We start from the raw sequence: 144179 nt of genomic DNA, 5'->3' as shown, positions 1-144179 counted from the left end.
AAGGAATAAAGTATTGAAAAAGGTATTTGTGCTAGTTCTTCTATAAGTTTAACTGGGGTGTGTTGAGGCATAAAATTCACAAGCAGTACCTTATTCCTATTAAGGACAATGGATATTTGCCTATTAAAGACATTTAAATCCCCCCAAATCTCTCACTTGAAAACATATGATATCAGTTTTGGTAACACATACTCTTACGTGGTTATGTTCATAGATAAAGGAGGACTTACGCAGAAATTGAAGGGGAAGACTGAACGTGAAAATTGCTTATGGCATAGCTAAATTGCAAGTAATCAGCTTAGGGGAAAAGTACAGTAAGAGTTGGTATAAGCCAGGGTGGGGTGCATGGGATTGTTTTTGGGGCAGATGAGTCTGTATATGCAGAAAGGTGGCATAAGTGCATTGTTACATTGTTTTTTAGAAATAAGATTATGTTACTGATGATAGTGTCTGCTTTTAAAATCTTTGTTCTGTGTTAGTAGAAAAGGCTTATAAGCAGACCTATGGAAACTAGTTTAAATAGTCTCTTGTCACTGAAGTAACTTGAGGGTTTGTCTTGCAGGAAAACAGCAACCCTTTTGTTGACATATGCAAGAAGTGACAAGTACCTTCGAAGATGAGAAATCCATCAGTGAAGGAGCTACATATAATGTAGACCTTCAAGATTTTTAAAGGTACTTGAGTGCCTACGTATGAACACAGGAGCTTACAAAGTCTGTAGAAAGACCTATTTCTATCTGTAATTTCCTGAAAGCTTCAGAAGGCAAAATACTTTGTAGTACCTGAGATGGTAGTACAATTGCAGTGAAAATAAATCATTTTACAGTTTGGTGTGACTGATTTTTATTGTTGTTTTCTTTGAATAGGCTGCATTACATAGCATTACTGTTTGACTATAAACTTTAAACCAGTACTTGACTGAGGCCTTGTTTGCTCCTTTTTTACCAATAATAATGGAACAACAAACACTATTAAATCTCAAATGTGTCAGGATATGTGCTCCTAAAGGTTTTATTCATTTTTTTTCCTTTCTTCTCTTGCAGTCTCCCTGTTTACAAAATGTGAGAGGTGACTAACCATTGTATTTCCAAAAGCTCTTTGTAAATAACTGTCCAGTGTTCTTCACTTTTCTAACTGGAAACAATGGGCAACATTAAGAAACAGTACAGCTTTTCATTACTTGTCTTACCCTGGTAAAGTGTATGCCAATATGTAGTGGATGCTGTAATTTATTTTTGTTCAGCTAGAATAGTATTTAGAAGAGAAAGCACAAGTTTGAGTATTTATCGACAACAACTTTCAGTTGACAAGGATTAGTAATAGTTTCGTTCAAATGTAATCATCTTCAAAACCCGAGTTCAGACCTCAAATAACATGCTTTGGGTGGTGAAGGCAATTTTTCAGCCTTTGTGGCAAAAGGTAGCAGGAGCTAAATCAGATTATGTTGAATATTAATTAGTGCAGAAAAATTTCAAGATGACTTTCACAGATACTGGATTTTTTTCCTGCAACTGTGCTAATAAGCATATCATTTGAATGCCTTTATTTATTTATTTTTATTTTTAGCAGTGGTTGGTCAATTAAAATTAGCCTGCAAGTATATTCTATTTGTATACTGTTTGCAAGTCTGGTGGTTTCACATCAGCAGGTACCTAAGCTCCATAACGCCGCTTCCTCAAAAGGACAAGAGGAGTAAGTACTATGAGATTGGGATGAGTTGAGATAAGGAAAAGAGAACATCACTCTCAAATTACTGCTGTGGGCAAAGCAGGGAGATTAATTTATTACCTATTGCTAACAGACTAGAGCAGTGAGAAACAAAAGCAGGCACACCTTCTCTCCTATCCACTCTTTTTTACCTTCCTCTGAGCAGTGCAGAAGAATGGGAGCTGCAGTCAGTCCATAATGCTTTGTCTCTGCTGTTCCTTCATTGTTGCTCTCTGCCCCTGCTCCGGTGTGGCATCCCTCCCACAGACTGCTGTCTTTCCTGAATGAATCCTTCTTGGGTGGTTTCCCAAAGGCTGCAGCTCTCCAAGTACTGCTCCGATATGGCTCTGTACCATGGGGCCCATCGTTCAGGAGCAGATTGTTCCAGCATGAAGACCCACTGGCTGCTGCCAGGTCCCTCAGACCTCCTGTTCCACCATGGGCTCTGCTCCACAGGCTGCAGCTCTGACCCTGGAGCCTATTCTTGCAGGAGCTCTCTGTGGGCTGCAGCCTTCTTCAAACTACATTTCCCTTCTGGTCTGTGGATTCTCTGTGGGGCTACCTGTAGAAATCTCTGTGTGGGCAAGCTTCTCCTGGATCGCAAGGAACTTCTGCTCAGCCTCTGGAGCACCTCCTGCCCTCCTTCTGCCCTGATGATGATGGCCGCAGACCTACTTCTCTCACATTTCTCAATTGTCTTTCCCAGCTGCTGCTGTGCATCAGTTTTTCCCAACCAGCATTGCTCATGGCTCAGCTCTGGCCAGCAGTAGATCCCTTTCAGAGCCACCTAGAGCTGGCTCTTACCTGGGGTAGCTGCTGGGCCTCTGCTCGTAGAAGCCAACTGTGCTGCTAAAATCTTGTCACATAAACCTCTGAAGAGAAGAATCATTTTTGAGTATGTTTGTTTTTCATCTGGGAGTCTTAGAGTTTGGTTGATGTTTTTCCCCATTATGTGTCGGAAACAATTTCATTGTATAACTCTCTCAAAACTCTTAAGTGGTACACAAGTTTTTATTATTCATGCAAGTGTTTGTTTACTAGCAAACAAGTGGAGAATTTCTATTAGGAGCATGTGTGGCATCTACTAGAATGACTTTCTCTGCTCCAGCACCTCTAAGTAGATAATTTCTTATAACTGGAAAAACATAATAAACCTGACTGTACAGTGTCAGTTTTCAGTACCAGTTTAGCCTCTAGCAGTGTCATGTGTCACTGTATTTTTTTTATTGCTAGATCAGTAGTGAAAAGAAAATACACAGTACACCAGATGGACGTTGTGGCAAAGTAAAAAAAGTCAACTAGATCTAAGGGAAAATGAGCGGTTTGTCTTTTACTTTGCTAAAGGCAAGAAAGATTTAAACTTTTCGCTGATTTCTCATCTCAAGAGTGTAATGTGGATGTTAGGATGCCCTTTAAATAGATGTGTAGCTGGATCACATATTTCTGTGTTTATAGTAGTATCTGTGCCATTAAAGGAGGGTATGACCTGGTTTTATTTTTTTCTTAAATAATAGTGATAAAGCAGCTAGGGCTGCAGCTAATACTAATTCAATATGGGAGAGCCTTGGATTAAAGTATTAAAAACATTTAATTTTGCTGAGATACTGAAAGATCTAGAGGTAAAATTTGAATCTGTTGTGCACACCTAAGTTTAGATATCTGATGTCACTTGAGACATAGTATAGTTGAAGCAGTTGCATGGGGCTGGCATGTGTAACACAACCTATAGGAAGCTTGTGTCCTCAGTTGGGAGCTAGAGGCAAGTTGGAGTATCCTGGAGTACTTCACAGGTGCTAGATGCCTTTGTTTAAGTGACTAATTCACCCTCAGAACTCCTGTGATACTATAGTGGTTAAGATGCCTTGACCCCCAGCAATTGCCTATATGTGATATTTTTAAGAATTTCAGGTTTAGTCTTAGCCATAGCTTCTGGATTACAGAACCATACTGCAATGAAGATTGCTTGCTTTTTATACATTGTAATATTTTAGCTGAAGTGAAATAAAAATGGAGAAACACTACAAGGAAGAGGATATTCTGTTGAATGTGACTTTCAAGTTATTTTTGGCAACTGTTTATAACCTGGAACTGCTCCATGAGTGAAGATAGTAATATTTTAGTTTGTAGAGCTTGTCAACCTGCCATTGGGGGCTGAGGTTACACTAGTCACTTCCTTCCCTGGCTGGGTGACGTGTACTGCTCAGATGCCAAAGGGACAGCAGGAAGTCTCATTAGGGAGGAAAGTATTTGTGCTTCCAGGTTTATGGTTATTTGTGCTCTAGCAGCGGTTTCTCTAATGACTTCTCAGTGAACAGCCAGTTTTAGGAGTTGCTCTGATTTTCTAAATGTTCAAGACAGAGCTCAAAGCAAATGAGCTGTAAAACATTAAACCTGTGGATCCAAAGCAGTTTGGCCTGCAGATACACATTTCTTCTTGCGAGGCAGAGGAGAGGGCAGGGGCCATAGAGGCTCTTAAAAGAAAATGGTGCTGCTTTGTCTTTTCTTGGGCAGAAAATTTCCTGACTGATAGTATTAACACAAACAAAGTATTCATTTATTCTCCTAAATTAGACATAGACATTTATGGAAATGTTTTCAACTTTATACCTGTTTCTTCTGTACAAGCAGAAAACAACAGCATTAAGTAACAATTGTTTATTAATGCGAGACTAAAAGTATTCACAAATACTCAGTCACACCAATCAAGATGCAGTTTTCTGTGACAGGACTAAATATACAGTTAACAGTTGAGCTTAGTTTTGTCTTTTTTTCAGCTTTTACAATGCATTATTTCACTAAACTGATCACAAGAGCACAAAGCAATAAATGTGATTTTCCATGTTTTAGAACAGAAAAGATTACATCCATAGTGTTGCAGTATCACGTGATAAACCTCTAACCCAGCACACCTGGGTGCACTGTTAAATCAATGTTATTGTAGTGAAAAACATAACATAATTACTTGGAATCACAGCTTCTAGTTGTTATTGAGGACCCACCACGATGCTGAAAGAGAGAAGAGTTCATGTATTTACATATACCGTATTTCTATCACATAAAATTTCTAAATAGAATAGCTATAATGCATAAGTCACTGCTGGTGTAAAGGAATGGTCATTATATATGCAGCTATACAACAGCTGCACACTTTCAAGGACAGAACCACTCCAGGCAGGGGAAGAACACATGCAACACTAGAAGACCTGATCATAATTGGTAGGAGGATGGCAATAACACAAAAATTTAGATCTTTTTTTGATAACATTCAGAGAAGTATTAACATGTCTGAGGTGGATTTGCACAGAATTAAGCACCCAGATCCCAGAGAGCAAACCACATAAATTCTCACTGTGAGGGGCTGCCTGTTGTGCTGCATGTGACAGTGCTGTTGCTGAGCAGTGTCCCCTGGGTGCTTCTGCTGCCTTCAGTGACTTTCATTCCTGGTGACATTATTCAATCCCGATGCCAGTGTTTTGTTTTTATTTTTATGCAGGCTTAAGAGTGTTTTGCCTCACAGTGACTTGTAAAATGTCATTTTCATAAAGAGGAAAGTGCAATCACTGAATTATACATAGAGCCAAAGTGAAACATATTTGTAGCTCTTTCCCCACAGCCCCTCCACACTGGCCTTTGGAAATTGAAATCTTGCAGAGAATAACAGCAAGATTTATGGAGAGAGACAAGGAAGCAAGGAGGGGATTGTGACTGTATCTTAGGTGCCAAGTGCCCTTCTTGGAGAAGTGCTAAGAGACTGTTCATTTTGCACTGTACAGTTTGGGGATTAAATTCATAAACACAATTTGTTCCAGTGGCTGTGTCCATAAACCTGTCAATTTCTGGCACTTATTTGAAAAAACAAGTTATTCCTGAAGAAGTATACTGAGAAGATGGTTAAGATTCCTACTTTATTGTGAACTATTGAAGTCTAGTAGGCTCTGACACATCACTGGATTAATAACTGGATTAATAAACTTTAACAACAAAAATGCCAGTACAACAGTTTATTTCATGGATTATAGAGCCATAAATATTCAATAGTTTTCCTCAGTGTTTTTTTTTCTTCACTGAGAGCTACTTTAATATCCTCAAATCCTGATTTTGCATTTAGGCAAAGTGTAGGCACTCCATGCAGGTGAACTGAGTGATACCTGGCACCCTGACGCAATGCCCTGAAGTAACTTGGTCTGCTTGCAACAGAAGTGCAAGTTGTAATAGTCACAGTTCCTATTAACTGATAGTAAATGAATAACGGTACTCAAACACCACGTCTTCCCAAGTCATTCTTTGCTGCACATCTGTACTCATTTGAACTAATCAGCTGAGTAAAGGCTCATGTTGTATGTAATGTTTGCAGCAGATTCAAATGGTGATTTAGAATCAGATCAACTCTTATTTAATCCAGGTGTGCCAAAAGTTGTAGCTGCATCTGAGCTAATCAGTTTATAGAATAAGGCCTATCTTGTACTAGTTGAATGGATTGGTTTCTTTCTTCCTGATTTTACAATGATTTCAATTTACTTCATCTAAAATTCTCCCATAAAATACACCTGTAAGAGGCAGCCACCAGTTTTTACTTTATAAACATTTTCTGCGTTTCAAATAGAAATGCAATCCGTGTAGTTTATGTATGCGGAACATTTCCCATTAAAAAAAAAAAAGAACAAAAATGAGCTATCTAGTCTGGTGTGTGAATTCCAGATGCTGTACGGAATGCTGTGAATGCGTGACTTCTGCTTGCCCCAACCCTGAGGAGCGCAGGCCGAGATGCGGCGTTTCCATGGCAACTGCAGGCCGCACTCCCCTCTGCAGGCACCTGCATGCACTCTGCATCCAATTTCACATGCTTCTCTATTGAGGCATTTATAAACAATGTATGTTTCCATTTTGTTCTGTATTAATTGTACATTCTCTAGCTGTGAATAAACAACCCTTGGAACGCTCCTGTCTGTACCTTGCTCTTTGACACAAAGACTGTGTGGGAAAATGCTGCGTTGTTTCCTAAAGCCAAATTTATCTTAAATCCAGCAGTTTCCCAGTAAGACATAAGATTTGAAGGGATTCTTTGTTCATAAATGCAATCCCCTTGTATTGCAGGAATCCTGACTTACAACCAAGGGTTTGGCTCATAAGGTCTGAAAATTCATCTTTTCAAAGAGACCTCAGGTATAAGGCTAGGTAGTCACTTTATTTTACTTTCTTATTTTAAATTTAGGCTGTAGTCAGACAGAAGGGGAATTAAGAGTCCTGCACTGTCTCTTTTAGCATTTATCTGAAAAGGAAGATGTATGGTTATTGGTTTGTAATAATAATTTGTAATCTTTGAACACCTTGCTTTTTCCCCATATTTTAACACAGCAGGAAGCATGTACAGTAAAACTGGTTAGCAAATCTGAATTACTAGCAATTAATGCTTCCTTCAGTTAATGTAAATATGATTAAATTGAATTCATCAGGAGGCAGTTTTCTTTGCCTGAAGATCTTGAACAGAGTCTATTTTATGATTTGCAGACAGTATTCTATACTCTAGATAATTTCTTAAGTAGCGTGTGCTATCAAAGCACTTTGTACCATATAAAATAAAGCAGTGGGGTTTATTTTTGCTGATGCGTTTTATGTTTGTTTGTTTGTTTGTTTTTGCTTAAAATAAAACCATTTGGAGTCCCTTCCTCCTCCGTACTTTACAAAAACAGAACTGACTAAAGGGTGGTAATATGCAGTGGACTCATAAAAGGAACACACTAATACAGCAGAACTCTTCTCATGCAACAAATAAAACGTTGTGAAAAAAATGTGTTTACCAGGGACTAGCATTGTTGTAATGAGCTCTGGAGCTTCCAGGAAGTCCACATTACTTCTTTGGAATGTCTTGCTGTAATTCATTTGAAGGTGGCTAAATAATTATAAAAAAAATAAAAAGTAAGAAGACAAGTATTAAGGGACTAAATATTTTTATGCAATCAAATTTTTTGCAGTTCATGTTATAGGAGGGATTTTGTGTTTCTCAAGTTAGACAGTGATGATACTGGGAGAGGAGACCAGAAAAGCTATGAATTTCTTGCATGCTATACTAAATGAGCTTTTTTTCCCCCTGTACAGTTAACTGTTACTCTGATGCTCTTCTCTTGGTTGTGACTCAGTATACCAGTTCTTATTCCAAATGTGCTGACCTTTGTTACTGTTGTTCCTTACCCTTTCTAACAGTAAACGTGCCTGCTTTGAACTGGGGCTTTGTTCAAAAGGGAAGATACTAACACTTCTCCATCTACTGTCAGAATTGTTTCTGTTTACAGATTTAGGAACCTAGTGCTTGGGTTTTTTAATACTTGTTACGGGAAACCTTTTTGTTTCCATTCTTTTTTTAGCCATATGTCTGCCACAGTCTAGAAATCAGCTGCTAGTCTGACCAAAAGAGACATTCTGGAAATCTGTTTGATGAGATGCTGTGATGTGCATTTGGGAGACTTTGGCAGAGCTCCCCTGTGAATGTGTGTTGCTGGGTGCTGCACCTCCCCTCTCCTTCCTTGGCTCCTGCAGTGTCCTGCATCTGCATCACTGAACTATGCTGAAGCTGTTATTTCTTTATTCTTTTGTCTCTGATCAACTGTTACTCATCCAGTGCTATACCCTTCTCTCTATTCTATTCAAATTGGCTGTGTTTTTCTGATGTTTTTATGTATAAACTTAATTATATTTTAGTCTTTAGTAATTACATTGTTTTGAAGCAATGTGATATATTTAGCAAGAAGTCACAGAATTGCAGGAGTTGGAAGGGACCTCAAGAGATCATTGAGTCCAACCCTCTGTTAAAGAAGCTTCAATACAATAGGTAGGCATCCAGATGGGTCTTGAATATCTCCAGAGGAGGAGGCTCCACAGCCTCTCTGGGTAATGTGTTCCAGTGATCCATCGCCCTTACCTTAAAGTTGTTCTTCTGCATGTTTATATGGAACTTCCTACATTCAAGTTTTAGAACATTACTTCCTGTCCTATCGTTACATATCACCAAGAAGAGCCTGGTGTCATCCATTTGCCTCCCACTTCACTTTAGATAATTATAAACATTAATCACATCCCCCCCTCAGTCTTCTTTTCCCTAGGCTGAACAAACCCAGGTTACTCAGCCTTTCCTCATAAGGGAGATAAGGAGAGATCAATTAGCAGTAGTTAATTTGTATTCAGTTCTTGTACACAATTGGTCACACAATTGCTCTCTAATCATCAAACCTTTATGTATATGTGTATTAAAGCAACAACAAATCCAGTAACAGAACCACAGCTTACCTATTCCAGATGTTGCTGTTCTCCCAGAACTCATAAATAATGAAGCGGGAATCATTTGGAAGCTTCTGTATGGAAACACTAGGAAATGTAGGACAGAAGTAATTCAATCAAACATGTCAAAACTATTTCACATATGCATCCTTACCCAGGTTTTCTGAGTATGAACCAAATAAAAGGATTTTTTGAAACAAACAGAAACCAACACACAGTCAAACATGTGACTTTTGAGAATGATATAGCAAAAACTCATCTATGAGATTTTGAGGATTGTCATGGCTTTTTATTTTTTAATGTTAATAACAGTTATGATGGTCTCATTTATGAAACTCCTTTTTCGTATTTCTCCAATGGTTAGAGTCTGAAGAAATGCCAATCACTACTACAGAAAATCAGACAAATGTTGATACATACAGCATGTTGTGCGCTTAGAACAGCTGAAGGAATTTTATAGAATGACTTGTGCTGCTTCACAGAAGAGTCAATTCATGGAAAGTCTGCCCTTGGCTGTGAGACACAGACCAGATGCTTTGAAAGCACATCATAGCAACAGAGTATTAAGACAGATTGATGTCTGATGAAGATAAGTTTTGAAAATAGTATCTCCTGATATTGCTTACCTGTTCTTAGGGCATTCAGCTAACATTTTATCACGGATAAAATGTGTCCCATAATATAGCTCTGATTGTGTACACCGGATTATCCTGTTTATTATCTTGAGTATATCAGCTTCATAGCACGTGGGGAAATTATACATTGTTTTTTAGATATATGGCACAGAAAACATATGTATGCATTTCACTGAGTAGCCAAAATCTTTGAGCTTACTAGTGATGTGCTTGAAAACTAACCTCAGATTGTATTTCACACAGTAATAGCTAATGAATTCATAGAACTTACTGGTGTATGCAAAAGTACTGTAAAATATAAAAACCAATTAAGAACTTTTGGGGAAAAAAAAAAAAAATCAATGGCATAAACAGCTCAACTTAAAAACAGCCAGTAGGTGGCATTGCAGATCTGCCAAATGCCTTTAAACTTGGGAAAGAAAGTTTTTGCCTTCGTTTCCTAAGTTGCATTCTGAAGTGGTGTAAGCTCTCTTTCCTTCAAGGTATGCAATCACTGAACTTGGATGTTCTTTTTCAGAAGGATAGGGAGCGGCACTCTTTGTTCTTCAAGCTTAATTTTTTTTTTTTTTTAAATGAATATTGCTGATAGAATCATTGTACTTGTGATGGTCTCGTAGCAATAAGGCTCACCAATTAGGGACGTGGCAGGCAGACGTTGAAGCCTTTGAATATATGAGAACCATATTGTGTACACATTATAAAAATATTTCATTGTGGTCTGTAATGTGTATATTAGTAGCTTTTTAAAGTCTGTTAAATTCAGAATATCGGTGAGTAATTTAAACATTCTTAACCCTGCTCTAAGGTTTTATTTCATTTGAAAAGGAGCAAAGCAAAAATACACTATTGAAAATATGGCTTTTCAGTTCTTTACATTCTTTATTAGGAATGAAAATTTGACAGTGACAGACTGAGGGAAAGATTTTCAAAGCTTCCAAGCAGAGAACTGGAAGACAAATTTCTCCGTTGCTCACTTACCAGGTGAGCAAAAAAATGATGGATGGCAGATGAGTTTTCCAATAGATGTTATTACTCTAAGAGCTTCTGGAAGCTGTGAAATGGTGACCTACAAAGCCTTTAAAAATGGTACTGTATCTCTGGGATTATCTTTATGGTCTTAGCAGCAGTTGGAGGGCAGGAAGATTACACACGAGTGTGAATGTGTGAATGTGTTTGTTTTTTTTTTTTTAAGACTTAGTGTTTATTTCATTCATGAGATTTTGTGATACTGCTGGAAGTTCACACATATACTTTTGACATCTCTTTATGGCTTCTGTTGTATTTGAGAAGTTCTGTATAAATACATGTGCATAATCATTCAGGAAAGGGGATGCTACTGATTCTCTCTTCATAAATTATCTATCTCTACTTAGAGACTATTCAAGATAATAGGTTACTTCCCTTCATTCAGCCCACGGACAGTAATGCTGTACTTACTGCAAACAGCCACTCTGAGCAGAAGCAGACTCCACATACTGCTTCAGAGCAAGCCGGAATTCCTCAATTTCTTCTTCTATCACAGACATTTGACGTTGAACGATCATTATGTGCTAATGCAAAAATAAATAAATAAATAAATAAATTGGTATCTTCCTATGAATTTCTTGTACTTCAAACTAAAGAAAGTTTATTATAATAAATCAGAATATGCAGTCATCAAAGATTTTCATAATCTGGCTGACCACTGGCTTGGGCACCCTGTTCTGGGTTTCCGTGTTTGATCAGGGGTTGGGCCAGATGAACCCAGGGAGCTGTGACACTACTTCCTTCTTACATGAGCTTAGTCTTTGTTTGAATGTATCCTTTGAAAGCAATGTAGAAATTAGTATTAAAGTTTTGTATGGGTATTTTAAGTTCTATTCTGTTGTCCTTTTCACAGTGTATTCTGCAGACTAAATTTTAAGAGAGACAAGTTGGGATTGTTGTGTCAAAACCTAGCATTGAAAATCATACACCAAAACATATTATCTTGGAAAATACTTACAGATCTTGCATTTTCTTCCAAAACTTCTTCTTCAAATGGCTCAAGCTTTAAGTCCTTACAGCAGTTCAAAAAAATAATAATAAAAAAGAAGTGTGGGTGGCAGTACTACAGATGTACATTGGTCTTACCATTTAAAAATTATTTTGATAATTATATTGTTACATCGCTAGAAATTATAATTAAATGTCTTCTTTATTATCTGCAAACCAAATGTAAACACTGCTTGCAGAATCCTGTGTGTTTCAGTGTTTAAATTCAACCCAGGCTGTTCTGCCAAGTTTTATTTACAATACTGAGCAGGTAATACTTCAGTTGTAATAAATCTGCTTGTTTACAATTGTTTGTTGGTCTTAAAGAAGAAAATGTTGTCTTAAATTGCATGGACTATGAGACAAGAAAGTATGGTAATTTGAAGTAGACTTTCTGCATAAAGAAAACTTTATGCTGAATAAACTTATCTAGGGGAGGTTATGACAGATTGGATCAGAAATCTTTGCTGGAAATAAAAGAACAAGCAGAAGAAAAGAAATGCACACCTTCTTTTCCAGCCTGTCAATCAGCTTCTGAAGTCTGCTTATCTGGGTCATCCACTGGCTCTCTTCCTCAATCCAACCTTTGGAAATAATGAAGAAGAAAACATTACTAAATGCTGGAACATACCATATTCATCTATTTTGTAAAATTAACTTAGCTTGCAACTTATTTATTTTGCTTCTCAAAAGAAGACCGTGCTGCAATCACTTCAGTGTTCATTTAGGTGTAACAAATGTAAAGGATAATTTTGTCCGTCCAAATGTTTTACTTTCTTCTTAAGATACAGTAGAAATCCACTACAGAAAGAAAACTATGTTCTAAATTAACTCTGGTGTTTTGATGTCATGATGATAACAGAAGAGAGGAATGCTTTGCTCTGCAGGATGAACCAGATTATAACACGAAGCTCTGCTTCTGCATAAGTTATGCTGTCACTTTTTCATTTTTATCGATAGGCTATAAATATTAATTAAGAAATGCTGACTCAACTGACAGACCCAAAATAATATCCCAGTTTGGCCCATATTTATATATTTATTTTTTATCCATTCTTAGGCTACAGTTTGAGCTGGTACCTCCTATATTAAATTGAAAGTTGATTTGTATCAGTAAAGGATCTGAATTAGTTGGCACATATAAATTAAAGTTTTGAGGTGAAGATTTGTTTTTTCTCCACATATGCATACATGTTTTATAGACATTTAAATTGTGAAATGCCATACCTGTGTTAAATTGAGGGTTACTGGGCGATAGGCTGTTGTTCCTTTGAAGCCTTCGAGCTGAGCGCTTTCCTGGCCATTGCACTGAGAGCACTTCTGGTTTTGTTGGACCTTGTCTGCACAGGAACACAGGACAGTTCGTAAGGTAACGCATGTGAGAGAGCATGTCTCCTCTTTCTGTTTTCAGAAACGTCTTCATCTCCTTCATCTCTTTGTACCTGCCACTTTAAACTAAGAAAAAATAAATTAGAAATATCTATTGCTACTACTGAATTCTTTTCCAGATAATTTTGCTACAAATAATTACTTGTGCTTTTAATGACTTTAATGACCACATTGCTTGTCATAAACAAGAAAAAAAAGGAGGGTTAAGATGGCATAAACCTATCTTTCTGAGAGTGAAAGCTTGAGGGCTGTCAGTGTCATGGTTCTGACCTAGCCTGAGGAGCCCTCCTTGCAGTGTCATCTTGTGGTACCGTCTCTGCAGAACTGGGGTTATACAGCAGCTGAAACTGAGGGATGAAGTTCACATTGAGGAAGATTTAACTGTATTAAGGAGGTATTTTTTGGGTACCACTTGCTGCCACATATGACCAAGATAAAATCTCTTAACACTAAAGCCAAATTATGGCAGTTCCCCAGTGTAAAGACTTAAATTAGCTTAGGATTGCCTTATTGGGGCTATGCTTCAGGCAGTTTCCCCCTGTGTTAATTCAAGCATAATTGAAGATGATTTTGGATTGGGACTGAGGCATCTAGAAACTAACCACATTTTCTCCAAAACTGCTCAGTTTGCCTGGCTTCTCTATTGCTACCTCAGAAAGCAAGGAAGATGATATTTGGCTCAACAGCTCACAGCTCCTTCTCATTTTTTTTGCCATGGCACACTATCCAAGAGGATGTTTCTGAATAGTTGTAGTGGTAAAACTGGAGGAAGAACTCTCTGTAATGCCCTATTTGGCAGTCAATACAGAAGAGAAATCTGGCAACAAAAAGGATATTTATATTGCCCAATTTTACACATCCAAGGTAGTTGTTTGAGTTACAAGGACTCAGAAGGCTAGATATGCTGTCCTAGAAGGCAAGTCAACTTGTAATTAATGCAGAGGATAGCTTAGAGCACCCAAATTAGCCTCCAGCTCTGAAATGGCCATTAGAGACTTCTTTCTCTCTCACCAATGGTGTGGGGAGCCTAGAAAGATGTATGTGCAAATAGAGGGGTTTATGTGCTGTGCCTGCTCTGTACACTTTTTAAAACCTGTGTGATTCCTGTGGTCAAGCTGTGGCACAAAACCTGAGTGCGATACTCGTGTACTTCAGGAATCTCAGAATCAACAGCAAAGCAATTAAGAGAATGACAGTATGAAAAAGCAACACATTTTACAACATAAAGAAGTGTTGAGATCTTAGCCAATGGAACACAATGGCTTGTGTTTTGCTCTCCCTTTCATCTCTATAATAACATACTGAGGATAACAAGTCCATGAAGCTAGGCACCCTTTCAGAAATATTGCAGCCTTTGATCCTACAGACTCTCATCTATGAAGAGATCCCATTAAATTCAGCTAAACCTGGATATTGATTATCCAGGTGATATAGAGCTCATAGACTTGGGTGTGAACCAATACTATAGGCCTCATGTTGCAGCAAGAAGCTGGCTGTTTCTCTTCTTCATGTTGGGAATATTGTGCAACCAGGAATAAAAAAACCAACAATCATAAAGCCAGAAGAAGCAAACAAAGAGGCAGGCAGTGACCTTGGTTATTTCAGAGTTCTACACGTTGCATTGATCTTTCTGCATTTGATATTAAATAATCAATGGATTTTAAAAGAGGTCAAAGGAACAAAGATTAGGATGCAATAAAGTGCTCTCACGCTTAGCTTTTTCTCACTCCTACATGCAGCCTGACCTACAATCAGAGTGGAAACCTCTTGTAGTCAATTTGAAGAAAACTATCAGTGAGTTCCTATGGAGAATGAAAAAAGAAATCTTATTTCTCCTGTTATTCCCTGCATCAGGGTGCTGGATGAAACACAAAATATCTGAGAGGTTTGTGGTGGCCCCCTCTCCATGCTGGCTACCAACCTTTCCTGCCGAGTCTGCTCCTCTGTGGTTTCCATGGCACACTCCAGGGAAGCCTGGAGGGACTGGAGCTGGTTCAGCGTTTCCTTCAGGAGAAAGCGAGTCACAAACTGCTCCAAATTAGAAGCTTCTTGATAGTCCTAAAAATTACATTGAAAAGAAATTACTAAGAATTTGCCTATTGTGTTAGAAATGAATTTCCAAGTATGAACATTCTCCCCATCCAAGGTAAGAGAGGCCCAAGTATAAATTTCAACAACACAGTGTCTATTAAAAAAAACCCCTCTTCCTCACATTTTTTTATCTCCAGTTGATAGCAATATCATATTACTTCCTACATATGGGTAAGCCAAGATATATTGACAACTACTGAAGCAAATTCAGAATTTTTATTCACATCCATTCTTGTGAAATGTCATTTATCTGGCCCTGTCTCTGCCAGAGACTTTGGGCAGGGCAGGTGATGGGTGATACTGCCAAAATGCTGGTGGAGTTTTCCAGAGCAGTATCACACAACACCTGCCCTGCCCAAAGCCTCTTCCCATCATCAGTTTGCCTCAAGGACTGCCAGCACCAGAAACAGTGAATTTTGAATATAGCAATCCTTGACAGGTTTTGGTTCCCATTATTTGTTTAATTATTTTGGAAGACACTTTTCTTTAAGTTCACTAATGACTCCAGTTACGATCTTGCTCTATACCAGTGTCAGTTAAGCTTTGTTGAAAAAGTTTCATTAGATGCCATCAAGGTATGCAAGAAATCAACCTTACGTTTAAACATCTGCTTAAAACAGAAAAAGGTTTTTGAAGAACTCATGCAACTGCTCACTCTATCAATCACCCCAGGAGTCAGATTTCCATGAACAGAATCAACATTAACATTTCCAGTAGCCCAGATGTGCACACAGGTAAATGCTGTGTGAGGGAAGAATTAATACAATATTGTAAACATATGCAATAAAGTAAACAACCCCTTCCTTTTCCATACAAACATGCAGAAGAACTTCTTTAAAATAAGGGTGATGGATCACTGGAACAGGCTGCCCAGAAAGGTTGTGGAGTCTCCTTCTCTGGAGATATTCAAGATTCATCTAGACACCTACCTGTGCGACCTATTGTATTGAACCTTATTCAGCAGAGGGTTGGACTCGATGGTCTCTTGAGGTCCCTTCTAACCCCTGCAATTCTGTGATTCTTATTCCTGGCTGATCCCTCTAATAAATGCAAGAGAGGGGCAAGGCCAGTCCCTTACTAAGGGACTTACTTAGTAGCTTACTTACTAAGCCTCTGCTTACTTAGTAGAGCCCTCATCAAGAAAAGAGAAGTAAAATGGCCTCCCATGTCCTAGACTATGAATGACCATGTTATCTACTGCTCTAAGGATGGTAGTCTGGTACCCACTTTCTGCCCCCATACTGCTTGTCCAAGAAATCCACTCTGCAGATCTTGAAAGTTTTGGCTACAATTTCATCAGACACCAGAAAGGCTTCATAGTATCCAAGGAGCACTGAATGAAAGATTTCTGTGGTTACTCCAATTGACAGATGATGGTCTGTTAACATTAAAGAAAGCTTGTTATTTAATGGTGTTGCATCCTATTCTAGCTGAAAACCTCTGAATATTTGTGGGTATTTTTTAATACCCTGAGTATGTGGGGTGTTTTTTAAGCTCTTCCCAATTTTAGAATTCTCTTTGAATTTACTTGATTTTTGCATTTTTATGTTTGCAATCAGAACACAAATAGGAGATGTTTTGAAATGTAAATGAGAAATAAAAGATTGCACAATAATAGCTTCAAAAGCACTTTGCTCTCTTTCACAATATATGCTATTAAGTTCTTGCTGAAAGACTTCTGCTACAGAAATCTTGGATGTTGAACCACCCACGAATGATCAGAATTACTTATACAGCCAGGAGCTTCATGACCATCTATATTATTTCTTCTCTCTTCAAATGAATCAGGTGTGAGGCACACTACAAACAAATAACTTCTTGTTTATAAATTTCTAAAAGAGAGATACAAGATTCTCATTCTACCTTTTGAACAAATACCTAAGATTCATACTAGTCCCATAAACAACATTTTTAGAAACCTTTCTCTGTAGTACATCTTATTATGCAACACAATATCTGATTTTTCCTTCTAAATTTTCCAACCCCTTAACTGCAACTGATGTAAAACTTGGTTGCACCTGATGGAAATCATGTAAGTTCCAACAATTCTGATTCTATGTGGCATATAAGAACCTGTACAAATCTGTGTAGTATGGACAGCTAAATAAAACCCTGTAGCTGAAATCCCTGGTTTGTTTAATTTCTCAGCTGTCACCAGTGCACTTGGAAATAAATGAATAGAACGCGATAGAAGTGACCATTTTTAATAAGCTTTTTAATCAAAGCAACATGACAAGAGAAGGAGAAGAATTAATCTGTCTTAAAGTTCTGCATATCCAAAAATAATTTCATTATAGCTTCCCACTCATAGTTACGGTAAATCTGATAGCAGCATGCTGAATTAGAACTTAAAATGTATGTCAATAATGTTCCATTTTGCAAACTGCCCAGGTGGGCCTGTGCTGTTGGCACAATGTAAACATAAGCTATGTGATCCTTGCTGAAGCTGGCTCCTTTCTGACTCCTTCAGAAATGCTTTCCTGCATATGAAGGTTATTAATGTCTTTTTAATCAGACTTATTCCATGTTCATACACATACTAGGAGTTAGTTCTTTTTGTTCCTGTTCTGTTGTCCCATAGTGGTATCCTTAAGCCTTCCCAGTGGGAAAGGTCCCTATAATCCTTGAAAATGGTTTAGGGCTACCTTATCAGGTACACAGCTTGTTTACATAAAGATAGGCTAGGCAGGATGCTAACACCATCTGTGGGAGTCTAGAATTACCAAAGACTCTTTCCTTATAGTTATCTTTTACCCAAACATTGGTATGTACAACAATGGCCAGTTAGGTAAATGGTTATTTAATGTTTTTCTTTAATCAGAGAATTAAAACAACAACACTATTTCTACAGATATTATTTAAAGCTCCGTTTAACTTCCTATATATTTGCAAACCTGATTAATTCATGGACTGAAACCAGTGGAAGTATTTCTATTGCTTTAAACGAGGTCTCTCTGTATATCCCAACTGAAGGGCTCATTCCTTCTGCAGAGATCAATGTGGCTCTTATGTAACAGATTGGAAGGTCTGAGCAACTCGTTGAGTGCCAAACTCCTGCCTGCTGACACATAACTGTTACTTGTATCATTAATTTGTAAGAACAGTCATGGAAAACAAAAACAATAATCATTTACAAATTGTCAACTTTGTAATAATTTAAGTCATAGACTGAAAAAAATTTTCGGCTACAATTCAAATTGTATCTTAACTCCAGTTCTTAACAAAGAGGAATTACCAGCCATGCTTTGCTATAACTTCACATTCTACTTCCAACAGAAAAGGGCCTTAATTTCTATCTTACTAAAGAGCATTTCACCAAATGAAAAAACATGCTGATTTTGAACTAAGAAAAATATGTACCAATGCATTAGGTATATATTATGTTATAATCAGACCAACTGGCAAGCAGAGTATTTATATTGTCAGCATTGCCCCAATTAATAATTTGATCAACTGATGGCTTCTGTACATAAACTTGAAAAACGATCTGTTTCTTGCATGTCATTAACTGTAAATTACAGTTCATTAGCATGCATATTATACTATATAGCTGTTTGGGAAGTCCAAATGAAATAAGTCTTTATTAACATATCATTCTAGTTGTTAGTTTTACTGACTGTGAGTGAATGAGGGCAACTTTCCACATTGCCCTCACTGAGAGACAGCTATGACCTTTGCGAGCAGCTAAGATTTGAGTTCCCATTAACGCTACTGAGGATGCATGTAATTAGTGATTTCCCTACAGAAAAGGTCACCATGCTCTTTAAAACTGGCTTACAGCTACCTTAACACATACAGAAGAGGAATCCTTGAATAGGAGGAGTATTTGAAACTTAAGTATCCCCTGAGGGAGACCACTTCCCAGCTGCCACAGGTTGTGATTCTCTGGATCCCATTGAGCCCTGGCTCCAGCCCCATCCTCTCCATCAGGTGACCTGATGCTGACTCATTTATCAAAAAAGCAGCTCCCTGAGGTGGGGAAAGATGGGAATGCCTGTGTTCATTTACCAAGAGGCAAGCACACTAGAAATGACTGGAACAAAAAGAAAATTGAAATCTTTCTGAAGAGACGGGATATGAGACAAGACCCACAAACTTACGTGTAACAGACAGCTGCCAGTCATCTATTCCAGCCTCTTTACAGAGCAGGGCCAGCTCTGTAGATCACAATCATCATAGAATCATCATTGAATCATAGAATGGCCTGGGTTGAAAAGGACCACAAAGATCATCTAGTTTCAACCCCCTGCTATATACAGGGTCGCCAACCACCAGACCAGGCTGCCCAGAGCCACATCCAGCCTGGCCTTGAATGCCTCCAGGGATGGGGCATCCACAACTTCCTTGGGCAACCTGTTCCAGTGGGTCACCATCCTGTGTGAAAATCTTTCTCCTAATATCTAACCTAAACCTCCATGTCTTAGTTAGATAGATATCCTATATTCCCTCAGCCTCTTCTCCAGGCTGAACAAATCTAGTTCTGTAGCCTTCTTCTTCCTATAGTATCATTTATTATTTTATGTTGTGTAGCATTATTTTATTAATTATTTGTTCTTTATTTGTAGCACTATATATTGCATTTAGTACTGTTACATGACTGAAATTTCCTATTTCCTATTTTATTTGTAATCTCAAATTCATTTCATTTCATAAAAAATTGCTTGCACATCTTTACAGAAAACACCCCCAGGCAACTGAAATTATCACTGAATCAAAATTAGTCCAGAATAGATCTACCCTGTACGTGTAGATACAACATCAATGGGACATTGCCCTAGGTTATGATTTTGAATTCAGGATACAAAATTAGGCAGAATAGCTGTAGCCAGAAGAAAACAAATTCATGCCCTTTTCATTTCAATGACTAAGACCTATTTTTTCAGACAGTAGGATAGTATCATAACAGGGTTGGAACAAAATCAGAATTTCAACAGAAGCCAGATCCAGAGATGCTTACAGTGTTGTTCAGTGGCTTCACACAAACTCAACTTTTAGCATATCTTCTTTGAAAGAGTGAGTGGATGCATAACATCCCAAACTATTATAGATGCAACTTCAATTTTAAAATGCAGCACAAATGTAACAAGTCTATTAAAGTACTGTATTTCAAATGAACTGCCTCTTTCAATTCTTCCTAGAGAGCTGGAACAGTGGCAAAGTCTACTTACCACTTACAGTGGTGACATAAGAGCAACGACATAAAATAGCTACAGGTGCCTACAGGAGAATACTGACACTCATTTCAAAAAGCATCCATGAGAAGAACAGTCTATCACTTTCCTTTACTGGGATTATTGAAGGAGTAACATAATCTTCTTGCAATAACATGTACAAAAGTCATACCAAAATAAAAAGTAAGTTCTATTTAAGTCCTATTAAGAGTACTGGATAGCACAGAGAAAAGTAACTGTCTTAGATCAGCAGGTAGCAAGATAAATGTAATGCCACTGCTCCTGGAAGAAAGTTGTAAGAATAGAAGTAAAGCATCAAAGCTGACAGAAGAATAGATAAATTAAATGGATTTTTTGTTTGTTTTTCTGCTGTGAAGTTATTTCTATGCACTTTCTTGCTTAGATTTGTGGATATTAACTTAATTAAGGTTATGTTCTTCTCTTTTTTTCCTTTTCACTTTTTAAAGTTCTGACTATTTAGCACATCATTTTTGGGAAAATTTGAGCTTTGTCTCTTTCTGACCCAGTAGGTGTGGGACTCCCACAAAGAACAAAGGAGTTCCCAAGTGTGTCCTCTCCTGAGAAGAAGAGGAAAGGGATGTATCTGTAGGATATGCTTGCACAACTGGTAAGAATTCATTGCTTGCAGCTTGTTGAGTTTATCTGCATTGACTTGACTTGCATAATATTATTTGACTTGACTTATTAAATTTTATAGGTAGAAAATAGTGCGCAATAAAATCCCAAAATATCGTTTAATAATGTCCTTGCATAAAAATAGCTGCTTAGCCATAGAATTCTCCCTGCCTGGTAGCAGAGAGCAACTGGTGATATATTTAGCACTGTTGCCAGCATTCATCTCCTCAGATGAGTTTATAGCAGACAGCTGAAGAACTGCTTAGTATATGGATTTAAGCAAAAGGGATCCAGACTCCAATCCTAACCACTGGCAAGTCTGTCTCATCAAAAATTAGGGGAAGAACATAAGCGGAATGGAATTTAGTATGATCTTCTTATATCCATTCAAGTGGATTACCCACCACTGGGTTTTTACCAGAAGACAGGTAAAAAGAAATGAAAGTGCACCATTTTCTCCACTATCACAAATCCTTTGATTTGATTTACTGATTGGGTGATAAATATTCTGAGATGTTTTCTGAAGTGCAATTCAGAAGTGCTCATTCTTCCCGGAACTCTCCTTTGTCTATGATCTTTTATCTAGTGTCTTAGACCTTCAAGAGAATTATGAGATTCTAAACATCTTCTAAGTAATTATGAGAATCAAAACCCCTTGTCGCTGTAATGGAAAGAACTACAATTGTTCTTTCAGTTCTTCAGTGTCCATTTAAATTAGTAAAACAGAGTTAACTGTTATTAAAAGATGGCCCAAAGCAGACAAATGTAAAGGAAGAATTAGCTGTTAAGTTATATATGCATTAGGCTGCAGTGATATATTTTTATCAGTTGCCTTACAGTATTAAAAATAGTCATTGCATGCAGCAGTATTACCACTGCTGCTCTCTCTGTCTTGAACTTCATTTGGCTACCTTCAGATTTTATGTAATCTTCATCCTGAATAGATTTCTCTTTTTTTATTGGGAATGAAAGGAAAAACTCCTTTTTGTTCTAGCACTGCATTTCCAATGGAATCTGGCTATCTTACCGACTTGAAAACATCAAAAAGGTAGATGGTATTTTAGACTGACACTGACCTGAAAAAGTGTAACAATGAATGTAAGAAAAAAATTAACTAGACTCAAAGCTTACACATGAATATTAATGATCAGGATACCTGCCTGACATTAATCTCAGGCAGCAGGGACGTAATAGTTATTCAATACATTAATTCTGAGAAAGGTTAATTTGCAAAAAGTGCACTTTCAAAGAGACCAGGACAATGATTGTGGAAAAAATTGATAATAAATTCCAATCATGTGCAAAAACTACTGCCAGGCAAACACAAAAAAACCCAACAATCTGAAACTTCATTTTCTCTCAAACAGAATATTAGTCATGAAACTCTATTGCTGAGATACTGTCATATAATTTTTTTTCCAGCTATTTTGTTTAAGGAAACAATTTATACAATTTCTTTTGTTACTATTACTCAAATATGCAATTAAAAAAAAAATCAAGATATTCTGGTTTGCAATGGTTGTCAACCCATCAAAGTGCAGTGATTTGCATAATTACTATAACTGCATTGTCAGTAACTAAATTGCATGTCCCTGCATTACTCTTTCAGCTCTTATAATCTCTTCTCTTACTTTAACTGGCTCCTATTTTTAGACTGATAATGATTTTTTTCAGTAGTAACAAGGCTGCATTGGTTTTTTTTTTTTCTTTTTTCTTTTTTTTCTCTCTCTTTTTTTTTTTTTTTTTTTTTTTTGAGTAAAACAGAAAAGTAAATGATTTCATAGAAGCAAAGAATTAGGTGTGATGTGTCAGTCAGTAAATCCAGCATCTTTCTGTTGTTGCATGCATAGAATCATAGAACCACCGAGACTGGAAACAACGTCCAAGATCATCCAGTCCAACAATTCACCTACCACCAATATTTCCCCATTAAACCATGTCCTTTAGTACAACATCTAAACATTTCTTGAACACTATACCATAAGCTTCTGTAGTGGGAATGCAAAGTCACAGCCTGGAACAGTGATTGAGCACCTGGTGGTAAGGCAGGGCCAATCCAGGGGTGTTCAGGTGCACGCAATGCCTTGAGTGACTGGAAGCTGTGGAATCAGGATTCACCCCTTCCCAGACCTCATTTAAGGGTTGGCAGTGGAGGAAGAGGTATCTCTGAGGGGACTCCTGTGTACCTGAGGCTTTCTGAGGATAAGCAGCTTCTTTCCTTTGTTTCTGTGCCAATGACTGTTGTGTTTGAGTTGGTCTTCGTGTGCTGCAGCCTGGGATCTTGCTGCTCTGCTGTCATTGTTGCACTTTCCATTGTGTTACAACTTCCCTTAATGCATTTTTTTTTTTTTAAGCAACATGTAGAAAGTGGGTTTATTATTATTATTAGTTTATGTTTTTGTCTGAAATGCTTGGAAGGCTTTTCTGGAACTTGATTGTTCTAGTGAATAGGAATTATCCTTCATTTCCATCCTTTTTTTAATGTTTGCATATTTAAATACTGGGTATAAATGAGACGTGGTTATTGCTCTTATGTGCTACTTGCTAACTTGCTGAGCCTTGTCTCTAGCTGTCATAGACAGATCATGTGTCTTCTCCACAAAATAGTTGCAAAGAAGGAAAGAAAAGTTCACCCAAAGCAAGGCTGTGAAACTTCACAGTTTAAAAAAAGAGAAAGTTTGCAGTGTTCTCACTTTGTTTGTTTGTCTGCCATTTCTTTTACTGTAAGGTCGCAGTGCTTTTATCTCCAAAACCTGTACATCTATATTTAACAGAGTGTGCACTCAGAGGTTGTACCTCTCTTGGTTCAATTTTGAATGTGTAAGGCATCTGTTCTGGCCATAGTGCTTTCTGGCTTTTGTCTATTCAAGAAATCCCTTGTATTGTTGAGGGAGAAAAGAGTGAAAACAATGAAATAAGGATGATGAAAAAAAACTGTGGAGAAAAAGCTGAAGGGGGTATCTCCAGTAATTGTTTAAATAAATTCCTATTGTGCTGACAAGCAAAAGTGGGAAGTTTCTGCTGTGTTGCAGTTAGTACAGCTGAGGGGGCAAAGCAGCTCCACATTCCCCCAAATACTTTTTTTATGCTGCATTGAAACCATTCTAGGATCTGACTGAATAAGTGTTATTACTTTGGGCAGCACTGCTTCATCAACATATTCTCTTCTTATGTCAGTTTTGATGGACTGCATGGAAATGACCCACTTAACATATTATGGCTTTATTGGATTTGTATTCAGAGAGGAAGTTATCCAGGGTCAAGCTCTGCTCTCGCTCACTGGCTGTAAGTTTTAAATGTTAGTTATAAAAGTCAGCTGTAGCTTGCATTTTTATTAAAATATAGAACCTGCTGCATTATTTATTCTTGGAATTAAAACATATGATCTAGTAAGTATAACAATATAACATTTTAAAAAAAAAAACAGCTTAAGCATTTAATTGATAGAGGTCTGATCACTTTTAGGTCTGCTGCTTTTAAGCCACTTTGAGACAGCTCCCAGGGTGATCTGCATGAATGCTATGAAGACTGCATTTTTCAGGAAAAAAAAAAAAAGAAACAAGCAAGTGGCCATACAGTCCTGTTCTCCAAAGGAAGCTTCTCTGCTGGGCTGAGCTGCTCTCAGTAATTCCCAATTCCCGCTGATTTTATATTATAGGTTGTGGATTGCGAAGTTTCTCTTCCAATCATTTGTATCTGATTAGAATAAAAATGCAGGTCAACAAAGGTATTTTGTTAATTTGGGCGATAGGAAAGTTGAGATTACATTTTGTATTTAAATTTGATTCTGTGTTTTCTTATAACAGATGTCAGGGGGAAAGACAAGTCTTTCAGCACTTCTGTGGAGGTGTTCTGCATCTTTACATTTCAATACTTGCTTTCTTTAAGATGATAAACAATCATGAACAGAACTACTGTGGTTTGCACTTTGATCAGGAAAATATCAGTGTGGCAGGTATGAGGAAAACAAACAACACCAGTGATTAAGATAGAACAGAAGAGATCAGTGACAAAACAGAAGGGCTATAGCTACCCATAATATATTAATTTTTGCAATTACATGCACACAAAGTCTTTTCCCTGCTGGAAGATGTAAATGGGATCATTTATTTCTCCTCATCTTTAGCATGGCACCTTCCCCTAAAGTGACAGAGCACAAACTGTTCCTACATCAGTGAGCAGTTCCTATCCTTCTATTTGATACATTGCTACCTTGTGTTTATCATAGTAAAAGTCCTGAAATTTGAATTTTGCTCCCATCACACTCATTGTAGTGGATAAAGACCTGGGACACTCCCATCTGCTTGAATAAGATCACTCAAGCAGTAAGCTGCTCTCCAGCTTGGTTAAGCTGGAAAGATCTGACCTCAGAATAGGCCAATAAAGTTTGGAAACTGTTTGAAACTGCTAGAAGACCAGAATGTTTTCTCCAGTAGATGACTCAGTATTTTTATTCTCAGACAGAATGGGGACTAGAGAAAAGCTCTATTCAGGAAAGCCGTACTGAAAACCTTTTCAAAGCACAGAGGTCAGTAAAGAGCACAGAAACTCAGCTGCAATGGCCTTGCAGGAGAGTCAGTTATCTGCTAATCTACTGGTTTAAAAATATCTACAAGTGGAAACAATTTTTAGTGATGGGGATGATTTGCTTGATCTTGGCTAAAAACCACGAGTCCATAGAAAAGCCAAATTGAATTGCTCTTGGTGGGAGATCTTTCTGATGAAAGGTAGATGTAATTTGGGGCTGTTTGTAAACAAAAACCAAGATGTTCATTAATGTATATGATTTCCAAAACTCATGGTGAATTAAAAACAAACCAAGTAGAAGACAATCTGAAAAGTCAAACTGATTTCATATACAAAAGCTTTTTGGTGTATGCTTTGTACGACGCTTATGGATATGACTTGCATAATGTTTTATCACATTTAGAGAAAAAAGAAAAAAGTATATTGAACTCTGCATTTACTTTTATTAATTTGAGGGTTTATATCTGAAAATAAGGAAGGTTTATACACTGGGTTTTCACATTTTCAGTCATGCTGTTCACTGACGTTTGTCAGGGGTTTCCTTGGAAACAAGCTGAACAATTTATCCCAAGCTCCAGCTCTGCATCTAATGCAAAGAATCAGCCATACAAATTGGGAGGAGAGTAGGGATTTCAATCAGCATTTGGTCCTTCCTATAGTTTACCTGACTCTGAAGCAGATAAATGAAGTAGCAAGTTGCTCTTTTTCCTTCCCAGATATTTAAAGCCACCTATCTGAAATGGCACGTTTTCTGGGAATGTTTAGCAGAGCCTGACAGTTAGAGGCACTGAGGTTTCCTAAACCCATGAAAAATCAGAGGGATGGAAAGCACTCAGCCCTGAGGACTTGGTCTTCTGTAGCCAGTCTCATGCTCTGCAGGGTGGAGTTCAGGCTCAAAGTTTTTACTGTCAACCAAAGTAGAGCCATGTGTATGAATGGAAATGTTTTCTAAGCATAGCCAGGTCAAATATTCACCTTTTACTATGCCTGACAGCATACATAACTTTTTCCTTCTGTTGCTGATAATGAGATGTAGACTAAAGTCTCTATACAACAGTAAGTGATTTTGGAAGGATACTAACCAAGCCTTTAAAAACAACAACAACAACAACAAAAACCCAACAATTTGGCCCTTGGACACTTGATTCTGATTACTAGATACTGATTCAGCCACTTTAAATATGCCAGGTCTTTATTGCTCTCAATGTGTGGGTCCTCAATTTTTTTCTATGCGTGAGTTTTCCAACTCAGTTTTGACTTGGAAGATAGTAATAAATGCTCCTACTACCTGGTGAGTATTTAAGAAACTAGACTAATGGCACAGTGATGTCAAAGTTTTATTTTTCAGAAAGAGGGGAAGTCCAGCGCTTCGTCTGGACACAGGCCAATGGTCGTTCAGAACCAAATCACCAATTTCTGATCACCTGCTTGTTTGTGCTTGGCTGTATCACATCTTGTGTGTTACTGGAAATGAACATCACTTATGCATGCTATCTAAATATGTTAATTATCTTTGGCTGAACTTCCAGTTCTTATTTTGGGTGGATATATTTTTCATATCTTAGTCTATTAACTTCAATAATATCTTGGAATATTGAAGATCAGAATTTTAATAGTTGTACTGGTTTGATCACATAGCTTATCTCTTTCTTGAGAGATGAATTCTCATTGTCTCCTCCGAAGACTGAATTGGGAATTTAATTTCTGTACAAAGCCCTGTTTGCTGTGCATATCCTTGTCAGGGAGCTCTGTTTTGGAACATTTGAGAACATGTTTTGGGTTTGATGGTGTTCCCACACTGTGTCTAATAAATGGAATTAAGGTGGGGTTTTTTCAGTGTTAGCCTTGCTATAGTTTTACCACCTTTAAGGTATAGTTATTTGGGATATTCCTGCAAGAGGAAAACCCTTTAAGCTTAGATCTTCAGTCAGAAAGGTAAAACTTAAATATATATTTTTAATGGGTTCTTTAAAAGAGACAAATACAACAAATACAATATTCATTATTCCAGACTTTCTTATCTGTTTTCTAGTCAGACCAATGCTTACTACTTTTCCCAGACTACTGGGACTCCTCTGCAATAAAGTTCTGAAGTAATTCTTAAATGCCGTGTTCTGTTTACTTCCAGTAGTTATCAGCTGACATGTACTGCCCTTTAGCAGTGTTTTATGCAAGTGCTTAATCAAGCATTTGGTTTGTGGTGCTTTGTTTTGTATTTTTATTTTGATTTTTGATTTTTGGAAGCTTGCATGAACTCATCTGTTCTTTGGTGCCTACCCCAATGAGGCAGTGAGTCAATGTGCACTCACTTCATTAGATGAGCAGCACAAACTGAGAGGCACTCAGCTCGCTGGCTCAAGCTCTAAAAAAATAAGCCACATTATCAGGGTTTTATTTTGTCAGTTCATGTAAAATGTATGAGTGCTGTACTCTTTCAAAAGCCTGAATGCCAAAGAGAATTCTCTGATAGAGCTCTGATAAAACTCCTCATTGATTGCTGATTGACTGAAGGATATAGAATATTCATCTTCCCCCATGGGATCTCACTGAATACTTTCTGCTAAAATTTTTAAGTCCCTGATGGCTTGCTTTGCAGTGACTAGCCCTGTGTGAGGGGCTAGGGCTGGATTTGGAGGATCTTGGTTCACCTCCTTCCTGCATTTAGGTTTTGCCTCACCTTTTGAAATTTTTTCCATCTTGCAAAGAACATTTAACTACAAGACAGCCAAGGAAAAAGCATATTATCTAAATGCATATTAACTTCCAGCTTGCAACTGATCATGAATGGTGTTCTCCAGGGGTAGGTATTGGGGCCTGTCCTGTTCAATAGCTTTATTAATGGCATGGATGAAAGGACTGAATGTACACTCAGTAAGTTTGCAGATAACACCAAGTTGGGAAGAAGTGCCTATCTGCCTGGAGATAAGAAGGCCCTATAGTAAGATCTGGACAGGCTGGATCACTGGGATGAGGCCACTGGGATCAAGTTCAACCTGACCAAGTACTGGGTCCTGCCTCAACAACCCCAGGTAATGCTACAGGCTTGAGGCAGGGTGGCTGGAAGATTGTGTAGAAGAAACAGACCTGAGGGTGTTCATTGACAGTTGGCTAAATGTGAGCCAGCAGTACTCCCAAGTGGCCAAGAAAGACAATGGAATCCTGGCTTGTACCAGAACTGGAGTTACCAGCAGGAGCAGGGAAGTGACATTCCCTCTGTACTCAGCACTGGTAAGGCCACACCTCAAGTACTGTGTTCAGTTTTGGGGCCCTCACTACATTGATGCCATGTGGAGTGTGCCCAGAGAAGGGCAGTGAAACTGGTGAGGAGTCTGGAGCACAACTCTTATGGAGAGTGGCTAAGAGATCTGTGATTGTTCAGTCTGGAGAAGAGGAGGCTCAGGGGAGACCTTATCGCTCTCTACAACTGCCTGAGGTCGTGGTGAGGTGGGAGTTGCTCTCTTTCACATAACCAGCAATAGGAGAAGAGGGAATGACCTGAAGTTGTGCTGTAGGAGGCTCAGATTGGATACTATGAAAAGTTTCTTCTTCGGAAGAGCATTCAGGTGCTGGAATGGGCTGCCCAGGGAGAGGGTTCAGTCGCCATGCCTGGAGGCATTCAAGAAACATTTAGATGTTGTACTAAGGGGCAAGGTTTAGTGTGTAAATATTGGTGGTAGGTAGACAATTGGACTAGATGATCTCGGAGGTCTTTTCCAACCTTATTGATTCTGTGATTCTAAACTCTTTATGAATGATCAAACACCTGTCTGAGAGGTGAGCATGAGCAGGTGTGACTGCAGTGAATTGAGCTGCTACAGGCATTTAAAATCTTTTTAAACTGTGCTGGGATCCACCTTTAACAATAACACAAATCTGACGACTGTGCACATCTACTGCCTTAATGGCAGTCAGTAGTATAGTTTGCTATTTGAATTTTTTACTCACATTTTCTACTTCAAAAACTTGAATTATTTCTTTAAATTCAGACTATTTTCAAAACTTGATAATACTTTCACACATTTAGCATGAGATATGGGATCCTCTCTGAGTACTACAATATGAAGAACATCGTTCCCATCAATCACAAAGACAATTTTGATTGATTCAAACTTTACAGCTGGTATACTTGACCATTTTGGCAAGCCTTTTCCTCGTGGACTTTTTCTACAAAAACAAGTATATTTGGAAGAAATTAAATACGAGTTAGCAACTTTGTCTCATTATAAATATATTGGACACACGTTCGAATATAAAAAAATATTTACAGTTTTTACTTACTTTCTTTGTTTTGTCCATTGCTTTCAGTATAGTAATGTTTAATTCCTCCAAAACAGAGAGAACATTTTCATACTCTCCTAAGTGCTGTGAAAAATATTCTGAAAGAAGAAGAAAATCCAAATCACCACTAAAGCTATCTAAATATATAAAATGATAAAGGCTTACAATGAAAGGGATGATTTTACTTTGAAATTTTGATAATATTTTCCTCAAAACCATTAATGAAATATTCAAAATGCCAAAATTGGTGTTTCAGAACATTTCCTTTCAGTAAGTAATGCCAAGTCAACAAGAAGCAGACATATTTTCAAAATACATACATCTTATGTCTTAAATGAATTTTCAGTATTTGCTTCATAGTTATTATCAGGAAATGAAGTTTTCATGTATATGTACTAAAGCTGATTATAATCATACACAAACAAATAACTGTTGTAAAACCTGTAGGGGAGATGAAATCAAGTAAGGGCTGTTTTAAGTTGGGTTCAGCTGAGACCCAATGTTTTTCTGAGAAGTAATGCAACCATGAGTTGCTCAGTTATGCTTCTGAAACCAGGAACTGCAATTATATTTTCAATAAATATGATACATCCAAGGTATTTTTAACAAAAATAGTGAAAATAACATTGTGTATGCCTGTTCTTTCTGTTAAAATATCTTTTAAATTGAACCAATATCAAATGAGATGGCATTTTTCAAAGTAAGTCAAGCATAGAACAGAAATAAATTTGTAAAAATTGTATTTACTAATTTTCTACGTATACTTGAGTCTGGATAAAATTCCATTAAAGTCAATACCATTATCACTGTATCAACAGGCTTTAGAGATTCTGCTGCATAAACTATGAGCTCTCACAAAGGCACAAAGACACAAAGGAAATCTGACCAACGTTCATGAGTTTCCCAGGGGAGTCATGAAAGATTTCAGGAGCCTGGTGACAAAGCCTGGTATTGTTGAGAGACTGAATGAAATGATTTAGAAAGAAAACATGTTGTGCATTCATGCCCTGGAAATGAAACTTAATTTCTGAGGAGCTATGGAAATAAGTCAGAGGAAGCTGTAGACTAAATGCATGTTGGGTAAACTCAGCACCAGATTCACAAATGAGAAACACCCCTGAGGCAATCTGTGAAAGACTTACAAAGGAGTTGCAGAATTCAGGTATCATGAGGAATGCTGAAGCTGCCCATATTTAATCAAAATGGACAGAAAAAAAATCAGCACTCAGCTGAGACCTTGGCCAGCTCTCTGGCTGTCCGGTGGGCTCGGCTTGTGGGTGAGCACTGAGCAGGCCTACAGTGCACAAACCACCCCAAAAGCTGTGTATTGCTCCTAGAACAAAGCCCCATTCTTCCTTGGCCAGGTTGGTATAGTTTTGGCCAGATTCGGAGCTAGCAGAAGTCATTGCAGCACAACTCACTTTGGCTAAGTCACTAAATATTTATGTACCACATGCTGAGATGCCCCTCAATGGGTTCCTGAGCACAAGCAGAGTCACCTTTTAGGCAGATACATCAACTGGCACTCAAATTTACAGTGTTTTCAACTTTTAAAAGTCTTCAGCATCACTGATTTTCACTGGGAAAATTCAATAGGCCGCTGTTTGCTGATATCTTTTCCCAGAAATAGCCTGCTTTTGACAAGCATAACTATCTGTTTGACACATCCTGTGGGAGGACTTAAAGAAATTTTCTGTAAATACTTTCTACTGCAAACAGCACCCCTAAGTCATGGAAAAAATCTTCATGACTCACAGCCAGGAGCAGGACACAGGTAGGTCAGTGGGCCACGGTGGGGCCTTGCAGGAGGTTTTTGTGATGAAGAACAACAGAATGTGTCAAACTGCTGTTCATACAGAACTGAGTTGTAGGCAAATAATGTACTGTCCTCCAGAGGGATATGAAAATGTTTTTCAAAATTTCCCAAACACTCCTACCTTTGAAAACAATGAACTAGAAAAGTGTCCCATAGGAAAGGCAATCAAAATAAGATCTCTTCACTAGGACAAAGTTCTTAAAGCTCAGACAGTCTGAAGCATGGATTAAGAAAAATATTTTCAAAGCAATATCGGCATCGAATGGATTACTGTCTGAAAGATTATAAGCCATCTGCATTCTTCAAGTGTAGTTTTTCAATATAATTTACATATTTTCTGTTTGAGCCACAGAGGTTAAACTGAAAGAAATATCATAACACACAGTATGTTCACTTGCACAGGACTGCCGTAGGCAGAGATTATCTTCTTGCTTAATGAGGAACTTACCACAAAGTTCTTCCGTGTCAAGATTGCTGGAAAGATAAGAGGATAGTGGGTTAGTGAGCTCAGTCGTGGTGGCTGTTGCACTGGTAGATAGCAGGACTCAAAGATCAGTTTTGACAGGGTTGTGAAGCTCCCCTGCCTGGGCTTTAGCTTGGCCCTTGCTGCCTTGTGTAGGCACCTCCTGAGCCATGCTGCAGCCTTTTTGCCCCACAGCCTCCCTTCCCCATCACGTTCCCTCCTCTTCAAGACATGGCACCTTCCTGCTCACCAACAACACCTGTCCAGTCCCTGAGCATTATGCTGTGGAGTCTCAGAGCTGTCAGAAATCCACTTTAACACCAGAATTTGTGCTTTTTTTTCCCCCTACCTGCACTCCTTTTATGTGGCTGTCATGCTGGACAGCATGGCTCTGCTTAGCCCTCCATGCTAAACAACAGAAAACCCAATGTTGTCTTCCATTGGTGTTTCTCCCACAAGATGAAGTACAACAGAAAGACAAAACCAGAGATAGATTATGTGTGCTGAGAAGCTGTAAGTCTTTCTGGTCATACAAAACAGTTTCACCAACAAAATTAGTGACGTGACAATAATAGTTGCATTGCCACATTGTCATGAAATGCACATAGTATAAGCACATGAAGGTAAGCAAATATTCTTTAAAACTGAAATCTGTTTATTTCAAACAGATGTCATCCAGATAAACTTTTAAGCATTCTTTTCTCTCTGAGGCTTTAAGAATCAAAAGAGAAACCATTTGAGCTGCAGCTCAGTTCTGAAGGTTGGCATATTGACTTTTCTCAGGGAGGAGAAGCTGATTATTAAACTTAAAAGCATGAATGTCCTTCTTGAATCTTGCTGATGGGTGAATACTGAATGGCTAATTGCAGTTAGGATTTTTTCACTTATCTTTTTAATGGGATTTTTTAATTGACTTCTTAATAAAATTATTAAACAGTATTACCTTCAAGTCATTTTTACAAATGCTAACTTTCTGACTTTTCTTTATGAGAGAGACAGAAACAGGCAGAAATTTCAGGATCCTGAATTCTCAAAAATGTGCATAATCAGCGCTCTGGTCTGAGCATTTTTAACTGATAATGTAAATGAAGCTTTACTGAAACTTTCATTAACTAAAGGTGACCTGAACTGCATTTGAATGGACCAAGCAGGATGGCTGCACTGGGGAAATTCATAGCCTGAAGAATTAGTGCTGAGAAACTTAACCTAGATCAGTAAACTGTTTGATGGAAGTCTTGTCTATGAATACATAAGGCTGTTCACCATGGATCACTCTGACATCACTGCTTAACCATGGCTGATCTCCTTGCAACCACTTCTACAGTCAGCAGTCATTTTTGAAACAATGCAGATGTTCGCTTCCCAAATGCAGACTGAGATCTGATAAATGACCTCAGCCAAAAAGCAGCAACAAAATGCCAGAATATTACATGGCAGGAGGTTGCTGCTCTGATGCCTTGCCTCTTGCTTATTTTCCCTACATTTTCTGCCCCTTCACATCTTCTGTGCTAATGCCTTCTATTTGAAAACGTTTTTGTACTTTTCAATTTACATCTTGATAACTGTGGTTAAAAAAAAAAGCCTTTAATATTGGAAGCTAGTCAAATTTGCTTGATGTTTTCAAATCTCACATTAAAATTCCTTCTGGTCCCTGTTCTTCATCACCATCCTCAGCAGTGTGGTACTAATAGAGCACTACGACATGGCTCAGAGGATTCCAGCATCAGAACATCTGCATTAGTCTCACTAATAAAGGTGATGCAGTTGCAAATGGACTAAAATTGAGAATGGAAAAGTATTTAGATGCTGCATTTATTTTCAATTAGAATTTGGCACTTGAATAATTAAGTAATTAGAAAATTACTGTCTGAAGTGATTTGTGCAACAACACTCAAGAAGCCTGTGACAGAATATGAAAAAAAGAATATGGATTTCATTGAGCATCCTCATGGTATTTCCTTTTCTGTTATAAACATCTTTTGAGGCTCCATTGTTCTTGGTGCACTGCTGGGAGGGGATGCTATTCTAGGCAGAACATTGTAATTTTTCGTGTCACTGATTATTTCATGCTCTCAGAAATATAACGTTTCATCATACAACATGGCTGTCAGCAAACCTGGTGTTCTTTTTCTGCACACAAACAATTTTGAGCAACCTTAAGGATGCTACAGGAGCAATTAAAGAAGTTTGAAATATATTTAACAGTAGAGGAGCGAGGCACACACCAAGGGGCTGTTTGTGCAGCTTGGTACTTGGGTTTACAGTGGGCACCTGTTCATCCTTTCAGTGTGTACATACACCAAAGATGCTTCTGCTCAGACCTATAATCTAACTGCACTGAACGTGTAATTTGCAATATTTGCAGGATGACGCACATCCAGGCTCAGGCGCTCTGCTCCTGGTAAGTGCCCAAAGGATGGGGTGTAGCCAAATGTATTCACATCACATCAGCACAATCATTTTTTAAACCTCTGCTCTCTGTTTGCTTTCTGACTACTAAATGCCATCCTTTTCCATGCCTGACTACGTCTACATTGCTCTCTAGCTAATAACATGAGCAATTTTTAAAGGTCTACTGCAAATATGCTACTGTCTGATTAAAAAAAAAAAAAAAAGGTATTATCTGTTGTTCAGTGACAGACATATAGGCAAATTCATTTGGCCAAAGTGACTGTGGTATAGAATGGAGGCATGTGAAGCAGCTGTGACAGCTCCCTGGTTCTGCACACCACTGTTAGCCATGGGCTGGGGCTGGCCAAAGCAGGAAGGTAGAAGTCATTCCACCTATCCACTGATGGGCAGTGACATCTCTTCAGCAAAGGAATAACATACAATGTGGACTCTCTTCATCTACAACAGTTATTTTATTGAAGAACACAATACTATGGTTAAGATTTAATGAACTAAATTCATTTAGGATATCCACTGGCACTACAATTGTAACTGAAGAAGGATAGTGTGTCAGGTCTCCATTCTCAGGACTCAAGGATTGATTTCAAAGGCTTGAACCAACACTTTTATTGTGCCCATTTGCACATCTCTGATAAATTTGGTTTCAGGGAGGAAAGCTCAAGGCTGGCATCTCCTGTTGTTAAGCAGAAGCATATAATTTGTGAATGAAAGGAATGTCATGATACACTGTGCAAGGGCAGCTGAATAGTCATCTGTGGATGTTCTCAGCCAAAAAGCTGTGAGCTCTTTGCAGCAAGCTTGCATAACATCCCACTTCAAGTCAGCCAAATGAGACACATGCTCCAACACTACAGAGAGTGTTGTGTCAAGGAGACTTAGAATATGTGCACTTGCATTTTAAGGACATTCTGCTTCATATCTCCTTTGCAACAGCAATGAGCTTTTTTGCTCAGGTTTGTTCGAAGTTTCTTACAATTGGAGGCAAACCTGCTTTCTGCTATTAATGAGATCATAGAATCATAGAATCAGTAAGTTTGGAAAAGACTACTAAGACCATTTAGTCCAATCACAGGCCCTTCCCCACCGTGCCCACTGCCCACATCCCTGGTGCCACATCTACCCTTTTCTTCAACACCTCCAGGGTCCACTGCTTCCCTGGCAGCCTGTCCCAATGCATTACACTCTCTACAGAAAAGGGAGGGGAGAAAAAGAGGGCAAAATGAAACAAGGCTCAGTGTCCAATCCCTGGAAAGTCAAACTTCTTGCTTCCCCAAACACATTACTGCTTCAGCCCCAGGGCTAACTGGACCACACATCATCTGGTCTCTCAAATACAGATGGCTTTTGCAGCTCTGAGATGGGCAGTGGGGCTGTGGGCTGTTTTACTGTCCCAGATTTTGCTGCACTAAATAACTGTACACCTTGCTTACGGTTAACTTCAGACCAAGCTAAACTTCAAACCAAGTGTTGTCACTTATTGCTCTGCATGTGGCAAGGGCAGAGGAGCGAGTAAATGATTTTTCCTGCCAGCAACTTCCCCCAAAAACCACCCTTGCCCTTCTCATTAGGCAAGGATACAATGAATTTCATGGATGGCTGGCCACCTTAATGACCTCAGCTATGCCTGTGTTTCTAAATGTGCTTTAATAATGCTATTAAAAGTTGTGGATGCTAAAATCTCTGGAGAACTGTGCAGTGGCTGCAGAACCATTTGCTAGCAGATTCTGAATCACATCAGCCTAAACAAGGAGACAAAAGTCAACATCATGATGGCTCTTTTGCCATGGGTGGGATACATTTCAGGGTTTTCACCCTTCAGGAGATGATAATGATGTTTCAACTTTGGAGTTCACTCCAAAACAATTTTTCTCAAATGGAAGCTACCCCTACTATTAAACAATGAGCTCATTGCTGATGTCTTCTGAAGAACTGACCTGAAATGAAACCTTCTAAGGTCAGTTCCATTTAGGACAATGTAATTGAAATGGCGTGTTACATTTTGATCATTCCCATATGACTGAGTCTCTTATTTTCTGCAGAAAACTGATTTTTACATTAAAAATAATTCACATGGAAAATTTCCAGGCAGCTCTATTTGCATCTTGTCTGTGTGACCGGAGGATCTGTGTTGGCATCAGAACTCTGTCAATCACTCTCATTACACTTCTTTTATTCAGTCATGAAATGCTGAACTGTATAATCAACTCATTCCGAACAGTATCTTCCCTTTTTCTCTGCACTTCATTTCCAAACTGATTTTTGTAGCTACCATCTTTAAAAGTCTGAAGATTGAAGTCAGTACCTGCAATTACATCTCTTAAATAGCAGCACACACACCTTCCTCATGTCAGGGCTGCACCATGTACCTGAAATTGCTGTTCACTCAAAAATACAGCTTTAAAAATGGGTAAAAGCTAATGTATGTTTTTCCCCTGCGTATTTTTGTTGTTATTTTTTTTTTCTTTGTACTGAATAATTCAACTTTGGAAAAAAAATACTTTTGGCTCACTTGCACTTCGTGTTATTACAGAGCCTGTCAGTATTTCATGCTGTTTTTTAGTAAATCTTTTTTGTTTCTTGATTATACTTCTTAGTTCATTATTTTTTTTTTTTGTATTTGTATTGGACAGCAATAAATGAGCAGCAGCGAGTGACTGAAACTAAAACAAAATATCCAAGGACCAATATCCATAAGCACTGTTACAGACTGCTGTCAAATTACCAGTGAGTTGTCTTTACAGCCAGAGTCATGAAGGAAGTGCTGTGGTCCCATATAACGTGTATTTCACTGCAGTTACATTGCAAAGGCTAATGCAGATGGATGGGTTCCCGTGGCTGCAAGGGTAATGCTGACATCTTGCTCTTGGATATCAAGTCAGCATCCTTTTGGAGTTTGCCATTAGAGCAATCTCAGCCCTTCTCTTTTTGACCCTTTTAACAATGTTTTTTATGAGGGTAGATAGTGATAGAACAAGGGGGAATGGTTTTAAACTGAGACAGGGGAGGTTTAGATTAGATATTAGGAGGAAGTTTTTCACTCAGAGGGTGGTGACACACTGGAACAGGTTGCCCAAGGAGGCTGTGGATGCCCCATCCCTGGAGGCATTCAAGGCCAGGCTGGATGTGGCTCTGGGCAGCCTGGTCTGGTGGTTGGCGACCCTGCACATAGCAGGGAGGTTGAAAATAGATGATCTTTGTGGTCCTTTTCAACCCAGGCCATTCTATGATTCTATGATTCTATGATTCTATGATTCTATGACCGAAGGGAGGAACTTGGGCACTGCTAATGAAGATCTAGGCAGGAAGATGGGTACTCTGTGGGCCTCAGAACCCTGGAGGCAGATGTTCATGTATGCACTGGGCATCCAACCTACCCTGCCACAAAAGGAGACTCAGTGAATTCTGTGTAACTGAGGGCTTCGCAGTGAACCAGCCAGAAGGAGCTTAATTAATGGGACATAGCACAAGCATCCAGTGCTGTTTGAGTTTCTCTAGCATCTTTCCCCCTTCACTTAAATTCAGCTGCTTCTCCTGTGTCATCCTGTCTACTCTGGACTGATGTCTCAGGTTGGACCATCTTAAATGACTTATGCCTGAGCAACAACAATGAAATCTGTGTCAGCAGAGCTACTTCTTAGGTACTTCTTACTTCACTAACTTAAGGAGACTTAGACACCCTGCTGATCTCTGCACATACTACTGTAGATGTGTCTTCATTCAATGAATACCCAGTATGATGGACTATCCCAGATGCCCAGCATCTGCCTGGAGCTGTAGGTGCCCAAGTTTCTTAGGCCCACACCAAACTTGTCTCTGGTTTGTACGTGCTTTATCTTCTTTAACTTGTGCCACACACAAAGGCTCAATGGGATGCCTGCCTTCAAGAGGTTATATGTACCCCAGGTCTGCCTCAACACTCCTCGCATCCCTCCCACCTTGTAATTAAGGTCCTGTCTGAGGACTTCATTTTCCCAGTAAGAAAAATGAGAAAAACAAGTCTGATTCCCCACTGACTCATATGAGTCAGTAATCAGTGAAGCATTTATCGCACCATCTCTCTGGCAGCGTTGCAGACTGAATCCCCTCAAGATGTACTGCATATCTCTTAGTTTGTAACTTTGCCAAATATTCTCATTATCTTCTGACACCTTTCCCCCGAGGTTGCCATTATGCTGAAAACATTTTCTGTGAAAGTTACTGGGGGAGGTGGGAAGGAAGAAGGATAAGAGCAAAGGCAAGATTTACTTTTGCAGTGAATGCTAAAACCACCTCAGAGAGAGATTAACCATTTCAAGGAAGTGTGGCATTTGTGTTTTGCCTTATGGCAAGCAATATTAGACCCATATGCCATTTCACTACAGAACTATCAAATCTGATAATTTATGTAGAGGTTTGGGTAGGAAATATTAAATTTAACAACTGATTGAAATGAGTCAGTTATCCTTAATGTGTTTTACAATATTTCATCTATGCTTCATATAAAATTATATTAATTTTGTAACTTGTAACTATGCTAAGGTGAAAAATACCCAAGTCCTCTTCTGAAAATAGTGATAACAATCTGATAGAAGTGGTCTTTGCCACAGATCAGTGCAGTGTTGATAAGGCTAATAGTTTTCTGCTTGTTTACACTCCTAGTTGGGGTATTATGAAAGCTTTACAACAAGGCACAAGACCAGTGAAACTGTTAAAATACCAAAACACTCTCTATTTTGCTTGAAATCCATGGCACTTTTGTGGGGAGACTGTAAAGATATGGAAATTATGCCTGACTTTATGACTATTTATCTTATTTTTACTTTTCAGATAGAACTGATCCCCATGGGCAAACACTTAGAGATCATGATAAATATGCCTTAGCAAGTGATACAGTACACAGATGTTTGCAAATGTTGGCAAAGAATATATAGAGAAACATGGCATTGTGAATTGTAAAGATGATAATTTTGCCATTATCATCTTTTAAAGGATTGACTTAAAAAATGTGTATGCTAAAATTTCATTTTTGAAAAACTGATAGCATTCAGCATTCTTTTACACAAGCACTGCAGTTACAACATCCACAACTAACACAGGGAATACCTTTGGGTAAAGAGTTGTCTACAGAGAAGTAGGTGAGGTGTAGGCGAACAACACCTTTGGGAAATACAATAAAGGTTGATACAGACTGTCTGGAAGTCATGCTAATGGTACAGTTTGTTCTTCTTTAAGATGTATGTAAAAAGGCTGTATAACTTCCTGCATTCTTTTCTTTTGTCTTAGGATATGTAGACAGGTTCATGACTAAATTTTGTGACAAAAGCTGTTTTCCCTGTTCATTGCAGAAGAATCAAACTAGGTGACCTTTAAGAGTCCCTTCCAACTCAAACAGTTCTGTGATTCCTTGCTTATTAAAGTACTTGAAATACCACATCTGCAATAAAAATACCACTTATTTTACCAATTATATGCAACTACAGGAGAAATATCTAGGTGTTTGGGTTTGTTATGCACTGCCATGTGATTCAAAAGGGCCAAGACACAAAAGAGCAACACAAGAAATAACAGTAGAAATATTTAAAAATTAAAGTTGGAAAAGACAACTAAGACCACCCAGTTCAACCATCCTAATATCACATTGTTCATTTTAGTGGTCTTCCATAGTCTGTCTGCTTAATAATAGGTACATTACATTAGTTTGACTTGGTTTAAAAAAATATATATACATATATATTGCTAATTCTCTTCTTCCACAAGATTGACATTAGGACCTGAGTAATGGAATTTTATAATAGCTGGTCAATTTAACTCCCTTCAAGGTGTTAATCTAGTGGAAATCTCTTATACACTGAATTTTATTTTTTGTTTTTTGAAAGATTGCTGTAGGTGAGGTGCAAAGGAAATTCATATTTCCTGAGCTTGTGGTCCATGGAAATCAGTCCAAGGCCATTTTTCCTTCTGTATCTGCACACAAAAGCACAAAAACTAACACACAAAGAAAGTGAGGTTTTGAGTGCTGACAGCGTTAGAAGATTTAATGCAGGCAGAAACAACTCCCAGTCTGCTCTTCTGACAAAATGAAATTTTGAAGTATTCCAAAGATGTTTGGGAAGATCAAGACATACTCCCTTACCTATCTGTCCTTGGCATTTACATGCAGTATAAATCACTATAGAATGAGAATGCTGCACAACCTCAATCCTTATATAACATTCCTAGAATCACAGAATCATAGAATGGCCTGGGTTGAAAAGGACCACAAAGATCATCTGGTTTCAACCCCCTGCTATGTGCAGGGTCACCAACCACCAGACCAGGCTGCCAGAGCCACATCCAGCCTGGCCTTGAATGCCTGCAGGGATGGGGCATCCACAGCCTCCTTGGGCAGCCTGTTCCAGTGTGTCACCACCCTCTGAGTGAAAAACTTCCTCCTAATATCTAATCTAAAACTCCCCTGTCTCAGTTTAAAACCATTCCCCCTTGTCACTATCCACCCATGTAAACAGCCATTCCCCCTCCTGTTTATATGCTCCTTTCAAGAATTGGAAGCCACAATGAGGTCTCCCCAGAGCCTTCTCTTCTTCAACCTAAACAAGCCCAGTTCCCTCAACCTTTCTTCATGGGAGAGGTGCTCCAGCCCTCTGATTGTCTTAGTGGTCCTCCTCTGGACCCATTCCAAGAGCTCTGTGATCAGTCATAAACTCCTCAGTGATTTCAAGCACAAACAACAATTTTCGCTTCATTCCCTTGGATAGTTTGAGAATGAAAACATAATAGATGGTTTGGGGATTGTTTAATATGTGCATGTTTCTCCAAATTCTTACATTACAAAACTTCGTAAGGTTCAGTGAGCATTTTGCTGATTTTCTTAGCCAACTGGTTAATTTAAGACATTTTACATAATCTGCCCTTTTCTGTAAATGCCAGCGAGTAAAGTTTTGTCCTCATTATATCTGCTTCATGTGATTTTTGCTGGAAAGTCCTAATGAGGAATTTATATTACACTGGCCAAGATGTTTCTCTTTGCTATACCCACCTGATATTTGGCATGCTCTGTCTCGCTGTCTTATGATGACAAGGTTTTGAAATGCAAAAAGGTGCTAAGGAAAGCCTTTAAAAATGAATTTCCCTTCATTAAAAAGAAATATCAAGTACTGTAGAGTGCTTTCCAGCTCAAACGTCAGGCATTAAGCCTTTCATCAGTTAAAGACTTTGGGGGAAACATTCAAGATCTTCTTATTGCTGTTTTAAATTTAAGCATGTTTTCTTATTATCTATAGCGAGGTTCTACTCTATAACAAATTATAGGTAAGTAAATAAATAAATAAATACACCTCCTGGAAAAAGTGATTTAGTGGTTTTTCTGAGTCTTCTATCTGTTCAGTCCTCTGAGAGAGATGAAAACCTGATCCTTCACAGCACGTACTCTTTGTGACTTTTCTACCATGCTTTTTGCCAAGCTTTTCTCAGAGTGAGAATGATCCCTCTCTGATGTCTGGCACGTATTACCTGCTGTCAGCTAATAACAGTGGCTTTTGACAAAGCCTCATATATTTCCCAGGAGGAAAATCATAATGTTATTCTCATTTTTCTTTATATTATTCAGATCTGTGTATTCTCCAGTACAGAGGAAAAGCTCTAAAAATTGCAATTAATACAAATTCTACAATAAATTTTTTTTAAAAATAATAAGAATAATAATAAAGCTTTACAAACAAAAAGAAAAGAAAATATGCAGGAAAAGAAAAAAATAGAACAGCTTTAAGATCTTTTTTTAAAGATCTCACACACTTATTAAGGATATTTGCCCCAACAAAGGTAGATATGTACAATGGTGGTAACATAAACCGACTGACAAATACATATAAGGGAACATGAACCTTTTAATAAAGGCTAAAAAACTTGTGTGAAGGATAATCTGATAATCAGATTCCCATAGTGTTCCAAGGAGCATGTAGTTCATTTTGCTGGGATTAGATAGACTATTTGCATCGTCTTTGTTCCACAGCTTTAGCCACTGTTTTTAAGAAAACTGAGAATATTAAAATGTTACATTTATTTCTTCTCTACCTTGTGCCTAAAAAACTCAGCAGTATTTCAGCCATTTTCTTCCTTGAATTTCGAGTACTTAAACACTTCTGATAAGTTAGGGAAATAACAACTGCCCTTATTTCTTTTCTTACAGTAAAACAAAACCTCTTGTTGTCCTCCCATACTGTCTGCTAAGGCGAGTGATCTATCAGTGAAAGTTGTTTCTCTGTCCTTGTGGCATCCCACTACTGAGAGCCTTTAAGACCAGATGCTTTCGGATGGCCTTGGAATAAGGATGGCAAAGTATCCGTTTTGTGCTGGCTTGAACCTAATGATTCCGAGGAGATTATGCCTGATTTACAGAACTGTAAGTGAGATCAGAGCTAAGGAAACAGATCCACAGAGTTATTTAGTCATTTATTCCTATGGAATATACCCTGATGGCTGTATGGATGAGACGCCTATATGAATGTTTTTTTTTTTTTTTTGGAATGCGTTGAACAGATCTCAGAGAAGAATCCTAATTGTAGGCATTTCATGGATCCATTTAATCACATTAAAATATTAGTAAGAAAAAGTTTAGCTTGAAGAAGAAGAGGCTCCAGGGAGACCTCATTGTGGCCTTCCAGTACTTGAAGGGAGCATATAAACTAAAAGGAGGATGATTGTTTACATGGGTGGATAGTGATAGGACAAGGGGAAATAGTCTTAAACTGAGATGGGGGAGGTTTAGGTTAGATATTAGGAGGAAGTTTTTCCCACACAGAGGGTGGTGACACACTGGAACAGGTTGCCCAAGGAGGCTGTGGATGCCCCATCCCTGGAGGCATTCAAGGCCAGGCTGGATGTGGCTCTGGCAGCCTGGTCTGGTGGTTGGTGACCCTGCACATAGCAGGGGGGTTGAAACTAGATGACCTTTGAGGTAGTTTTCAACCCAGGCCATTCTATGATTCTGTGGTTCTATGAAAAGTACTTTATAAAAAAAGCAGCAAATCAATATAGACACCAATAGACTTTCCATAGGGACTACCTATTTAAATGGCCTGAAAAAAGCAGCAGTTTGAAGTTACTGTGTAAATTCATTTCATTGTTAATTTTTCTACAATAAAGATTTGTATGATGGTTAATGAAAACCTAGAAACTGAGTTAACATTCTGATGTTTATCTGCCTGGAAGATGTTTAGGAAAAATCAAAAACTGAGATACGTATGTTATATACTTGTGCATTATTGGTCAGATTTTAGACTTCAATTGATTTCTTTCTTTTCTTTGCTCTTTCTGGAGAAGATGAAGTGACTCAACAATTGCAGATAGACTGAAGGGAGGAGAATTTGTGAGGAGATAGTATATATTTCATTAGACTAATAATGCTGGAAAAAAAATGGACAAGTTTCTAAGCGCACAGGAGCACATAAGGGCCACACAAATGGCCAACAACATGCCTAGTCTTTTACATGTCTGAAGGGCAATGGGTTTAAATTTTCATTGGGAGCTGATGACAAAACAACAGCATGGGAGCTTGGGGTTTGCAGAGGAGAGAAGCAGAAGCTGAGGATGAGGGGAACAAGGAAGGATGCAGTGCTGTGGCACTGACATGTGAAGGAGTAAAAAACGTAGGAGGTTATTGCCAGGAAGAAATTATTTTGTTTCCTTGTAGAAAGATCAACCCAGAGACACATTGGAGTTTGAATGAGGTAAGATCCTGTAATATTATTACATTGTCTTCATTTTTGTTATAGCAAGCATAGGAAGCTGGGCCATTATAGCATCTTCATACACATTGTCTCACTGTAGGCAGCTAAGGAAAGAAGTACTGACTTACTGTGTGCTCACTGCTTGTAAGGGGGACCACAGCCCATGCCATGACGGTTGCCTGATGTCTTCAGAACCCCTCAGCTAAAGAAATAAGCAACCTCCTTTACTACAGTGTTGTGGTTTAAGCCAGCAGGTGGCTGAGCACCACGTGGTCATTTGCTCACTCTCCCCATTTCCTAATGGGATGAGGGAGAGAATTGGGAAAAAAAGAAGAACTATTTTCCCCAAGGGGGTTGAGAGGAAACTATTTACTAAGATAGAGAAAATGAAAAGGTGAATAGTCATGATAAATAATTACATATATACATATGAATGTGTGTAACAAATGATGCACAAGCTATTGCTCATCACACCCCAAACTATGTCCAGCTCACTCCCTGGGCAATGGAACAGAGGAAGGTGAACTCTCACCCCCTTCAAAATGCCTTCAGCATGATGTCATATGGTATGAAATATCCCTTTGGCCAGTTTAAGTCAGCTGTCCTAATATCATTCCTTCCCAGATCCTTGGGCCCTTCACTGAGAATTTCTTTGGCACAATACAACACTGCATAGCTACAACTATAAATATCAGTGTGTTATCAGCATTGTTTTTCTCCTAGATCCAAAATACAGCATCACACCAGACACTCTAAAGAAAGCAATTCCATCCCAGCTGAAACTAAGACATACAGAAAGAGTTCAATTTAAAAACCACTAGCTTGATAATACCATCCTGATTAGCAGTAACTGGGAGATCTGTAATGAATAACTGCAGATGGACAGAAAGTAAACAAAAAGGAAAATCATTCTCTTCTTCAATCACGATACATAAGGAAAAAAACAGCTTAAGAGAGAATGCAGTGGCATAATATTTGATCTGCTGAAAGCAATAAACAAGGTTGCCAATCTGTGGTCTTGCTTAGCCCAGCAATAATGAGGAAATCAAAACTGCCCAAGAGATGACATCAGCACAGTTCCCAAACCAGCACCAGATGGGATGTCTTTTTCTGCCCTTTGTTATTCATGAGTGTTTGGTTACTTTTTTCCCAGCTCAACATCTGTTGTACTCATCTCAGGTAATGAATCAGTGAAGAGGGGTAAAGAAAGGAGAAACTGATATTTAATCCTGAAGGAGGCCACAGCTTCATTTCCTTATTAACATGAGAGGAAAGCATAGAAAACTTGCTCTCCCAATCACATACATCAGAACTAACAGGAATTTCTAAAGAGTTTAGAAACACTGCAGTTGAACAACTTAGAGCAGAATGACAGTCTAGCTTTCCTAAAGAAGCCTTCTTAGACTTTAAAATCACCCTGATGGCTTTTTCCATTCTCAGGTGCAGAGAGTAGCACTTTGAGTGTAAGGAGGGGATACTTACTCTGTATTGTGTGTATCAATTGTGTGAAAAAGTTCATGCAGTTCTTCTCCACTCAGAACTCCATCAGCAAAGTAAGCTTTGAATTCATCAAAGGACAGTTTTCCATCATCTGAAAAAAAGAAAATAAGAAGAAAGCGTCGGTTTCGTTTATGGTTTTGCTCATTTAGTCCATGCAAAAAAAGGAGGAAGCTATTAAAAAAAAACACCAATCAACTAGCTCTTCAAAGTAAATGTAGAAACTTTATATTCAAGACACGTAAATAATATGATGTTAAATGCATCAGCTGTTGTACAAGAATTTTCAGTTTGACTGACAGCTCTGTTAATCTTCCTCCTTCTCATCTTTCAAAAAAGATAGCTTGGATTTGTAAGTCTCTACTGCCAAACACATCAAGACAATCTTCTTGTCTTTGCCTTTATCCCATTCACTGTGTCTTCTTCCCATCCTGCCCCACCCTTCCTCCTGCTTGGTCCATGTCCATGTCCTCACCTCTGCATGAAATATCAATGGCCTCTGGGGGCAAAGAAACCTTGGGAAACTACAAAACCAATAATTTCTTGAAGGAACATGTAGGTTCAGTGAAGATTACTCCAGCTATCTATTTATCTTCCTTTTCTTCTGCTCCCTGCCTCTTAAAAGGGAGAATGAAAGGGAGTGCACAATTCAATAGCAGTAGGGTCTCCTGTGTGGCTAGCAATGTTAATCAAAACACTGCACTGGTTTACAGCATTTTGATTTTCTTTTTCTTCAAAAGATACATATTTCTCAAAAAAAGAAAAAAAAAAAAAAGGAAAAGAAAAAAGAAAAAAAAAAGAAGCTCCAAGTTTGGTATAGAAATAACAAAATAAACAAGAAATGTTTGACCTTTATGGAGTAAAAAAGTTTTTTACTATGAGAATGGTAAGGTGCTGGAACAGGCTGCCCAGATGGGTTGTGGATGCCCCATCCCTGGAGGTATTCAAAGCCAGGTTGGATGGGGCCCTGGGCAGCCTGGTCTAGTATTAAATGGGGAGGTTGGTAGCTCTGCCTATGGCAGGAGGGTTGAAGATTTATGATCCTTGAGGTCCCTTCCAACCCTAGCCATTCTGTGATTCTGTGATTCTGTGAGTAAGAAGCCAGCTTCATGTCCTCTTCCAATGGAAAGAATTTCAGTTCATCTTCTTGGTCAGCATAGAAAATAATAAGTTTTATATTTGACAGCATGTGACTAGTCTGGAGATGACACCAAAAATATGCAATGAGAAAACTGTTTTGAACATATATCAGAGGTCAGCTGAATTTTAAGGCAGAATTCAAATTGATTGTGTAATATACAGTGGAGCCAGCTATAAAAAAGTTGATTTTATATTGTCTAAGTACCTACTATTTGTTTGGAACAAGAACAATCATAACCACATGGATCTCGATCACACTAATGTGATCTTATCAGTCCTGATCATCAATACATCTCCCCGTAGTTAGGAGATGTCTTCAGGACTGATGAAACTTGGAGCAAGGAGAAGTCTCATATGATTAAATTTAGAAGGACAGTAATAGCATGTACATTGATTGAGGAGGAAAGAGTCCTTGTTGCAACCTCTATTGCATTATTTAGCAGGTCATTTTCTTGATTTCACTTTCATTATAGCAAGCCTTTGACTACATGATACCATATCATTGAGCTGAGATGTATTAAGAAGTGGTTAGTTGGTGTTTTCAGGATGTTAGCACTTTAGATTGAGGCTCTGCCCTCCTTTTGTCAGATCGAACTGTGCACAACACTGACTAATTTCTAAATGGTATTCTAATAACTACACTATTTCGCTGAAGTAGGGACTGTATTTCTATTTCACCTTCCTTACAAGTCTAAAAAATCCTACTGATTGTGCTAAGCTGCAGATACTTTCTAATAAACAGATTTTTCTATTCTTTTAATGAATAGAATCAGAAATTGATAAAATATGTCATAGTTTGGATAGCTTGTCCCACCCATAGGATGGCCATGACTGCATTGACTGAAGCAGCAGAATCAGGCTATCATTTGCTCTTGTAAGACTCTTGGATGCAGGGGTCATTGGAGTCTATTAACTTGGCCTCTAATTAGACAGCATGATTATTTCTTTCTTGAGAATATGATTCAAGGCTGAGGAGAGGGAATTAATTAAAAGAAAAAAATAATGAAAATTCTGGCTTCTGAAATGGACTAAAGTCTAACATAGCCCATCACTCATAAGCCACAAAACAACTGTAGAGCAAAAGGCTGAGATGCCATTAACACCCAACAAGTTTACAATACCTAATTTTACAGCAGTGAAGCATCCATTACAAAGGCAGTACTTGAATCCTGTAACTACAAGCTGTACAGTAGCATGCACACTTGAAGAGCTGGGGAATATCTTCACTCTCTTACTTGCTCTTATTTCATAATTTCTTTGATTTGTATATATGACTTCAATGACTTCAAATGTGCTATCTTCAAGAGGATTCAAAATTGAACAAATTGAGTGTCTGTTTCAACAAAAACATTTTGAAAGGTTCCACTTGAAAAGACAGATTGTAGCTGGCAATAATCATCATCATGATTAAAATGAAAAGGCAAGATCTATAAGAAATCTAAATCAAGATGGCACAAGTGTTTTGAAGTGGTGAAGATAGGCAACTTCCTTTGACAGAACAGCCATGATTACCTAATTGAGAATCTAAATACATCTGCCATTTGGCACTAGTTGCAGAGTACAAATACCAACAAGCTGCTTTTCACAGCTATGCTTGCTTTGGCTTATACAGAAAAAATTGATCATTTAATCAAATTGCCTCTGCAGCTTCAGCCTCTGCTGGGCAGGGGATTTGCATGAGCTACACACACGCACAAGGAAGCAGTGATTTTTGGCAACTTTCCTGTATTAAGCATATGTGTTTACTCACAGAGCAGCCTGGCTGTGACACAGAACCTGAAACATCTGCCTATTTATCTTTGTTCTTGAGGATCATTTGTTTTACATCAATCCACACAATCTATGAACTGCCAACTGCCAGATTGGGCACATCAGCTGTTTGCTTTGTATTTCATTATCCAGCAGCAGAGATTGCCTTTTGATTCATCACTGTTATTCTCAGTAACAGTTTGAAAAGCCAGTCTTCTACTTCAGTAAGGTTGTTGCTGGCAAAAGCTAAGGAGCTTTGAACGTATTTGGTTACTTACAAGACTTCATGCAGCTACATTTACTGAACAACAACTTTATTATTTGAGGCATTTCTCTCATTTGGTATAAATGTAACTGCTACTGTAACTGGGAGCCAGGGTAGACCTGTTCCTCTTGAGTACTCAGATGAAGTTCAGGCCCAATCCCTAGCAAGTGTTCCTTTTACTGTTTAATTGAAGACTTCTGCCTAGCCAAGTGCTTTCCCAGCTTCCAGCATGAGTTTTATTTAAAAGGCTGCATCACATATCCTCAGTCCTCCCTCCCTGGGGGCATACTTCACTGCCTGCAGAGCTTCCAGATAAATACTGTCTGGTTTAGGAGTTCCAAAGCAGCAGAGCTGAACCGTCTGTTACAGATACTTCAGTCTTTGCCACTGGCAAAGTGACAGGGGATGGATGATTCACGGAAGACAAACTTTTCCGAAGGCACACATCCCTTGGACAAACCAGACAAATCCTTCAGCCTTCAGTACTGTTTGCCTTGGCAATATTATCTCACAGGAGCTGTTTCGCAAGCCTTGCTTGCTCTTGCATATTTTTGAAGTTTCTTCAGAAACAAGCATAATTCCCCAACCTCTTTGGAACCCAAAGGTTCCTGACTGGCAATATAAACAATAAAATATATCTCCCTATGTAGCTCCAAGAGTAATGCCTTCTATTTTATGATGTTGACCCACGACATCAAGAAGTGAATGTTGGTGGATGTTCCTGCCAACAGAATCATAGAATCATAGAACCATCAAGGTTGGAAAAGACCTCCAAGATCATCCAGTCCAACCATCCACCTACCACCAGTATTTCCCCACAAAACCATGTCCTTTAATACAATATCTAAATGTTTACTGAACACCTCCAGGGATGGCGACTCCACCACCTCCCTGGGCAGCCAGGAGACATTGCAAATTGTCTATGACTTCAAAGGATTACAGTGTATCTGACAAAAGAAAGCCACATATGTACTTTCTTTCTGAGTTGAAAGATAACCTCAGTGACCAAAATAAAATAATAATTAAAAACAAACAACAACAACAACAAAACATTTTTGGGGTACCTTTGATGTATTTGGAGTCTCCATTCCCGAAGATAATGGCAAATGGTGAGTTTGCAGCCAACAGAGGTTATAGTGATCAGGGGAACAGTGTACCTTGCAGAGATGATGGCAAAGGCCTGAAGGCAACCAAACAGTTCCCACTGTCAACTATTTTTCACTTCTGGTTAGGACTGTGAGCCAGCAGATACTTTTCCAGCAGGAAAAGTTTAGCACATGTAACTGAATGGTTCCAGCAGAGTAGGATAAACAGGGAGAGGGCTGGAATCTAAAAGTAGGAATCTTAAAATCCACTGGATGGAACTTATGGAATGTCATCATGGAATATGAAATGTGAAAGAATACAAATATGTGAAAATGTGAAAAAAAGTATAAATATTTAATGATGCTTAATGATGCTTTATGATTACCTTTTGTCTACTGATTATGACAAACCTTGTTTGTTTTCACTGCAGCTTGACTTTTTATGCAGGTAGTGATAAGGGGGAATGGCCTTAAACTAAAGAAGGGAGATTTAGGTTAGATGTCAGAGGGAAATTTTTCACTGAGAGAGTGGTGAGATGCTGGCAAAGGCTGCCCAGAGAGCTATGGATGCCTCATTCCTGGTGTGTTCAAGGTCAGGTTGTTTGGAGCCCTGGGCAGCCTCCTTTGGGCAGCCCTACTTGTGTCAGTGGGGTTGGACCCATTCATTGACAGTGGAATGTAGGGCCCAGCCCCATGGCGTCTGAGGGATTCAGGGAGGTGGGGTGGGGAATCCTACCCCTGGCAGGACCAGGGAACAGAAACGGAAGCTGGTGTGGGTCTGCAATGGATCCAGGTGGTTGGAAAGTAAGTAGCAGTGTAGTGAGATCCTCAGGAGTCTGTGCTACGAGGGCTTAGTCTTACAAATCCATTTTATCGGTACTGAGAGAACAATTTGGGAGCTGAAATCTGCAGTGCAGATGTTCAGAGAATTTCTGTGCTCTGAGTCCAATTTTAGATATATTTTCTGTAAAGTGATCCAATAGACATACAGCTCAGGCAGGACAAGATGCTGTTGACTTTATAGTGCTATTTTATACATTTGAATTCTATGTTTAAAAATTATGTTATGTCTATGCTCTGTATCATCAACATTAGTGGGTGCTGAATGAAGAATTGACAGAACGAGATGAGTCTAATCTTACTGCACTTTTTGTTTTACAGGTTCTATTTCAATGAAATGGTAAAATATATGTATTTTAAGGACAGGGAGAGGGGAGAGGGGGGACACGACAACTTTGAGGGAGTGCTTGTCATCACTTTTTTCATTTTCCCTCATTTTGTTGCAGTTATTCCTGAATGCATGCAGCATAATGCTCATAATGTCTGCTGTGCCCCTTACAGTTTGTTGTTGTTGTTGTTTTGGGGTTTTTTTTTCCAGAAAGTCTCTGCTTCTATAGAAATCATTACCATCAGTGTTTTCAAATCTCTCTCTCTTGGGAGCTTTAGAGATGTTTGAGATACAGCTTGTACTCAGTGTTTTTTTCGTAACAGTTGACTTGTATTTCCAAATCAATGACAGCATCTGCATACAAACCACCTTTTCAAACCAGTTGTATTAGAAAAGTTTTACTTAACTCCCATTTGGGTTTGATCCCAAGGGTTAGGGGGGAACAAGACCATAATCAAGCACTGGTTCTTAACTTGTGAAATTCAGTAGCCAGGCAAGAATGCTGCTCTGCTTGTAGCCATTTGTTTCCACCTCCACAGGGAATAGAGCTGAAGCAGCCATGCTCCCCTCAAGAAAAATCCAGAGATGTTAAAGCAGAAAGACTCTGACAAAAGGACTATTATGCTTGCAAGATGAGGAGCTGTGCCTTCAGTAGATTATCTCCAGTTTGCATATCTTACTTCTCCCCTGCTAGGTGGGGACGAGATTTTACTTTTTGTGAGGAATTTCATGAGTTTGATGTTGGTTGTTCTAAGTAGCAAAAGGAATGAAATAAATGAAGTTGGGAATTTTCAAAATAAGTTCTAAGTCAAATACTTTGAACACAGGGAGTTTTGTAAAGTAAACCAGACCAAAACTTCATTTTGACACCGAAACCTCTCATTTCCAGATAGGTCAGTGTGCTACATCTCACCTTTATGAAATTGTTTTTATTCCTCAGGATTTTCTGCTGCTTTTGTCAACATTATGAATCATATATTTCTTCAAAATGTGGTATTCCTTTTCCATGCCAAGTTCCCTCTCTCAGAAAATCATATGACTCTCAGTTGCAGGAGAAGCGTTTATCTGATCCATACAGAGTGGAGCTGCTCAGTCATGAAATACAAACTACAGATAGAGTTTATGAAGCTGATCATCCTGTTGAAATTGTAGATATTTCCAGAATTGGAATGGCAACAGAATGATGGCAGAGAAAGAAGCCACCACCACAAAATAATTAAAATTTATATGCCTTCTTTTAAATGAGGGAAATGACTTTGATAGTTTCTCACTTAAACCCATCTGTCATAAGCGACTGTCATATCTCTGAGTAACAGCAATTCAGCAGGATTTCTCAGCTCTGTAGCTCTTATTTTAAACAGTCCTTCCTTTTCTTAAGGCAAGCCTTAAGTCACACAGTTCAGAGTAAGAACACCCTCTCTTATCATATCCTATTTTTCAGTTTGATCCAACTTTTTGATTGCATTGTTTTATTGCTGTCAAACAAGCAACAAGTAGGGCTTTTATAATTAGTTGCATTGGGGGTATTGTAATCCCATAGAATTATTATGGCAGCTCTGAGAGAATCTTCTTAAAAGTGTAGAAGAGCTTAACAATATTCTGGACAGCAACTTGGTATTTGTTACTGTAAGCCAACACTTGGTTTCCTATAGCACAGAAAGGTGACTGGAAATGTAAATGTCCTATTCATTAATGAAAGCTAATGATCTGTGTTGACAATAGTGTAAACATATTTGGTATGTCTTCAAATTTCCAGTAACATTTCAGAGCAGCTACTTAATATCATGGCCTTAAAACAAATCTGCTCCCTAATAATTTGGCACTAACCTATACTAGATTAGCAAAGTGGAAGTCCCACAGGCTACTGATGGTTGAGCAAACACAATTAAGCACATATGAAACCATTCCAGTTTATAGACTTGAATTAATAGAACTGGAGTGCTTGATCTCAATTCCTTCTGTACTATGCTGTAAAGCATCCATGTATAGCAGTGAACTCCAGTGAACAAAGTCTCTAGGGCTACTGGAACAAGCAAGTTTGTCACTGATTGCGTGAATCTGTTCTAATAGAAAAGTGTAAGTAATAAACTGGGGAGTAACTTGAAGGAGGACTGGAATTCCTCCGCACTACTGAAGTGCTGTGAATCCAATAGGATTGGGACAGAGAATGAATTCAGATGTCGGGACATAGACTTTGAAGCCCCAAGGGCTCTTGATGGCCACGGTAGCATTCAGCAGGAGCTGGCCATGGATGAGTGCTACAGGGCTGACTAGGAGAGGAAATAGAAAATCTGTCACTGAGTAATCGTCTGGATAATGCTCAGTCACATTCAGGTCTCAGGAGGGATGCTGACTTCTGCTCTGTACCGTGCACTCAGTCTTGTACCAATCTTCAGGGCAAACATAAGCATCTTCCCAAAAGCCACAAGCAGGTCTGCTGGCAATGCTGCAGTTGGTGTGAAGCTGAGCTGGCGAGGCACTGCTGGTGAAGGTCCTCCTTCACCCCTTTCCCAGCATCCCACACATTCCACACGTTGGGATTCAGTCTGCATCATCGCTGCACTTGAGAGTCATTGGTGAGCTGAGGGAGGTAACAAAAAATCACTACAAAAAAACTTTACATTGGCCCTGCATGTGGCAGGTGGGTTGGAGTTTCATGATCCTTGAGATCCCTTCCAACCCTGGCCATTCTGTGATTCTCTGATTCTGTTTTGCGTCCCTGAGCTCTCTGAATGAGACTGCTGTAGTTTAGTGGGAAATACCAGTTGCTGCACACAAGTTGGGGCAGAAACACACTGTCAGAGGTGGGCTGGGGGTGGGAGTGTCCTCCCAGCAACAGCTAATGGCTACCCAACGTCCCCAGCTATACCATCAAAATGTACAGTAGGTGCTTTCGTGCCCAGCAGGTCTTCCTTGAAAGCTCTCTTCACCAATGTTCTCAATGACAGTCATTGTGCCTTCACTTACCAGAGTGAGCTTTATCAAAACAGCACCATATATGTTTTCTGAGGACAGACTGGGAGTAACCTGCCAGGAGCAAGCCTGTCTGAGCTGTGGGTCTAGCACTGTTCAGTGCTACAGGAAAATGCCAAAGTGCAGCCTGAGCTTTTGCAAGAACCTTCATTTCCCTACTTCTTACACATTTGCATTTCAGTGGTAAATAATTGGGAGCCTGTATTTTCTTCCTGTCTTGTGAGATCTAGCTCTGGTTACCTAATAATGTGTGATAGCATAAGTACTATTATGGTAATTGTAGTATGAGTTCATAGTCTCAGAAGTACTCAATCTCACACTGTGGCAGTGGCATCATTTTGCTAATAGGAAAGTGGCACAAAATGAAAATGTGATTTGACCAAAATTGGACAGTAGTTCGGAGATAAGAAAAGGAGTTAAAGACAGGTCCAAGACAATGAATACATACACCAGCCAAAACTCCTGTGATGAATCCTGTGGCCTTAATGACAGGGCCCTTCCCCTGCTATAGCCAAAATGTGTGAAGACTTACATGGTCCAACTTCCTGTCTTCAAACAGGGGAACAACGTATGTGGAAAGAAGATTTGCCTTTAGCACCAGGGGAAAAATTTCAATCAACAACACAATAAAAACCTCACTTTTGTGTTATTAATGCACAAGTTGAATTCAAAGTTTTATTCTGCCTACTGACACACAGAACAAATATATAAACACAAATAGAGGGAATGCAAATTTGATTGCTGGATACAGCCTATAGTGCTTTAAAAAAGTAATAAGATGAAGCTAGAAACAAATAGATGAAAACTTCTTGGGAACAGAATGTCGCTATGAAAACACCCACATACACCCAAAGTGCAAATCAAACATGCATGCTAAATTGTGAAAGCAAAAGATCTGTTCTTAAGGAATCCACTGGGAGAATCAGTGCACAACAATACACACTGCACAGAACCTGCAGACAACATAAAATGGCATGAGAGATGGTTTTCATATCAAGATGTTTAAAGCATGATTTAAAGGCTGTATCAGTGACGAGTATTTTTCCCAAAGGAAGGAGGGAAACAGGTGACTGGTCTTACCATTCTTGTCTGCTCTTCTCAGTATCTAAATGAAAAGAGAAAGAAAGGAATTACTTTTTTGATATAGGTTCAGTACACATAAGGCTGTATTTAATGGGCATTCACAGTTGAAGCGGTACATCACATTCTAGAATGCTGTATAAAACTGAAAAGCCTTCAGTGTATCTCTATTCTTCTAATATTGCTTTCTTTAATTCCTCCTGTGCTGCATGCACATAAAACAAACCCCTAAAAACCAGCATTATTTACTATTTTACACATGGCTTACAAGGATCATGTCCAGGCACAGAAATGCCACAAAACTACTGTGCCAAAACCCTGGACTTAAGGATGGGAGAAGCCGTATAGAGAAGCAGAACAAGGGTAGTAGGCAGCTGGGGTATGGTCTGAGCATCTGAGGTGTGGAGAAAGACTCAGGGTCTGGGTGTGTGGAGGGAGAAGCCAGGAAAGGAGCTGGGTGGCACACAGTGATCAGACTGGGGGTGGCAGGCAGCAGTGTCAGCTGAGTGGGAACAAATCTCAGGATTCCTCTGTTGGTAGGAAACAGATTTTGGAATAAAGGTCTCCCCATGCAAAGGCTGTGGAAGGACTGCAGCGGGTGCCCCCAGTGAAGACCAGTGGAATCCCAGCTGGGGTCTCAGTGCAGGTACAACCACCATAGCTCACTTTTTGGATCAGTGTTTTCTGATAGGTCCCTGTTCTCAGGGTGAGGTGGCTTTGCTGACTAGCTGCCAATGGCAGGAGTATGCTCTGCTTATAGTGCTGCAACTAAATGAAAAACCTGAGGATTCAGGTGCCACATTCTACTGGATCATCCTTGCTGAATTCTGCCAGATGGCGTCAGGGCAGAAATGAAAAACAGTGACCAACAACCAGGATTTCATTTATGGCCTCTGAGCTGAACTTTCCTCCAGGTTCAGTTTACATCATGCGCAGTACGAAGGAGGCTTACCAGGATGACACCTTCCCTCCTTGTATTTCCAGATAAATTAGTTTTCTGTAAGAGGATTGGACTGTTTGGGGTTTTAAAGTTTGTACTCTAAACTGGAAATTTCCTCCTAATGCTAACACAAAACTTTTGGCCAAGAGCAGAGCAAAAGAAAGAGCATTCAAAGGATTGTCGGAATAAAATAAAATCCTTTTCCACGGTTCCTAATGGGGAATATAAAGTCATGGATTCCTGACAGGTTGAACTGGATTTTTGGGAGACTCTTGTTGGTCTTTCTCCCATGTCATTGCCAAACACTCTTGTTTCCTTTCTTGTCACCTGGAGGAAAAGTCAGCATGCATGTCAGTGTGTCTACCAGCCAGGATGGCATAGAATCATGGAATCATTAATGTTGGAAAAGACTTCTGAGGTCATCTAGTCCAACCACCCACCTACCACAATACTGCCCAGTGAACCATCATGCTCCATAGCTAGCAACTGTATGTACGCAGAGATGGCAAAGAAAGTCACAGAGTTGAACGATTTTGCAGGTTTTTTCAGCTGGAAATTGACAGATTTGTGAAGTCTGAAGACAGCAGAGAAAAACAGTATTGTGAGATCTAAAGTGATGAACTGAGCTTTGTTACACCCAGTTACAGGTGATTCAAGAGAACAAAGGGTGCCCACCATCAGATGCATATCAAAGGTGCTAGCAGTGCAGAAATCTTGCTGCTCACCTTGCAGGTTCATTACTAACAGATTAAAAATGGCAGTTTTCACAAGCAGCAGAGCTTCATGTGTGGTACAACTACAGCAGGGATGCAGATTGCACCTTGGGCAAGGCATCTACATCTCCAAGAGTGCTGGTTGCTCCATCTTGGCTTATAGATGTGTAGGGTTGGGGGCTTCAATTGACTAGAGGTGCCCCAAAGATATGGGTAAAAGGGGGCTAAAAAAATCTGCATAAAAATACTTTTTAATGAAAATAACACTACCACTGCCCCATAGAAATGTTAAAATAGTTTGGATGTAAGTAGGTATTTTGACACAAAAACAGGGAAGAGGTTGCACTAGAAATCAAGACTGCTGTATTTTCATTATGCACTCAAATGGAAACAGTAACTCAAAGAAGATATTTAAAGAAGTTCTTATGAAGCCTAGAGAAATTATTAAATGAGCAGACATGGTTTTGATTTTGCTTGAAATAATATGGGCAACAGCCTGGTGAAGTTAATCATAGAATCATAGACTCTTTTGAGTTGAAAGGGAACCTTAAAGGTCATCTAGTCCAACTCCCCTGCAATGAACAGGGACATCCACAGCTAATGTGGTCATACTGGATAAAACATGTAGACAGAGGATCCTGAAAACAAGCTTCAATACACAACATGTCTTTGCCAGCAGATACTATGGATTAACTCTGATATAAGAGTTGGTCTGAAGTAGATCACAATTAGTGGTAATGTTTGAGTGCTATGAAACATAGATACGCAGGTATGAAGATTTTCAAGTCTCATGAAACACAGAGGATACATTAGAGATGTTGGGGATGGAGTTTACCTTTTATGCAGTGCTTGCCTTGGACCAAAGGAACATTCTGTGTCAAGTAAGCTTAGACAACAAGTACTGCACCTGCATCTTGAGGGCTGACAGTCCAGCACTGCACCTGGAGGAGCAGGATGGGCACATGCTGGGCTGCTGCCTCACCGGGCTTCCCTTGCAGGTCTACTCAGCACCTCAAACCCATCAGGCCCTAGCAGGATACATTGGGAAAAACTCCACACTTCTGCAGGGTGAGATACTCTATAGTGGAAAGCCCAGAAAAAAAATAAAAAAGCCAAGCAATGCAGCTTGACAAATGATGGCTTTTTCACCCAGTGGCTCTCTGAACCTTCCCTAATTGCTAACCTGCACTCCTGATACAGGCACGCTGTTGGCAGCAAACTCGCTCTCCAACACAGGAGGAAAAGAGGAAAGAGAAAGGGAAGAGAAAAGGGAAAAGACAAAGGGAAAGGGAAAAGAGAAAAGGGAAAGACCCATAGCTTTGCTGAGCTTCATTCCCTTCCACACAGGAGAGGAAATCATAGCTCCGCAACAAAAAAAGGAAAAAACAAACAAACAACACAGCAATAAACAAATACACCCCCATCCCCAAATGCTTGCGAATGATGCAGGGGGTCCCGGCAAGGCTGCCGCCTACTCACATCGCGGAAGATGCGCAGCCCCGCGCCCAGCTCCGCCGCCATCCGCCCGGCTCAGCCGCCGCCACCGCCCGCAGCTGCGCCGGGACCGCGGAGGGGAACCCGCCGCCCCCCGGCCCCGTCCCGGCCCCGGGGCTGGATGCTTTGCCGGGGGGCCGGGCCGCAAGCTCCGCCCGGCGGGGGCTGGGTCCTGTGTGCGTCTGTTGGTGCCGAGGGTGAGCTCCCTCCAGTGGGTTGGGCAAATGATTAGAGAGAAAAGGAAAAAATGCCCCAAAAGCGGCTGGAGGAGAACTTGAGGGATGCGGTAGACCCTGTGTTGGAAGACGGCACTCTGACATTTCTCTCTGGGTCAGTTTTGGAGGTTAAGCCTCCTTTGTAGCCTTGGCATGTGGATAGGTGATGAGGATCAAGCATATTTTTGCCTCTCCATTATGGTAATGATAAGCAAAAGCAAATGGGCTTGAAAATAGGGTTCTATTTCTGAGAGCGCTGTCCAGATGCTTCTTGAACTCCGGCACTCGGGCCGTGCCCACTGCCTTGTGCAGCCCGTTCCGTGCCCACCGCCCTGTGGTGCAGCCCCTGTCCCTGACCCCCCCCCGCCCCTCCCCTGACGCAGCTCCATGCCGTTCCCTCGGGCCCTGTCGCTGTCACACAGAGCAGAGCTCAGCGCTGCCCCTCCGCTCCCTGTGAGGAGCTGCAGCCGCCGTCAGGCCTCCCCTCAGCTCCTCTGCTCTGCGCTGAGCACACACAGGGACCTCAGCTGCTCCTCATACATTTTGCTCTCCACAGCCTTCACCATCTTTGAAGCCGTCCTTTGGATGCTCTCTAACGGCTTGATGTCCTACTGTTGTTGCACCCAAAGCTGTGCCCAGTGCTCAAGGTGAGGCTGCACAGCTTCTGATATATCAAGATCTCTTTGCAAGACCTTTCTGCTCTCAAGGGATTCAACATTTCCTCCTAATTTAGTGACTTTCACAAACTTAGTTGTTATGACTTCAAGTTCTACATCCAAGCCATTAAAAAGAGCTGGCCCTAAAATGGAGGCCTATGGAATCCCACCAGTGATAGAAGATTTATAATGCATTCACTCCTGACTACTTCTGGTGTCTGACTGAGCCTCTTGACCCAGGTGATGCCCTTCAGCTTCTGCTCTTGCTGGCAGATAACATGCAATTATCTACTACACGTCACAATCATGATATGATAATGTCATAGGTAATGTTAGAGTGAAGGTTTTACTTTAAAACGCCTTGCTGTATTAAAAGCCTCTGATACAGTCTGGCATGTTCTGTGTGGATTTTCTTGCTTCTTCTACTTTGTTCTCAGATTTTAAAAGAAAATCAAAGAATTCAGAGAGAGATTTGTCCAAAAGGGAAAACTGGGCATTTTGCAGGGTGAGAAAATTGCATCTTGCTTACTAAAGGTGTCTTGAAAGAGATGGAAAATCATCCCAGGCTATTTTTGCTTTATAATAATACTGAGAGGCTTCCATTTAATCTGCTTCTTGTGACAGAAGTCTGGATTGCTGTTTCTTTCCAGACAGAGAAAGAAGTCCAAAGGTTGTCTCAAGAGCCAGGATGATGAATAGAGATATGGAAAAACTTCTCCAGGTTGTATATGGGCTTGTTTTTGTTAACAGTTGTAACAACAACAGTAATAATAATGATGCATATTTTACTTGAATTACTATCTTGAAATGAAAACATCCTTTTCTGAAGAACTAATATATTTCCCATTTGATTGGTCTTAACAGGAATATTTTAGGTCCATCTAGAGAAATCTTTCTTAAAATTATTGAGAAATTTTATTGGCAAAAATATACATTTACAGAAATAAAACAAACAAACCTTGCAGGAATATAAGGAAGTCATATTTCCATCATTAAGAAATATTATTTGCAAACCACCTTTGCATGAACAGAAGTGTGGAAGAACTATTAAAGTAATGAACATTGTCAGAGACCATTTAGTTTTAAGGTTTAAATGAGCAAATAAATTTGTGAGGGGAGTAGCTGCATCAATTTCTGATGAGACCTTTTTATACCACTAAACATTTTTTTTGGAATGCCTGAGTTTTAACAGCACAAGGAGGATGAGAACTCTGAATTTCACTGATTTCTGCAAAGTATTCAGTGATTCCTCTCTGAACAAAAGGCAGTGGGGAGGCTATTTGGAGGAGGGCCATGGGGATAAAGCCATATGAGGACATGGGAGTGCAATTGCATGCAGTTACGTTCTGAAATCCCTACGGGAGGTTAGCAGAAGCTAGTGACCAGTGATCTGGTAACTTCAGTGGCCACAAAGCTGTACGGCTCAAAATCAATTAAAAGAAGTGGAGCTGTCTGGGATGTGTGTAAGAATAAAGCATAAAGCTGCCTGCTCTTTTTCTTGCCATGTGTCACATCATTAAACTTGCATTTAGGAACCAGCCTACTGCACCAATGTCTTCACTCATGTGAAATGAAAGGAAATGATCAGTACTTAATGATGTTGCCCTTTTATCTGAGAGAAACAAACATAAGAAAAACAGCACTAACAGCTACCCTACGCTTACTGTGTAGTGGGCTGTGCAACAGAAGCCCTCAGCAATGGGATAAATGAAACAGCTTCCTTTATACTGAGGAAATGTAAGCGTTCTGACTCTCTAATATAGTTACTAAGTCACTTTATGATGGTTAGCCATGTGTGTTGTCTCTAAATGTCAGGAAAATGCTCATGTCAAAGTAGAACATTTCCAACTGAAGACTAGCTTGCATGCTATGGTAGCCCACGGGTCTGTAATGAAAAGTACTCTTTGGCAGAGGAAATATATCTGCTTTATGGTCCTTTTTTGACTGTAGGAGTGGGATGATAGCTACAGAAAGAGTTGAACTAGCATAATATGATGTCTCTCTGTAGCTCTCAGAACATGGTGTTTTGTCATGGTTTGAGCATCTGGTCTAATGCCCTATAGGCAAACCTCAAATCCCCCAAAACCATGGCCTGCTCCTTTCTTTTCCTCTGGTCCCATATCCACTGTTTGATAGAAGAGAAGCCAAAACACTCTCCAACAGGAATCCAGAATAGACAACTGGGATGCAGAATGTACATCAGCAGGTGAGTTGAATCCTGTCTGTGTGCACTGGAGCTCTTTTCTTGTTCACCAGGAGAAGAAATATGGTGTAAAGCCATAATAACACATGAGCAATTAAGCAGCTGATTTCCTTGTTGGTGTGAAGCTTCATACAGCTTGCACTAAAACATTATTTTGCTCTTCTTTTTTATTTGCATGCTCTTTCTATACCTGTATGGGAAAATCACGGTTTACATAGAGGCTCTTGGTATTATTTTTCCAAGCAGTTCTGTGTATTGGACTGACTCTTACCAGTCAGTAGGAAATGTGAGACCTCTCCTGGGATCTAAGGCAGACTTGAGAGCAGCAGCTGTGAACCTTAGTCTCTCTTTATTGCCCCCTCCTTTCTTTCTGCAGGAGATAAACAAGACTGGGATGAAAAAGTATAATTATAAAAATAGTAAAACAGGAATGGTTCTGATTTCAGTAATGCACAGCAGTGCACTCAAAGCACCAAGAGTAAACTAGATAGGCATCATTGTACAAAGCATATTGGTTGTTCCTTGCAAGAAGTAAAACTTTTTATAATTTTCACACACTCTCACATACAGCCAGACATGTTTTTAGTACAATGTTTTAGGGACGTGTGAAATATATAAGATGTGTGATGTTAATTAATATACCACAGAGAGTTCTCTATGCATGCTCTGTTTACATCCAGTCCTGCAGGAACATTTTAGAAGCAAACAGTGTAGTAAAATGACTTTAATGGGGCACCCAGCAGAGACTATGGCTCATGTTGAGACAAAGCCTGCTGTGAGGCTGGATGCCTAAGTCAGATATTTACTTTAAAGATCTAAGAAAAGAAACAAAGGGGAATATCAAAACATGACAGAACCAGAAGCATAACAGTGCAACAGTGCAAGTAAAAGAAAAGATCTTTCCTTCTTTGTATTTGGAAAAATAAGGTAGAAGAAAATGCCTGTTGTCAGTCTGAAGTTAAATATTTAAATATTTAAATGTTGAATCCAAACACAAAGAAGTCCAGTTCACAATACTCAGATATAAGCAATGCTCCTGAGCAGACCCTAAGCCTCAGCTCCTTTCCCCTTCATAAGGGAGATCAAATGTCTAGCTGTTTACAAAGCTTTAATCTGTCATTATTTGTAAATCCTGAGAGGACAGTTCACTGAAGAAGCCAAGGGGAGGGAGAAGAAGAGGCTTCTTCAGAGATTAATGCTTCTTCAGCAATGACTACAGAATAATTTTAGGAGGCTAGCTACTTTATTCAAGTGTCTGAAGTTTGTTGGGGTGTGTAAATAACTACAATTCCATGCCTCTGTATCCTCCCACCAATGTTCCCATATGAGTGATTGTATTGAATGAAAAAGTGAGAATTGCCACTGAGAAAAAGTGTCATGCTTTCTGCTTCACACTTGAGCTAGAAGCAAGCATGTATACACACACACATCCACATAAGAAATGGTGCAAACTGCAGTAACCGAGCAGCAAGTTCAGCTTAAACTGTAGGGTTTCATTTCAGTGTGATGCAGATCTGTTAATATAAAATGATCTGTTATTAAAAGCCTGCTTGTAAGGCTGCAGTATTTTCAGGCTGAAGCAGAAGGATCTATAAAAAAGGCATCTGTAAACAGCTTACTGAATTCAAACCAACAAAAGAGGAACACTTCCTTTGGAGATTGCAGTGGTTGCAGCTCTATCAATGTGTCAGATCGGAGTGCTCTCCTGTGATGGCATGCCCAACTCATCCTTGTATGTCCAGCAAGTCCAAGCATAGGCTAAAGCAAGTGGACTTGTATTGTTACCACATATAGTGGTAAGGAAGAGGTTTAACACTGAAGATGTCCTGCAGAAAAGGTTTATTATGCAGTATGGCAATCTGGAACAATGTCTAAGATCTGTGAACCAAGTCACACTCTGTGCTTTCCCCTGATACTGGGTGAGTTTTGGATTCACTTATTTATGATTGTGTATGCTGGAAATGTCAAAGGCAGGTTACCTTCAACACAAGTTATTTTTCAGGATTTGAGTGTGATGTGACTCACCTTGCGTTGAGGTGGAACAGAGAGAGGGCTCTTCTAGGTGTGTTTTTGAACCATCACTGTGCATGCAGTTGGTGTGCTCTGAGATTACTATGATGTAATGATGAGATTACCACGTGAGACAAGCAAAGGATTGACTTGCTTCTGGACTTTTGTGTGAGCTAAATTATAGTTTGGGATTTTGGGAAAGTGTTGGTGCTTAACTTCTGCCTTCAGCACTCAAATCTTTTGCTAGGTGCAGGTCACTGTCCCTCAAAGGCAACCGGGTTATAATTGTATGAATCAAATGGCAAAATCATAGATCTGAAAAGAGTTTCTCAAATTCACTTCTGTATCTAGGTTTGAGAAAGTAGAAAATATTATTTTAGAAATACTGTATTATCAGTAAATGTGAAATGAAGAATTTTTGTTTGGCAGTTGATGAAATTCTGCTCTCAGAAACAGTCAGCTGCCTTATTCCATCCTTACAGCCATGCCTGAAGCTCAATGCTGCTGGCAGTGCCCTCTCCTTTCAGCCTCCATAGGTGATGCTCACAGCCTCATAGCAGATCTGCTGGTACTGCTTACCTGAAGGAAACCCAAAGGCATTCCAATATGTTTGTGATCATACTATTACAGTTGTAGCTCACACTCTGCTTTGCTTTCAGAAGAGTTTCTTCAGGGACTGAATTCTTGCTGGAAAAGTACATATAGAGCCATCTTATTTTGAAACAAGTCTCTATAATCTATATAATAAAGTGTTCAGTTGCTACCCAGCTGTTGGTGTGTTCCATTTGAGGCTAATGCAACAGAATACACAAACAGGAGGGGAGTAATTAGGGTATGATGTTTTCTGTTATTGATTTTAACAATAATGAATGCAATTAATAAAGGTGTATTTGAAGAAAATGTTTCTGTTCAGGTAAATGAAAGAACCAAAACCTTTAATGTGGTTGGAGTTCAGCTTTGGAGAAATTTCTGTCCTGGGTAAATTTCTATTCAGATGCAACTCGGGATTACAATTCAAGGTAATTTCTAGTAATGAAAGTCAGTGTTCGCTTGCTTCTGCATATTGTGTTTCTTTACAGAAATTCTACATAAATTATTCCTAGAGAAATTCTACTTACAGATGGGATTTGAGACTGACAATAGCAGTAAATGATAAGTAGAAACACTTCCCACTAATGCTGTTTTTATCACAAGACAGGACTGTGAAGGGGGTTCAATGCCACTGTGCTAGCCTAACACCACGACAACCAGCTTAAATTCCTGGCCATACAGCAGACTTTTCTGTAAGATCTGAGACCAGTAGCTTAGTAGCACTGGTGTACCTAGGAGCCCCCAGATGGAGAAATTACCCTGTCCCATCATCTGGGTCATTAATGAAGACATTAAGCAGTACTGGCCTCAGTACCTTGAGTACCCGACCAGTGGCTGGCCTCCAGCTGGCTGGACCAGTCTGCCTGGGGCGAGGAGGCTCAAGGGGGATCTCATCAGTGCATATGAATACACAGATAGAAGGAGAAAGGAAAACAGAATTCTACAGTATATGATCTCAAAGTGTGTTCCCTCTCTGTGTTACTAGCAGGGAACTGTAAACAAGACTTAAGGATATCCATTCTCTACAAAGGCCAAAATATACAAACCTTACCATCAAAGAACGCAACAAAACAACAGTGAAGTTGAACATTTTTCACCGTGAGAGGCATTTTGAACACTTGGGGACTGATTGTAAAAAATCCATTTAAATTAATGGGAATTGCAAGACTGAGTTTGCAACATGGAATCCTTATCCTCTCTGTGAAAATTTAAAGATTCTTTTATTCTCCATTAAAAACTAAATAGGTTATATTTCTTTGGCCTGTTTCTGTGCTCAACTACATTAACATAAAAAAAGAAGAATTATATCCCTTGGTATGAGTTTGTTGATCTCTGGAGAATCCCCTGAATAGATACTGCTTGTGTGAGTAGACGATCTAAGGGTATGAGAAAAGAAGTTGGCTTCTTTCATTTCAGTTAGCGTGAGACTTGTAGGAATCAATTAGTATTTCCATCTTTACCCTTCCCTTCCCTCCAGCTCATTTTCCATGGCAAGAGTGGTTTGCCTGGATGAAATGCAGCAAATTTGGAAAGGCCAGTTTTTCATTTGGATGCTAGTCAGATTTTTGATTTTCTACAGAAGAATGTGACTAATGAAGTTATTATATTACTCCCCTTTGGATACAGATTAGATGACTAGATATAGTTATTTCTGATAAGCATATGTCAATATTTAGATAAGTTTATGTTTAGACTTTGATTATTTTTCCATATAAGGATCTCTCTGGACCTCTCCAAATCTCTGGTATTTGTGACAATTAGCAATGAATACAGCAGTACATAAATGGATGAAAAGTTAATATTTTTATGGCAGATGCTCCTAGAAATCTTAATAAGGGATCATCAACCTGCTATGCTAGATGACAGTGTGGGGCAAATGGCAGATCTCACTGCTGAAAGACACAGATCACCCTAGTTGTAATAGGATGAAATTCCACCTCCTTGCATAGTCCTGAACATATGTCTGCTTCACAGAATCACAGAATCACAGAATGGCCTGGTTTGGAAGGGACCTCAAGGATCATGAATCTCCAACATTCCCCTGCCACAGGCAGGGCCACCAATCTCCCCATTTAATACTAGACCAGGCTGCCCAGAGCCCCATCCAATATGGCCTTGAACACCTCCAGGGACGGGGCATCCACAACCTCTCTGGGCAGCCTGTTCCAGCACCTCACCACTCTCTTGGTAAAGAACTTCCCCCCGACATCCAGTCTAAATCTTCCCTCCTTCAACTTAAAACCATTTCCCCTTGTCCTGCAGTTATCAACCCTTTCAAAGAGTTGATTCCCTTCCTGTTTGTAGGCTAAACTTCCATTTACCTCAGATCATCTCTTCATTTGTTAAAGTTATAATAGAAGCACATATGCTGGAGATAGTAGACCTATCCCATCCAGTTCCCTGTGATACACTGATGGAATAACAATGAGCTTAATTTTCTATAATATTTTCTGGGTCATTCAAAGCAGTGAATTTGTGTCCATATTGGAAATACTATTGTCTCCCATAGTGTATTCACCTATGCCTTGTGGATTGTTTTAGAAAAAGATTTTTCAAAATTCATTAGTATCACATTAAAATAGGAATTGCTGTCAAACTTATTTGCTATTCAAAAATGGAAAGTGGTCTGAAGGACAGCGAGAATTTGTTGGCATTAAAGAATTTTCTAGCTTAAAAAATACTTTGCTAGAAAGCTATCTTATAATCATTGGAACAATCTACTGAAAGTAATCTAAAGTTGCAGTATTCTATCCCATCTCAGTCAAAACTGGTTTCTATTAAAAAAAAAAAAAAAAAAATTGTTAAATATATAAATAGATGATTAATGAAAATGAAAGATTTCAGAATACTCTTTGCTTTATGGGCTCAAACAGCATTGCTACTCAATTGGAAATAATAGCTTTTGGGCTAAAATAGGATATAGTTTGCTCATCTCCCCCCATCTAACTCTAATTCATATACAACACTGTATTAATTTTTAATTTTAATTTGTTTGTGTTATGGTGCCTTATCCAGTTGTATATAGCTACTACAGCTGTGCCATCTTGTGGTCTGCACAAAGCTGGAAGGTTTTGCAGACAGAATTTACTGAAAGTGTAACAACTTGTCATCACTCTGGGCCCCTCTCTACAAGAAGGACATGCAGGAAAGTGCTCAGAGCAAAACAACAGAGCTGGTAAAAGGACTTAAAAACAAGACTTGTGAACAGCGACTGAGGGAGCTGGTGGTGTTTAGTCTGGAGAAAGGGAGGATAAAGGGAGCGCTCATGGCTCTCTACAGCTACCTGAAAGAAGCTTGCAACAAGGAGCTGTGGATATCTTTTCTTACATGACAAGTGACAGGACACAAGGAAACTGCAACAGGTTGCATCATGGGAGGTTTAGTTTGGACATTAGAAGGAATTTTTTCATGGAAAGGATGGTTAAGCATTGGAAAGGACTGCCAAAAGATGTTGTGGAGTCACTATCCCTGGAAGTATTTAAGAGACATGGGGGCATGGCAGTGTGGGACATGACTTATGGTGGACTTGGTAGTATTAGGTTGATGGTTGGACACAGTAATCTTAAAGGTCTTTTCCAACATTAGTATTTCTGTGATTCCATGATCAACCAGAGGCAAGAAAGCTTGAATCAAATGTTTGTGCTTTGTTAAGCAGAGGATCTTGATATTTTCACAGAGAAGAATTGCAAGCACTTGCAACCCAGATGAGAATTTCCTGAGAAGGAATGCAAGAGGCTTTCCCAACCCGCTCCCACCAGCAGGGTGGTGCAGCTCAGGGTCCAGGGTACTGTTGCTGAGCATCTGGTAAGCAACAACTGATGCACTTGTGGGGCTGGAGCAAAGGAAAATTGTGAGTACAGTTAGAGATGACTGAACCCACTGCAGATCCTTGGAGAACTCTATCAATGACCTTCTTCCAGCACAGTTATTTTCTTTTCAATAGAATCAGATTGTTATCTTCCCTCTTCCAAATCTCATTCACTTTTATGGTTCTTTTATGAGTTCCTTTCTCATTCATCTAGCAGATATGGTCCCATGTGGCAGTGCATTAAATGTTTTCCTGAAATTCAAATAGATGAGATCTGCATTTCCTATGCAGACCTGTTAGCATATCAAAGAAGCATAGCCTGGCATGATCTACCATTGGTAAACACATGCTGCCTTTGATCTCATTTTCTATTAACCTCCATGGGCTAAAATGATAATAGATGTGCAGTGTTTCTAACTAGAAATCAGAGTTCCCACGAGTCTCATTTTTATTTCTGCTTTAATGGTTTCCTTTTGTTCCCTTCATTCTTGCTTTTACATTCATGAGTACGAACATGAGGTTAAATAAATATACAGATAACGCTCCTGAAAAGCAGGAGATTAACAGCTGAGCAGCTGAACACTATTAATCTACACATCAGGTACGGCACAGGCTACAGCTTAAGGAAATGCACTCACATCTGTTGCAGACTGCACTAGAGAAGACTGGACAGAAAGGGTGGGTGCAAAGGCCTAGAAGACAACATCTGCAACAGGCTAAGGGAGCTGGGCTTGTTCAGCCTGGAGAAAAGAAGGCTGCAGGGTGACCTCATTGCAGCCTTTCAGTACCTAAAGGGAGCCTACAAACAGGAGGGGAATCAACTCTTTGAAAGGGTAGATAACAGCAGGACAAGGGGAAATGGTTTTAAGTTGAGGGAGGGGAGATTTAGGTTGGATGCCAGGAGGAAGTTCTTTACAGAGAGAGTGGTGAGGTGCTGGAACAGGCTGCCCAGAGAGGTTGTGGATGCCCCGTCCCTGGAGGTGTTCAAGGCCATATTGGATGGGGCTCTGGGCAGCCTGGTCTAGTATTAAATGTGGAGGTTGCCTGTGGCAGGGGGGTTGGAGATTCATGATCCTTGAGGTTCCTTCCAACCGAGGCCATTCTGTGATTATACTCAATAGCCTGTCTTGCTCCAGTTAACAGAAGTGAGATGATTAGTGAAGAATATACTCAGCGTAAGATTAAGACTCGAATATTTGCCTAACTGTTTTTATTATAAGTCTTGGTTATCTAGGCTTGGGGGAGGGAGCATTACATTATAGTAATGCAGAAATAATTACCACCGCAGTGCCACAATGTTCAACGAGTCTTCCAATCCGCTGTGAGAGTGGTGGTGTGCACATTCTCTTTCTTGGTCGATCACAGGGAAGTTTCTGCAGGAAGGGAAAAAAACACACCATGAAAAAAAGCAAAAGAAGGACACATCTTTGTTTGCAGAGTCCTTATATAAACTGTCCAGTTCTTCTCAGATTGCCTATAGTAACAGCACGTCCAACACAGGCGCAACAGTCCAGTGCAGGCCTACTGACATCAGAGCAGCCAGCGCCCCCACACAAGGCTGAGCTGCCCCATTTTCAGAGTAGTGTGGAATGCAACAGGCATCAAGACATTCTTCTTCACTGTTGCTGGCACCCCTGTGCAGGCAGAAATGCATCTGGTTGTCCTTGCATCTCAAAGCAATCTTTGAGACAAAAGGAGTTTTGTATATTGTCTTGAATCATAGAATCATAGAATCACCAAGGTTGGAGAAGACCTAGATGATCACCCAGTCCAACCATCCACCTATCACCAGTAGTTCTCACTAAACCATGTCCCTCAACACAACGTCCAAACATCCCTTGAACACCTCCAGGGTCGGTGACTTCACCATCTCCCTGGGCAGCCCATTCCAGTGCTTGACCACTCTTTCAGAGAAGTAGTATTTCCTAACGTTCAGCCTGAATCTCTCCTGGTGCAACTTGAGGCCATTCTCTCTAGTCCTATCACCAGTTGCATGAGAGAAGAGGCTGGACCCCAGCTCACCACAACCTCCCTTCAGTTACAGAGGGCAATAAGGCCTCCCCTTAGCCTCCTCTTCTCCCAGCTTCCTCAGCTGCTCCCCATAAGACTTGTGCTCCAGACCCCTCACCAGCCTTATTGCCCTTTTCAGAACACACTCCAAGGCCTCAATGTCTTTCTAGCAGTGGGGGGCCGAAAACTGAACACAGTACTTGAGGTGCAGCCTCACCAGTGCTGAGTACAGAGTGACAATTACTTCCCTGCTCCTACTAGCAACACTATTTCTGACACATTTCTGTATGGGAATTGCTGAATCATGGCCTGAACCTCTGATTGATCAGCTGAGGTGAGCAATGAGTCAGCCCTGGGAGCACAGGTGAAGGCAATTCACCTGTACTGCCAGAAGGGGTGGAACTTGGCTCCACCTCTCATAGACCCATTTAAGAGCTGACCACCAGTAGAGAAGGGTCTCTTTTTGGAGATCCCTCTTTTTGGAGTTTTCCTGAAAGCCCAGGACAAGGGTTAGTCCTCTATCTATTCTTTTTTTGGTGTAGTAACCTGCTTAGCCAAGCTCTCTTGTATATTTCCGAATTATAACATCTGTATATTTGTTGGTTATACAGTTTCTTATACAGCTATACACCAAATTGGTCAGAAGCAATCAATAGGGTTCAGGCTAGTCTTGCACTGCCTCTGGGCATGGGCATCCAACATCATGTTGGATGATGTTGAACTCCATTCCTTGAGCAGAACCACTGTCTGTCTCTAGCCACAGGTATGAACTCTGCCTCTTATGAGCAATACTGTCAAGTCTTTGGAAAGAATGTGTTTTTTAGATTTATTTTTTAAGTAGTCTACTCTTACACTTCAAAGTTCACTTCTTTTTTTTCTCTATTGCAATTTTGCTGGAAAAAAAAAATAACAAAATCAAACTGTTTTCAGCTTAAGAGCAAAATGACCCAGGCTGCAGGCATGCTGTGGTCTTCCATCTGAACTCTGATCTGCCATGGGTGGAGTGTTCCTCTTTTAATTTTGATTTTACTTGTTACGCTGCAGCTTAATGCTGTCTAACTGAAAGCTTTAGGGAATTTTCTCCAGTCTGTCCTAATTGAAGTGCTAGAACAGCATATTTTCAGTAGATGTGCCTTATTCTTGCTCTCAAACAGTGTTAGTTAAACAGTCTGTTTGAATAATTTTTTCAACTTCTGTAGCAGCGTTCACTCAGTGTGTAAATCATCAAGTATGCTTGTGAATAATACATTTGACAGGATTTGTAATACATAAAAATTATGTTGACAAACGCTCAGATAATTGTTTCTTAAAAAGTAGAAGGAACAGAATATTTATTTCACCTTTTTTTAAAATAGATTTTAGTAACTTAAAAGGGACGAATAATTTTTACAATTTCTCATATTTTGAAGTATAAGCATTATGCTTATATTTATTTTAATTGATTTTGAGCTTATTAAGTTTTTAAACAAAAATCAGAGCTGTAATCACTTAGCAGCACAAAAGTGGTTTGAACAATTTAACTAATTTCTTGGTTTTGTAGTTTCCAATGAATGTTTGAAACTTTACGCTTAAGAAATTTTAAATCTTACCTACTGAGTCATTAAAACATGATTTCAAGCTATGCAAAGCTAACTTCATGTTCTTATCTTTATGACATTCAGCAGGTTTTTTCAGCCTAGAGAAAGCCATTGTGTAGGGAAAGAGATTTACCAGCCACATCTGTTTCCTATCTTATATTGTTTTCTTTTTCTCTATTTTGCCTTTAAATTTCTACCACTGGAAGTTAGACAGTGCGGAGTTACCATGCCTTCTTGTTTGCTGTTGTCAGCGGTGAGGAATGTAGAGGCAATTGAGCAGTAAGCATAAGAAACTACCAGGTGAGTCTCAGTTGGAAAGGAAGCAAATTACATTTATGGCATCTTTAAGCCACTCAGTAAAAGAACAGTCTGGGAATAACTCTGTACTATCTCAACTAAGGGAAACGATGTGTCTGCAGAAGATGAAGACCTTGGGTTCATTGGAAATGCTGCAGACAGATCTTTTCTCACTTTGACACTGAGGTGCTGCAAATGGACAGTGCATCCTCTCCTGCACCTTAGGACAACACATACTCTTTACTTCGTATGTATCACATGCACAGGTGTCCATGAACAGAGGGATTCCAACACTGTTGGTACTAGCAGCCTCCTTCAGTGGGTGAGCCATGGTGTTCTCTGCATGCCTTCTCTATCTGATCATATCTTCATGTCAAAGGTCAGGTGTCCACGTGAATGCAATAAATGCTTGTAATCTCCTGCAGTTCAGCCTTGATTCTTTTATTGGTATTTGTTTTCCATTTGTTTCCTTCCTGTCCTTCAGAACAGATGTAGGGTCCAAATCTACGCAAAACAGCCAGGCAAATATTTGTTAGTGGTTACCTTTGCCTGTTTCCTGCTCGCCAGTCTTCTGCCTTGACTCCATTTGGCCTTGCTGTATCCAGCCTGCTTCTACAGCTGGGTATTGCTTAGAATTTTTCACTATGTTTAGGACAAGAGGAAATCTCCATCGACTTCGTTTGCAAGAGCAGACAGTGGAATTACACAAACAGTCTCTAGTGCCTTTTCATCTTCTAATTCTCTAAAGAGAACCAGTTAATTTTCTCATCCTCTTCCAAGCACACCCACTCTTTAGAAAGCTTTTTCCTATGAGTTGAGATACTGCATGTGTATTTTGCAACTTCAAGCCTTACTTCTTCCTCCTAATCTACCCATCATTCCAATCATCTCTGAAATTCAGAAAAGACTCATTTAATGAGCACTTCCTTCCAGCATACAAATCTAAATATAAAGCTGGAGTATATTGTAGATTTACATCATTTACTACTATATCTTGATATCAATATTTAGCCTTTAGGCAATCTTTAGCTATAAAATGCCATATAGAAAAATATCTTTATTGTAATACACTTTTGTACAGGCAGATGGAGTAAGAGACTCACCCAGGAAAAGCGGTGGTGAAAGTGACTGTTAGACCTCCTGTTGCTGAGTTTCAGAAGAACAGAATGTAGAAAACAAAGGATAAAATTTAAAAGGTAAAAATTTACTGCAGGTTAAATTCTCCTTTGGGAAATGAACTTTTGTTAAGAACTGAATCTTCTAAAACATCTACTGATTTTCATGAAATACTACAATGAAAAGAACTGCCAAGTGCTTTAATAAAATCAGTGTGATTCTTATCCTTTATAGAATATATTTTCACTGTTTGAAACTCAAAGACATTTATTAATTAATTATCTTAGGGAAATGCATTTGTTTTCCTGAAATAGCATCTCCTCCAGAAATTTACATTTCAAGAAATTATAAAAAGTTCCCATTCAGAATGAGAACAACTTTAGAATCAGAATTTTCTACGAGTTCTGATTATTGAGCAGCTGCAAACGATTGGAATGATGCTATCACAGAAGTAACTTGAGAGTTTCATTGGAGATGCTAAAGATGTTTATAAATTAATTCTAAAACTGGAGAACAGAGTTGCATTCTTCCATCACTTCTGTCAACTCCTCTGGTGGGAATAATAATGCTAATGTTTTTTTTTGCTCTAGGTCTGATCACTAAATAGTAATGTCTTGACGTGAACTGATGCAACTGTCCATGTTTCAAAGAGATGAGTGCATTTGAAACGTAGTTACAGGTTAATTTTTCATTTGTTAACAAGCACAATGATACAACAGAAAGTTTGAAAAAATAATTAAATGCAACAATTAGTTAACTGCATGGAAAAATATTGCTATGTTCTGAGAATCTGAAAGGATTTAGTAGGAAAAAATGCATTGTGGGAAAATTTCATATAACAAATGCTGTCTTTGTAAACAAAATATTGCTGATAGGAGTACTGACCTCCAAGAAGATACCAACTGTTGTTCATCTCTCATTCATTTGCTGATCTAGATTTAATATTGATGTTAATCCAGATCTTGTTGCAAGTGATGACTGAACCCAACTATTTGATCATCATTTTAATGTTGGGGACTTACACCTTGCAGGAATGTGTTATTTTACATCAGCACATTTCTGTGGAGTGTAGGTCAAGTATACCACTGGGACAAACATCAGAACCAGGCATTTTGTATATCGTTGTTTGTCTTACAGCCCATAGCTCACTTCTGTCCCCTGCACCATTATCTGCTAAAACTTCTGCACTTAGAAATCTGCTGATTCTGGGAACATTACTAATAGCTCATGAAGCAGAGAAAATGCTGCCTCGTTCTGCTGCTTATACAGTTTTAACAAAGGAAGGTAAAGCTTTGTTTCCAAAACAAGCAAATTCAAACAAAGCTATACAGAAAAGCATGGTTAATCTCTGATGAGACTTGCACAAATTTCAGTTGGGTTAGCACATCACCAGTTACTCAACACTTTCAGTACAACCATGTAAAAAATGAACATTTACTTTTTAATTATCAAGATGGTGATTATTTATTATTGAGCATTGTGCACAACATGAATTGTGTATATACTGTACAATGTGTATATATACATTGTATAATGTGTACATATATGTATAATGTACATGTACATCATACATACTACACAAATTATACATATTATACATTAAATTGTGTTTACTGTTGTCAGTGGGAATTGCATGTCAGCATAATGTTTTCCTATTGCTCTGATCACTTTACCTCACTGTGCTTTGAGATGACATACCAGTACAGGTCTCCCCTCTTCTATGCATAGGTTTCAAGCTGCTTTTGCCTCTGTGCTTGGCTCTATATTGTTTCCTTCTCCAAATTTTTTAATGTTACTCTTTTTCGTAGGCACTTGGAGAAGAAAACAACAGTACATTGAAACTACTGTTTACTAAAATGCTTTACCAAAATAGCCTTTTGTTTTGGCAGCAATTCTGGTTTCAGCCAGGCTTCTGGGTCTAAGTGCAGGTCTTGCTTTGGTTTTGTACATCAGAAATATGAAGTGGTTACAAAGTGCCTTCCACAAACAAATTCTCTCTTCCCCTTCCATTTCTTCCTTCTCCTCTCTTCTTCCTTTCCCAAATCCCACTGGCAAGTCCTTTGAATAACTACACAGTATAATTAGTACTAACTAGTATTTCCATCTTTGCTTTGAAGGATCAGCATGGTTCTTCATGACAGAAGGAAAACAACATGGAACACAATCATTTCATCTAGAAAATCAGGTCCAAGAGAGGGGCTGAGAGAACCTCTACACCTAGACATGAGGTGAGTGAGTGAGCTTGTGTGGAAAAGCTAGGTCAGAGCTGAAGAGATGGCATTCATTGGCACAATCCCGTGCAGGATTTTATACTTAAAACAAAAATTCAGAAATTCCTTGCTGCACAAATATTTTTTGCATCAAAGCAGGCAAATGCTTTTTACTGCTCTCTTTCCTTTGATTTTTTGTGTATATTGCAGGAATTAGAGTTTATAGATTCTCAAACTGCCTGTAAATTGTGGAAATTCTTCCTTGTGTTGTTTGGCAGAGGTTCTGAGAAGAAAAAGCAGCAGTAGAAAGGCACTTGATACACATTTGTTGGCGTAACAGTAAATATGAACAAAACTGTTCTAGGAAACACCTTCTCTGAGAGGGGAAACAACATAAAGACTGTCCACTGATAATTTTATACTTAGTGACAAACTTACAGATTTATTTTCTGCCATACTAAGGAATTTCTAAGGGCTTGAGCTTCCCCTTTCAGCTGTTCTGTGAGATTTGCTCTGCCAGTCATCCTCTGCTGAACAGTTCCTGAATCCCATGTGTTCATGGGCCAGAAATCCTGGTCTCTTTTAGGTTTCAGCTGCACATGGAAAGGCTTAGAAACCCACTGCTGAGGATTCTGAGCATTGCTTTTCAGCTCCTACTATTCCTATTTCCTTTCTCTTTAATATCTCTTTGTATCAAGGTCTCATTTATAATTGTCTCTGCTCACACTGGCCAAAATCTCTCTTGATAAGGGAACTAAAGCTTTGCAAGCTCCTAAAAGCTTTTTTCAAGAGCACATCTGGCCCAATTCAGCGAGAAGTTGATCTCCACGAAGAGAAATGAGAGTTTCTGCACCCACTGCAGTGCATGTAACCAGCTGCAGGTCTGAAACTGGTTCAGTTTGTTGTATGGGAGGAGTGTAATTTATGCTGTTACCTTTTCTTTCTAGATATGAGCATTTGCCCTCTCCTCCTGCCTATATGATAAAAGAAATCACAAAGAAGACTTCTTCCATCTCACAACCCTAGTTGCTGGGTTGTGGGAGATCCATAGAGGACATCATTGATAGGACATCACTGATAATCTCAGGCTCACACTGTATAAAACACAGAGAAACTCAAGGCTTCATAAAGGGCAGAGATTAATAATACGCTCTCTGAGAAAATCTAATTGGCATGCTGATACACTGAACACCACATGAGGACTGCCAAACTAAATTATTGTGGAAAACAACAGCTCTAGCAGATAAATTTCACTCTGAGACTCTTCTAAAAGGTATGCCTGCATCTTTTGATTAATTGACTTCTAATGCTTTTAAAGGAGTCATACTGCATGCTGAGGAGAGCCCATCATAAGCATTGGAAGGGAGATGGCCTTTCAAATTTATTTCTTGACTTTTGCCCAGTTGTTAAAGAAACAATATTTTTTCAGGACTGCATTGGCTAGGAAGCAGAAGTAGCAGTGCAGGAAGCAGCAAATAGTTTCCTGTTTTATTTTTAACCTGTCCCTTCACTTATTTAACAACTTAATGATATGTCATAAAATAATATTATTTTCCTTTATTTTTGGTTTTATTTTAGCTGTACTATAAAGTGATGTCCAAAATAAGCACTGGGAAAAATCTGCTTCTGCTACCACTTTCTAGAGCTGTGCAAGCTGTACAGGCTCTCTTTTATGACTGCTAAGCAGCCTTGCAACTCCAGCCTTTTTTTACAAAACAACTCATCTCCCTATCTGGAGGCATTTGTGTAGGTACTAGATTTAGTTGTCAGAACAGAGTTTTGTTTACATGATCAAGTGATTCACTGTGTATTTGTTGACATCAGTGTTACCAAGGGATTAGGGATTCCAAGACACAGGGCTTCTGATCTTCCAAGAGACATCCTGTATAACAGTCCCCTCAGAGAGCAGAAGGGTCAGCTGTAAGTTTAAGCCACTTTGATGCAATAGTAAATTCTCATCTCTTCTGCACTGAAACAAGACCGTGCAGTTTAGCTCAGAAGGCTGCTGAGATTACAGTAGCTTCCTTCCTTTACAGGAGGCCCTTCTGTCTTGAAGTTATTATCAGGAAAAACAGAAAGTGATGCAGAACTATAAGGTGTAAATAACAGTGTAATCTCTATGACTTAGAAAACTCAAAATAATTTTAACCACTTCTTTGTAAGTCTGAATTGACCCGTTGTGGAAATACAAGAAATAAAGTGTAAGCTGCAATAGTAGCACTAGTTGTGCTAGTTCAGTGTAAGCTGAAATTTAATTAAAAAAAAAAAAAGGAAAATGGAGAATTGTATTGTTTGCTAATTTATACCTTAAATAACTTCAGTGGGACTGGATGTGGTACAGCTTCCCCTGCGAGGAAGAAGCAGACGGTTCAGTCACTTCCTGATTTCGCCTGAAAGCCAAGGTCTGCTAGGGACAGGCTGGCCTCCCTCCAGCATTACGCCTCCCTTGGGTGCATTTTTGCCGTGCTCAAGTTCTGAGGCTGGAGAAATCCCCTGACTTGTAGTTTGTCCCCTCCATTGACCAGATTTTCCTTCTTTTCTCTTCTCCTTCTGTTAAAGCAGATATACTGTACCAGGCCACACAGTGGTGTTCATTGCAACAGACATACTGAATCTGCAAGGGTCTGATTACAGCTGGACAACTATTTCACTCTTCTGCAGGATTGCAGGAGTAGCAGATCTGTGCACATTGAATGTTTCGCTCAGTACTGCTTTGAAATCACAGCTTTCCTTCTTGGTTTGGTCCCCAAACTATAAGAGTAGTTACAGAGCAGGAAATAGGTGGGGAAATACTCCATGGCTTTTTACACTTGCTTTGCACAAATTAAGATGCTGGCATGTGGAAGAGTAACTCATTGTCCAGTTATTGTCCACAGTATGCATCCATTCTTCAACCACAAGTGACCTACTGCATGCTTTTCTTAGCAAACAGCTTGAAAACATCTGGTTTTGAGTTGCCGAAAGGACATAAAGGTTACATATATGAATCTGCATTCTTGGGAGTGATGGTGCACTGTGAATCCCTCACTTGTTTCCAGGGGTGGCAAGTGCAACCTGTTCCCTTTCACACAGAAAGAAGTGCTTATAGGCTCTGAAAATTACGTTGCCAAAACTGTGCAGATTGAAGTATAACATGAAGGTACTGGGTGCTTGTACCAAAGAGGAGAGGAGAGAAAAGGAAAGGAGGGGTGAAGAGTAAAGAGAAAGGAAAAGGAAAGAAGAAAAGATAATGTTCCTTTTTAAAACTCTTATTTTCCTTGAGTTTCTCTCTTGTGTGCTTCCCTGGGACTTTTCCCACCTTCAGTCAGTCAGTGAAACCAGCTCATCCACTCATCTTCATCACCATGCAATTTTTCAACAGGATTAGAAAAGGCAAACTGTTTTTAAGATAAATAATAAAACCAACCCTTTTAAGATATTGTTGTTGCTTATTTTCCCCAGTGGATATAAAAAAAATAAAAAGAACTCCCCCGAGCAGCACATTTGAGAAGCTGGAATGCTTTTAAGTGCAACAGATTAGAAGGGGTGCTTAGACATAATGTCCAGCGCTCTTTAAAAATAACTCCTTGGGGGAATTTCTACATAATTCTTCATGATTAAAAACTTTACAATTTGCTGCAGTAAAATTAAAATTGCTTTATTACATCAGTTGTTGAAGCAGCCTTCTGTTATGCTGAGCCATCTGACTGCTGCCGTGTTTCCCTCTTCTGTTCCACTGGCCCGAGGAGAACTTGTCCTAGAGCTATTGTAATGGTCTAGTGAATAAGATCAAGTCTTCAGCTATGTAGCTACTTGTTGCACAGACTTTTTATTAACCTCCTTCCTTCACTTTGTTTAGGGAAATAATTCTCAGTGAGGGAACAACAGCCTGCAGTTAGGGATTACTGGGAAGAGCAGGATGGCAGAGAGAGAGGGGGGACAGCTTGTGTGGCTCTTGTCCTTCTCCAGCTGCCTTCCCATCCTCCTTTAGCTAGGCACAAAATTCAAACGCTTGATGTGAGGGCTCACACACAGCATAGTCCCCAGATCTGGGTAAGAGTTGGATCCAGCCCTGCTTGTGTTTGTTATGCGTTGGTGACATTCATTATTAATAATTTATGCACTGTATCATAATAAATGTGGGGAAAAAGGTGTAGCAGCAATAAAAATATATTCTGATTAAATGCTTTCTGTCTGTTACCTAAAAGGCATACATTGTAAATAAAGCCTTCTGGTAGCATGAAAGAGAAGGTGAATGTGAGCAGTCAGAATAGATTTACCAAAGGTAAATCATGCATGACCAACGTGATTACCATCAGTGGACTCCATTTGTGGTTTCTGAGGTAAAGAAATACCAACAAAGATTGGAAAGGACTGCTCAAACTAAGATAAGTAGAACTCCAAATAGTCAAGACGATAAAAAAATGAACAAATGAACAAATGTCTTATAAATTCCAAAGGTCAGTGCAATTTGCTCCTGTATTAGGAATGTTTATGGAGGATAACTTTGTAAAAAGCTTCCTGTATCTCTCAGGAAGCTACTGAGATTGACAGCAGCACTGCACACTGTGTTTATGACTAGTTGTCTTAATTCTCAAGCTATCTCCAAAGGTATTGCCTAAGATATGTAGTCAGCTTTCTGCCAGCAACCTTTGGCCAAATGGTCAAGTGGGTACTCAAATAATAGGAAACATATGAAGGGCTGAAAGTTTGAAGTGCAGGACAGATTTTAAAGGAAAAGGGAGAAGTAAAGATGGGAGGTCTTACACCTCTTCTACGAAGAAAGGTTTAGGGTCGGGTTTATTTAGCTTGGAGAAAAGAAGGCTGTGGGAAGACCTTGTTGCAGCTTTCCAGTACTTGAAGGGAGCTCACAAGCAGGAGGGGGACAAACTTTTTAGACAGTCTGATAGTGATAGGATAAGAATGGCTTAAAGCTAAAAGAGGGGAGATTTAGGTTAGATGTTAGGAAGAAATATTTTACTCAGAGGGTGGTGAGGCCCTGGCACAGACTGCCCAAAGAGGTTGTGGATGCTCCATCCTTGGAGGCATTCAAGGCCAGGTTGGATGGGGCCCTAAGCAGCCTGAGCTGGTGGGTGACAGCCGTGCCAATGGCAGGGGAACTGGATGATCCCCTCCAAACTAAGTCATTCTGTGATTCTATTATTACCAATAGACCCAAGTAGTAGACCCAAGATACCTAATCTCTGCTCTCAGCAGGAGTTCAATACCTCAACATCCAATTTTATTCATTTCTTCCAGAAACTGTTTCATTATACCTTCATTTCTACCTCCATGAAAGAAAAAAAAGAAAAAAAAAAACAAAAACAGGAAAAATAATAACAGCTACTGCAAAACAGAAACAAAGAAACAAACTAAAAGCCTTTTTAAAGACATGCACACAAATAAGAAGGACACAATCCTTCTCTACACTTGTCAATCTCTATTAGCACATGCATAATTCAGACAAGTAGTTTGTGTTTGTAATACAAATTCTCTGGGATTTAACAAAACAAACAGTACTACCTATATTGAATTGGGTCTTGACACTTTGAGACATTTGCACATGTGATGTCACTACTCCTGTCAGCAGCAGAGGTCTTGAGGAACAATAAGCACATTTTGTCCATGAGTTCACAGTAAAAGTAATTTATGTCTCTGTCATTGCTGGAGTGTCTCTAGATACAATCATTGAAGATGATCTAGGAGAAAACAGATTACAACATATACTTTTGAGGAAGTAAAAGCTTCTGTGGCAGTCCAGAAGTTCTCTTTTGGTACCTTGGAAGACATATGATACCAAAAAAAACACATTTAAAACATAATAGGTCAAGAAAAAAGGAACCACAGCCTTTTTCTTATGGTTGTAGCATATTATTGTGGAATGGAAAGGCTCATAATAGAGCATGCCATGGTCTCATTCCAGCCATAATTAGCAATAGCATTTCAATTCCTTCAATATAATGTATTTTAGATTATCATGACAGTATCTATATCCAGTTTAGCAGTATAACTTGGTCTGCTTTTATACAGTGGGATAAAGTTGGCATCACATCTAATAACTATTTGCTCAAATTATTAAACTCAAGTCCAAATATATTTTAGTGATTCTTTTATTTTATTTTTTGTAAACTAATGATTTTACAGGTTTTTTTTTTTTGTAGGTTTTTTTTTTTTTTTTTTTTTTTTTTTGGTGCATTTTAGATGAGGTGGTATAGACTGCTTTAAAATGTAACTATTTCATACCAAATATTTTTAAAATATTCCTTTACATTGTGCTAGATATAAGACTAATCTGGAAGGCTCTGATGCATAAATAAGAAAATCAGATATGCCTCAAATGAAGGCAAATTTTGTATTGAAGTGGTGTGGATTTGCATTCAGGACCAATTAAGGAACGATGCGTACATGTCTATGCCATAACTCTTCAGTATTTCCTCTGGAACAAAATTAGTCCTGACTCACTGACAATTATTATTAACACACATAAGCAAGAGCGAAATGGGATTGTAATGAAAAAATGTATCTGATTAGGTTATCCAGTTTCCAGTGAGGAATTTAGTGGCGCCCCTGTAATAAAGATGGAATGGCATTTCAGCTGGCCCTGGCTCAGGACTAGTGCCGGCTGCCCATCTGGCAGAAAAGTGATAAAGCAGCAACAGCTGCTAAGGGGTATGGAGAAATTAATTTGAAGAGGTATGCATGCCTGAAGGAACTGCTTAAAGAAGTAATAGTAGCCTGGTACCCCATGGCCATAAGCAGAATGCCAGGAAGGAGACAGTGGAGGAAGGAAAACAGATGGACCTCCTGCTGTTATTGACTGGGAAGAGGAAATAAAGGATGATGTTAAGTGTTACTATCAGGACCAAACATAATAGTGAAAGCTAGTACTTTCCTACTGATGAAGCGGTATGAGATATCTTAATGTAAGTAAAGAATGTTATGTCAAGAAGGAATACAACCTTAGAACTGTGATTTCAGGTCATTGTAAACAAACTGTAAGAAATAAGAAGAAATTTTGGGGAAGTTCTCTTGTACAAACCTTCTTTTAAAAAAAATAACTTTTCATTTCTAACTTGTTAACAGAGGAAAAGAACTCACAAAAATTTAAATTTTTATAATTGGAGAAAAGGGCTCCTAGGATTTCAAATCCCAGGTTTGGTATTAACTACCTTTCATCTAATTGAACCCCTCTGCCTTATTTCTGATCACAAGAAGTAAACAATCCAAACATATTACCTCCTACAGAGAAGATTCATAAAGACGGCCAGCTCAGTGTTGGGGAAAGTTTTTAAGGTGCTCTTTCAACGGAGAAGAAACTACTAAGTTAGGACTTACATGGCTCATATAATAGTTTGTGTTACTCTGGGAAAAATAATGTGGACTGTATTTTGTAGCTGTGAACATTGTCCTGGGCTATCTTTGATATGCTGTAGATGGATTTATTTTCTAAGAGCAAAACTGGATTTGCAGGCTTCTTGTTTGATATGATGACTTGGAAAGCACCTTATAGCAGATTCATTCAAATGTATAATGTGTTTGATTCAATGTATGTGTATTTTATAAAGGTAATTTTAAGTGCTCCAAGGGAAAGATGGAGGCAACGAATCCAATGCAAAATGCTTACATAGTGTTTTGAGGATGCAAAGTACAGGAGCACCAGACAGTTGAAAGATTTGTTGTGGTCCACTGAAAACTGCTGAAAGTTGAAACTGTTTAAATAAAGTTTGAGAAGCAATGGTACAGGGGGCTTAAAACCCCAAATAGACACCCTCACAAAGTCCAAAGCCAGGTAAAGATTTGGGCTGAAGAAGAGATGAGCTGTAAAAACTTCTGGGTGCAGTCAAGTTTTGTGGATATCTGTGCCAAAACATGTCTACCAGTGACGTGTGCCTTTTCTGTTTGTATACTATGTATATATGGAGAGCATCTCCTGTTGTGTACAATATTCCTTTGAGTTTTATTCACTGCAGAATGCAGAGTTTTGCCCAAGATACTGTAAAAAGGGGGCAAACCAAAATGCCTCCTTATATTACTAACATTCATGTGCTGCTAAGCCTTTGCAAGATCAGGTTTAGTGTCCTTTGTTTGTTTGTTTTATCTAATATCACTTTACTAAATAACCTTAGTTTGAACACATGCTGTGGGTTATCAGTGCAAGAGCTGTTTAAGTCGATTTTAAAGTCAATAAGCAGTTTCAACATGTCTGTTTGAACACAGCTATTCTGCCTCTGCTAACCCTGGTAAGAGATGCTGTTTGGTAACATTTGTTCCAAAAGTCCATGCACCTGGCCTTGCGCTTGCATAAGCTGTGTGCCTTATAGTGATTCACTCAGTACGCAAGTTTCATATTTAGCAATCACATTAATCTTAATTACTGTGTGCAAGGATGTCTCAGTCTTAGAGGTTCCTCTTCATTATGGGAAAGCTGCTCTCAAGACCAGAAAAGGGGATGTGGAGGTTACCCTGCAAAGAGCACTGCTGGGGCTGGAGAGAGAAACACAGCCCTGTCCTTCTTCTTGTTCTTGTAGCCTCTCCTGTATAACTCCATTTAAGCAGTACTAACAGGCATTTCTGTATTTACAGCACCTCTTGTGCTGAGAGGGTAGAAAAAAAGTCTTGAAAAGAATACATGGCCCTTTTTCACATGCTTTTTTTATCAACATCTTCTCTTGAAGTCCTGTCATCTCTCATTCTCTCATCTATCCATCATATTTGTTTGTATTGTGTGTCTATCACCTATGCTGCTTGAAATGAAGCACTGCTCAGGAGTTCTTGATTACTTGCTAAGCCTGCCGAGGACTTCTGAATGCTTCTGAAGAAAGAGAGGCCACTCCAAGCGTTTGGCAAAATCTTTATTGTGGCTCTCATGGTTGCGTGCCATCTCTGCTCTCAGCTGCCAGACTGCAGACAAAGCAGGAAAGAAGTGGAGTCTTCTGCACTTTCTATTTCTCAGTCTCAGCACTTAAGAGGTGAGATCGCTTAGAAGAGACTGGCAACCATTTTCCAAACTCAGTCGTAATTTGCCTCTGTTTTAAACAACACAGCAGCCTACCAGACCTTGACTTCTGGGGCTACTAGTTCAGGTGCTTGTTCACATGGGGATAGGATCATAATAATTAGAATGGGAAGCAAATTAGGCATCAAATCATGTTTTCACTGGTATCTAATGGAGAATATAAATGTTCCCTCAGACAAAGTTTGAAACTTATTAGTTTGACCATCAGGAATCTAAGAAAAGTAAATATTTTAATAGCTGTACTACAACCAAGCTTGTAAACATGTAGATTGATAACCATGCTTTGTTGCAGCAGTAGTGCCTGCTATAATATTACACTTTCAACAAGAGTTCTGCTATTGATTTTAAAAGTTGGAATTCTTTCAATCCTCATTCTTCTTCAGAGGCATAAAAACAGCTCAGTGTCTGCAGGCATTTACCACACTGTGGTTTTTCAGATAAAGAAGTAACAACAAAGATGGGAAAGAGCTGCTCAAACTTTGCTATGTAAAAGATAATTATAAATCAAGACAACATAAAAAAAAAATTAATCCCCTGAGCTTCTTTCTGATCTTTGACTGCTGTAACCGAGATCAATAGCCTGCTTTATACCAACAAACTTTTAAATGTTTGTTTATCCAACCACAAACTCAAATACGATGTTCTGCTTCAGCGCTGTCTTGAAGCTAATGTTAAAGCTGCTTGACAGTGCTTAACAGCAAAACTCAGTCAAATATTACTATGCTGTTAAGTCACTGGATCTTGGGTTAATTTTTAATGTCAAATACTTTTACTAAAACCACCAATCCAAAAATATTCTGAAAAACTGACCTCCAGTTGATAATCTGCTAGAGCCCTATCCTTGCCATGGAAACAGCAGAAGTGCAATCTGCTTTGCAGTCTAGCATGCTTTAAAAGGAGATAGATATATATTTCACACATGGGATTGGATTAAGTGTTCCAGATGTATCAAAATGAATGTGATAAGTTGTTGAAACAGATCAGCATATACTGCTAGAAAGCTACGAATGTGTGGGAACACAATATTAAGCATATGCTAACATGACCGTTTTCCTAAGCTCCCCCCATTTACGGCATCCTTATTTATAGTATACATTTATATACGTTTCTTGTTTTAGCCACTTTTAAGTGAAGAATAGACTCCATGTAAACAACCTCACTAAATTACTTTATTGAAACAATTCCTATTTCTTAAATATTCTTTGCTCACCATGCATTATTTCATGACATCCAAAATCCATTTTGAAAGAACACCTTCAAAACAAAATAGCATTTCTAAACATTAGTGTTCTCAAGAACTGCATCAGATGTTCTGCTGCATGAAAACACAGATTCCCAATTTGTGGCCCCAGTAAAAGTAAGTAATCCCGTGGTTATCATATTGAGGTACATCCCACCTTTGCACAGTGCAATTTGGGAAAAGAATACAAATGTAGTATGTGGCATTTTTTCTACAGCTTACCATTTCCTAGGGCTGCCCATGCTCACCCAGTCCTCAAGACAAATTCTGTGATTTCCAAACTTCAGGCTAGCTACACCACATTGCACCAATTGCCCCTGACTAACGTGTTTTTTTTTTTTTTTTTTTTTTTTTTTTTTTTTTTTTTTGGCAACAAAGCAGTTCTGTCATGGAATGAAAAATACATGGAAATTTATTCTGTTAACATAAGGATATCATTTTGCAAGGAAAAATCCCACGTGAGTTTTTAAGATGAATTACTATAAATTTTCCATTACTGAAACAGCTGAAAGCAGCTATAAATGTACCAAACATAGAGCTATATGTTTGTTTTACATGTAGGAAAGTATTTCTCATCTACTTTTCTGGGCTAGAACACTCTAAGGAGTATAATCCTGTAAACTATCACAAATTTCCATAGTTCCACTACAGTGGGCTTGTTTAAAGTGTGTCAATATTTGTATATCATCTAACACTAGTGATGTCTCAGAATCTTTCCCTCAATGTAAATGTTTCAGCACCTTGCTTAATGCATTGAACTTTCTTTCATGCCTTATATATGGTTCTAATAAAATGTGGTTTGCTTTTTTTTTTTTTTTTTTTTTTTTGGTAAAATTGTTGTATTAACCAAATCTTTTATATTCAAACATGTATGACAATAAACACATTAATTTTTTGAGTTGTATGAGTTTTGACTACTGGAGTCAAAACCCAATTATTCCTAACATAAATTAGTCAATTTTGCAGCTCCTACGAAAAGACTTTCACATTAATTCTGACAGAATGAAGCAGCATGGAAGCTAATTGGAACTATGGTGCTTAACACTATCTTCTCAGAAAACTCCACTTCTTTCTCACAAACTGTAATTCAGAAATAACTATGAGAAGTTCTTGGCAGTTCATAACTCCGAATTATGTTGGTTTCTGAGTTGTGGCACAGTGTATCCTACTCCCCAGCTTCAGCACCCCATTCAGCATGGACCAGACACATGGGCCTAATCAAGTCATTCCTTCATTTGAATACCATGACTCACACACTTTGCTGCTTGTATTTCTGTGCTAATATTCCTTGAAATGAAAAATGACATAGAAGAAGCGGACTTTCAGAATGCAGAAGAGCATTCCTTGGATCAAGGACATACTCTAGCTCTATAACATGGACCTGGCAGAGCCCCACATGATGAAAATTCCAGCACAACCTATCTCATCATGAGAGCACCTCCCTAGAGAAAAATCTTTTCTTGAAGCAGAATAATCATCTGGCTGTCACCCAGCACTCCTCAGGCTTTAGACTGACTTGCTGGCAAATACCAAAATAAAATATAGAGACAGGGAGGAATTTAATTCAAACAAGTTTATAGAGAACCCAAGTACCTCCATCTGAGAAAGAACAGGAGTAGTTCCAGTTGGGGCAACTATAAACTTTTATATCGATTACTTCTTTAGAGGGCCAGAATTGTTCTTTTAAAGAACAGGTTAGACAGCATTTGCTGGAAATTACTAAATAATTAACTTTCTTGGAAGAAAAAAAAAAGCCAAACAAAAAGCACTATCTTTTGGAGCACAAAGTGTTCCTCCAGGAGCTCAAGAACTTGCCTTATTTTATTTTTCCAACATGTAGTGATTGGTCTATTAAATAACTGTTTTTTTCTTTACAGATCTTGCCTTGCTTATATCACCAGTGCACTGCCATTGCATCACCCACAGTATGGGAACACTTCATGATTCACTGACTACTAAGTATGAAAGGTGGACCATTTTTTCCAATAGCTGGCTGCTTTTCAAGGGCGCAGCTGCTTTTTGCCCCCTGCAGATGGTAAGCAGGCAGGCATGCTAGCAGGACTCACAGGAGCCAACTGTGACCTTGCCTTTGTGGCTGTTGGCTCTGCCGGCAGGAAGTCTCTGCTGGATGCCTGCTGAATCCCTGTGGTCTCGCCAGAATGTTTATCCATGAAGCTGCAGCTCCTGCTTCATGACCATGCTCCATGTCACCCACAATCTGACTGTGTGCTCTCCTTGCGTCCTGAGCTGTTGCTCCAAGGATCTGTAAAACGACAAAATTAACCTTTTGTGGGGGGAGCAGGTAATGGATGAGACAAATGAATTCCATCCTTCATCTTCCTAGGAACAGTAGAAGAATCTCCACTAAGGTACTAGATAAAATAGGTTGAAATCTGATGTCAGCACTGCCACTTTGATGGACCATTGTGTTCCTCATACCCTTTTGTGGAGCCTTTCAGATCTGCTTTTCGCAGTTACAAATACAGAACTCCATAACGTGGAGGAGTGGCAGCAAGGGATCCACTCCAGCTCTGAGCACAGGGTTATACTCTTTACAGAGAAAAGTAGGAAGCATTAAACATACAATGTGATTGATTTCATTGATTTCTCCACTCAGGCTTTGTCACTGTACATGGAAGCAGCCATACTGAACAGAAATATACACAATCTGAACCTACCTGTCAGATATAAGTGCTCTTAGTATAAAAGCAGAAATTAATATTGTCCTCTTGCTCTACCAAATGTACCTTATCATCTGCCCATCGTTTGCTGAAATGCCCTGCTGAATGTGTAAAGAGGCCCATCATCCTGTACCAGCAGGGATGCCAAGCTTTCTTGCCATTATTATTATGGATATACTGTGTTTGCATTGTGAATAAAGAGCTCACACAAAATCAAATGATTGCTTTCAGATACAGATAAGAGAAACAAATAAACACACAAAAACAACCAGCGCTGATTGTGCTGTATATTTGTCTGCAGCTTCCCTGAAGCCAGGATGGCTTCACTCAGCTGTCACTTCCCTAGGTTGATTTGTGGGATTGTGCAGGTTTTCTAGTGGCATAGTTTGCAAGTGAATGCATCCATGGCACGTTCTTCAAGACACATTCTTCATATTGAGATCTGGGTGGCTTTTTTTATTTAATCATCCTTTAACCTTTACAACTCCCACACATTCTCATTGTATATGTGCTTGCAAATTTCCCAGCAGAAGAATTAAACTCCACTGGAGCATACTGTACTTTTAAATGCTGTGAAGAAAACAGAACCCTTTCCGCATTGTGCTGCTGCTATCATTAGTAACACTGGGACAACAGAGACCTGTGAGAAGAAGCGTGGCTTCTCACACCCTCGGAAGAATGCCTTTGCTGCTTATTCAGGCCTATCCATTCTTTCTAGCAGTGGCTCAAAATTCAAACGCAAATCATCCCAAAGCATTCCTGAGCCCAGGGGTGCAGGATGAGTGGCCAGGTGAGCCAGGCTGCCCCACTTTCCGCAAGCAGTGTGTGGTGACCGAGCACAACACCGGAGTGCCCAGACCCGGGGCTGCCACCTGCACAGCCTGTCAACAGATCAACAGGTCAACAGGTCAACAAGCCAACAGCCCCAAGCTGGGGGCTTCACTGTCACCCCTCAGCCCCAGGCCCAAGTGCTGGCTGGCCGGGGTTTCTCTCACTTCTGGAGATGCAAAAAACGGGATGTTTGTGGAAGAGCATCGAAGCACGGGAAGACGGGGTGCCAACGCGCCACTGGGGACTGGGGACGACCGGGCAGACAGTGTTGCCTCAGCCTCCACTCTGGTGACAGACAGCCACTCGGTATCAAGCACCGTCGCTCACTGCCCCTCGGTTAAGCCGCTTCCCCAGATAAGACGCTGTGAGAGCGGGGCAGCAAAGCGGCGCGGGCGGGCAGCGCGGCGTCGTCCCACACAGCGTCGCCGCACGGAGGCACCGCCCCGCCACCGCCGAGGCGCACCCCGCCCGCCGAGGAGCGGGGCGGGCCGGGGGCGGGCCGCGGGGCCGCACCGAGCCCCGCACCGGAGCAGGGCGCTGACGCCGCCGGAGCGCAGCCTCCTCCCCCATCCGCTGCGAGCGGCGCCCGCGCTGCCACATCGGCACGGCCGCTCCGCCAGGCGCTTCCCGGAGCAGAGCGGGAGCCCCCGCGCGCCGGGAGATGGAGCTCCGCTGCCGCGCTTGCTGCCGCTGCCGCCCGCCGGGACCCGCGCTCCGCCAGGGCCGCCGCTGCGACTGCCGGGCCGGGCAGCGCGGCGCCGCCGCCTAACGCCGCAGCCGAGGGGGAGGCCCTCCGCCCGCAGAGCCCCCTCCTTCCCGCCCTCCCGCCGCCGCTTCCCCGCCCCCGCCCGGCGCTCGGCGCTCGGCCGGGCTCCGCCGCCCGGAGCGGGCCATGGCGGGGCGATGAGGGAGCGGCCGCCCCTGCCCGCAGGCTGCGAGGGGAGGCGGGGAGCGACGGGGCCGGGCGGCTCGGGGGGATGTGGGGCGCGGGGGCCGCGGCGCTGCAGCTGCTCTCCCGGGCCGTGAGGCAGGGCGCCCGGCAGGAGCTGGGCCGCTGGCTGTCCCGGGCGGCCGGCACGGCGGCGGGAGGCGGCGGCGACCCCGGCGGCTTCGTCCCGGCGGAGGCCGGCGGGCTGCTGCTGGGGCCCTACGCGGAGCAGGGCGGGCTGCCGCCGGCAGAGCTGTTGCTGTGCCCGCTGCCCGAAGCGGGCGGCGGCGGGCCCGGGCTGGCCGAGGCCCGCGGCTGGCGCTGCTCCTGCTGCCTGCTGGGCACCTGCTGGTGCAAGAGCTGCCTGAGCGTGTGCGTCCTGGCGGCCCTGTGCTTCGCCTCGCTGGCCCTGGTGCGCCAGTACCTGCGCGACCTGCTCCTGTGGGCGGAGAGCCTGGACAGCCTGGCCGGCGTGCTGCTCTTCACCGTGGGCTTCATCGTCGTGTCCTTCCCCTGCGGCTGGGGCTACATCCTGCTCAACGTGGCCGCCGGCTACCTCTACGGCTTCGTGCTGGGCATGGGGCTGATGGTGCTGGGCGTCCTCGTCGGCACCTTCGTGGCGCACGTGGCCTGCCGGCGGCTGCTGGCCCGCTGGGCGCTGGACAGGATCCAGGGCAGCACGACGCTCAGCGCCGTCGTCCGCGTGGTGGAGGGCGGCAGCGGGCTCAAGGTGGTGGCCCTGGCGCGCCTGACGCCCATCCCCTTCGGGCTGCAGAACGCCGTCTTCGCGGTGAGTCCCGGCCGCGGGGAGCCGTGGCCCTGGGTTTCTTTGGCGGCTGGGAAACGGCCCCCTGCTCGCCTCTGGCGGCCGCCCGTCCCTGTCGAGGCAGGTTCTGAGGGACGTTGTTCAGTGGCATTAGTCTGCTCTCGGACTTTCAGGAGTGTTAGAAAGATGCATCAGGATGCTCTGTAGCAAAATGCGCAGAAGAGCTTAGTGATTTTAGTGCACCTATGTTATCGAAGCGATTAGAGTGGAGGGCAAGTTGTATTTTTGGGCAGCCTTGCCTGAGCTGCTCTTTATGCTAGTTAGTATAAATGTTTGTCCGCTGCCTTCTTTCCAGTACAAAGTCCTCATATATGAAAGGGGCAGCCTGTTTTGGGCAGAGCAGTCAGGTGCAGATTAAGAGCTGTGCAGTACACCGCCAAAAGTAAGCTGAATTTGAGCCTGGTGAACACTGGTTTTTCTTCCCTACTTCTAGACAAATATGCCTACCTAGTTTATTATTTTAGAGATACAGTATTGTAAGATACAGATGTAAGTAAGGAAGGACATGCGGTACACTTTCTTGAGCTCATGCTGGTGATGGGGTGATATGTTACTTTACAGCATGGTCAAATAAAACACAGTACTCAATTTTTAATTGAGAACGTGTAACATGAACTACTACGTTACCAAAAAATAGGTGTTGCATCAAATCTGGGAATTCAGAACTGTTTCTCACTGAGAGTGAAGTTTCAGCTAAGTGTGGAATTCAGAGTTCTATCAGTGCAGACTTAGCTATGCTGATTTTTTGAAATCTGACTTATTTCAAATTTAAATCTTCAAATGCAAGGGGTTTTTTGTGTCCTAACCATCCACCCGTTTCCTGTGTTCAGAGCTCATGCAATGATTTCGAGATGATTTGTTCTTAATAGTAAAAAACAGTAAATCTTGAGAAAATGTAAACATCTTGAATTTTCCAGCAGTCTTGTTTATGCTTGTTTTATTTGTGCATGTTCATAAGTAAACTGAAAAGAAAATGAAAGGGAATGTAGGAAGTGACAATTGAGGTCTAGGGACAAGGGGTAGCCTTGAGGTGAGAGAGGATGGATGGGTTTCTCCAAGCCCTTGTTTCATGATGTGCGTTTTGGGAATTGCAGGGGAATGTAGAGAGGGAAGGAGGGAAGGGAGTGTTTTGGCATTTGACGAGTGACAGGATCACATATCTCCAAACTGTGTTAAGAAAAAGTTTTTTTTTTTTAAAGAAACAGGAATTTGTTCATTTCTCACCAGCCAGTCATTTAAGCCTTGCTTCTTAAGTCCATTCTGCAGCTGTTTGTGGAAGCACTGAGTGTTTGCAGCAGTGGAATAATGTATTCACGTGCCTTTCTAGAAGACCTAGAAACCTGTAAGGTGAAAGAGTGTTTGTATGTTTTTTAAGTGGGTTTCACATATTTGTTGGTCCTCTAGCATGCCGCCAGCATGGCCAGGGCAGTGCTGATAGCCCCGACTGAAGTGTTTGTTCCCCTTTGCAGCTCTGACTGTTTTGAAGGTAGGTCTGTAAGGAGGCACAGCGTGCAGGTTATGACCTCATCCAACTAATGGGTCTCTTGTGCTAGGATTGTGTGATCTGATTATCTCCAGTTCCTGGTGTAGCTTAGATCAGAATTCATAAATTACTTTTTCCTTTCTGAGAGGACTGTTGTGTGGAAGATATAAGCATACTAGAAATGTTAGTGCCTGAATGTATGTCTCTGGTTTCAGAAATAAGTGAAATATTTCTGGAATACTTCTCAGTGAAGACTTTCAGAGGTGTTACGTGCTTTGCAGCCATGTGCAAGCTGCGTATTTTCTTTGTTGGGAAGTTGATAGCTATAATTCAGTTTCTTGTATTCTGCACTTTTTTTTAATTTCTTGAGAACAAAAAAAAAAACATTGGAATTGTCTTCTGCTCTCAGTTTCCAAACCTGCTTGATCTGAAACATGTGGATTCATAAATTCAGGGGAGAGAATCCCCCCCAAAGGCATGTGATTCCCAAACAGCATCCTGATATAAAGTGTGCTTTTTGACAGAATGAACCAAAGGGGTCAGCTGTAAAGAATGCACCAAAGTTTTATCAGACAAAGCCTATCCAAAGCTCAGTGGGAGAGTTTCTGGCTAATGCTCCCGTTACCACAGTAGTTAGTTCTTAGTTTATTTTAATATATTGCTGTAGCCTGTTACGCAGTTGCATTCATGCTTGCTTTGGGATTTCACTGTTATTTTTTCTGACGTGAGCGCTCCCTAGATACAGAGTCCTGTTAGTCTCTGTCAGTTTCGCATTGCGGACTGCAGTTAGACAGGTGAAGTTTTATAGAAGGAAAAATAAGCTGTAGGTTTTACTGAAAATTTGTCAGGTTACTTAGCAATGGACACCATCTGTTTCCTGACCCTTCTGGGGGAAGGATTGCCAGCATAGATCTAAAATCCACAAATAAAATCTTCCTTTCCTCTTCTTAGGTTTCATCCTAGTGGAATGCAGAAGGCACCATCCAGCACGTTCATTGGCAGCCCCTCCTTCACTTGGAAGCAGTCTCTTTTGTGGCCCAGTTACTTTAGGACAGATCAGAGTTGCAAACGTGTGCCTGTGCTGCTAGTGTCCTTAATATATATTCAGAAATGAAAAAGGTGCCTAGGAGTGTTAAAATGGTTTTTGGAAGTTTCCCAGTTCCATTAGATTTAATGACAGTGTCCTACTTAGGAAATCTTGTCCCAGTGCTAGCATTTCAGAGACTTTTAATAGCAGTTCCTTCATTCCCTTGGCAATAAGGGAAGTTTCAGTTGTGCATCCTTATTACATGGCCCAAATTACTATTTTTTTTTTTTTAAACAAATCTTTTGAAAGTATCAGTCAAATATGAAGTTCTTATGTGATTGTGTAGTGCTTTTTCATTACAAACCTACATTAAATTTGCACATAGTGAGAAATCTATTACTTGTATTACTGCTATATATTTAAGTCCATGAGAACTGTCATTTGCAGAGTGAAGATTGGAATCACCTTATTGGATCTTGTTCCAGCAAATTACTTGTAATGCTTCATTGCATTTTCCTCTTCCACTGCCCTTCCTTCCCCCCAAAACTTTCCATTGATAGTGCTTAGAGCTGCAAGAATCCGACAGTGTGACTCTCAAAGTAATCAAAGTTTATTTTAAGAATAATATGATGAAGTGAGTAACTTTGCTGCTATTCTTTTGTCTTCAACATTGTGTAAAACTTTCAAGGTCAGTAATCTTGTAGTCTCCCAGCGTTAGAAGCTGTTCTTAATTAGTACTTGTTTTATTATTATGTGATCAACTGAATTGTCTAGAAAATGCATCAGACCTTTTTCATAGTCATTTTATTTTTAACCCATTGTTTCCTTCTGATTTCATTTTCCTGCATAAATGTGTTTTGAACTCCTGGGTGTTGAATCTAAAATTTCTCAGTGGTTTCTGTACTGAGTTAGCTGTGTAAACTATACAAAGTAAACTGTCCCCATACTAATTAAGAACAGAAATTTCTTGGAAAAGAGCGGAAAATATCTTGAAATATTCGACATCTTTTATTTTTTCCCAGGAAAGATTAAGAAAAGCTATAGTTGTGTGTATTGTTTAGTTCATTAATCAGATTTGATACTAAATACCTTTGGCTGAGAATCTTCATGATGCCTGTCTACATAGGTTGCTCTGAAAGTAATGTCTCCTGTTTCCATGAAAATAAACTACAGCAGATACAAGAGCGCAATAACACAGTCTGATAAAGGAAATTCTCAGCTACAGTTCACTGTTTTTCAGCACCAGCATTAGATATGCATTTTTGCCAGGGATGAACAAGGGCTTACATGCTGCACTTGTTAAAAAAAAAAAAAAAAAAAAAAATCTATGCCAACAGAGTTACCCACTGTTTCACAGCTGCTGTGATGGTGTCATTGCTTGGAAAAGGTTGCCTATGTAGTCCATCTTTAATCAGCCCAAACAGGTGGAAGTCAGAAGATGCCAAATCGGGACTATATGATGAGTATGTTAAGACAGTCCAGCTGAGATTGACCAAGTGTTCCATGGTCTTCAGACTGGTATGAGGCCTGTGTTACTGTGCTACAGAAGAAAAGTTGGCTCCTTCTCTGGCCTGATTCTGGAAGTTTGAGCTTTCAGCTAAGTCTGTGTCATAATGTAATTATCAGATTTGATGGTTTGGGTTCCAGGAAATCCAGAAGAGTCACCGCTTTCCCATCTCAAAAGACAGTACTTATCACTTCAACCACTGAGAGCTGCACCTTGAATTTTTTCTTAGATGGGGAATTTGCATGTCTGTCATTTTGACTCAGGCTCGAAGTGGGGACAGCATGTCTCATTACCAGTAATGATGCAATCCAGGAAACTGTCACCTTCAGCCTCATATTGATTCAGTAGGTCTTGACAAACTTGCTTATGGTGTTCTTTCTGTCCTTGTGTGAGCATTCACGGGACCCACCTGGTGCAAACTATGCAATATTCCAACATCGCTACCACCATTTCCAATGCACTGATGGTCATATTCAGTTCTGTACACAGTTTCCATGTTGTAGTCTTAGAATTCGTGTGTGTGAGCTGGTGGAGATGCTCTTCATTTCGTGGTGTGACAGCAGTGTGTGACTGTCTGGAATGTGACTTGTCTTTCATGTCACTGTCACTACTTCTGAAACACCACCCACCGCCTCACAGTGCTCAACACTTCTTGGTCCCCATAACATTCGATAAACATCAAATGTCAACGGATGCCATTTTTTTCTGCATAGAAGAGTTCAGTGACACACCTTTGCTCCATGTGCACTTCTGTGTCAGATGCCATTTTGTCAGACTCCTCCTCTGCTGCCGTTTGTCAAATGGCAACAACATGTAACAGAATATTGGTGGGAAGGTTCAGCCTCTACTGCCATACCGCCACCATCTGCCTCTTCTCTTGTGGGCTAATTAATAGGAGACATTATTTTCAGAGCAGCCATTGTATATCTCTGTATAATTGGTATATATCTTAATGAGCTATGTAACTTCTGCTGCAGAGGGAAATTGTACCTGCCTGGGCAGCCACACTGCCATTCTGTTTACCTAGGTCATATTTAATACAGCAAAATTTTGAATGATTGCCTTTTGCTTCTGTATGTGTAAAACCCAAAGTAAACAGGCTATATTTGTATCAGTTTTTGTTTTAGGCTTTCAGTTTTGATAAAGTAATTTCTTCAAATTCTCATGAATTGCAGGGCTCTGTTCACCATAAAGAAGTAAATGTTTTAAATTAATTACATCCTTAGTTAAAGAGTTGCGCAGAGATGCTGTATAACGTAAGATGAAGCAAAATAAAATACAGTAAATTTGAAAAGACAAAATGAAAGCTAGCCACATACTGTTCTATCGTATCACTGCTGGTTCACTGACAGTGAACAGTTTAAGTGAAGAAACAAATCATTTTTATTTTCTGGCATAGATGCCCCATCCCTGAAGGTGTTCAAGGCCAGTTTGGGTGGAGCCCTGGGCAACCTGGTCTAGTATTAAATGGGGAAGCTGGGAGGTTGGAGGTTCATGGTCCTTGAGATCCCTTCCAGCCCAGGCCATTGTGTGATTTGGGGAAAGTAGTGTAGTTGGCTGTGCACGTGGATTGTATTGTCACGGTATATGGCTTCTTACACATTTCTTTTTAACTTAGGTTACAGATCTGTCACTGCCCAACTACCTGATGGCTTCTTCAGTTGGGCTGCTTCCTACTCAGCTCCTGAACTCATACTTGGGAACTACCTTGCGCACCATGGAGGACGTGATTGCAGAACAAAGTGTTAGTGGCTATTTTATATTCAGTTTACAGGTATGTGAAAACAATGGTTTTCATAAACTTTGAGATCAGTAATGTTGCTATTATGACTCTCTTTATGACTGTTTTGGTAAGCAGTGAGTATCGGATGCAGTCTTCAGTTTCAGTGTATATTTTTATCTCTTCAGTTTTTTGCTCATCTGCTGTACCAGTGAGATTTGAAGTAGAATTTAGCTTCTGGAGATAGTAAGGAAGCTTCACTCCTATAGCATTGCCACTTCAAGTAATTGGATCTTTACTTTGGAGAGTGTGTGCTCCTGGAAATGTGTATGAGGCGTACAAAGATTTGGCTTTGCAGGTTCTTCTTTTAGATTATATCACTTCCAGTCTAAAAGAAGTGGGCTGTAGAAGGTTTGCTTGTTCAAGTGTTAAGAGCTGTTACCTGGAGACATAATGACACGCTAGTCTGACGTAGCCAAGCTCTTGTAGTCTGAGAACTAAGCAACTGTGGTCGAGTAGCAGGGGATTTAGAAGTGTTTGATTTATAATGTTGCTATTATCACTAGGTTGTGTAAAGCCTACGATACTAATTTTTCATAGATTTGTGTGTAATGACTGCTTGATAACCCAGACAAATGAGTTTCCAATGTACTTGCTTTGCTTCAGTTTTGTTTTCTTCTGTTAAAAGTATTTAATTCTTTCATATTTCATGTGATACAAAACAGAACTTGGTGCTTTCCGAGTTCTGTCCTGTTACCCTCTGTAGTAATCTGCTGCTGAATTTTAGACCTGTTAAAGCACCCTTACAGTGAAGAAAATGGCCTCTCAGCTGTAAAGCAGTGTGCTTTGGGTTCTTAAATCCAGAACCTGTGCTATGTTCACTGCTGACATTGAGCACTCACAATTATGCTAGGTCTTTAGGTGCTGTAGAAATATAATATTACTAATGCCTCAATCAAAATACCCTATTTTTGCAAGGAAACAAGTTTGTGAGGTGTGTCTAGTACCTTTTCATGTGCTTTGCTGATGAAATAATTAGTCAGTAAATCCTGGGGACAAGCCTTAAGTCAAAGACTGTTGTAAGCATAAGGGTGAAGAATATATCAGAACAAGGTTATATATTAAAACCTCATCTGACTGTGTTGTCATGTCCACGCTGTGTTTGACCAGCAGTTGATATGGTTTGCTGATTTCTAGTTCATTCTGCAGTCATTTATCTTCCTCAGTGTTTACAATCACAAAGCTGATGTTTAACAACACTAATATACAAAACTAACTCCTCTTAACCCATCACTCTCCTGTAACTTGAACATTCTTAAACATTTATATGTAATTAAAAGGTTTAATGAAAAAGGCTTGAGTATTAAAATGCCTTTGTGATTGTCGAGTAAGCAACCTCAACAGATATGGTTGAAAGTCAGTGTTCACTTGATCAACTTATTTTTTGGTTGTGAAATGTTATTTTTATGTGTTAGAATCATAGAATCATTAAGGTTCAAAAAGACCTCTAGAATTATGTACTCCAGCTGTCAATCTGCCACCACTATTGCCCACTAAACCTTGATGCTCCATAGCTGGCAACTGTATGTCAAGAGAGATGGCATAGAAAGCCACAGAGCTGAACAGTTTTGCAGTTTTTTTCAGCTGGAAATTGAGAGATTTGTGAAATTTGGAGACAGCAGAGAAGAGTAGCAGTGTGGGAGTTAAAGCAAAGAACTGGGCTTTGTTCTGTCCAATTACAGACAATTCAATGGAAGAAAGGGGTTAGTAGCTTTTAGTGGTCTTTCCTTTTTTTTTTTTTTTTTTTGCCTTTTTTTTCCCTCCACATTAAGATTTCTTAAAATGACACTGTAGTGTTAGCTGTTGGTCAGGTAAGCACCAGCTGAAAGGGCTGAATGTCCAAATAGATGTGCTCGCCACCTTGACAACTGTACATAAGAGCCAACTGAGTAAGTCCATTAGTGGAGAAATTGCTTATGTTCTCCCAGGCATCTGTCTGGTGCTTTGCCGGGCTGTGTGGCTTTCATGGGACTTTGATTTAGTAAACAGCTGTAAAAATTAATCATACTTCATGGTTGCCAACGTATATGTATTTTTAAATGATTTATCTACGGAACCTGAGCCTGCTGGTAGTAGCATTTCTCAAACCTGTCAAGTTTAAATATTTGGGTAAGCTTTTAGAATAGGATTTTTTCTGTATGCTCAGAACATGTCTGCAAGTGTATATTTGACTCTTACATCACCCGCCTTTTGAGGCCTTTAATGAATAGCTTTTATCACAGTCAGTGGAGCGAGCTGCTCAGAGACATGGTGAGGTCTCCATTCTTGGATGTTTTCAAGACCTGATTGTATAGAAGTCCTGAGCAGCGTGGTCTGATCTGGCAGCTAACACCATTTTGAGCAGCAGGTTGGGCTCAAGACCTCCCATATGCCTTCCAGCTGCAATTATACTGATCATACTTGTTGCTGATTCTGGTTGGTTTCCTAAAGCATTTTTAAAAAAGGCAGAATAATTTACTTCTTTTAAAGGGACTGTCATTATGAGACAGCTCTATTTTCTTTGAAGATTTTATTTTTTTAAGGAGAATCTGTGCTGAAAACAGTAACCAATGTTTTATTGAAACTAAAGGCTGCCTCTGGGGAATGTAATCCATGCTAATGTCCTTGAACATGTAACTTCTAAGCAAAATGTATCCCAATTTATTCTTGTTAATTTTAGTGGTGAAACTTTAAAAATTCTTAGTAATACAATTCAGAGCAAAAAAACATAAACTAAAGTCCTACTTTTAGATAGTATTTCCTCCTTAAGAAAATAACAAGCATCCCCAGAGCCATCCTCCGGAAACCAAGTACAAGCTGCTGTAAGTTGTTCAGAAACTGTGGTTCTGCCCTGTTTTGTCCTGACCTCTGAGAAGCACAATAACACTGCTTCTTTCTGCTATCTTCCCTGCTAACAAGGGAAAGACAAGAGGTTTTATTTCCTTTTTTCTACATCATTCTACCTCTGCTGTTTGGCAAGTTGCTAATAACCATTGAAATGTTAACTTGTTATTCACTAGATACTGGAAACAGCTCTTGTGATTTCCATTGCCGTCAATCCATTTCTATGTGGAGTTATTTTTGCTAAGAGATTTTGCAAAGCGATTGCTTTCTAACAAGTATGTGAATGACAGTGGGAAGAAACAAACTATTTTTAATTCAAATTAATATTTAAGTTCTATAGAATGTCTTTGTGTTGGTATGCTAGCAGCAGTATGTGTTGACTTGTTTGTTAGTTCATTTCCCTTTTCAATATGTTGCCTTTGAAGCATTAAGTCAGAAGGTGCTTCCATGAGTCTTTACACCGATGACTTTCTGTTTCATTAAAAATGGTTGCTTTGTATTCAGTTGATATATGGCCTACATCACTCCTTTGTTTTATTTGCAGATTGTTATAAGCATAGGACTTATGTTTTATGTTGTTCACCGAGCTCAAGTGGAACTGAATGCAGCTATTGTAGCGTGTGAGATGGAGATGAAGACATCTCTTGTTAAAGACTGCCAGCCAAGCATCAGCGGTTCAACGACATACTGCAACAAAAGGACAGTAGCGTTCTCTGGGGGAGGTGTCAATATTGTGTGATTTCAAGTATTAATAAAATAAGGTTTTTGTGAACCTAAGCTATTGCCTAGAAATGTCTATGGACAATTCAACTAGCTTTTAAAATAATATTTCAAATGGTTACAGGTTGTACTATGGCACAAACCAACTGACCAGCTCTTGAATTGCACACGGAGTGACTTCTAGCAAGAAAAGTAACACGGTGAAGTAACTTGAGATGTAAATGCAAGTTTGGCTGCACCTTTGGTCATTTATTATGCCCATCATGGCCTGTAGTCTGCACTTTAGTTTTTTTTTCTTTGTTCCTATAAACAGAAAAATGCTTCTATAAGCTGAGAAAAGTAGCACAGAGGTAAATATTTTTCTGCTTAGCATTATTTATAAGGCCGAATAATTATATGCAGTAGAACTTTATTACTGATAAAGATGAATGAGAAAGTATGCAGTTCTATATACAGTATTCTTGAATGTGCTTTTGCTTCCAGACCTTGGAGTGTATTATTTTGGTAACAGTGGGACCATTTGGCTTTTCCTTCATTTTTGATTTCAGGGGTTGAGGGTGGGGAGAGAACCCTATATAAATTTTTGGTTGAATGTATTTTTGTAAGTCACTGAAAACATTGCAGAGCCATGCATATGTAGTCACACAAGTTTAAATCCTACATGGTGGGACTGAAGTGCTCTTAAATAACATTTTAAGTTACACTGTGTAATATGCAAAGTAAAAGGGAAAGTGCAGATGTTATAATAGATTGCAGTGAGGAGCTTCTGTTTGAAGGAAACTTCAAGAATTAACCAACCGTTGCATTGGTTTTACCACCTTGGTGATTGTAACAAAGGGCTGTTCCATGTTAATCCTATTTATAAATAGTTTAATTGGAATGGTGTTTTTCAGCTCACATGCCTGCATATAATAAGGCTTCCAGACCAGGGAGCTAAATCTCTCCCTCAAATACAAAATGAGATACTAGCAGACTAATCTTACATGAAGGTGGCCTTTATTTTGTAAGTGAATCCCTCCCTCCCTTTAAAAAGCTTTAAAAATCAGTTGATATGTTTTTTTTCTACAAGTTTTACATTTTTTTAAAGATGCAATCTATTATAAATTTCATCAGAGTGAAGAAATGAAAACTAGGGATTTTCTTTGGAAAAATAAATAGTAATGTCTCTGAGGCTCAGGAATTCTGACTCCATTTTTGCAAGACAACACTGTATTAGATAACGCTCCTTTTACATGTGCTATGGACTGTTTTTTCACTGCATTTGAACAGACTAGATAACCTGATAGTATTTTGTGTGTGTATGTGTGTGTATGTTTGTGCAGGTAAAAGGAAAACAACAGCACCTGAAGGTGACATCTTGTATGTGTGTTTCCCGTAGATACACATGCCTACATTCAATTGCTCAAACACCCACAAGTCATCTAATACAAAAAACGATGCAATGTATTGCTTATTTTGTATTTATTTTGTGTAAGATTTATAGGATGCTTTCAGTCTTCAAGACTGTGTTATTTTCTAACAGAACACGACTGTGCCTCCTTTTTGTAAGGCTGTTTGTAGGGTCCAAGCATTCTTGTCTTGTGGCGAATAGCAGGAGAGCAGCAAGTCTTCAAGATAGTTGGGAAGCAGAGAATTGATAGCCTTTGGCAGTCTTAGTGCGAGGATGTACGGTAACTCGACAGCTAAGCAATCCTTGGTAGTGAAGTTCAGTTTTGCTCTTCAAATGCTTATCCTTTGTGGACGGCTGTTCGTGGGTCTTGTGACCTAAGGAACCAAACTAGTTACGTAACAACGTTCAGATTGTCTCCTCTTTTTATCATTTTTATTTCGTTTGTTTGTTCTTTTTAAAGGCAATCTGCATATACCTGGAAGTGTTCATTTACACATCTCTGCCTCTGACAGCTCCTGTGTGAAAACAAGAGAGCCAGATAACTTTTTGATGGCGTTATTTGTCATCATGGTATGATTGAGCCCTTCCTTAAATAAACATTTAAAATGTTTTATTTCTTGAAACAGATCGATCCTTTAATAAATGTTCCAAACTTTGCTCTATCTTGCTAAATCAACAACAGTGTTTTCAAGAGGTTATCTCGTTTTGTTTTGTTTTGTTTTTAAACTAACTTAAGGTTGTGTTGTTTATTGAAGAACATTTCCCAAATATGTATTTTGAAGTGCTTTTATTTCCATGACACTTTGTAACCAGAGTAACTTCACTATATGAACACTTTTGTAGTATGGAAATAGTTCTTAAACCTTTTGCATTTTTGCTTGATACTTGTAAAATTTGTGTACAAGTCAATGGGAAATGTGCATTAAAAGAAACTTTTCTGTACCATGCCAACCATAATTTTATACAATAAATTCACTCAAATTTCTTTAAAGAAATACGTATTAAATGTTCAGGTTGCTACGAAGCAGTAGTTGGAAAGAAAATGCAATGAGGTGTCGTCTTTATACACGCACACGAAGATACTTGCCTACCTTGAAGAAGTAACAAGTTAGGGATTTCAGAATGGATTTTGCAAATTGTGACTTACTGACAAGGGGAAGCCATTTTCTATAAAATGAAAGATACTTGCTTAATTCTGTCAAATGCTTTGGAGATTGGAGGTCTGCAGCTGCCTTTTTGCAATGGAAGAATAAGAGCATACATGTGCCTGTGAGAAATGTGCCAACTAACCAAAAGATTGATATGTTTAAACGTAAAAGTGATGATTTTTTTTTAAAGAGTCTTCCTGCAATTAAAAATGGTATGAACAGTTTGAATCATATGTAACAAGTCACATTCGTGCATGCTTTTGTAGCTGCAGTGGTGGAGAGAGTACTGCTTTTTGTGCATGAAACACATCTAAGTTGCAGGTCATGTAAAAGAGGAAATCTTAGCTATGTGGCAACACTTTTACTTCTTCCTTGATGTAGGAAGTGCAGCTGTGTAACAACTTTACTCAGATCTAACTTTATAGTAGCTGCCTGTGAGGAAAAGATCTTATTGCCCAAGGGCTTTCCGTGCTGTTTTTATGTTGTTTTCTGCATAACTGCAGCCAGCATTGAGAGGTCAAGTCTGAGGAATGGTAAGGCTGCTCTTCTTCATGTAGTAGTGCCACACATCGCTTTGTGTTCATTTTCAGTGTGCTGTGTGAGTTTTGGATTTTGACTGACCAAGGTTTTTGGAATAGTTAGCAGCCTTGAAAATAACCTAGGATGTGATGCTGAAGATGAAACACTCACTCACTCTGAGGTCATTCTTAATGACAGGAGCCAAGAGCTGGTGTAGCTCTGTGCCAGGCTGCCTCATAGTAAATTTAAGATTGGTACAAGTCCCATCCACACAGTAAAATGCTTAGAACTGGAGAAAACAGGAAATGGAGTGCAGAGTAGAAGCTGATGGAAATTCCAGCCCTGATTGATAGAATATAGCTGCAGCAGAAGGCAGCTGTCCCTGTCCTCTTGAATCCTGCAGGGTTAGTGGTCTATCCAGTGGCATGAGATGGGTCCAGCACACAATCTCTCTTCATGGACATTAGCACTCATGTACTATTCTGCTGTATCAATTTATTTTTAATTTATGTTAATTTGCTAGTGATAAGTAGAAATAACTTGAGTACAACTGTTTTGGTCCTTCTGTCCCTCTCCTTCTTCATTAAGTTAATCTATTGCTAAATTTAAAACTAGATTTTAATCAAGTGTTGCATACACTACTGTAAGCTAAGTCCTTCTTCCTGGTCATATGACTCACATGTAATTGGTTGTCTGGACTCTTGATTAATTTGGAAAATGATCAGGGCAGATTAGTTGTGGTGAGTGAGTCATCTTTTTCCTTCTAATTACTTAGATACATTATGGGAGAAATTAGTAGAGTAGATTTCTGAGACTGGCATTTTTATTATTTTTTTTGCTTTATAAAAAAAGAGAAGTTAATAGCAAGAGCAGAAAAAGGATTTGAACTGTGCTGATTCTGGGATAAGAATATTGGGTGTCATTTTTTTGGGGATACAAGAGAATTTTGCCTAGATGTAGCACAGTTAAGTTTGGGCGACTCAAGGTAAATGAGTGAAGAGGCTGTAAAGCCTGCACCTCCAGGCCAGAATGGCAAGTCCAGTTTGTATTTTGCTTTAACATTTCAGTTATATTTCTCTAATTAGAGCAGTTTAATTTGTCCGAGTAACATTCTAAGATCAGCTGACATGTGAACTTGGATGTGCTAAGTGATGTGAATGCAAGGGCACCTGGCCCAAGTGAGAGCCTGCACACAGCGAGCTGCATTGCTCTGCCTGCTGGGTTCCTGTTCCCAGTTAGCTGTAGCTGCTCCCTTCAAGGCTGTGGGTGGGAGGAAGGAAGGGGAGGCCTGTGAACAAAAACTGCAAGTTTTTTGCTCACTGCCTTAGAAATTTGATTGCAAGTGTTCTCCGTTAAATGTGAGAAATGGTGGGTGGTGAGGGAGCAGACTAATGAATTCTTTTTGACTCTGATTTTTGAGAGGGAGTAACAATTTCCTTTAGCGCCAGATGAGATGCCCAAGTGGTAAAAGGGGTGGGGGCTTTGTTGGATTTTTTTTTTAATTTTTTTTTTTTACAACTGGAAGCAAATGATGCTGAAATGACAGTTATAGGAATATAGTGAGGATTGCTTTGATCCTTGACATACTGTGACTTTCAGATGTCTTTCACAGCTACTGGAAACAGCATCTCTAAAGCAGTTTGATGCCCTCAGCATGTTGGCTTCTGGAGAGCTGCTGACTGCATACCTCTGATACCAACATTTGTCTTACCACCTCGATTAGCAAAACCCAAGCCAGCAGCAATGGGTAGTTCTTGTCTGAAGGGCAGAGAAACATTTGTTGCTGTCCTTTTGATATCTTAGCAGAAGTCTATGGTAGGTGATTTGCCTGGCTTCCTTTTTAAAGCATTGCTCAAGTTTGTGGAGCTGGTGGAGGGAAATCTTTGAGCTTGTTGCTTCCTTTTCCTCCATCCAGAAACAAAGGGAGAAGCCAGAGGTTGCTTTAAAACAAACAAAACAAACCAAACAAAAAAACCCACAAAACACACAAACCACACAACCTATTTCCAACCCACTTTCCACAGGAATAATAAATTCCTTTCTGTTCTGTCATGAAGTGAAGATCCCTTATATTCTCCCACAGATGTAAACTTAAGTACAAGATGTGTGCTCTCCCTCTGTGGATGTTTCTGGGGTGTAGTTCTGTGGTTACCATGAGGGTACTTGCACTTACAGTTTGTGCTGTGAATTGTATTGGATCATTGACTTCCAGGCATCTTAATGTTGCACTGAGTTTTAGAGTTTGACGACTATGGGAACGATACACATGCAGCTCCAGCATCACAGAAAGTAGTACTTTACCAGGGAAACTGCTGTGTTTTGTGCAGTTGCAACGTGATGTGTTTGTCTGGCACTGGTTTTGGTAATGCTGCAATTATTTGGTGTTTTGGGATAGTGAGCTGAACTACGTTTCATTGGATTTATTTTCCCCCTACTGAGAGGGGCACCCCCACACCTCACTGCAGTAGTTTACCAGATACTGTGTGGTTATCAGTGAGTTTGCTGCAAAACCAACAGAAGGCTCAATACTTGTACAGGTCTTCTTTTGTGTGTGGCTGAATTCTTCAAGCTGAGGAATCTGTCTTTTTTCCAACCGCATCTGTCAACCTAATGAAAGACGCCTCTCCTTGCAAATTGTGCATCCCTAGAGAAGTGGTAGAACTGTTTCTTTCAAACAAGCTTTGAGGTGGGAAAATGGCACAGTCTGGAGGAAGAGAGCTGAGTTCCCCAAAGCCCCCAGCATTCACTGGGGAAACCAGTCCTGTGGTAATGAGTTCTCAAAATCTTTCCATAAAGAAGCAATTTGAGAACTGGAATTGAAAACTTAGAGGAGGGGAAAAGTTGCAATTAGTGAAAGAGTATTAGTATGCTTACCAGGAGGTAAAATCCTGGCAGCTATAATTAGACAAGGTTATTCGCCCCTTTTCAATGAGTCATTCCTCTGAGAATAGATTAAATGTATTAAAAAAAAAAACAACAAAAAAAACCCCACACTTTTCACTTGTTAAAAACCTAGCAGAAAAAGGAGAGGGAGTTACAGAAGAATGTATTAACAAGTTAATCTTAAGGTCTGAAATTACACTGAAATGCAGAAAATGCCGACTCATAAAGATTACTGAATATTAACCCAGAAGCAAGACAGGAATTTCCTTTTATGAGTGGCAAGTATGTTTAGTACAGATTTTCTACCTTTCTTCACTATACCTGCTTTGATAAGCAGTGAAGGAAAGATAGCCATGTAGTTGATATATAGCTAGTTTTATATGATGTGACTTACATTCTCTCAGGGAAAAGTCTTGGGGGATTCTGTTTTTTGGGACTGTCTGCAGTACAAAAGTACCTGGCTTCTTCTTCCTGCACTCCATGCTGACTGCATGTTGGCCAGTTCTATGCCTTGGGATCAGGCACATGGGTAGTTGAAGTTTCCTCTTCTCTATGCCTCTTATCAGCTTGGATCTTGAATAAAAGAAGGTTGGTTCTGCCACTGGGAGTGCATCTGTGCTTTCTGATGAATATCATCAGCCTTAATGATATTTACATTATTTCAGGTATCTTTGGATGCCCTGTGCAGATGGAAAGTGTGATTGCACTTGCCAAATAGCTGGATTTTCTCCTAAAAACCTAATTCATCTAATATTTAAGCATCTCATCCAAGCTGGCAACTTCTATCTCAAATGAAATCATGTTGGTCTGCTGAGGATCCAGTATCTTCGTGGGTCATTGCATTGTAGAGTACTGAAGATTGGAAAGGAATGCTGGAGGCCACACAGCCCAGCCCCTGCACAGGTCAGGTCCAGATCTTCAGGGCTGGAGTAACCACAAATCTGACTGACCTGACCCAGTGCAGACCGTCCTCATGATGAAAGAATTTTTCCTTATGCTGCGTTGGGATTTCTCACGTTGCAGTTTGTGGCAGTTTCCTCTCCTATCTCTGAGCACCTCCAGCAGGAGCCTGGCTCAATTCTCTCTGTCCCCATGGGGTAGCTGAAGACAGCAATTCACAATCTGCAGGGTGGGAGGTGTGCAAGTGAAGGAGGATACTGCCATAGGGATTGTCCTTGTGGGCATCTGGTGCTGCGACAGGGACATGTGGTTGGGCTGGCTCCACAAGCTCAGAAGGTCACATTCATGCACACAGCCCTGCAAGTCAGAGAAACACATTGAGAAATTCCTCAGTTTTGTTTGTCACTTATTTTGTTCACTTATTTCCATTGCAAAGCAGTTATTTGTGGAAGAGCTTGGATGAGGAGAAAGGAATCTCCAGCACTGACCTGGCTGAGTTACAGCTAGAGAACAAAGAGGAAAGCAAAATCCCAAGTGACATCTCAGACTCATTTGGTTTTTTATGCTGCTGCTGAATATACATTTTTGCCATTTTATGGTGTAAGTCTTCAGACGTGCCTCCAAACCTTGAATTTTCAAGTTGCTTAAATTAAGTAACTGTATCATATTATTTCATTTCTAAACTTTCTTGTAAATTTCATTGAATTTATTGAGGTGTTCTTTTTAAAAGCAACATCCATTTAAAGTAATATCTAGTGCAAGTAATATCAAAATATTTGCTTTTCAGAACAGCATGCTTTTAATAAGTTTCTACAGTACTTATACAGTTAATGCAAATACATATTTTAGGTAGTGCAAAGTTGCTATGAGGCATTTGTAGACTTGTGTAGTCCCAGCAATTGTTTCATCTAGAAAATTGTTTAGGGGTAGTGGAAGTTTAACAGTGGCAGGGCAATAGTAGTTCTACCAACACAAGGGAAAAATATTGAAATCTTGAACTTAAATAATAATGAAAATAAATGAAATAGATCTTCTCAAAGGATGCTGAAAGTCCTGTTATGCATAATCAGTGTTACACACTCAGGTCATTTTTTCTACCCTGTTGAGGAGCTGTGTACCACAGGTCTTCAAAGCACTTTGGTGCCTCATAGCACCAAATGGTTCTGGGGTATGTTCACCAGAAACAGTGAAGTGATCCATGTCTTTGTCCTGCTGGATCCATGTCTCTGACCTGCTATATTCCTCCATCTCAGTGAGGCACAGGAGAGTCTGGCAGGAGTGTTATGGCATCTTCTGCAGAGTAGCAGCTTCTGATTTCCACTGATTTCTGGACTTGAAGAGACTCAGGAATCTTTGCTCATGCTGAATCAAGATGCTGTGATAAAAGAGTCCATGTCTCTTTCAGAAGGACTGTGTCTTGCTTGGTTGCCGCAGGCACGCTCACCACTAGGTTGGGAAAGGAAAATTAAAATTTGATAGATCTTCCTTGGAATTTTGCCAAACCCTGATGTACCTGGACCTCATTCAGATGCAATCTGCAGAACCAGCTGAAAATATTTAATTTATATTATATTTAATTTAACATCAGTCACAAGCAATGGATGTCAAACATCCTTTCCGTGTATAGAAACACTGGACTGTGAACCAGATCTGGTCCTCAGGAACATCTAAAATTGCCCGAGCCGAATCATGTGGGCTGTAGCATAATGCAAAGCAGAAGCGCTGCTTGCTATATATGGTCTCACTTGGCTCTAGAGATCTCTCAGCATATGTCTGAGATGATCTTGAAGGTAGGGCTGACACATTTTGCTTGTACTCTTTGTACTCTATGCAGGAAGAGAGAGGAGTGGTGGAACAAAGAGGTTAAGAAATGAGTTGTTCACATACACGGCTGCAGATTAAGTAGGCTAACAGCCTTGTGATCTCAGGCACGCAGACATTTTGGATTTCAAAGTACATTTCTTCTTGATCTGACCAAGGAAACTTAGCAGCAGTGCAACTTTAATCTGTAAAGCAATTTTGCATAAGGGATCTGTGGGACTCTGTGCCTGTGTGCATAGCCTGGAAGTCATAAACCTCTTCTGAGATTCCTGTCCTCACAAAATCAGCCTGAAATTCTGGCCCTGGGACTTCTCTGAGATACTGTGTGAGGGGAGGAACATCAGGAAGAAATGCTGCTAAATCAGGCTTTGCAATTGTATTTGGCAGCACCCTGGTTTTATCCACCCTCAGCACATTACTCTGATTCACAGCAAGGGTGGAAGCACTTGCTGTTGAAGGCAATACCATTAGCTAGCAAAGGTTGCCTTGGAATAAAGTTTTATTTCATGTGAGTATCATTCTTTGCAGCAGACTGCAGCATGCAACATCAGACTTCAACTGCTATTTAGAAAGGCTGAAATTTTGCAGTGAGACAGTAGTATGCTTTATTATCTTGTCAGTATTCTTACAATATTAACTTGACATGAATTCCAAGAATTCTGTGTTAGGTTTGGGCTTGTGTCCTCTGATGTATGTTTAACAGTTTGGGGATTTAGTAATTAAAATACTGATGGTGCCCAACTAGTTGGATGATCTCATTGTAATGGAAATAGAGCAGATAAAAGTAAAACCAGGTGTATTTTATGACTTAAACAAAATTGAATAATATATGTTTAAGATTACTTCATCAATATAGTCATATATAAATGCATTATATCTCTAGCTTGCATTTAAAGGCTCAAATATCCTTAGATAAAAAATTAGTATATTAAATATACAAAATTATGGCATGAGTCCACTGTATTTGCATTCTCTCCTGGTTCTGCCAATCCAAAACTGCTTCATTTTCCATGTGTTCTCCATGTGTTCAAGGAGTTTAGGTCTGACCGATCTATTAGGATGCAGTTGATTAAAACATAGAATCATATCATAGATCATAGGATGGCCTGGGTTGAAAAGGACCACAAAGATCATTTAGTTTCAACCCCCCTGCTGTGTGCAGGGTTGCCAACCACCAGACCAGGCTGCCCAGAGCCACATCCAGCCTGGCCTTGAATGCCTCCAGGGATGGGGCATCCACAGCCTCTTTGGGCAGCCTGTTCCAGAGCTGCAGAAGCTGTAAATAAATTCAACAACTATGTCATTAATATTTAACACAAAAAGAATAAAAGAACAGGAACAGCTGTCCCTCCCTTTGCCCCTCCTCTCCCTTCAGTATGGGGGTGATGTTTCCAGCAGCACCTCTGGAAAAACCTCAGGGTTTTGACTTGCTGTATTTAATGTCTGAGCTGAGCACATAGATATGCTCAGTAAGGTAAGCTCATGCATTTTTGCAGAACTTTGGCTTTTAAAGCAGTGTAATATCCCCCAGAGAAAAGTCTTGTGTTAAAAGTTAAATTAAATGAAATGTTTTAATCCCTTCAATATTGACATACTGTCCTTTTAATAATCAGAATAATATTAAGTGGAGAAAAACTGGATAAGAAATAATCAAAAGGTAAGTTTGTTCACCATGAGCTACAGAAGGCAGATGCTTGTATCCACTTCTCAAAGAACAGTACAGTAGTTGAGGTCAGAGTGAAGGAAAAAATGCTTTGCTAAAAATATAGGGACATTTCTGGATAGGAAGGCAGGTTCCTTTGGGCAGAATGGCAGCCTTTCATTTAGCTCTCATTCCAACCAACTTTGTCCCTTCCCCCAGTTCCTACTCTCAGAATGGACTCCTTGTGCTGACAAGGCCAGTATTTGCTACAGATCTTTATTTATTTATCCATTTATTTCTGGAAATGGGCTGGGGTTTCAGGGCATTAGGAATCACTGAGACTCCCATGGCAGCAGGACCTGCTTCCCTCTCCCTTGTGGAGCTGCTGCTCTTTTGCAGTTCTTTCTGCCTGTGCAGTGCTTTCAGCCCAGCTTTTCACTCACAGCAGCAGAAAGGCAAAGAGCTGGGCATCTGCAACATACCCTACATTTGTCCTCAATAAGAGAACGGATGCAAGGCTGACTGTGTTTTTTTCCTTTCAGATGGATGCTTTGGGGTAGAAAACTGCTTTGTATTCTGTTAGTTTGACCCATTTTTGCTCATAGTGCTAATGATGTCTCTTTGGAGTTCAACAACAACAAAAAAAAACAGTAAAAACTAACACAACCAACCCATCAAATAAATAAAAACACCTCCGGGTCCTATTAGGAGCTTCCTGGTGTTGATTAACAGTGCAGCTCATTAATGGCACACAGCCCCAGATCGATCGGTGCGGTCAGGAGGGGAGCTCAGTTCCACAGTCTGTAATCTCCTGCCCACCTCTTCTTAGGCAGGGATTTGTACAGGAAACCCGATGGTTATTGATTATAAAATCCTTGTGGGCTATGGCAGATGAAAGAAGCAGAGAGAATCACAGCAGAAGATTTTTCCTCTCTTTGATCTCTTTTGCTAATGATGTATTTTTACCTCAGAATCACACAGAATCACACAATGGTTTGAGTTGGAAGGGACCCTTTAAGGCCATCTGGTCCAACTCCCCTGCAATGAACAGGAACACCTACAGCTACATCAGGTTGCTCAGAGCCCCATCCAGGCTGACCTTGAATGTCTCCAGGGATGGGGCTTCCACCACCTCCTTGGGCAGCCTGTTCCAATGCCTCATTGTCCCCTCTTTAAGTTTGAAACCACCTCCGTTTGTTCTGTCACAACAGACCCTGCTGAGGAGTCTGTCCCCCTCTTTCTTATAGATTCCCTTTAGATACTGAAAGGCCAGTGTTATATAAAGAGGAGCGATATGGATCAGGGCTGTATGGCACTAAGACATGTTATCATGAAACAGCCTATGTCCATGCAATTCAACCCTTCTTCTCTTAAAGAGGATGAAGACCTCCAAGCTGCATGTGGGATGGATTCATCAGCCAACACTGACTCTATCTGGGAGCCTTTTAGAGGCTGCTCAGCCTAGAGCCCTGCTGATCCTGTTTGCTTCTGCTTGGAGGAGGCAGATCTGGCACAGGGCTCGGCCAAACCACTGATGGAAGAGCTTGCTGCACTGCAAAGTGTGCTGTGCTGAGTGAGGAAAGCAGTCTCCTCTGGCAGCTGCTGTGGGAAAGCAGTGTGGGCTGCAGCACTCTTGCTGCAATCTCAGCTCAGTGGTGGTGTCCACGTGATGACTCTCACATTAAAGCCACACGCAGATACAAGTTCTCCCGCTGACATCCTCTGTGCACCTCAAACAGTCTCACTGCATGGTGAGCTTGCAAAATTCAGGTCACCACAAACCTAAGATATGTTTAAAAACAGAAAAGCAGGAAGGAAAGGCTGACCTGTGGCAACGGCACTGTATGGGGAGCAGGAAATCTGAGGATGAGTCCCCTTTGTTCCGGGGGAAGTGTCTCCATGCTCTGTTTCTCATCTGTAAATAGAAATGGTTTCAGTTTTTGTGTGTGCTAGGGCTGTGGCAGCACAACTTTCTTGTGGTGCAGGCAGATACAGACAGACTGCAGAGGGGCCCTGCAGCTGTCTGACACCTCCAGACTTGGTTGCAATGGTGGAACCCATAACCGGGTTGTATAGAGCTCTCTGTGGTGATGATGGAGATTTCCATTCCTTAGAATATACAGAGAAACATCCCTGGAGATGTAAGGGCTGTGTTCAGTTTTCATTCCTCCACTGTGCAAGAATCCTTCTCAGGATTTGAAATTAAGAAGGGTATGATGATGGAAGTATTGCTTGAATGCAAGTAAAAGGATGGGGGAGGTCTACAGCTGTGCACTGGAATTCTGCAGGCATACCATAGCTGTATCCAAAAAAATGAGATGCCATTTCTAAGTGTGCTATGAAATATTCAGCACTGCCTTCCTGCTGCACTTTGAGGCTTTCTGCTGATGCTGGGTAGCAGTATCTTGTCTGGCTTTACACCCAATACACCTTGTGCTGGATGAGGTGCCAGCAGACAGCTGATGGCTGTCAGTAGCTGGCTTGGGGACTGGGTGGTGAGGAAAGGTAATTGAAAGAGTAATTAGATTCCAATTAGTAGCTGTTAAAGCATCTGCCTTCCTGAGCTTGTTTTCCCTCACAGCATAATGCAGTCTTCCTAAGTGACAACCCACAGGCAGATTTAATAAGCGCTGGGTGTTTCAGATGACTTGAAGTTTCATGCTTCCATGTTTTGTTGACTTTCTGCAAACTAAAGCATCCGGAGTTTTGGCTGTGACACAAGAAGCACATAATGAGTAATGTCAGCCATGTGTAAAGCAGAATACACATTTATTGATAGCAGCATTGCCTCTCAGATTGTGATATTGTCTGAAATAGCCATAGGTATACAAAGGGAACAAACAGCTGTTCCAGCCTCTTCTGATGAAATGTGAATATTTCTTATTTTCCAAATGTTTGAAACTATATGAGGTGCCCACATCTGCTGCCACGCTGATCAGTAGAGTAGCCTGAAGCCTTCACGAGCACAGATCTACCAGTCAGATGCCTCTTGTGTCTGCAAGTTTGAACCTTCAGATCAGTCCCAATTAAACCAGGTGTGCGCAGAGGCATGATCTGCCAAATCTTTACTTTCCTTCTGGTTAGCATAAAGCATGCACTTGTTACCTGACTGGTGACTCAGTTGAGCTCATGCACATATGTTGGCCTTCTCTGGGTACTAGCTGCAGTGACCCTCCAGTTACTGTGGCTGAGCTCACCTTCTTTATGCCTCTAGTTGTTTGGGTTCCCAGTTGAGTTGATGGAAATTAAGATGCAATTTGTCTGACCAGATGAAAATGTCTTCCTCGGGATGGAACGAAGAAATCCCAGAGCTCTTCCTGCTGTAAGCAAACAGTTTCTGGCTCTCTGCAGCACTGCCAAAGTTGCTTGTGGCAACCTGGCTCATGCATGCTAGACATGACACACATCTGATCCAACAGGTCCCATCCCTTGCTGTCTGGAGCTTCAAGAGAATAAGCTCAATAATCACTATCAAAGCAATGATTTAACGTTTCCGAGCTCAGCTAGTGACTGCCCAGGGCAAACACGAAACTAGAAGTAAAACTGCTCCTTTTCCCTCTTTGATCTATATTGATTCAACTCAATTTCTACGTACATTGCTGAACCCTGTCTTTACTGTTCATGAGGCACTTATGAAGGTCTTCAGTGAGCCAAAATATTAGGCTTTGCCATCATCATAAGCAGGAACTCTTTAATGTTCTAAGTAAATGCACTGTGTTTGTGTTTAACTAGTCTCAACTCTAAATTACAAGCTCTGAACTCTAAATATCCCTAACAGAGCAAATTGTCCTGAAACTTTGCTGCTACAGATACATTGCTAGCTTGGCAACCCATTCTTTCACGTGCTCAGACTGCAGTCACTCAGAAATTGCCCAAAAGTTAAACAGGCATGGGACAAAAACTCTCCGATGTAATGATTGTAATGCTTTTCCTTAACATGATAAGAACTAAATTCCTTTTCCAGTTATTTTGTCTTTATATTTCCAACAATGCAGTCTTCGTCTGCTGGTTCTTAAGTTGCTGGCGTGACAAAATAAGAAGTTAGCTAAATGTGTGGTTACACCAGGAAGATGTTCTTGTGGCAGAAAACTCTTTCTGGAATCTCTCAGAGCTCCTCCATCTACATGGACAATTTATCAGTTTGTATGCTGCTTGTGTTTGCCAACTACTCTTAAAGCACTCTTAAAGCAGTTTGCATTCTTGTAATAGTTCTAGCTTCAAGTGCCTACAGCCTGGAACATTTGACTATGTCAGTATTCGTCAGCTCAACATATCTGGGAATATCCTCTTGCACAGAAACCAATTGACCCAGAATAACCCACGTCCAACTGTTGGACTTGTTTGGTCCCCAAAAAATAATGCCTGCATCGAAACTGCCTGCAGAGAATATTCACTATGTAAGCTACCTGCTGATTTGTATCCCTGTGTTGTTTGTGAATGTCCTTGTTGATTCAAGTCAAAATAACATTAGGGGCTCAGAAACCACTGAAAATTGATTTCTGCTGCCTGGGAATTTTTCTTAGAACTGTTTGATTTACCTGTACAGATACAGCCTTAGTTACTGTTGGGTTTATTGGCTGCATTCAAACCACAGCAGTTTTTCTGACCATTAGCAAGGTGGTATTGAATCTAAACTCAGAATTTATCTTCACTGATAGGCCTTGGTTTGGCCTAGAACTTTTATTTATTTATTATCTTAATTCTGGACTCCTTTCCTAAAGTTCTGGATAGCACTGTGAGAGCCCTTCCCAGTGAAGTCAACAGAATAAACTGCTCTGATTTTTCTTTCAGGGTCGCTTTCATCACTTCTGATTTGAACTGTTGTAGGTTAAGTCAATACCAACCCTTTATAGAATCTTGCTTTTATATATGACTGTGTTTATTACATTTAAAGGCATGAGATAACTTTGTGTATAATAACACTGTATCAGATCTTAAGTTCAAATTCACTGCACTTACTCCCTCAAAATTCTTAACCATGAATAAGTTAACTCACTGTAGAACTTCAGTGTCCTTCTTCAGGCATTTCACATTTTCTTCATGTAAATGATTTAATTTTTGTTCAGGTTCAGTCTTTAGGAAGACAACTTTTATTCCTGCTCTTTTGCTTCAAGATATGACTTCATAATTCTTTTCATTCACTAAGTCTCTTCAGTTCCAATGTTGTGAAACTCCAGCAACTACGGCTTCACTGTCTGCATGTGCCAGCCAGCATGAATTTCACTGAGGCCATTGAAATGTTCTTATGACAAAAGTCAAAAATGGAGAAGCTCGGCACAGAGTGCTGAAAAAAAGAACTGTTTCTGTCTTGTTTTTGGTAACTGTCGGTGCTTTCAAGTCCGAATATCTATGAGTACTTTTTTGTATGGATATGCCAAGTGGTTGGGAGAAGGAATAGTGTTTTAAATGGTTGCACCTGAAGACTGTTTCCACCTTGGTATTTGTTTAAAAAAATTTTTTTTAAAAAAAATCTAATTATGAAAATACCTTGTTTTGTATAAAAAGCAGTAAGAGCCCAAGGCTCAGACCATCAAAGGTATCAAGTTTCCTACATCTGCCTCAAATTTTTTTTGAGTCAGGAGTGAAAGTACCTGTAAGTATGTGGATGGATGAGGATGAAGGAGCTCTGATCATTACTGCAACATGATATTTCTTTGTACTCTCTGTATGTAAAAGTTTGTGCTCGTAACGGACTCCATAAATTCTTGACAACACAGGGGAAAAAGAAAACATGAAACTTGTTTGATTTATTTTTTATCTCTTTCTGTGCAACAATGAAATCTGGTGTTGCAGTCTTCTCAGTGCCCCAGTGTAATGGTTGTCATCCAGGGAACAAATAAGCAATGTGACAGCTTCTTTTATTATCTCTTATAATAATCCTCTGGGAGTCTAAATCAAGAAGGCTCGAGTGGAAATCACAATAGATTTACACAGACTAGGAGGGATTAGGCAGCTCAATGACAAAGCAAGATGCATTTGTATCAAGGTAAGTCAGGCAAGTTAAGAGAAAAAAAAAATCATATATAGACATTGGTTCAACTTTTATAGTCAGATCTAGGTCAAAAACATGAACTTCTTTCAAGTAGTGATTCAGAGATCTGTTGTTTTTCTCAAACTCTGAACCTATAATGGATTTTTTTTTTTTTTTTTCCTGCAGATTTTCAGAGTAGACGGGTCCATAGACTTTTGGTCTTTTGATTTTCAGACTGAAAATATTTGGACTTCAGTGTAGTACATTTAAACCTAATTTTTTTTTTTTCTCATAATTAAAGGTCATGCATCTTTTTAAATAGTTTCTGGATGTTGCAGAATGAAAAACATTGTTCCAGCTCATTGCCTCCTGGCACTTCTGGTATCAGGATGTTGGTACAGATGTATGCTTATCTGATCGTTCCGGTACAATCTCTTTAAACTAAAGGCTGTACAGCCTGTTAAAGCAGCTCTAATCTGAAAGAGAACTCTTCAGGCACAAGCGTTACACATTTTTCTCAGGGTTTGTGGAATATGGGTCAATTTAAGACATTCAGGGAGACATGGGACTCGGTAGCTTTCTATTTCATAATCTGGAATAAGCCTTTGGGAGTGTCTAAAATAGGAATGAGTTATACTCCAGTTTTTACACAGGAGAGCAGAAGACTTTTCTTTCTCTAATTCCAGTGGGATTGTGCTGACTTTGCATTTGGTTTTATCCCACCTGAGTATCAAGGCCTGAGACAATACTGAGATGAACAATTGACAAGACAAATTTCCTAATGTGAGATTTCATACACAGAACTAAATTAACAAACTAATGGGACTGTATGGGAACTGCTGAATCACAGCCTGAACCTCTGATTGATCACCTGAGGCGAGCAATGAGTCAGCCACGGGAACTCAGATGAAGGCAATTCACCTGTGCTGCCAGAAGGGGTGGAGCCTGGCTCCACCTCTTCTAGACCCATTTAAGAGCTGACTACCAGTGGGGAAGGTTCTCTTTCTGGAGATCCATTCCAATGGAGTTTCATAAGTGAGCCCAGGATATGGGTAAGCATCCTATGTTTGGTGTGATAACTGTGTAGCCAAGCTCTCTACTATATCTCATGACTATAGCGTTTATACATTCATTGATTGTAAAGGAACAAATCACCCACATATAATTAAACACGGTCTCATAGAGGCATAGAATATCCAAGGCTGGACCGGACCCACAAAGATTATTACAACACAGTGCAAGTGTTTGCAAGATTGCAGTCAAATGCTGATTTCTGGAATGCACTATTTCATTAAAGAGAAAAAAATAACAAGCAAAACAGAAGAATATTTTTCTCTTAAGATTGTGAGCACTTTTTAAAATTTCATGTCTCCACTGACTAATGCAGGTGTCTCTGTAGCTACAATCTCTTTTCTGATGCGTGAACATATATATGGGCAAAGTCACACTTGATGCCATTCACTGGTATCTCTCCTGATAGAATAGCTGCATATTTGGGGATTATGTGTGTTAGATATATGCTCTGTGGAATTAAAATTATTTTCCAAATATTAATCCCTAAAAAATGGAAAAATAAACCTAACATGAATTGAAAGAATTAAGATGTACAGGAAGCTGTCAATAAGAATTTTTTTTGTCATTGTTTGTGTTTTTTCTTCTGCAGTTGCCTTTGTTTCAGAACTTTAATGTACAATTGTTGTTCCCGGAAAGAAATGGCAAATTCAATTATAAGGAGGAAGGTTACGTAAGCAAAATTTCAAGGTTTGCTTTCAAACCGTTTTCACAGTTCAGTGAATTGAGGAAGAACATTTACAATGCATGGCACTTAACACTGCTGTTAGAGAAATGTGCTGGAGCAATACCTAGCTGACAGTTCTACGAATTGTGTTCTTCCATTTCACAGGTAGAGTTATCTGCTGTTAGCTCAAAGAATTAAACAAAAAATCGAAAGTGAATTTTGATAAACATGTTTCTTCACCCTTGGAATCAACAAAAATGAGAGCCTGTAGATCATTATGTAGTGCTAGCAGTCTGTGCTGGACCACACAAACTGGCAGTAATTAGTACAATAATATCATGGAAACCCAGAATGGCTGAGGCTGGCAGGGCCCTATGGGCCATCTGCTCCAGCAGGGACACCCAGAGCAGGGGGCCCAGGCCATGGCCAGGCACCTTCTGAAGGTCTCCAAGGAGGAGATCCCACACTTCTGGGCAACCTGTGCCAGTGCTTTGGCACAGCACAGCAGTGCTGCCTGCTACTCAGAGTGAGCCCCTGTGCTCCAGTTAGTGCTCACTGCCTCTTGTCCTGGCACTGGAAAATTGGAGTACATCTTGCATTTTAAGTGCTGCATTCATTCTGACTTGCCTATGTATCTATTCTATAATAAGCAAAGTCTCACCTGGAATTAAGAATCAAAGGACATCTCTTTGATTCTATTCACATGTTTTATGAATATCTGTAATAGAGAAAGTCTTAGAAATTCATGTCAAAGGCAGTTCTTGTGCTGAAAACCAGGAGCCAGTTTGAAGTACTGAAGTATCTTCGAAATAGGCGAGGTGACCTCTAATTTTTTTTCCATGTGTACTTTTCAGCTCTCTATTAATGATTCCTCATTTCTTTAATGCTTCAATTATTTTTGATTTTAAAAAATGTTCCTCTGATTCCCGCAAGAAGTCTGGTCCTTCTTTCATCTCCAAGAATAATACTATATTTTACTTATAAATTTTCTTGTTTTCTAAGAACTGTCATCTGATTTATTTTTTTTATCTACAGTCCTTCATGCTGCTTCTGAGATGTTTCTTCCTAATCCAACAATGCAATTCATTTTGCATTGCCTGTTGAGTCCCATGATGTTTTTGTTGACTGCCTGGGCAGCATCCATCAGAAATGAAGCAAGGATATGTTTTTATAGGTAGCTTTATGAGCTTCTCTTCATAACAAATTAAATTACTTCTGGGGGGGGGGGGGAATCTTATGTTACATTTGCCATTGGAAATGAAGTGGCAGACTTCCTGAGGAATAACATTAAATTCTCTGCCTAGCCTCTGCAGTTCAGCTGCTGTTATACAGGTGCAGTTGATAAGGTGGGACCTGGACATTTGTCACAGAAATTGAGAGAACTCTGCATGTTAAGATTAATGTGTTTTGCGCTCCCTCTCTTTAAGCACCCGCATGAGTCATATTTCACAACAACAAGGTTTATCTGTTCCACCGTGTTCTGTCCTTGGCTGCTTTTTATGGTCAGTAAACACCTTGGATAAGATTTTCATCACCACTTCTTCAGGCTTTTAAGACGCGTAAAACAAAAAAAGCATGAAGGTGCTCTCAAAACCTTGGTTCCAGGTTGTAGGGGGGAAGAGGGAGGAATTTCTCTTCTGTAAGCACACAGAGGGCAGTGCTATCGCTTGTCTTTCAGGAATGCCCTGTGGGTCCTGTGTCTGTGGGGTACAGATCTCAGGCACAGCACATCCTTCTCATCACCTGTACAGTGCATGCTGGCCATCACCACTCAGGCCCCAACAGACTTACAATATTCAGCAAAGTTTTGCACAGCTTATCATGGAGGCATTAGTGTTGAAACTGGATCTGTTTAGAAGGATTTTCTGTGTGGAAAACAGATGCGCTTGCAGGAAGTGCCCTCCAGGAGCAGCCTGAGGCTGGGAGGCACCAGCTGACAGCAGCAATGCCATGGCACCCACTGGAGCTTCTGCCCCAATGACTATGCTCAGTAAGCTAACATGGCTCATCACAAGCCACGTGGATACTGTAACATTACTGCACAAATGCTGCCTATGTTTCTATTCGCTAATTGCATTCAACTTTATGGAAACTTTCCTTGCAGCTGTCACTAGATATGACCCGATAGATACTGCTACGTAACTTAGTCACTGTGTAAATGAGTGCTGTGGCATCACTCAATTGAGTGACTTGACAATGAAAATACAATGCCAGAAACACATTAACACTACAAAGGACAATAGTATACAATAACATTGAGTTATATAGCTGAGTACATCTCTGCATATTATAGTTCTGATAAATTATTTTTTAAGTCAGTCACTATAACAGAAATAATCCCATCAGAAGGAGAACCTACTCTTACAGCGGTTGAAGAGTGAACTTGAAGATTGACTGAGAAACTGTTTTCACAAAATCAGTATTTCTCTTTGCATTTTCTTAATGCTCATGAGAGTTTTTGCACTTTATCTGTAGCAGTGTTTTTGCTCTTGAGTTATTTGTGAGTACACTATCTCATCTTCCAGGGAAAGAAAATATATGAGTAAATCGGAGGTGTTGGCTTCTCTAACTTCTTGCAGGTATGTAGATGTCTAGAATCTTGTTTTTGACTGCTGTCTCTGATATGGGTGTGCTTTGTACATATGCTGTATGCATATGAGTGGTTTCCTAATAGTATGGCAGCTGGCTTCAGACAGAGCCTTGGTGTGCCAGATAGAGATGGAATGGGGCTGGCCATAAACTGTGTGGTCTGGGTTTGAGGGAGTGTAAAACAGGTGGATGAAATCAAAGGAAGGATCATAACATAGGGTGATGATTAAATGAGATGTTTTTGGTAAATGGTCTGTAGGTTTCCTGCTTGCCTGACTCCTGAGACTTTCTGAGCATTGCCACTGAGGCTTGTTACTGAATCTGGACTCTATGTGTAATGGTAGGTTAGGTTTACTTTGTAGAGGGCCTGACTAATATTAAACCAAAACAGTTAATCTGTAATTTTCTATTGCTCATCTGCCATTTGTAGGCAGCGAAGGAATCTGTGTTTTTCTCTAAAATTGCTTTACTTTCAATGGAAATGAATATATATTTGAATATCCAAATATGCATTCTCATTTCTTCTTCAGTGCAGATACAACTTCCTGTGTACATGCTCTGTATTTGCGGGGAGCAATCACCATGCCACTAAGAAGACTTCTCTCTGCAGTTTGTGGGCATCTGACACAACTTTGCTTCTCAAAAGCTCACCCCCAAACTACTTAAAACAGGCTATAGAAAACAATTAACGCAGAAAGTGTAAAGTGCTGCAGGATTACCGTTGCTGCTTTGCTTTCACAATACTACTTTTTTAACCAAAAAAGTGCATTTGTGGAGATATTAGACTGTTGGTGAAGCTCATCCAAGAAGCATATTGCCCACTGGCTCTGTATAGGTAGGTCGGTAGGTTGATCCACTGGTCGGTTGGTTGGTCTGTTGGTTGATCAGTTGTTAGGTAGGTACATAGGTTGGTAGGTAGGTTGGTAGATCAATTGGTTCATTGGTAGGGAGGTGGGTTGGTAGGTGGTTGTTTGGTTTCTGGCTGCAAAGCCACTATGCTCAGTACATTGCTCAAAGTGCCCAGGTCACAGCAACAGATAAATGCCAAATCTGCCATCAAAAACAATTGCTTCCTGGTGTTCAGGTTTCTGACAGCTGGAGCAGAAATAAAGGCAATAGTCCCGTACTTAACAAGTGATTCATTTGGTGGTCTGACAGGTCTTTTCCAGCTTTTACCTCAATGAAATGAAGGCAGTTCCTCTGCTCCTCTAAAGGAACAAAAGTTTCCTATTAGCCAATCTGAGGAAGAGCCTGCTGTAAAGCCATAAACAGAGTTAATTAACAGATAACAGTAAATAGACAGCAAAAGAGAGCCATTGAAAAGTCTGCCAAATTAATGCTTTCTAGTTTAGCAAATTAAAGCAATGCAAATTACTGAGAGGACTGAAACAACAGAGAGCAGCAGTCAGCATGCATCATTCTGGCAAGAGTGACAACAAAAGGGTATTCTAATTTGATACCAGCAACAAAGGACCTCAAGCTTCCTACTATGGCAAAGAGGAAAATAGCAGAGAATCAGCAGAAATTCAAATAGCAGCTAGAGAGCAGGTCAAAAGGTAAGGGTACTATTGCTCAGTCAACTGCAGAGAAATAGTGAATTAAGCAATATTAAAAAAGAAATTACAGAAACCAGAGTTTTGTTTTCCTTGGTCGATATATTGGAAAATGTCACTATGTTGCCACAGGACTAAGGCTGTTTGGTTTTCTTCAGTTGAATTTTAGCTGTGGGGAGAAACTATGAAGTTGATTTAAGTGAAGTTTATGTACGTTATCTCACAGAATGGCGTATCTCTGGAGTAAAGGGTTAATCACAATAAAACTTTTATGCCATCCTCCAGAACCAAGGAATGTTAATGTGTATTCCAGAGATGCACTGATTGCATATGAGACAGTAGTTTGACATTTCGGCTCAAATTCTGAATTTTCAGGTGACTTTTTCTGTATTAATATCCATGAGAAAATCCAAATACCTGGATGGATGTTTTTCATCCAGCTGAAGTTTGGCAGTATTTCAGAGTTCCCACAGTAAAGATACGTTGGTAAAGATAGAACAAAAGTTGCTCATGATGCTGCTGAGCTCTCTGGTAGAGCTTGAACTTTTGGGTTTGGAGCAGTTGTCTGTGGGCTGGGAGAATGCTTAGGAGATGCTTAGGGGATTTCTGCAGATCAAAGAAGGAAAAGGCACATAATGATTGCTCCAGCAAAGGCCCTGCACAATGTAAGGGTCTCCACTCTCAATCATTCTGCTAAATTCAGTGAATTTGGTCTGAAATTGGTAAGAACAAAAATGGGCTGCTAAAATGCCTTCAAATAAGGAGAAACACTTCACATTTTAAGAACTAAATGGTGATACACCAAAGCAGAACACAGTGAAACAATAAACAACCCATTAACTTACAGAGATTTTTTTAGACAATATAAAATAATTCCTGTAAATAAGAAAGTAAGAACAGTGAGGTGCTGAACAGATTTTAAGGGATGATGCATAGTCCCCATGGCTAATAAACTATTTAGAACAAGCTTGACAAACAGCTGATGATGTGGATGTCATCTAAAGTCTGTATCCAGGCAGTGATCCTGCTTTGGCCATTTCGTAGTCCAAATGACCTCTTGAGATCTCTATCAGCACTATTTTTCAAAGCTGACAAAGTTCTCCCTTTACCACCCACCCTGTTATTGGCACTATAATAGAGTCATCGCTCAGATTTATAGATTCAGCTTATGTCTGTGTTACGGTATTGGCTGGTTGTGTAACAGCCCACTGAGGCATTTTTGGTTTAGCACCAATTCTTTACCAAAATTGACTGCAGGAAGCAGTCACTCACCTGGTCTGTGCCTGCCCTATGAGCCCGTGGGGCTGCCCAGAATATGAGTGCGGGGCTGCATTTCTCCCTCTTGTCTGTCCTAAAGTCCTATTATGCCTGTAGTGTTGTATCCAATTAGACTATTGTACAACACATCACAAATACATGAAACCTTCTCTTTTTGCTTTTTTCTAATGGCCCAAGGTAGAAGAAAGCCCTTCTGTGCTGGAAGGCAGCAGAAACGTTCATCACAGAGGGAGGCCCCTGCTGGAGGATGGCAGTGGGGCAGGGGGAGATAGAGGCAGCTTGCAAATGCAATAACCTGTAACAAGAACCACTGCCAGGTTAATTATGTATGTTTGATACAGTTCCAGGGTTATGCAGGTTGTGCAGCAGTGCCCTGATGTTTGCCCTGTAAGCTGACTTGCTTTCATTCCTCATCAGCTGCTTGAACAGCTGAGCAATGGCAACAGCACACGAACAGCCAAAGGAGGGCACCCTGCAAACCTGTGGAATTCACTTCCGCTGCAATCAATAGGAGCACGTATGTGAACAGTGGCTTACAGAAATTGTATCTTTAGTTCAGAGCAGAGACACCAAAATCCATCACTTTGTCACAGAGAGGGGGAGGGCTGGGTGTGCTGATTGCCTCTGACAGCTCCATCATTCGTGACAGCCTTTAATCTCATTTCTGATCACAACGGGAAATACAGTAGAAGATAAAATGAGGAAAGGGAACAGCTTTGGAAGCTGTGATATAATCTGTTATAAATGGAGTCCCAAGCAATTCTGTGAGAAAACTTTGTTGGGAAAAGGTTTGCAATTGGTTGCAGGTTGCTGATTTATGGGATTCAAGGAAAGGGCAGTGAGGGCTGCTGGTGGCTGCATAGTGCTCTGATGCAGAGCTGGCAGTTGGCTGGTTTATGCACTTAAACATTGAAGGAGATTTTGGTTTCTGTAGCCTACATGGTCTAAAAAGCAGCTTTTTCTCCTTTTCCCACCTTGTGCCATATGCAGCTTGCTGAGGCTGGGTAATCTTATATGGCATAACTATTACAGCTGGTTTAGTGTAGTAATAGGGAGGAGTGACTTTTTACACATCCTGGAATTGAGTGAGACAGAGACAGGGGAGGAATGCCCAGGAAGACAGTAATTACTCATCTTCAAGTAAAATGGTAATGCACCAAGCATCATCATCTTATTTGATGGTATCCCAAACTGTTTGGTACTGTAGAGCTCTGTGTCAGAAATAACAAACAAAAACAGTCAGTGCATCACATTTCTATATACATGCATTAATTATTCTCATTCAGCATGAGATTGTATTAATAATTGCAGTTGCTTAGTAAGTGGTTTTTATATTATCGCATCTATTTCTTAATGATAGATAGAAATGGCGGAGTTTTAATACTGGACCAACATTCCAATATTCAGGACAGCAGTACCTCAAATTGACACACGATGGCAGGAGGATGACATCTTTAAGCAGATTTCCATGAGAGCGTTGTGGTAACCATAGCAACAGTTTGAAATGTAGTCCTTAAAGTACGTTTTGCGGAGGAAATTTATTTATTTCACTTTCCATTTAGAAGTGCAAATGGTATTTCGTTAGCATTTAGGTTAGCTACATCATCACGGCTAACTTCCTAAAGTTTGATTGGAACGAACAATTAATTCAGTACCTCGAGGTCCTTTAAGAGAAACTCAGTGCAAATAACTGAATGTTTGTTTGGGCAGTGGTGGGTTTTTTTCCCTTCCCTCCTTCCCTCCTTCCCTCCTTCCCTCCTTCCCTCCTTCCCTCCTTCCCTCCTTCCCTCCTTCCCTCCTTCCCTCCTTCCCTCCTTCCCTCCTTCCCTCCTTCCCTCCTTCCCTCCTTCCCTCCTTCCCTCCTTCCCTCCTTCCCTCCTTCCCTCCTTCCCTCCTTCCCTCCTTCCCCTTTTTTTTCCTCCATTCCTTCATTTCTCCCTCTCCCACCCTTTCAGGTTTGTTTCAGGTCCTTCCATTCAGAGAGCCTTGTCTTATTACATCACAGAGGACTTTTGCTTCTTCTCAGGAAATTGAGTTCCACATCTGTAAGGAGGGGGCTGTGGGCAGCAGAAAGGGAATACTTTTCATTTGCTCCTACAAATCCCAAAAGTTTTGAGCTAGATGTCAATCAAAAGGCAGCAGCTTTATGCCACTTAGATGCTTTCTGAAAGAAATGTATGTTTCTTACAGTGGGAAAACAAACAAACAAACAAACAACAACCTGAAATGGATTTGGGAATTTTGAAATGCTGAATTTAATATGTGAAGCCTGTTCTGTTTGTTAGCATTCAGATAATGGACAATTACTTCTAGAAATCAGTGCTTAAAGCAATACAAGAAGCTGGAACAAGCCTTTGTATTATGTTTTATTGTCTTCCTCTATTTGACAGAATAAAGTGGTACAGAATGTCCTTCTGTCACAGCACAAAGCCAAGAGCACCTCTCCATCTTTCCTCAGGCCGACAAAAGGGGATAGGATTTTCAGTGATATTGCTGTGGGTAAATGTGTGCATTTATTAACATAGATAATACTAGAGGACTGCAATTTTTATCTACAGAAGCTGAAATAATTAAGGAAGGTTGGAGATCTTTCTGTATTAATGGATACATGTTTTGAACAATCTCAAAAACATCTTTGTGTGGAAAATTAAGATGCTTAATGATATTGAAATATCTCAGATCATTGCCAGCCTCATGTTTCTAATATTTTAACTGGGAATCACTTTCATAGTCTGGCACTGCTGATGCTGCCCCTACAGAAGCCAGAAAATGTCAGATATCTCTGTATCTTCAGGATTCTTTTGTTCCTATTCAGCCTGGCAGACAAAAATGAAGGTTCTAAGGGAAGCTCTTATTTCTTCCCTTCCCATCTCCCTTTGCTCTTGCAATAGCACCACTGTAGAGTACCATTATGCCAAAATTTATGTGTTGAGACAGATTAGCCCGTCCCACATTGTCATTTTGACACTGTTTTTAACAAAGATGTATTTCCTGAAGATTATGTTTGAAAATAAATGGCTTTGGGTCTAGCACTCGTAAAAGAAGGAAAGTAAATCCAAAGAATCCACTCATTGAGTTCAGAATGGCTGCAGGGGAATGGCTGCATCTTGCTTTTTAAGCAAAATCTGCAATTTTGTTTATCCAGAACAATCTGTAACAGTTCTACGGTAAAGCTGCTTTGAGGTTTAGTTTTGAAGTTTACTGCTCCCAGTTTTCATTTATTCCATCACACACATGCATAGAACATTTTTATTATTTGGATAGTAATTTGCATGAGCACCAGGATTTTATCTCAAATGCTCATGAACAAGACTGTTCTTCAGTTGGGTCAACTGAAAGTTATTCTGCTTTACTACAGGGCTTTCAGTTAATTAAATTCAAAGAATCTGTTCAACTGCTAAGGCCTGTTATACTCCAGATAAGGAAAAAAATACATTTTTCATCAGTTTATGGGGACAGACACTGCTGATGCTCCTCTTGAGCTGTAGCCACAATACACAGTGAAAGGAAGAATGGCCTGCCCAAAGTATTTCAGTGGGAAATAGACATCTGTGATGAACACAGAAAGGACTATTCAGAAGGATTTGCTATATGGGATGAACTACATTTCTGATCTTCTAATGCAGTGAATATTGTGCTCTATGAATAATGTAATTAATATAGGAAAAAAGAGGGGTGAACTGCAGTTACAGTAGAAGAGAACTTCACCTGAAATTATCATTTTAGAAAACTGAGCGTTCTTATAAACGTTGGTAGTTATTTTTTCTTTTTTCCTTGAGTTTTCCTTCGTTTGGATAGCTAATAAAATTATTTTTGATTCTGCACATTTCAGGAGAAACCCTATTGGCCGCATTCTGACTTTATTTGAACTAGTGTAGGACCTCATATGGAAAATTAAATGGAAATCAATTAACAGTTGCCCCAGGCATTTGAAACTGATACCAATCACAAATCCCTTAATGTCCCTCAGTTCTGTATAATCGGAATGATCAGAGATAAAGAATAAGAAAAAATCAAGAGATTTTTCTTAAAAGAGAAGCTGTAGGATGGTGATGTACTTCATAGGATACTCTGTTGGATTAAAGAAGGCCTGAAATGAAAAGGTATATGCAAGAAAGGTGTGAGACAGATGGAAGGCTTCTCTTCTTATTTCTCAAGGCTGAGAGCTTCCAGTCCTTTTTGCATTTGGCTGATTGCAAAGTCTGAAATCTCAAAGGGTCACAATCATCTTCAGCTTTTGTTGGTGAGGGACACAAAGCAGACCACATTGCATGTTGCTCCTGCTGTAATAAGATGTCACCCCATCAGAAAGAGTAGACAGAAGGATAGATCTTTCATCTTTTCCTCTTTTCCTCTGTTTTCCCTTGGCATATAATGTTCAGTTTCTCTGTCTAGTTTTCTACAACATCAGAAGGCCAGTTCTTGCTTTGAACCTCAGTAATATCAAGTACCTTCCATGTAAATGGTGCTTGAGACATAAGCATACTGTATGGCCTATGAGAAACCAAGACCACATGGAAACTGTTTCCCCTCAGTTCTGCCAGTAACATCAGATAGTGCATTGCTTTCCCAAGAACTGCCCTGTATCAGAAGCCAGCTTTGTGCAGGGGCTGACGGTTCCATGTAGTCTGTGTTTAAGGCTTTGACTGGGAGAGAACAGTGCCTCTAGCAAAACACAGTGTTGCCCATCCTCTAAAACACAAGGGCTCCTTTATGATGAAGGAAACCTGGAATCTGTGCCCATATCATTGCAAACTTTACTTTAAGAATCTTTGTCCAGCTCTTCATCTTTTCACTTTAATTGCTTGTGAGGCCCTATCTGAATACTGTGTCCAGGTCTGGAGCCCCCAGTACAAGAAAGACAAGGAGCTGTTGGAGAGGGTCCGGAGGAGGGCCACGAAGATGATCAGGGGACTGGAGCACCTCCCCTACAAAGACAGGCTGAGGGAGCTGGGCTTGTTCAGCCTGGAGAAAAGAAGGCTGCAGGGTGACTTCACTGCAGCCTTTCAATACCAAAAGGGAGCTTACAAACAGGAGGGGAATCAACTCTTTGAAAGAATAGATAACTGCAGGACAAGGGGAAATGGTTTTAAGTTGAGAGAGGGAAAATGTAGGTTGGATGTCAGGGGGAAGTTCTTTACAGAGAGAGTGGTGAGGTGCTGGAACAGGCTGCCCAGAGAGGTTGTGGATGCCCCGTCCCTGGAGGTGTTCAAGGCCAGATTGGATGGGGCCCTGGGCAGCCTGGTCTGGTATTAAATGGGGAGGTTGGTGGCCCTGCCTGTGGCAGAGGGATGTTGGAGATTCATGATCCTTGAGGTCCCTTCCAACCCTGGCCATTCTGTGATTCTGTGATTCTGTAACACCTCTTCATCTTGGTTTCTAGCTTCTCCCTTTCCCCACACCAACAATTTGCACAAAGCTGTTTTTTTTTTCACGGTCAGAGCCTCTTTTGGCACTTTTGCACTTTACCCCCATCTTATTTCTGAACAACTGTTTCTCTCCTCGTCCCTCAGTGACTGTGTTTTTGCATGCTGTAAAGATACTCAATGCTTTTTTTTTTTTCTTTTTTTTTTTTTTCTGTGCCCATGTCCTCATTCTGTTCTATGACCTCTTTTGTGCTGCCCTTAACTCCAGGAGTGCTGAGACAAACAGACTGGGACAGAACACTTCTATGTGCTCTTCCTGGGAGCACATTTTATTCCAGAAAATTTGTTCTGCTGGTCTCACCTATATTTCTTCAATTGTTTGATATTAAGCACTTATCCAGCAGTGTGAATTACAATTAACATGAATTATACAACATAGCAGTTTCTGCCCTGCTTTTCTCTCATTTACATAACTGCTAGACTGTAATCACATTTTGTCTTCCAGACAGAAGTCTTCCAGACTTCTCCCAGGTTTAATTGGAGGTGCTCTGTAAACCTTTGATGGTTAAGGACACCAGATTTTGGAGTGAGATGCTGGTTTATATATATAATTTCCAGTTTTATAAGATCTAGACCTGACTTCATGGCCACTTGTCGCATCTTCCTGTTGGTGAGGATGGTGGTTAAGGTGTGGGTAGTTAAAGAAGAGCAAATTAAGTATGCTAGTTCATGGAGCTGAAACCCTTTGTGCTGGGGGAAGAAGCTGGTGCAATTGTGATTTTTCTTTCTGCAGGCATCATAGACGCTGGCTTTCAGATAATGTAAATATGTGAGGATGTGTTTTGTCTCAGGAATCAAGCTGGAGGCTAAGTCTGACATCCATTACTATGCTATGCATTGCCACAACACCAGAAAATACTCTTCCAGCAATTTAATATTTCACATTCACTTTCAAACATCATAATGCTGGGTCAGTACTTTTCTTTTCATTTTTAGGTGATAAAATTTTTATCTTCTCCTCTACCTAATAAAACACATGCTGCACTCAAAATTCTCTCTTGCAAAGATGACGTAGTGATGCTGTACAAATACCACTCTTGGTATCAAATATCATTACTGACATGTCAGCCCTGGCCCGTGTGATGCTGCTGCTTCTCCAAGCCATATAAACACACTGCTCCAGTGCTGTGCTCCCTTCAGCCCTTAGTTGATTGTATAACATTTTTGAATGAGATGTGTTTTGTGTGTAGCCTGTGAAATCAGTTTGTGCAGCAATTTGTTGCCTTCCTCCAGTGCCTGTATGAGTGTAAGTCATTAATGTAGTCATTATCCAAGGAAAAGGATGAAAATATGCAGATATATTTCTTAGCGTAGATGTAATTATAGCATTTTGTAAGACTATTTAAATAGTACTTGTTTGGCTGCAATTTAGTTTTAAGCAAGATGAAAGGTAGATCATTTTTGCTTATTTTTGTTCCATTTTAATTCAGTGCTTTTAAACTAAGCAAATTTAAGATTGGAGAGAGTGAAGTAATAGGATGATTTGAAAAACAGCAACAAAATAGAATGGAAAATGAAAATAATTGTTGTTCTTTAGAGATAAAATTAAAGTAGCAAACAGCAGTAAAACCATACCTGCCTTTAACTTTTTCATCTGCTTCTATCTTTTTCATCTTGAGATCCCAGAAGCTTGAAAGCACAAAAGAAACAGCTTGTGGGAAATCTGTGAAGTCCATCTATTTCTACAATAGGATTATTCATCACCACATGTTTTCCCCATCTGGAAGTAAATGGACAAAATGCTGAAACCACCACCGTCTCACTTGCAAATTGCTCCACAGTCTAACCAGTCATGCTATTGAGAAGATATGCCTGCAGTTCAACCCAAATTGTCTGTAATCATGTTGCTTCCTTTCTCTTGTTATCCTGAGTAGTTCCTCCCCACCCATGTGTTTAACCTCTCTGCAATATTTGTGGATGGCAATCAGATCCCTCTGAGTCACTGCTTAGCTAAGCTGTATGCATTTTCAGCATCGTTCTTTTCTTGTGTAAATCTTCTCAGATATTTAACTATTTTTCTCCACTTTCCTGTGAAACCCTGAGCATTCACTGAAGATGTTAGAATAATTGGCCCTGGCTGAACGTGGGAACGGACCATGAACCTTACACAGATGTCCCTTTAGTGGCCTGGGTACAAGTGCAGTGTGTCGGGATGCTCAAACGCTCCCTTACCATGCCTGGAACTCCTGCTCTATGAATCATGGAGAGGTATCTGGGCTATACAGTCTGGGGAGTACTGGAACTGTACAGCTGGGAGAAAGTCCCAGGTTTGCTCCACCTGGACTGTGGCCACAATGGAAAATTTTCTAGTTAAAGTCAATTATTTTGCTGTCCCATAAGTAAGGCTCCTAAGCAAAATGTCTCTTGAGCTCTTGACGACTGCAGCTAGCTGTGATCCTTGATCTGCCCCTGGGCTGGGAACCCATCAGGGCAGGCTTATAGAGATTCAGTCAAAGAGGATCTCTTTTTGGGGCTGATCTTGATCATGTGCCATGAGACGACGAAAGGGGAGGGGTGAGTAGCTCACTGAGGATGGGGCAAAGATAGAAACTTCCCCTCCAGTTCCATGCAGTAAGTCGTGTGAACCTTGCCATTCTCAAACCTGTAGCTAAATTGCTGTATTTGGTTGCAACAAATTCTATTGAATCACTGTGTTGAATTGGCTGATGATTAAGTGCTGATTAAGTGCTACAGAGAATCATACAACTTAATATTGTGATTTATCATAAAAGTATTAATAAGCCCTAAGTTGCTGCAAAACCATAGTTGTGTAAAAATCATCCTGCAACAGTGGCCTGTGTGTGTCTGGGGCTATGCTATGAGCTGTTCACCTAGATAAAAAGAAGGGTAAAGTCCCACTCTGCACTTCTAATGCCCACAGTCTTAGAAGCTGCAGCATAGCCCAACTTAATCACATGGAGCAGTGCAAACAGTGTGAGGAAATACCATCTTACGGATTTCAGAGGTAGAAACAATGCTTAGATTACTGGATTGACCAAGCATGTAAAATAGACACACAGTTTTCTAATTTTCCACAGTGATTTGGAAAAACAGTTGGGAAATATGAAACATTCATGGAATGCTTTTAGTATTTTCCCTTAGAAGGACTTGTGTAACACTGTGGTTGTTTTTTTTTAAATACTGCAGTCAGGAAACTGACTCTTGGCCAAAGCAGGAGTCTAGGAAGACAGAAATATTTGCATCTGGTCAGTGCTTTCCACCTCTCCCTTCCCACTGAGTCCAGTGACCAAAAATCCATTCTGAGGGCTAAGGAGCATTGGCCTCCCTGCCTACTTTCTATCAGTAGTTTTGACAGGTCCTCACTGAGTGTTGTCATTAAATCGAATCTATATTTACAGCCAGAAAATGCCTGTCAAAATATATCTTTAACTGATTATTACTTTAAACTGAAATTTAATTCTTCAGCTATCTCTATAGTAGGCATGTCCGTTACAGGAAATATTTCATTCCTCATTCCATTAAAATATTTTCAATTTTGCATACCAAAAAAGCCCTATCTCAAAGAGAAAAAAAAAAGTCTTCAGTAGAGCAAGTAGATGTATACAATCACTTATTACCTTTGGCTCCCAAACTAATTTTAGGGTGAGAGAGAGTAGTGCTAAAATGCCTAAGAAAAGTGAGGAGTTCATAGGGCCAAGTAACTTACTCAGGCTTAAATAATAATAATAATAACAATAGTAATAGTAATAATAATAATAGTAATAAAATAGATGAGATAAGTGATTTGATATCTGAGCTCGTTTTCTGACAAGTATATATACAAATTAAAATGACAACACTGGCAATACTGTGTGTCAGGTGAATTAATAGCAGGAAATTTCTGCAGTGCACATTAAAACCACCCAACTCCTCTATGCTGGCAAGGTAGCAGTATCTGATAAGCTACTTGGAGAACATATTACTAAAAATCAGCATATTTATTTAATTGGCCTACATTTCACAGAGGTCATAGCTCTCATAAGAAGAGTTAATGTCCCTCATGTTTCTGCTTTGTTTATATTAGGAACTGCAGCCAAGTTCTTGCTCCTAGCTTTGCTTAGAGTTTCTCATGGATCTGGGAAAAGTGTCCTGCCAGTGACAGATTGGGACTGAGTGTAATTGGGAGTGCAGGAAGGTGAAAGAAAGCAGGCAATATCCCAGTGTCATGGGATCAGCGATTGTAAATGGACAGAGGGGAAAGTCTCCTGTTTATTTTCTTAGTCATGATTTATTAGTCATGATGAATATTTTTCTTTGGTGGTATATAATGAACACTCAATTAATGAACTGTATTGTAGCTGCAGCATTTTATTTATTTACGTATAAGTTAGTTTTCATATCTCTTTCCCTGTATACCTTCCAATAGAATCAGAGCATCATTGAGGTTGGATAAGACCCTTACAATCATCAAGTCCAACCACCAACCTGTCACTACTGAGTGAATCACTGAAACAGGTCACTAAGCACCACATCCATGTATCTTACATACCTCCAGGGATGAGGACTCTACGACTTCCCTAAGCAGCCTGTTCCTATGACTGACCATCCCTTCCATGAAAAAATTCTTCCTGTTTTCCAACCTACACCTCCTTTGGCACAACTTAAAGCTCTTTCCTCACATCATCTCACTTGTCATTTGAAAAAAACAGAGTAACACCTTACTCCTTTCAGTTAACCGTAGAGAGTGATGAGGCTTTCCATCAGCCTCCTTTTCTCCAGACTAAACAGCTCCAGTTCTCACATGCACTTCTGATAACTTTTATTTTCTTGTTCTTTCACCAGCTCTGTTGCTGTGTTTTGCACATATTCAACAAACTCAGTGTCCTTCTCGCAGTGAGGGGCCGAAAGTTGAACACAGTACTCAAGTTGTGGTCTATCAGTGTAAAGCACCGAGGGACAAGCAGAACAAGTCCAATGCTATGGGTATCCTTGAGACCCTGTAGCACCTGCATCTACAGAAACTGTCCACAGACACCTCTCCGGACCATGTTTTATTGTTATTATTTCTGGACAAATGTTTTGTAATGCTACAGTGGAGTCTATCTTACCAAAGCAATGGAGACAGATAGCAATGGAGCTGTCAGAACCACCTGTAAATTACCTACCCTAAAATTCTCAAAGAGCACTTTGTGCTGAAAAGCAGGCTATTCAAGGCAGGAGGCAAAGAATTTGATCTTGCCTTCATTTGTTGGACAGGAACAGAAAGGAGGAGTGTTTTGTTTTGTTCATCAAGTGAACACGGCACTTTAAAAAATCAACTAAATCAATATAGAAATACATTTAAAATGTATTTACTTTCAGAGAAAGATTTCCTGGACTGACAGAACTGCCAGTGGGTTTGAGTTATTGCTTAGCAAAAGTTGATGCAAAGGATGCTATACCCAACACTTGTGTGAAGGGGTCAAGTTGCTAAGGAAGTTATGGAACTTCCCTATGGAAGGTCCAGCCTTTGACTGTTACTTTGGTAACTACATGTGGGGATAGTCTGCTGTTATTCTATTTTTCTTCCTTCTTTGTCAGGGAAAATGGCAGTCTGGTGACAGTGTTCTTGAGAATAGCAACTTCATTAGGTCCTGCTGGTAGAGTAGAAGTGGAAAGTCCTGTCTGATAATGTGCATTGTAGAATCGCTGCTCCCAAAACTGGCAGTTCTGCCAAAACCCAGAAAATGAGCACTCTGGGGATGCCCTGGTAGAAACTTAGGTCAGTGTTGGCCTTGGGCCATCCAGAGTTAGACGTGAACTATGGCATTACTGGGCAGTAAGAGTGTCTGATCCCTTCATGATTTCAACTTAAGATCTGCACACCTTATATTAACCTCTGAGTTCTTAGTAGCACAGTTTGATATTTATGCTTTGACTTACTTTAATACAAAAAGAATTTGGAGAGGAATAAGAGGAATAATTCTGAAATCTGGCAGCGTTTAGCAGGGGAAATAGAAGTTGCAATGCTGATTATTTTACTTTATTCTCCCTAATGAATGTGATTTTTTTGTTTTGTTATTTTTATTTTTCTTTCTATGCTATGTATGGATGATACCAGGCCAGTTCCTACCCAAAGACTTGCTTAACTGCCTTCAATCTTACTTGCTTACCTTGCATCTACAATAAAAAGGATTCAGTTGTGAGTAAACCTCACCATGTTACTTTAATTCAAATGACTTCTAACTGGAATATCACTGAATCTTTACCTTCAGGTCATCCATACCCTTTCAAAGGAATAGATTTCAGTAGCTTAAAAATGCTCAGAGTTTGTGAATTATAATGATAACTCACTGCTATGAAACTTCCTGTAAGTGTGCACACATCTCCCTAAAAAAGTAAAAATTGGTTTCAAATAACAGGTTCTTCCATTTATAAGATCAGTAATTAAAAATACATTAAGGAAACCCTCATTTCAAAAGCAGGTGTATGATATCTCTGAAGTTTCCTGCTTTTTTTCTTTTCTATATACATTTGAGGCTCCTGATTGTCTAATGAGATTAGGGTAAATTTGAAATTAATTTTATCTTGTATATGTTTTTTAAATAACAGGCATAAAGCTACATTAACTTGTTTCCATATGCAAAAGCAGCCTGCTTCTCTTGGTACTTAAATAACTTTATGGTTACTAAAGTCTTACTATAGCCTTTGAACTGTATGAGCAAACCTTGTGTTCATGAAGATATTCAAGAAATCTCAGCAGCTATGTTTGCAGGTAGATGAGTGAAGCTGGCATTTAAACTCTTGAAGATTACATAACAGCTACTAGTGTTAAGAAATTATAGATGTGATGAAGGAAGAGTTGTGAATTAACATTTAGAAATTAACCCAGCTGGGTTTTCTATGTGAGTGAAAGGTGAAGGAGAGATATTTTTAAAAGCTATTATTGTATATCAGCAAGTTGTGTGTCATTAACTAATTATTTTGAGAATGCCTTATTAAGACAGTAGTGGTAATTAGTCTTTAGGTTCGTAGAAGGAATGAGATTTTTTTTTTTTTAATTGGGAAAGTTTTCCTGCCTCTAGACATAAGCCCTGAACTGGAGAGGGAGGGAGAGCAGAGGAGAGGGGAAAGTAGGAGGGGAGTGAAGGGAAGAGGTAAGGAGGGAAGAAGACTCGGTGGACTTCAAGAAATGTCCATTCTTTTCCAAAATAGTCAACCATGCTACTGAAAAACCTCCTAACATTAATTAGGAGCTTTCTATCCATAGATGAATTCTACATTCATTAATGTCAGCAAGTCTTTTTTTTCTGAACTATTGAGGCCATCCTTCTTGTGAATGACCTTAAAGTTGCAAAAAGATCTGATAACATTACATTAAAACACACACTATGGTAACGCTCTGAAAATGTGGAGATTTTGTTAGGTTTCTGGCTGAGTTTATGAATTTACTTTATGCAAAGCTGCAGCATTTCTGCATCGGTAGCAATGGGTTTTTCAGTTCCTTCCACTAGTTCCCCCAAACCTTAGGTTATGAGACAAAAGCCAAAATGCAGGGCAATGTCAATTATAGGATAGCTGGAGGCATTATGTTCCCCTCTCCCAAGCTGTTCTCAATAGTCACTAGTTGCCACACTTCAGAGAATAAATTAAGATGCTCTGCAATGATGGATCCCAAAAACTTGTTTGTCCTAGGAAGAGAAAAAGGTGTGGCAAACAGTGAATGCACCAGAACAGATGAAGCTAAGGGGATGTGGAACTGTAATGCTGAAATACCCAGTCTATCTTCCCTTTCCGGGCCCTAACAAGAGAAATGAAATCAGTTATGTGTTTTGACTTTTTGTGAAATAGAGGGAGATTTAGACCTTCTGGATTCAAGGGAGGAAACCATGTGTAAGAGATCATGTACATAAGAATAGCTGCTTTTCTTCATTTGTGGTCTTGGAGATGAATAAGGAATTAGTAACAATGTGTATTCACTCCTGAGTATATAACACAACTCGTTGAGAGAAGAAGGGATGCAGGTTTCCAAAATCTACCGGCTTCCATGCACTGGTCTAGTTTTGCAATGTCTGTCTTACCATTTGTGAAAGTAAGCCTTTGTGTATCTGTGTAATTCAGCAGAAGATGTAGTCAAATTATTGCCTTTTTGTCTTTTTACTCTGAATTACCTCGAGAACTAAGGTCAAATAAGGAGAAACTATCCCAAGCAAAGGAGAGAAGAAACAAAGAGACATGCTGGTTAGCTTCTTACTGTCTGCTAAACTGCATGAAGTCTAATTGAAATCTCTGATCTACACTGGCATACCAGCTCAAAAAAATCCACAAATGCTATACACTGCAACTAGAAAAGTAGGCAGCTGGGTTAAACTTGTAGATAGTGAGTCAGGCTCATTAGATTCCAAGGAAGACTGAGGATAAGAGGAAGCAGAGAAACTGATGGGCTTTTGATACAAAACGCTGGCAAAGTTAGGGGACATCAGTGGCAAAAGTTCCCCAGTCTACGAGGTATTTGGGATGTGAATCCCCTTCATAAAGGTAAAAGTGGTGCCTGAAAGAGTCATGTACAGATGTCAGTGCATTAGGCTGGTGAGCGTCCAAGAGGAAACACTCCTGAAGGACAGTAATACAAGAAGTTTACGAAAAAAGAAAGCCAGAACAGAAATTCTTGTCACCCTTTAAAATTTAACAATATTAAGCATAATCATATGGCAGTTCACTTAATCTCAGTGGCAAAAATAACTGGTTATAAGTTATTATTGAAGATTAAAATCTGAAATCTTCCATCAAGGTGGGGAAGGAGGGGGAGGTGATAGATATGATTTTTGTCATGTCAGGGCCCTAATGAATTCTGCAAAAAATAATTCTTATGAAATATCCTCTCCATTCAGCTATTATCTTTGGCTGTAGCAATTACTCACTTGCTCTAAACTGAAATCCAACAACATCAAGCATAGCTATTCTTTTTCAAACTAACATCAGTATTGGCAGGATGACTAAAACTATTTGCTTCCATTAAAGGCAAAATATGTCCTAAGTGGTCACAAGTGTGCCATCTTTCTCTGCTGTCAGTGCCTAATTTGAAATATTTAATTTAAAACATTTTTAAAGCAGGCTGGTTGTCTCTGTTACTCTGAGCTTACATCTCCTACATTCTATTTCCAATACCTGCCCCCAGATCCATTTGCTGCTTCTGATGTGTTAATGCATTTAGAAATGTGATTTTCCTCATCTATGCTAGACAGAAAGTCCTATGCAAGATCATGTTGGTGCGTTCATTCTAGAAAACCATCTTCTGTCCTAGTTTAGCTGGGAGAAGCAGAAGAACTCCACCACCTCCCTCGGCAGACTGTTCCAATGCATTAATACTATTTTGGAGAATTAATTTTTCCTAATATCGAACCTGAACTTCCCTTGGTGCAACTTAAGCCCTTCTTGTCCTATCACTAATTACCTGTGAGAAAAGGCCAACCCCCATCTCACCAGAAATTCCTTTCAGGCAGTTGTAGAGGGCAATAAGGTCTGCCCTGAGCCTCCTCTTCTCCAGACTGAACAATTCCAGTTCCCTCAGCTCCCTTGTGCTCCAGATCCTGGATTAATCTTTTATGCACTTGAGTAAAAATGTAATCTCTACTAAAATAAAATATTTCAGACAAAGAAAGGACAATTTTGTATACAAACAACAGTAAGTACATCAGAGACATTATATTCATCCTAAATTCTGAAAAAAAAAATGCCAATAATAAAGCTCTATCCAGAGAACCATGGAAGGCAAAAGATTTTTTGATTTTTTTTTCTAAACAATTAAAGCTGAAGCATTCAGCATTCTGGATCCAGTCTAAATCCTCACATTCCTGGGCAAAATAATTTTTTTTCTGTCAGCAAATCCTTAGTTTCCACATTAGCTAATCTTCCACCTTATGTTTAAAACCACACAAGCTGTCCCATGCACCTGTGGTGTTCCCTTGTGGCAGTCCTTCTTTTCTTCCTTTTTTTTTTCTGTCAAATATGCAGAAAATACCTTTGAAAAATGTACACAGCGTTCACAATAAATGGAAATCACACAGATGCATGTGTGTGCATTTATGTAAGTGTAATAATTCTGAGAACAGTACTGAGAGCTCAGTTAACAGAGTACAGTAAACGATGCCAGCTTACCTAAACCTTATAATCCCCAAAGGAAGGATTTTAGACAGCTTGCTGATGTTCACTGTGGCATGAACTGTGTCAGCATAAAGCCCACATAACGGGTTTAAATGATCTATTGACCTCCAACAGTGATTATGAGCATGGGTATCATCCTTCATTGTTAATAAAAAGGGAAACAACTGAGACATTTTGATTCTTATTTGTCCTGCTTCAGAGTTATTCAGACCCTGTCATATTGGAAAAGGATGAAGTGATAGCAGACAGTTTCTTTTCAGTGTTTCTGAACTGGGGATCCATTCTGATATGAAAGATTCCAAGTTAAAGTGAGATGAAAGAAGTGGCTCAAATGAGCAAAAGTGGTTGGTGGTAGGAAATTAGCTGATGCTGATTTGTGCTGCTCAGAATATTTTCTCCAAGCTGCTAGGTGGGGGTGTAGCTGGTTGATCCCTCCAGAAAGCCCAGGAAAAGCCCACACTATTTCCACAACCTCTTTGTGAAGCCTGCTCCAGAGCTCCGTCAACCTGTAAGTAAAGATTTTTCTCATGTTCTCATGGAACTTTCTAAGCTCCAGTCTGTGCCTGTTGCCCTTTGTCCTGTCACTGGGTACCACTGAAAAGAACCTGACCCCATCCACTTAACTCCCACCCTTTAGATATGTATACGTTGGTAAAATCCCCTCTTACTCTTCTCCAGGCTGAACAACCTCTGGTCTTTTAGCCTTTCCTTATAAAGGAGATTCTCCATGCCCCTAGCCATCTTTCAGGCTCTCCTCTGGACTCTTTCCAGCAGTTCCCCATCTTTCTTGAACTGAGGAACCCAGAATTGGACACAGTACTCCAGGTGAGGCTTCACCAAGGCAGAGTAGAGGGGGAGGATCACCTCCTGTGATCCGCTGGCTGTGCTCTTTTTAATGCAACCCAGGATTCCGTTGGCCTTGTTGGCCACAAGGGCACACTGCTGGCTCACGGCCAATCTGTTGTCCACCAGAATACCCACGTCCCTCTCGACAGAGCTCCTCTCCAGCAAGTCAGCTCCTAACCTGTACTGTTGCATGTGGTTCTTCTTTCCCAGGTGGAGGACTCTGTGCTCGCCCGTATTGAACTTCATCAGGTTCCTCTCTTCCCAACTCTCCTGTCTGTCCAGATCTTGCTGAAGGGCAGCACAACCTTCTGGTGTGTCAGCCATTCCTCTCACCTTTGTATCAGTTTCACACACAGAAGATCTTTTCATTGATTTTTCTGTGATCAGTTGTATCATTAACACAATTTTAAAAGTAATCCCATTAAAACTTGATTGTTCAGTGAAAGTTAATAGAAGTTGCATTTCTTTTTTAATAAGGTGATCAGGTTAATTCTGGCATCTCCAGAGGAGTGCAGAGACCTTGTCTTACAGTAGTGAAGCAACAATAATCATAATAAGATATAAAGTGAACTATGCAGTTTTGTTCAACCTTTATGATCTGGCAGTATTGTTCTTGTTTTTAGTTTAGTTATAATAGTTATAATCCACTCTAATTTTCTACATTTCCCTAATCCACTTTCTACATTTTCACATTAGTATATATCACACCACTTACTTCATTGCTTTTGTTCTGCATCACTTGGATAATACTTTGTTACAGTAGCTTCAAAATAGCCTCCAAGTGATTTTTATTAAATCAACTCTTACTCTTACTCACATTTTTTCCAGTTAATAGAAAAACCTTGCATGAATTTACCCGGACATCAGCAATCTGCATGCTGGTGTAAACCATGAGTCTGTAAGTGCAGTGGTGGTTACATTATTCATCCTATTTCATGTGTACAGAAAGCTATCTGTTTTTACAAAACTAGTTTTGCAAAATCCTGCCCCTGGGGATTAATTGTTTTTGCATAACAACCATATTAATAACACTTTTAGCAGACTTTTAAGACTACGCTTTCCATTCTCAGATGATCAAACAGAAGTGGATGATTGTGTAAGCAGAGCTACACATGACTAGTTTTTATTATTGATGTAATGTTGTTGACTGCTCAAAGATTTAAAGAAAAAAGGCTGCAAGGAATAAATATTAGTATAAATTATAGGAGAAGGACAAAAATATGTTTAAAATTATAGTAAATATGTACACCTAGAGTAGAACTCAGGTTAGTTAACTTTAGGGGAGTATGAACGTGGCCATACAGTGCCAGCGCTTACGCTAACAGACACAGAACATCTACATAGCTTTGGAAGCATGATGTGGAGTATACAAGAGGCCTTCACACTTCTGAAGTGGTAGCTGGAAGCCAAAGGGCATAGCTGGTATTGTCAAATATGCTTGCAGACGCCCTGCTGAGGTATCTCAACTCTTCCCTTTATGCTGAATCTGAGCTATTCACTCTTAGGCTCCCTTTTGGGTAAACTGGGAGAAAGAGACATCTCCAGAGAATAGTTTTTCTCATCTTCAGATTGGATAGATGAATTCAATCTGAAGCTGCCTGGTCATAGTACATATTTACTATAATTTTAGACATATTTTTGTCCTTCTCATTTTCCCAGTGACTAACTCAGACACTTAGATATGTAGGCCTCTACACATTTCTGTGCATCTGAGCTTCCAGTGCCATGTGAAGGGCCCCAGATCTCTCACCCTATGCCCAGCTACCACCCTAGGAGAATCAAAACTCACCTTGGTCCTGCCAACCCCTTGCAATGGCTTTTGGTCTGTAGCAGGAGGCTGGGCAGGAAATTGTGGGGAATCTAAAGTGGCTGTAGTTATCTCTGTATCAGCAATTGAACCAAGCCATAGATACCTACTTCAGGCTGGGCCACAACACTCCCTATGGTTTACTGAACATACTGATTAGATTTCCACTGAATTTAGTACTTTAAACATTTAGGTTAAGTGAGGTTAATTGTGGTCCTAAGAGCTTCTGATAACAAAGAAAAATATTCCATAGCCTTGCCTACTCACATCCAACATAGTTTATGTCTCTGCTCAAAAGAGAGAGTTGTGCATACTGAAAAATAATGCAATGACTTCATGAAAAGATAGAAAGTGAGTGAGAAATAGTCAGTAGCTGACATGACTCCAAACATCATAATGGTCACTTCTTTTGGTCTCCTCAAATGATGCTGAAGTTGTACAAGTAATTAAAATCACACGGAAATCCCTTATCAGATCTTTATGAGGCCTGAATGGACATCGATATCAAGAAGGATGATGTTAGCAAACTTTCTTTTATTATTATTTAAAGAACAAAGATATCATACCACTGAACACCTGAACTGAACTTCATTTGGGTCACAGAGAAAACACAAGATGAAATGAAAGGCTCAAACATTTCATGGAAGCACAGATACCCGCAGAAAGTTGTAGTGATCACAAGTCTTAGTTCAGAAAATTACTTTCACAGACTCAGAATATGACAGAAGGCTGGCTGCCAGACTCGGATTAAAAAATGTTAAGAAATGTGTTAGCAGGGAAGAAGCAAGCCTACTAAAGAAGGAGTTGTGTTACAAATTGCACTTTTATACTGCTAAAGTCCATTAAGACCACTAAAACTTCTCTGTTTGCTTCAAGACTGAAAAGAAATGAAGCTTTCCTTCACTGACGTTGGTTGTTTTTTCTTTTTGTTTTTTTGTTTGTTTTTTAACGTGTTGGTTTGCATTTGTTAGTTATTTTTTGTTTGTTTGTTTGTTTGTTTGTTTTCTGTTCAAATAATCTGTACTTAAAAATCTAAGGAGTATTGTTGCTGAAACTAATTTGTCATAAATCTAAATTTTCTTTTCACTTTGAAAAATACTGTGACAGGATAAGGGACCCAGACAGATTTTCCACCAAATCATTCAGATTTTTTCTCTTGAAAAGAATACTCCATAGGTCTGAAGGACAGGGGAGACATATCACACTTTACTGATTCTAAGATTTGGGACACAGTACAGAAAATGTTTGGGTTTTGTTCCTGCCATTCAGTTTCAGGGATAGAATTCTGCCTATAACTGAAGAAACAATAATGGAAAACTCATTAGAATGGCACGTCACGTCACGTCACGTCACGTCACGTCACGTCACGTCACGTCACGTCACGTCACGTCACGTCACGTCACGTCACGTCACGTCACGTCACGTCACAGAATAGAATAGAATAGAATAGAATAGAATAGAATAGAATAGAATAGAATAGAATAGAATAGAATAGAATAGAATAGAATAGAATAGAATAATCCGAAGTTGTAAGGGACCCATAAAGATCATCAAGTTCAAATCCTGATGGCCTGGCGAGATCATCTCACCAAAATGTACAGTACCAAAAGATAATCAGATATGCATACTGAATTTTCTTCTACCAAAATATAATTATTCAATTTATAAAAGTGGGCAGGGTATTTAGGACTATATTTGCTTTATTGCAAAAGGAAAGGTTTGTAAGCCTCTGTGCAAGCTGAGGAATATAACGTAAATCATGTTTTGAATATTAATTAATAACAAAAGCAAATAAAAATCTTTACAGGATAATAATTAAAGAACTGTATCTGAATCCTTTGACCTGCAATAGCAACCACTTATTCTTCTACAAATTAGAACTTCATGAATATCAAGTGACAGTCTACAGAATGTTTGGGTTACTTGGTTAGCCAGGCTGTTATGGGAGATCTGTCAGCAATGGTAGAAATAATCTTTTTTTTTTTTTTTTTTTTTAATGATGGCAGTTGTGTAAGTTGCTGATATTTATGATACTTAGGATAGAAAGACAAAATAAATTCCTACTCATGATGTCCCTAAATATATGCCTATACTATGAACAAAACATTTATCATAGGATTGTGAATATTTCTTCCTGTATAGTTAGATGTTCTAATAAGGGACATGGTTTAATGGGGAAAATTAATGGTAGGAGCTTGGTTGGACTGGATCATCTTGGAGGTCTTTTCCAATCTTGGTGATTCTATGATTCTAAGACATATACGCCTTTGAGTTCTTCTCTTTTTGGCAGAGAAGGCAGCATGGAGAAAATGGGTCAAAGTCAAAAGTGCCAATGTATACTGGCTGTTCTTGGCCACTTTTTCATAGTTCGCATTTAAAAAGCTATCACATATCTTTTAATTCCCTTGTTATACATCTGTAAATTCTCACTGTATGTTTAACTGATATTTATCACCAACAAAAATTCATTCATCCCAGACTCTGCATTTAGGAAAGGAATATATGGAGGTATTGTCTGAGCTCTATCTTTCTTAATGCCATAGTGTATGAAGAAAATGAAGGGAAAAAAAAAAAAGTTCTGAAGGTGGACCTTAATTCAGATGACTCCTAAAGTCTTAGTTTATGACTTTATTGTCTTTATGTCTTCTGCATAATCTGAGGTAGGATAGACATACCATCCATTTAGTTGCGGCTTTTTTTTTTCTTTTTTTTTTTTCTTTCTTTTTTTTTTTTTTCCAAGTTTATCTTGACTGTGTCAGCTATGGGAGGCACTTTTATAAGCTTTCTCCCCCTGGGAAACTTTGCACAGGGCCAAGAAAATTGGTAGAATCTT

At 39.9% G+C, this 144179-nt stretch overlaps 3 protein-coding genes and 2 long non-coding RNA genes across 18 annotated transcripts in view; 3 read left to right on the top strand and 2 right to left on the bottom strand.

Moving 5' to 3' along the window:
* Window positions 1–840, top strand: part of C3H8orf88 (chromosome 3 C8orf88 homolog) — a 7692-nt gene extending 6852 nt beyond the window's left edge. For all 5 annotated transcript variants that reach the window (XM_031590977.2, XM_031590976.2, XM_031590974.2 and 2 more), the window contains exon 6: window positions 563–840. In XM_031590977.2, coding sequence (XP_031446837.2) covers window positions 563–601 — 39 coding nt within the window. In that variant the 3' untranslated portion in view covers window positions 602–840. The remainder of the gene's footprint in view (window positions 1–562) is intronic.
* A 3585-nt stretch (window positions 841–4425) lies between these two features.
* On the bottom strand, window positions 4426–58368 carry NECAB1 (N-terminal EF-hand calcium binding protein 1). 2 transcript variants are annotated; one of them, XM_090137788.1, is made up of 13 exons: window positions 58204–58368; window positions 55072–55096; window positions 45597–45705; window positions 31984–32009; window positions 29720–29817; window positions 14938–15074; window positions 12855–12967; window positions 12135–12211; window positions 11599–11652; window positions 11052–11164; window positions 8989–9066; window positions 7506–7597; window positions 4426–4713 (listed from the first exon to the last, which is right to left on the bottom strand). In XM_090137788.1, the coding sequence occupies exons 1-13, from the start codon at window positions 58243–58245 to the stop codon at window positions 4685–4687; spliced, it is 993 nt and encodes a 330-aa protein (XP_089993914.1). In that variant the 5' UTR covers window positions 58246–58368; the 3' UTR covers window positions 4426–4684. The 2 variants fall into 2 exon arrangements, with proteins under 2 accessions (XP_089993914.1, XP_089993915.1); XM_090137789.1 differs by lacking the exon at window positions 31984–32009 and having other exon boundaries at window positions 58204–58328.
* An 11801-nt stretch (window positions 58369–70169) lies between these two features.
* Window positions 70170–88192, top strand: LOC116227596 (uncharacterized). Of its 7 annotated transcripts, none has more exons than XR_016465244.1 (7): window positions 70170–70220; window positions 70323–70474; window positions 71495–71588; window positions 71689–71832; window positions 72667–72781; window positions 74819–74929; window positions 87024–88192. It is a non-coding gene; the product is annotated as an uncharacterized LOC116227596 (long non-coding RNA). The 7 variants fall into 7 exon arrangements; XR_016465240.1 differs by lacking the exon at window positions 87024–88192 and adding an exon at window positions 75859–78296 and having other exon boundaries at window positions 71499–71588; XR_016465243.1 differs by lacking the exon at window positions 87024–88192 and adding an exon at window positions 75859–78296 and having other exon boundaries at window positions 71708–71832.
* Window positions 88193–89169: 977 nt separating this feature from the next.
* TMEM64 (transmembrane protein 64) lies at window positions 89170–102518 on the top strand. 2 transcript variants are annotated; one of them, XM_090137787.1, is made up of 4 exons: window positions 89170–89635; window positions 89743–90376; window positions 96048–96203; window positions 99577–102518. In XM_090137787.1, the coding sequence occupies exons 1-4, from the start codon at window positions 89562–89564 to the stop codon at window positions 99769–99771; spliced, it is 1059 nt and encodes a 352-aa protein (XP_089993913.1). In that variant the 5' UTR covers window positions 89170–89561; the 3' UTR covers window positions 99772–102518. The 2 variants fall into 2 exon arrangements, with proteins under 2 accessions (XP_089993913.1, XP_031446833.2); XM_031590973.2 differs by having other exon boundaries at window positions 89592–90376.
* Window positions 102519–120908: 18390 nt separating this feature from the next.
* LOC149918663 (uncharacterized) lies at window positions 120909–125232 on the bottom strand. 2 transcript variants are annotated; one of them, XR_016465629.1, is made up of 5 exons: window positions 125132–125232; window positions 124603–124803; window positions 124159–124395; window positions 122324–122512; window positions 120909–121561 (listed from the first exon to the last, which is right to left on the bottom strand). It is a non-coding gene; the product is annotated as an uncharacterized LOC149918663 (long non-coding RNA). The 2 variants fall into 2 exon arrangements; XR_016465628.1 differs by lacking the exon at window positions 124159–124395.
* Between the last annotated feature and the right edge of the window lie 18947 nt (window positions 125233–144179).

This window comes from Phasianus colchicus, chromosome 3, assembly GCF_987193195.1.
Source record: "Phasianus colchicus chromosome 3, bPhaCol1.hap1.1, whole genome shotgun sequence".
In the NCBI taxonomy this organism is placed as follows: Eukaryota; Metazoa; Chordata; class Aves; order Galliformes; family Phasianidae; genus Phasianus; species Phasianus colchicus.
Note: the sequence above shows the minus strand (reverse complement) of the source record. Positions and strands in the feature narration are given on the sequence as shown.

Bases quoted from the DNA above. Each gene is read 5' to 3' on its own strand.
- TMEM64 (XM_031590973.2), top strand. From the start codon at position 89,636: ATGTGGGGCGCGGGGGCCGCGGCGCTGCAGCTGCTCTCCCGGGCCGTG. The intron at 90,377-96,047 runs GTGAGTCCCGGC...TTTTTAACTTAG, and splicing joins TGCAGAACGCCGTCTTCGCG to GTTACAGATCTGTCACTGCC. The intron at 96,204-99,576 runs GTATGTGAAAAC...TTTTATTTGCAG, and splicing joins ATTTTATATTCAGTTTACAG to ATTGTTATAAGCATAGGACT.
- NECAB1 (XM_090137788.1), bottom strand. From the start codon at position 58,245: ATGGCGGCGGAGCTGGGCGCGGGGCTGCGCATCTTCCGCGAT. The intron at 12,212-12,854 runs GTATGGCATTTC...TTATTTCCAAAG, and splicing joins TAACCCTCAATTTAACACAG to GTTGGATTGAGGAAGAGAGC. The intron at 11,165-11,598 runs GTAAGTATTTTC...TTTTTGCATTAG, and splicing joins TGGAAGAAAATGCAAGATCT to CACATAATGATCGTTCAACG.